Genomic DNA, 121,896 nt, shown 5'->3' with positions numbered 1-121,896 from the left:
TTCACATTTAAGGGGCTGGCACGTTTGTCATTTCTTTTCTCGAGAATAAACTATAATAATAAAAGTCAAGTCTGTTTTATTTGTTCAGCCAAAAGTCATAAAAAAAACAATCAAAAAGGCTTTATAATGTTTGAGTTCTACTCTGTTGTCATTCCTGAACATGAACTCGTAAAAAATAACGCAAAATCATCATTTTCTGGGATTGGTGACCTGTCCAGGATGTTCCCTGCCTCTCACCCAGCGCATGCTAATAGGCTCCTGCAGCTCCCATGTGACAAGTCCAGCCGTGTATAAAATGTATTGAGGTACCTTCAGTTGCAATAAAAAAAACTCTGCTTTTCAAATGAATGATGAAGTAAATTGTTGAAGATTAACGCGTCGAAAACAAATTGCCAAAGAGCCTGAAAAGGGACACTTTTACAAACGGCCATTTGATTACGTAACAGTGCAGTGGTTTCAACAGCATGGGGCCAAAAATACGTCGATCCTGAACGTTACATCACGTGTCATAATCCTCTGCTCCGACAGCCTCCACTCTTCTGGGAGGATTCTCCACACGATGCTGGAAGCTGGGTGTTGCATGTTGGGTGAAGAGGTGTCTTGTGTTCCAGTTCATCCCAAAAGGTGTCGGGTGGTGTTGAGATCACGGCATGTTGAACAGGACAGAACCTTCCCCAAACAACAAGCATGTTGTTGTCTTAAATATCATTGTGTGATGTTGTGTTAAGATCTCCCTTCATTGGAACTAAGACCCCAAACCATCCCAGAGGTGAAAACAAATTGTACAACAGTGTCCTCATCACGGCTCATTAAAGTGAGCCATGACGTTGAAACATGTCGAAATACGAGCAAACAATGTCCATGTTTTTGTGCAGTTATCTTTATTGAAAAATTAAACACACTTTCTGTATAAATAGCATGTCCTTGTACAACACTCCTCGTTAAAATGGGCAGGAAGCAGGCGAAAGGGGACCGATGGAGCGACAGGAAAAGCAAAAAGGAGGCAGCTGAAGAGCATGGCAGGCAGGATGAGAAGATGAACACCAACAACTTAAACGTGTGCAGCTAATAAAGCGGGAGGCACACTCAGTGAAGCAAATAAACGTCACCAAATAGACATAACAGGTGATGTTTTATGAGTCTGACCTTTGCAGGGGAGCAGTGGGTAAACTGTGGCACCTCACTGCAGCAGGAGCAACAGGACGATGTCTGAGCGGATCGTGTCTCGTGTCGGAGCCAAGGTCGGCACCTCTCTGTCTCGGCCTCTGATTAATGAGACTGTCAGCGGCTTCCGTCCCCCCCTCCATCATCCCTCCCACCTGGATGGCCCTTTAATATCGGATCAAAGAGAAGGCCGGGGCTATCGACACGGCTACAAGATGGAGGCATTATGGAATGAACTCACACAACAAAAGGTGAAAGTGTGCTGCACACATGTTTGAATGAATAAATAATGTAAATAAAATAGTTTTTTTTCCAAAAAATATCTTTGAATTTCAGGTAAGGGAGGATTCTTTTCGTATTGGCTCTAAAAAGTTCTTCCATTTGTGAGAGTAGGAGTTGTTTTTTATTGATTTCTTGTCTTGTTTGTGGGAATGTATTTTGGAGTTAATTGAAATAATTTTTCAAATGTCCTAGAAGTGGGATAATTCCCTCAACCCACAGAGGAAAATGTTATCCTTCCGGCTGTTTAAAACACCTTTAAGGTGAATCGAAATACAAGCCAGAGTAGAGACAAAGTCTGCAGCTTTCACTGGAAAGATTTAACAAAATCAAAAAGTTGGCCACAGCAGTGTTCAACAAAGCATACACACTTTTATTCCTCCTCCCCCTTTCCTCTTTCCTTGTCTTCTCTCCTCCCTGAAACCAGTTGTTGTGTGTGATGTTTGAATGTTCAACGCAGGAAACCAAAGCGTTCATCTGTGTGAGCGAGTGATTGTTTAAGAGAGAGTCCTTCCATCGAGAGGACTCACTGCAGCTCTTATCTGTCTGAACTTCTCTTGTGTCTTCTTATCCAGCTCAGTCACACACACTCGCACACACACACACACACACACACACACAGACCACACACACACACACGGTGCATCCTGCATTTTAAGTTTGTTTGTGGTTGCGGTGAGTGTGATTCTTTCCAGCTCGAGTCCTGAATATGCATACAGTTAATATTTCTCCATATGAAATGGGTGGATGCACTCAAACAACTCAGTAATCTTCGAGACGTAAACTCTGTTGTATGAGCGCAAGGAGCTTTAATAGTTTAATACGATGGCTTTTCATCAGGCCGTTGACTTTCTAATGCCACGAAATGTTTCATAAATCCTGCTGCAGGACTATAGCTACCGTTAAAACTTCCGCTGGTGAAACGTTAGTGTGATCTACTGTTCCATATATATATATATGTGTGTGTGTGTGTGTGTGTGTGTGTGTGTGTGTGTGTGTGTGTGTGTGTGTGTATACAACTCAAAATGAATAGTGGCAATAATCAATTCATGCTGTTTAAACAATGTGGGTTCTCTCTTTGGTTTTCTTACTCAATATAATAAAACATGGTCTTTCGACGGATCAACAGACTCAAAGAGTTTCTCTTATTTATGTGTGTGTATATATTCTAGGATTATAAATGGGCATTGTACAGATACAGGATGTGGGTATTTGTTTTTTTATTCGGTTGACATTTTGTAGATAGACAGCAGGGTTATGGATGTGCTGTTCTCTTCTCTTAGTCGTCACCAGAAAGATTCAGGAGTGTTTGAGAGGAATTCCTCACAGAGCCGCTCCGTTGGCGTTCTTCAAAAAGCCCAGACTACCCCGCCTCACTTCCCCACTTCACTTCCTCGCACGTCTCTTGGAGCAGCCGCCTTTGATGACATTTACATTCATCGCGATTTTGTTTTCGAACATCATTCTTTTCTTCAGACAGACACGTGCCACTCGCAATGAACACATACAACGCTCACATACAACGCTCACATCTCGGGGGGGGAACCCTCGGATAAATTAGTCCAATTACCTTCCACCTGCATCCTAATGTGAGTCTGTGGTGTGACACGTGGAGGATGTTTGCTGTGCGTCCTCTCCTTCACAACAGCAATCACGTCTCATCTGCTTCTCTTTGTCTCTCTCTCATCCTCCCTCATCCTCCTGCCTCTCGCTCCATCTTGCCCTCCACCTGATTGCTTATCTACTAATTGCTTTTCCATAAGTGGAAAGAAAGTGTGCGTGTCCATGTGTGGACATGTGAGGAGGAGTGTTTTCCAAATCTTTGGCAGTGTCGTCCTCTAAATGTCTCATTATGCCCCTCTGGAGCGTAATTGCTGCACTGAGCATGGCATCAGCAAGCCCCACCCCTCCACCCCAGGGTGAATATAATTAAAACTATGAAATGACTAAAGAGAATCATCAATTGTTATTCAGACTAGCTGGAGCAAAGCAGAGAGATCTGAGGGGAAAAAAACGAGGGATTTGATCCCCTCTGAGAGAACCTCCACAATAAACTGGCCAAATCTGAAGACATACAGCATCTTTGATCCAACTGAGCTTTCCAAAATCCTGAATCTGAACGCAGTAACCTTGTGTGCGTTCTAGGAAACCTGATGACTGCATGTTATTTTCACAGCATTTTAAAATGCAGCTGGTTTAGTGTGGACGTCAGTCTCGAAAAATACAGATACACATGGAGAAGTGGAAAGGAAACAGGAAATGATTTGTGCGGAGCTATAACATGAAGATTCCCATCATAATAGTCCTCTTGTTTATGTCTGACCAAATAATATGAGCATGTGATGTGTACTTCTGTTGTACAGCCGGCAGCGTCACTGTCAAACGCGTCGACTCCCGTATCACCAGGATGACCTGAATCCTCATCGTCTTTGAAATATATCACTATGTATTGATAATGCGACAGAGGTTGAGGGTTTTATAATTCATATAGGACTATCTTTATGTGTACACTATATATGCATCTGTATCTACATTTGTTCATTTGTACATTTACAAATCCGAGCTTGTAAAGTCGAGCGTGGATCAGTCTTAAGATGTGCAGAAGTTCTCTCCTGGTCGAAGCAAAAGAAGAACAAAACAAACGAACCATGGGACGTGGTCGTGCCGCGAGAACATCCAGTCGGTTTCGAATGGTTGTAAATCCACAAGAGGGAACAAAGACACAGGTTCACGTCTCACTACTTTCCATTTTAGTGCATAAGGTCTCACAGTGGGGAGGTAACACGTTGAGGAGCATCCTGAACAAAGTCCACGGCGGAAGTAATACCTCGTGAATGTGAGTATCATGGATCCAGAATCAAGGGTGGGTATCGAGAAGGGCTCAGAGATCAGTTGGTGGTTCGTTTAAAAGAGTTGTGCCATTTAAAACAACAGACGCTTCCATTTCCTCTTCCTCTTTCTTCTCCTCTGGCGACGTCCTCGAGCGCCTCTTCTCCGTCGTCGTCCTCTCTCCGCCTCCACTCGGCTATAGCGCCACGTTGAACTCGGTCACCAGGAAGTCCACGTGGTCCTTCTCTTTGGTCTTGAAGGCCTCGGCGATGAGGCGCGCGGCGTCCCTGTGCTCGCGGCCCCTCATGGAAACCCCGTTTACCTCCAGGATCACCTGACCCACCTTCAGCTGGCCGCAGTTATGAGCTGAACCACCTCTCTATGAGAAAGACAGATAGAGAACATGACCATTTTAGGAGAATTAAACTCTCAAAATTGGAATAAGGACTGATAAAAACGTGTCAGAACTTCTCAAATCAGCAGTTTTACTAATTAGCGGCACATACAAGACACTCAAGAGAACTTGCTGGGTTCATGAATTTGTTTAAAATAGAAAACTTCACTGAAAATGATCTGTCTTCATTTTAATAAATGTGGAATTTGTGGATGATCTCACACTTTCATCACTGCCTCTCAACTCTACTCTGGTTTGGGTTCACACTGACTTATTATTAAAAATAAAGAGCTGTAAACATGGAGTCGCGGACTGACAGGTGGCCAGCCCTCTGATTGACAGCTGTGTCAACAACATGCCACCATCTCATAGATCACGGGCGTCACGCTGCACTTCTGTGCCTCGTGTGTTTATTTATCTTGTCTCATGTCCCATGTATGTAACCGATTGTGAGTCGAGACTGCAACTGGACCTCCTCATCATGAATAGTGACAAACCGACAGCACGTTTCCCTCTTTTCACTCTCACTCAACTGCCAAAGTACACAAATGAGGACAGAAGTTTCACACAGTCCTGTGGACGGTTGCTTTTATTTTAACACTACAAACCGACTGCACTGGCGACCGAGACCTTTCCTTTCAGGCGGCCTCGATCCGGTTGTTAGCTCGGCACCAGAGTTCCGTTTCCGCAACCAACCTGCTTAGGTGTGAAAGCACCACAAATTTGTTTCTTTTTCGTCCGCTGAGTTTGCGACAGCCGGACCTGAACCCCTGCAGTCTTTCTCCAATACAACCTGCGATCTTGCATTGCAAGCTGGGAGGTGTTGTTTGATCACATTTCACAAATGTACAGATCTACTCATGAACAGGTGGCATTTATCGCGCTCACATGAGCAATTTGCTAAATATGACTTGGAGGCCTCGTACAAGCAAAGGCTCATGAATGTACAGGTTTATGAGAAGAAGACAAAGAAAGTCCTTGCCTGAGGCCCGATAAATCTACTGTTACAAGTATCAATTCATCTGCGATGAAAAAAAATACTTTATGTATATAGTCTAATACATGAAGACACACAAACATATTCTTCCTTGTCTTGTACAACTCCAGGAAACTAGAGTATATAAATGTGAAACATGTAATACATGTTACGTAACAGCGCAGGGATATGTCATTTCTGGTTGCTGTCTTTGTTTGGCTGATTGCATATGGTCTCAGCTCAAACAAGCAGTTTAAAATCCACTTCATTTTGTAGCAGAAAGAATATTTTTTTTCATACCAGCAGGAATTTTTAAAGGGGCAGGAAACATCACCAAAAAAGTGTTCCTTTGTGCTTCTGTCCAAGGCAGGAATCCCAAAGGTAAAAATGACCATGACATACAAAAATCTATCTGCAGCTAAGCTTCAAGGCTATCAAAGAAGCACACTTGTCTCTGTAGCTCAGAGGCCCTGCATTTTTTTTTTTTTTTTACAAGAGTCTGAGATCCTTTCTTTCTGTTCTATTACACACAAGTAAACTTCTCTCAGTATACCCAAGTTGGAGTTTAAACACCATAAATGCGACAGGTTGCTTCATTATCTTACTGAAATAACTGTTCCTGAAACACACACACACACACACACACACACACACACACACACACACACACACACACACACACACACACAGACAGTCAGTCCCTCAGAGCACAATGCGAAGGCTCACAATGTGATTGCAAACATGCCGTCTGCTACTGACACCGTGAGATGTGCACAGGACACGTGATGTCGACTCAGGTCTCATCTCTTAAGTGAGCCTCAGCTCTTTAGCTGTGAGATCAGAAGACCCCCAAAAAGGCCTCCCTCTGCCACTTGTCGTTTCTCCAAAGCAAACATGAACAAAGAGTCACATTTGGTCACATTATCTGCTTGCCCAGAGAACAAGACAGCTCAAACCAGTCTTCCATCCAAAGTACTTTCATTTTGCATTCAATTTGGACGCCCCTGCTGTGGATGATTCACATCTGTTACCAGGATTAAGTGCCACTGCAAGGAATAACATGTGTTGAGAGGCACCGTGTCACGGCCTCTGCATGCCTTTTGTGACAGTGTCATTGCAGCTTGGGCAAGACTCTGGATAAGCTGACCCAGCGTAGCTCCTTGTTGAGGCTCGTAATTTGCCTGTGCTATCTTTTGAGCCGGTGTCTTCAGCCTGCTTAAAACACTAAGAAAACAAATGTGGGTGGTTTAAGCTATTTCACAGTCGGCTTTTTTTACGTTATGTAACTAGCGTGAATAATTAACAACTGCCCTTAGCGCACCTACGCTTTGTAACTAGCGTGCCAGTGATTACTTTTGGTTTCACACTGGACATGAACAGTAGTCTTCTAGTTGAAGGGCTGGTGTTTGTTAATGATATCATATTTTAAGGTTACTATATCCCATAACTTTGAACACATAACGGTTGCTTGAGAAACTACTTTGTTAGCTCCGGGCACTGCTCATTGCACTCTGTCACTTGCTCTCAGCTAATTCAAAAACGTTGATATTTAATATATATGGCATGCAGAAATGTTTTCAATGCCAACATTTTATTCTGGCAGCTGGTCTGAAATACTGCTTTAAACTTAATTTAAACATGAAAAATAAAAAAAAACTAGAAAAAAAAGACTAGTTCCACTTCTTGTGGTCTTAAAACACACCAAATAACACTTGTGTTTTCCTCTCTGTCAGCTCCATGTTCTCCTCCTGGTTCTGACAGCTGACCTCATTACGTGCGACGTTGATGGCTGACCAGCAGTGCGTTCCACATCAGGACTGCAACATCACCGTCTCTCATTTACTGAGCCGGCGACAATTACCGAGCCAGCAAAGCGCTCTCGGTCATCATGACCAGAAGACGGCAGTGATAACAAGCTGTTGCTTCAGGAGGGCTGATAGCGGACGGACAGCCGGCAGCAGCTTACTCATCTGTACTTCACCCTCAGCAGCGATGATTGAGGTGACTCGAGGCGAGAGCCCTTGTGCCCGGAGCGATAGGGAGCCAGAGATTTGCTGCATCATGACCCGACGGTGCTTACCTCCAACACTGCAGAGCGCCGATACAGGACGGGGCTTTGATGTGAACTCCCCCTCCACCGGACAGATCCCAAGCCCATCAGAATGTCAGAAACAACTTTTTTTTTTTTACTCAAAGCAAATGTAGGCTGTGTGTGCCTTGCTCAAGGGTCTAATAACGTTGAGTTAGCTTTCCCCAGGTGACAAAGTTTTCACAGCTCACTTCTCCGCGTGAAAACCGAACCTTTGAAGAAAGTTTTCCTCCATTTCGGTAACAAGTGGCCTTGAGGCTACCCTGTTATTGATGTCTCCAATTGTGAAGCCACACAGGGTTATTGTTTGGGGAAGCAGCAGCGGTGTCATGCGGCTTGTGGCGCCCGTCAGCTGTAGGGTTTGCACTTCAGCAAACCACATTCTGCATGAAATCTAAGCAGTTCCAAAAGTGTGGAGCTGTTATCGGAGACCCAGCAATAATTTAAACCTGACTAAAATGTCAATCTACTTGCCTGAAGGGTCGAAATGAACTTTAACTTTAAGTAAAATTAGTTCGTCTAAATAATTTCAACCTTTTTTTCCTGGGTGGCCTCGCTGGACCTCATCATGCCACAGGGAGAAAGCACAGATTCTCTTCGCTATAAAACATTACACCCAGCTTTCTTTTTTCTTTTTTTTTATTGTTATTAGTTTCTCACTCTCGTGTCTGTGAGATTTAGAGGAATTGGTTCTGGGGCGAACCATTTCGGTGGCTTCATCTCTCAAGTGTAACCTGAAGAGCATCTCTCGCTCCGTGCGATTACGTCACAGGCAATCCTCGGCTGGATTTGCTCTTTTATTGCAATAGTTTTATGGTTTTGTTATTGTTGGTGATAGACAAGATGTGTTTGTAAAAAAAAAAATGTGCAAGACCTTTGAAAGCCCTTAAGGCGGAACTCTTCTGAAGAGCTGATCTTCAAGAGACCGCTGCTCCTGATTTGAATTGGATATGCAGCAAAGAAGCCGCGTTTCTCGCTTCAATCGAGAAAATCAGAGAAATCAGAATAAAAAAAAACAAAAAAAACAAACCCATTCCTCTGGCTCTTAACAATTGAACGGAACAATTGCGATTTGGTAAAGAAAACACAGCGTTACTTTGTCCAAGTGCAACCCTTTGCACCACCAACAGCACCAGACCTCCGCTTCCCCATCTGTACAAATCCTCCTCTCCTTATTAACATTGCTCCGACTTCTTTTGCATCCTTCACACACACTTGGCGCCCTTTTCTTCCAGTGCACTCTTTGATTTTGAATGTGCTGATTTCCAATCCTTTTATCCCTCCCCCTCGCAATCAGCGGCCTGTTTTTTTCTTCTTTCTCCTATTTATTTCAACCACCACCTCTGTGGAGTCGGAGGCGGACAGACAGCTTTGCACAGGATGTGGACGGCATTCTGTAGCTGCTCTGATCTTTGAATTGTAACTCCCTGGTTCCTATGTGGTTAGGAAATGATTAGTGCTACAGACGGCGCGCTAATACAAGGCTTTGTTGACTTCCAAATTGTCGCGGCAGACAGTGAAATGCACAGTAATAGGTTTCCTCAGAGTTCATAATTTCCAGTATTTTTCAATGCAGACGTGCAAATGTAACACCTCTTGTTTGAATGTGTGCAGCTCAAGTCAGCTTCATCATTAACATATCTAAACTGAGCTTCATCATTCTATTTTATATAGAAAGAGCTGTATAATCTCCCATAGGCCTATCTGGACAATTCTGCTTTTAACCCTTAACATTAACATTTTACAAACCATCTCGAGCGGGAATAATAATTGCCAGAGGAGTTTCGGTGCTGTCAAGCCTTTTCATGAAGGCCATTAATGCAACAACGAGAAAAGCTTTTGCAGAAATCTCAGTGTGAGCACAAACAAAAAGAGGGCTAGCGTAAACTCTACGCTGACATTTCAGCAGTTTGGTCTAATTTTGGTAGCTTTTTGTCTGCTTTTTTTTATACCGATGACTGTGAATTGAGCCTGAGTGGCTCTAGTATTCGAGGTGAAACACAGCCCCCTAATCTTTGGAGCATGTTGGCAGATCTTACGCAGTGCTTCTTTAATAAGTAGACGTGATCCTAGTGCGCTATTATTTAAAACATGATTTTATTATCATCCTGACTCACCTGTATTGTGACAATTCGCGGCAGCGGCTGCCGGGTGTTGGCTCCACCTTCAATGGCAATACCCAGAGTGCTGGCACTCTTCGCCACCCTCACTAGAGCCGAGGTGGGCTCCAACAGCCCCGGCTGAAGTACGAGAGAGAGAGAGAGAGAGAGAGAGAGGGCGAGAGAGAGAGAGAGAGAGAGGGGAGCAAATGATCAAATCAGAAGAACATTACTTATGCCTTATTATTTACAAACCTCATTATATCCATAATAATAGAAAACCTCTACGTCTTCTTCCCATTTTGTGCATTCATTTTTCTGCCTGTGGAAGAGCACTGTTTTCACTGAGCACGCAGGCTCCACAGTCTTTCTCGAAGGATTTACACGTTCATAAATGACCATGACTATTAAGATCTACATGCGATCCCGGTGACAAATTCGTGGATGAGCAATAATGTCCTCTGACAGCTTCAAATGTCAGAGGACAAAATGAATCTATTCCTACTCACTTTGAACAAGGCATCTGTGTAATTGTTTTCTGTAATTGAGTCACCTCTCACGTAGCTTCTCTTACACTGGCTTCTGTAACCTAATGGGGGACCCTTTTCTCCTTGAGGGGTTTTATTCATCTGTATGTTAATCTGAGACATGTTCTTGGGATTGCATGTCCTTAATAAATCTATCAATGGTGGCCGAGTAGTTACGAGGTATACTATATAACTGCAGCATTCTGGATGGCAACCTTTATTGTTGAAGGTCATTACAAATTCACATCCTTGCTCATGACTGACCACAGGTAACGTGTTGCGTGGCTTGTCTGACATAATCAGCAGTCGATAACAAGGCTTAAACAAATGGACCTCGTCAATTTGAAGAGGTTATCATAAGCACATTATTGTTTCTCTCTTTAACAGACTCAAGAACAGACAGAAGGTAAATGCTTCGCTGCGTCGCAATAAAATGTGGCTTTTTACGAGACAAAGTTGATTGCGCCGTCACATTTTCTGCCGAATAACTCTAAAACGGACACTGAATCGAACCGCACTCTCCTCGTAAACAATTAGGCTACTCTCATTCTTACTTGTTATTTCTTCCATAAATCAATAACAACCAGGCAGCGCTTTGAGAGTTTCATAAGCGACAAAATAAAAGATGCAGCATGTGACGGAATGAATGACATGAATGAATGAAATACACAAATGAGTGAAACAAAGGAAACAGTCTGTGTGAGCAACGGCAGAGGGAGGAGAGAAGAGGTCAAGGTTAGGTTCAACAACCGATTCTAGAGGAGAGTTAATGCACAACGATTTATCAAAGTGTTTTTCTTCAGCTACGCACACAGATGACGCACACACATTTGTACTTCAATACTTGTGAGGACCCAAAGAGAAATAACGATGGACTCTCTACCCTTAATTAAAAAACACTTTATCACCATTATCAAGACTCAATAACCCTGAAACAACCCTTTGAGGAAGTTAGGACAACATTTTCTTATGTTTTCAACATGTCTAAACTCTCCAAAATATCTTTAATGTCCAAAAATGTCCTTACTTTCTTGAAATATTTGTATAAAAGATTTCCTTAACTTTCAAAAAAGATCCACTGACCAAAAATGTCCCAATATCCTTAAAATATCCTCACGTTTCAATGTGTTTTCCAGAAATGTCCTCACCCTCAAATCTCACTGAAAGTGGTTCTCACAAATACAGAAACACAATGGCCACACGCACACGCACACACACACACACACACACACACTCTCACACAAACACACACACACACACACACACACACACACACACACACACACACACACACACACACACACACACACACACACCTAAATTAATTTGAACACATCCCTTCTTCCTCAGAGTTTAAACAATGAATCCACTCATCCGTCCGTGTTTGGCTGTCAGTGGTTTGGAACGACCCCCTCACCGGTTTGGAGGGGTTCCCCCCCCCACTCCCCAGGGTGTCTCGGGGGTGGCGTGTGCGTGAGGAATGGGGGCTGCTGTCTTTGCTGAAGTGTCCTGACTCAGCTATGTCCACCCCGCTGTCCTCACTGAGGGTCTGGCCGCTGTCTGACAGCTGAGACAGGGCGCCACCTGAGTGTAAACAGGCAGATGTGACATGATGATGTTTGGCCTTTAAATCTTCTCATATGAAAGCAATCCAACATTTAAATTATGTTTTTTTTTACTTGATTTCTACTTCAACTTGAACAGAAATATGAACATATTTTTCGATCTGTCCTGAAAATGATCAGATTTAAAGATTGATTAAAGCTTATTAAGATTAGTGATGGTTTGCATGCAGTGGAAATCCTACAGTGTTCTGAGTAATTGCTCATTTCAGCAGAATAAGTCCAAGAAAATAAATATTTGGGGAAATTCTATGTGTATTTATATACAAATCACGCACATTTCCTATTACAGACAGTGAACAATTATAGTTGATTAAATCTATTTAATACATCTATATATCATTATTAATTTGAATGAGCCGCAGTCATAAAATCTGCCCCTCGATGCATTTGGCTGGCGGTGCTCCCTCACCTCGGGCTTGGGGCAGCGGCCGCACCTCGTTGAAGTCGGGCTCTGCGTTGGGCCTGTGAACCTCCACCGTGACAAACTGCTGCTTAGAGCCAGGGGAGGAGGGGGAGGCTTTGGCCATGGACACTTTTTTGAGGGGAAGGGACGGGGGCGGGGGAGGAGCAGGGAGTGGAGGCGGAGGTGGAGGTGAAGGGGACGGGGCCGCGGGTTTCGGGCCCCGGTTGGGGGACTGGACCCTGGGGAAAGGGCCGATGCGGTGCTGCGAGACCAAAGACAACTGAGCGGCTGTTATCTGTTCTCTCTTTGGCGGCACCGGGGGCTCTCTCTTTCTGATGACTGCGTACTCCCGAGACGGGTCCCTGGGGTGCTCTCGTTTGTGTTGCAGCGAGGGCAGGGCGGGGGCGTGTCCTGGCGCTTTGCCGTGGTTGTGAGAGGCCGGGGCCGTGAAGTACAGGCCTGAGTGGGAGGATTCGGACGAGGGGCATTTGTTGAGCTGCTCTCGTCTAGTCGGGTGCCTCTGCACCCCCGGTGGGGGCGGGGGCTTGAAGGAGGGGGGAGATTCAGCTGTGTTGGACTGTACGTCGTCCTGAAGTGAGAGGATATATTCATCATTGATTAGGGCTGGAACAATTATATGTTTAATGCAATATATCTTGGATTATGACTCTTTTGTTTGCATGAATTAAATGCCAGATGGCGCAATCTTATTTCATTTCCATTAACACGGCCATCCATTAGCTGTCAGAAGTCCTACAGAAATGTCCTGCCTCACAAATGCAATATCAGTTCAATCAAGATTTGTGGCAAAATGAGTTTTGGGAAATTTCCATTCATATTCCTTTGCATGAGGACATCAACTTGTTACTTAATCTTCATTTTAGTTGTATGTGGATAAAGATCTCCGGGTCATTTCACAGCTTTTCTCACTTGCTGTACCTCTTGTTGTATTAACAGTAATTGTGGTGTTATTTATCTAGGTCTGGATGTATCCGTCTTCTGCCTGACAGCATTGACAACAATTCACTATTTATAAAATCTCAAGCTAGATTTTCCAGAACAACTGGGACACCTATTTTGCAAAGACAAGTTGATATAGGCATATAAGAAGACAGCAATAGAAGTGGGCAAAACAACCATTTAAGTATTGGTTATGTAAGTGTATATACTTCAATAAGTGTAGAGTTACACAAGACCCCTAATTTGCAACTTACAGAGGAAGTACATTGATGCAAAGTATAAAACCAAGTGTTCCCATTCTGTCTTTCTATTTTCCTTCCAAACAATATCCACTCACACAACTTAGACACCTGTTAAACCAAGCCACTGGCTCTAGTGACCGATGCAAACCAGACCGCACACGCCGCTGCTCGCTGTGTGCCTCCGCTGGGATCCTGGGTTTTCAATATTCGGGTGCACAAACACAAAACAAACAGTGGGATGAACACTGAGACATGAGTGGCTCACTAGCGCATGAAAAGGGATATTAAATGAGCGTAAAAGAAAGTGTAAGGTATGATTTGAGTGGACGGTGTGATTTTGAGTGGCAGGTAGCCTTGAACGACTGCAGACTAAAAGCTTCCTTCTTGACTTCCCTATCATCCCCTGCTCTTGATATCTGCCGTTGCTTTGGAAACTGCAAACTTTTTCTTCTTCCACCTTAACGTGCAAACTGTAAGCTCCTCCTCATTGCAGGGAGACGGAGAATTGAACAATGGTGGCTTATAGTGATCACTTTCTTCTCTTTCCGCACAAGAAAGAAAAGATGAAGAAAGGCTCGACTGACACTTAATCTCACGAAGATGTACCTGCTTTTCTTTATCTTGTTCTCATTCGGTGGTACCACTCCACTACAAAGCTCACAGGTCAGCAATGTGACATCTCGAGTACCTTCATCTGTCTCCCTAACTCTTCTTCTTTCTTTTATTCTTTTTTTTTTACCATTTTCTGTCCACCCCCCTTCTCACGTCTCCCCTGTGTGGCATCCGTCTTTATCAGGGCAAAGCAGGAGCTGTGCCTGCCGGCACGGCTCACCAGAGAGACGTCGGTCAGCAGCGTGTTCAGACTCTCCGGAGGACCCTGCTCATTACTCTCCACCACGCTGTCGTTCTGAGAGACACAGGGAAGAAATGGAAGAAGAGGGACGTGAGGTGCAAAGAAGAAAAAAAAAGAGGAGAGGGTGATGACAGGGAGAAAAAACAGGACAAAAAAGGGATGGGGAATGATGGAAGTGAGACAGAAAGAGAGAGAGAGAGAGAGAGAGAGAGAGAAAGCTTGTAAGCAGATGTTAAACACAGATGTGCGTTTGTCCCAAAAGAAATGGCAAATGAGATTTGGTGAATGTTCCGCATCTTCTAAAAAATAAAGGGAGGCATTCCTGTCAATCCTAAAACTTAAAGAAAGGCAAGCAAGTAAGACATTAGCACACACACACACACACACACACACACACACACACACACACACACACACACACACACACAAGCTATCACGTCTTCCTTCACGAGCAAAACACACATGCCAGGAAATCGATAGAGAGCCGTCAGCTGAGTTTGAAGCTGGATTTGGCAGCTCAATCCCACCGCCGCGGTGGAGGAGGGAAGGCAATTTGCAGCAGATCTGTGAGTGATTTCAGAGCAGAGGAGCTGAGTTCAGAGAAACGTCGGCCTTCATTTAACTCTGCCACCAAACCAAAACAACAAGCGCCATCAATTCAGCTTAATTACCCCGAGTTGCCGCATGGCGCGCACTCACCGACAATTTATTCATCACTAGAGTCGATTAGCTTTCTACATGCGGGGACGCTGCTCTGCACCGTAAGCAGTCAGAGCAGAAGAACCAAACAATGTGTCTCAGTCATAGACTTTCCATAAGATATGGACATGTGACTGGTTTGCGGACTACGGTTTTAAAGCCTTGAGTTTGACATTTTGGCCTCCGCCATCTTGTTGTTTTTTTTGGATGGGTGGAGTACAAGTACAACCAAACACTAAATAAGACATTTCTAGGCGACAAAAATGTTAAAGTGTACTAAATAAACATCTTCCTGAGGGATTGATATTATGAACTCGTGTTTACTGATGTAATAAATTAAGAGTCAGTTTATCATAGACTTCTACACAGTCAGAGTTCTTGTGGCAACAAGAAGATACAAGTTTAAGGCTCGTCCACCTCAGCTTTACTTTTCAGAATGGGACTTCATCGCCTTCTGTCAGCAGGGATTTAAGGCGACATGACCACTCAACTGACATAGCGGCCATCTTTGAAGACGAATGATGTGCAATCTAGATTGAAGACCTGGGCTGAACTTCCAGATATGATTTATGGCAGGTGAGAAGCAGCCAATGACTCAAGATAAATGTAACAGGATCACAGATGGTAAACTGCATCAACGCTACTGATCTGCCTGATTGTGGAAGGTGTCGGGGAGAAGTCGAAAGATAACCCAGGGGGTGCAGTTTGAGTAGTACGGCAGATTGATGAGTTTAAAACAGCACATCAGATGCCAAAAGACAGCACATTGTATTTATACTACTTCATTATGATAATTGCATGTAAGCCTAGAGTTAGTGCATGGTATTGTATCTGGAATGTATTTATATAACCGGTTTGAACGAGGCCTGGAACACAGAGGCCTTGCATGATGGCTCTTTCTTTTGGCCTTTTTGAAAGTAGTTTAGATAGTTGGCTACACATACTGATATTAGTAGGAGAAGAAAACATTGAATCTCACCAAATATTTCGCAGAATCATCCAATAGCAACATTGTGTTTGTCCAGCAAGCTGAAGCAGCGTCTCCATTATGTCTGTTAGTGTGTCTGTGTGTGTGTCGTCGTGTGTTTCGAGCGCACATGCATTGGTATGCAGTTGACTGAATACCTGGCTTTGAGTGTGTTTAAAAAAAACAACTGTATTTTTATCCTCCCAAACCCACCAAGCTCTGTAATCCGCTTCACGCAGCAGTGGTAGCAGTCACCCGTGGGTCCAAAACAGCACAAACAAACACACATAGATACATGGGTAGAATAAAGACCAACACACACACATACACTCTCACAGATGTAAATATCGCTTCTCCGAGGGGAAGGCAATGCAAACCGATTCATCTGAAGGGAAGAGACAGGTTGGTGGGAAAATCTGCAAACAGTCAACAGCTTTTCTTCGCTGTCAGCTTAGACTCTGTGTGTGTGTGTGTGTGTGTGTGTGTGTGTGTGTGTGTGTGTGTATGTTCATCTCAGCATTTCGTCGTCTTTATCCACAACCAAGCACTTGGATGCTGGGCCATTCACTTCACACCAACACATTTGCTTTTAAATTGTTGTCGCATGTTTAAAGCGAGCTGTACAGACATCTGTCCAGTGAACTCCTGACATGGTGGGGAACCTAAACAGAAGAGATGAGGAGGGGCGGTCGCTGTGTACCAATTTGAAATAAATCCTGATCAAGTGAGAATTCTGCATAAAACCCACATGTTTAATTATTGTAATCTATCAACCTGATTTATGCACATGGAGGAAAAATGCTTCAATAACAACTACATGGTGAGAATTCCTTGGGTCTGGAGTCGTACAAAAGCTGGATATGTTGGTCGGAATCACTGTTACTCTCCCTCCCTATGATGCAAAAAAGGGTTTATGTCTGTCACGCGACTGTGAGATCAGAACTTTAACATTTTTGGCTTGGTGATATTCCGCTGGGTGCGAGCAAGAAACCCGCTGCTCAATATCCTCAAGACGATCTTGCAGAGGTGATTATTATCTCAGCCTCACAAACACTACCAGGGACTTCCTTTACATTCCACACTATGAGGACTGTAATTCATTACGACCTTTTTTAATTCAAAAAGCACTACCGTTATTGTCCAAATCAAGGTAGAGGGAGGGATAAACAACAAAAGGAGCAAAACACTGCAAACAAATTCACTGCAACACCACAAACCAAGGTGAGAGTCAAAGTGTGTGTGTGTGTGTGTGTGTGTGTGTGTGTGTGGAGCCCACAAGGAACATTACGCTCCTTTGTTTAATGTGTGTGCCTGGTACTATATGTGTGTAGGGTTGTGTTGGAATTCATCTCTTTCAGCGGGGACTCCTACCTCCATCATATCTATCAGCCACAGCAGCCTTTCCTACAGGGGGGGAGAAGGAAGGGGAGATGTTTTTTTGGGAGGGTTGAGGTGGGCATGGGGGGGTTATTGAGGTGGAAGAAAAACACAACTTATCAAACGTCACTCCAATGACTTTTCAATCTCAACAGGAAGGCATTGAAACGTGTCATTGTTCAGCCCCACAGAGTCCACACCAGAGCAGGATCTTTTCTACTGCAGCCTGTTATAATTCATGGAAATATATCGCACTATACCCTCTATGTCTCTCTCTCTCTCTCTTTCTCTCTCTCACACGCACATCTGAACAACCCAGACAGGATGCAGACCAAAAACAAAATAAAACAGCAACACTCCATCCATCAACATTGTTTGTACCAGACCGAACCGTTGCTGAGCTTTCAAACATGCCAGAAAAACAGCAGCACGTGGGATAGAAATTCCTAAAGAATCTGAAGAGAGGCGACCCATTTTCTTCCCCAATATATCCACACATGGAGCCATTTTTTGTTTCCACGCAGCCTCTAATCACATCGTTAGAAAGCCAGACCGTGATGCTGGACCGTGCCTACCCGCGCAGAGCTGAGGGTGGTGTTGGTCATGAAGCTGGCGGAAGACGAGGTCAGCGTGTCCGGGTACGACACCATGGACATGGAGTCCGGTTGGAGCGCCGCGGCTCCGGCTGTCCCCTGGCGCGCCTTTAGAGCCTGAATTTCCCGCCTCAACACCAGCGCGTCAAAGTGCTCCAGGTCCTGTGGGGTGACCAGGCCTCGCACCTCTGACAGCAGAGAGAACTGAGGGAGGTAGAAAAGATGCAGAGAGGGGATCAAGACAGGAGGCAAAGGTATGATGTAACAGACTTTGGGGGAAACAGTGAGGACTGAATCATGCTTTATCCCTGCAATTCTGTTGGACCACAACACACGGTCAACCGTGTTTTTATTAAGCCTTCGTTTAAATGTTGGTTTAATCCTCTCCAAAACCAGATTACAATCGGATCTGATCGAGATTGAGCTTTAAAAATATCTGCATTTGCGAGATGACAGCTTCCCCAGAGGTTTCATTTCATCCTCTAAAAAGATAACAGAACACTTGCTTGACCATAGCGGGGCTTTTATAAGAAGAGAAATGTATCTCTAACCAGTTATTGCTTAGTTTCAAACCTGCTGGTGTAAACAAATTGTGTTATTGTTGTTAATCCAAATAATTTGGTCTACAACAAAACCAAAAACTAACAACCCATCCAGTCAGGGTTTTGCACAGTGCCTCTACACACAGTGCAAAGGCAGCTGGAGAAGCTTTCTGTGCCTGTATTACACAATCATAGACTTAAGAAGTGTGAAATAAAATGCCTTTTGTTGTTGTTTTTTTTCTTTTACATGCTGAACTACTGCAGACTGCTGTGAGAAAACCAAGAGACTTTTAAGCGCAGCAAAACAAAACAGTAGTGTAAACATCAGCAAAAAGCCTGAGCACAAATTCTCAAAAGGGCTTAAGAAAACTTCCATTCAGACCTCGCAGCAATCACACACAGAGACGGTAACGGAGCTCAGAGTGCCGCTGAGAGAAGATTGATTCTGTTCTCTCAGACAGGCCTCCGCGTCCTTCACCTTTGCGTGCGTGTTGAGCAGCTCGAACAGCGCCACGACCAGCTGCTCCACGCCGATGTGCGCGTCCCGGTACTCCTCCACGTAGTAGCCCATGGTCTGGCGCTCCGTCTCGGTCAGCAAGTGGCGCGCCTGCTCCTCCAGCATGCCCCGCGACTGGTTCACCAGGCTGGACAGGGTCACCTGGGAGCCCGCCACGCCCTTGTAGAACCCCGGCTGCAGGAGATGGAGGAGAAAAAGGTTGTTTTTTTTAAAAAATTATTTCCTTCATTGTTTGAGATTCATTTCTTCCTATTGTTCTTTTTGTATTATCATTTATCTTGTTTTTTTTTGTTTTGTGGGTGATGGAGGAGAGGAAGACGGCGGTCAGGGAGAGAATCAAAGTGGTGACTGTCAGCAGCAGTAACATAAGACTTTATAGAGACAGCGAGCAGTGGCGGGGATGAAGGTTTAGAGAAAGATACGGAAGTAATGGAGAAGAAGAGGAGGGTGGAAAGTAGTGAAAAATGAGAAGGGGATTGTGGAGGAGCGTGGACTATAATCTCTACATTGCACATTTTCTCTTTGGAACTTTTGCCCAGACCCATGTCAAAAACTGTACAGCTTTTTTAAAGCTTTTGAACAGTTTCATTGTATATAATTATAGTATTTTTTCATCCTTTTAATGCCATTTTTCTATACTATATTTATCTTGCCTGACTTTTGCATTACTTTGCTTATATTTTGGTTTAATCCTAATATGTTTGTTGCATGCACTAAACAATAAAGCACATTTTCTTTCTCTGTAAAAAAACAATAAACCTTGATTCTGATTCTAATGTGATGGGGAGGTCGAGAGGAAGAATGGGAGAGGGAGGAGAGGAAAGAGAGGAAGCAAAAATGCGGAGGGTGTAACAGAGTTTGATGGAGAGGACAGAGAGAGGAGGATGTAGAGGATGAGGACAGGCAGATGTCTGACATGGCTTGCTGTAACTGCAAGGATGACGGTGGTTGATGAGGGAGGAGGAGACAACAGGGAAGCAGGAGGAAGACCTGAGGAGCGAAGAAAAAGGGGAGATAACGGCAAAGACCCAGAGATGACGGAGGAGCAGGAGGAGGATTCGGGAGGAGACAATGGCAGGAAACCGATCAGGGCGGACAGGAAAAGAACAAGGACATTAATTACACCCACATTCACTGAAGGAACCATCATTTTTATCTTTCCCAAACATATAAATTGTCATCCTTCCTCCTTCCTTCTGTCCCGCCATCACCCATTATCATTAATGCTTTGTGGCATTAACACCACAGCTTGCAGCGGGACACAAACTGTCACATTCACACATGTGGGTGGCAAATTTCTGGCAGGTTTTTTCCTTCTTCTTTTTTTTTTTACAGCTTTCATATCCATCCCCGGTGTGCCAGCTAGCTTCTCTGCCAATCAGAAGAACGCCACACTGTCACTTGAGGAGCTGATGATCTGCCAATATCACTTCAATGCTCTATATCTGCTCCTTTTTAAAAAAAAAAAAAAAAAATCACTCTCTGCTCTCTACTCTCTGTTTCTTTTTCTCTTCCAAGTTATCTGCTCGCGAGCATGCGGCATCTCTGTAATTAACTCTTTAATCAAAGACACCACTTCAAAGTCACAGCTTCGGGGTCTGTGTCTGCATGCGTTCGTACGAGACGGAAACAGGAGGAGGGAAAAGGGCCCCAGCTGCCGTCTTCCCCTCCTTCCCCTCCATCTCCTTCACTCTCTGCCTTCACCTCCTTGTCATCTCTTGGCCGCGCTCGCCCCTCCGCATCGCCAGCGCTAGTCCTCTCAGTGTCACAAACTGAGCCAACAACTGTTTAACGGCCAAGGTGAACTCATGCGCTACCCTGCCTGCATCTCAATCATCCCAACGCTTTATGCCGGAAAAAAGTCCTCCTCAGCATCCACGTCCCGATTACCCAAGTCAAGGGCGCTGCGGGTGGCGGGGGACCACCGTGAGGCCCGGGAGCCGTCGTCGCCACCGTCTCTCGTTGTCCTATCCGAGGGCAGATCGACACTTAAGGGGAACTAATGGAATCGGTCGTCACTCAACTGGAGTGGAACACCTGCAGCCTCCCGCTAATGATGTCTGCTGGAGTAGGCGATGCGCGAGGACGGAGATATTGGACTCCTTTACTGTAAGACTGCCATTGCAACAGTTAATGGACACCCAGCAGCGCCGGGTCTTTTGTTGGACCCGATCCATCTCTCTGAGATGACTCCCCGGCTGGGTTTCTTAAAGGCCAGATAAGCCGATTGGCCCCTTTATCTCAGTGACCACCACCACCACCACCAACAACAACAACAACAGCAACTCCGACCACTGTCAATATCAAGTTGATGAAGTGCAAATCAGATAACGCCGGATCTGGAAATGTCACACGCCTTATCTCTGCTATAGCTTGTATTTTCCAATAGATAGGAGACTATTGTCCTCTTTGTTTCGTAGAATCTCAACTCCACTCATCTCAACTTGAAGGACAAAAAAAACAAACTCTTTTCAGGCGAACACTTCCGCTACGCCTTGCTCCTCTGAATACCATTCAGTATATCTCACCATGTGATGACTCATCTGAAGTTTTCCGGAAATGGCAACATCAAATGGCTGGCTGGGTTGCTGGGATGAATCAGCCCACATGCTCGACCAAACAAACCGCAGATCGGCTTTGTGGTTTAAAAAACTAAAACACAAGGAGGTCTGCGGCAGATGAGTGACTGTTTGAGAAACCAGACTGTATACCGTGACACCTCTGACGCAAGTATTTCATTACAGTTCTAAATGGTTGCGGTAAGATTAAACTGAGCTAAAGAGCACAGACCTTATTGATCATCTTTATGGGTTTGAATCGCAACTGCTGCACAGTAACTTCCCCAGTAATGTGTAATATTTACCTTATTACTTATTTACCAAAAACACAGAAGCACAGAAACACCAACTGCTTGAGTTAAAACAAATATATTCTTTTGGGTGGCATCATGCCCTGATGTCATGTGACCAAAGTTCCAAATAGAAAGATGAAAGCTGGGCCATCTCCCACTTGTAACCACTGAGTAAAACCCAACCACAGACACAGTTGCAGTTCTGTGTGCGTCGGTGTGTCTACCCACTACATTACCCTTAATAAAAAAAAGAGAAAGAAAATAGATTTGTGCTGAAGTGAAGATTTCCTTGATTTCTCACATCCCTGCACACTAAATGTGTTTGCACCGGGAGGACATTTTTTCTCTCAGGGAGTTTAAGCACTTCTCTCCGAAAATAACAACCAGATGAGGAAAATTACTGAGGAGAAATGAGAGGAAAGATTGCCATGCCAACGCTACAAAAATGGATTGCGCTTGACGGTGGCACAGATTGTGCCTGACCTCACGGGGCAGATCTCGGTATTAAAACTTTGAGACCTTGAGAGAGAACAAGTGCACTTCCGCCATTTTAGTCTTAACGCCTAATACATTAGCTTCTCAACTCCATCGCCGCTACCCAGCTGACGGAACGTTGAGGCCTATATGAAAGGTTTATGAGCGTCTAAAGCGCCAGGAAGTTATGATCACAGACATATTAACAGCATCTCTGGCACTCCCCTCAATGAAGACTTGGGTGAGTGGGTTCTGATTTTATCCCGTTACAAGCTGTAAACGCTCCTCCATCACATGGAGAAAATAAAAGTACATCAATGATAACAATGAAAAACATATTTTCAAGCAATGGAGTCAGATCTTAAACCTCAATCTCATTCTGAACACATCGCCGAGGAGTGTAATGGACCCCGCTCTTATCGCGATCTAGGACTGCTGATCAACTTCATCAAGGGCAGAAATAGTGGTCGCTTATCACTGCAACAGCTTCTCTAAACCCTTTGTGCTTTAACTCTCTGTGTGTGTGTCATGATCAGAGGGGGGCACTTCTGCTAAACTCTTTCATGCATCAATGAACAAATTATTAGCATACATTATATATTACGCATTATATAAATTAATTACTCCATGTGGTAAGATCAGAAATGTATGTTCTAATTGAGCCTTGTCATCCAAATAGTCTGGGCTGGGAACCACAGAAGGGTCGCAGGATATTTTATTCTCTACAATTCTTTAGTCTCTACAAAGGAACTTGCATAATTTAATTTTTTGAGCCACTTGAGGGAGCATGAAAGTTCATGTTGTTCTGATAATTGAAGCCCACTTATGACCGAATCTACTAAAAAAAGGAGTGACTTCTCTTAATTTTATTCGATGAGAGGAAAAAGAGCCTGTTACCATAACCCTGCCTAAAATGCATTTATTTGGTCTCATATATAAATTGTGATACATGTGTATATTTTTTTCTATAAGACAAAGTTCTTGTTTTTTAAAGGTTCATCACTTCAAAATGGCTGGTTAACTTTTTCAAGATAACGTACGGTCATGCAGACAGTTAGAACGGTCAGGAACTTTCATTCATGCACAATTTCAAAATTTTGTGAATCGGCTTGTTTCTATGTTTTAAAATAGTTTTTAAAAGAAAAAGAATTTTGGGAAACACTCCTATAAAGGACTGGTTGATAGACAGTGTGCATGACCTCATGGCTACAGGACAGTATGTCAAACCACAATCCATCTCCGCTGCTAATGATCGATGACATTTATTTGACATTACCGTACGCAGAGATAGAGGTCATTTGTACACAAACTGACATGAATCATCCGCTCAATCACGGAGACGACTGAAATCACAATTGGCAGATTAGATGGCGTAAACCTCTGCGGGCATTGTACGCCATACATCTCGTTTGCATACTTATACTTATTCATGATGGATCGCGCTGGTTGAAACAACAGCCGCTTTGAGGCAAAGTCAGTTTTAAACCAGACTTACAGTCAGTCATGCTCATGAGTGAGCCCGGACCAAATCTTCCGCTCTGTGTCGAGGCCAAGATGGTACCTGAGTTTTCAGAGAGACTTTACTTTTGCTCTACAAGCCCCATCAGATTCCCTGTCAAGGCCATATAAAGTATTTATATTGCTCCTGAGCTCTCAGTTGATCTTCTTTAGTTCAGACCGTGATGAGCTGTGTGCAGACATATTTCAGACATATAAATGTTTGAAGTGAAGAAGAGGCCAGCGGGCAGGATCAGTTGATTTTGACATCACTCTCTCTCTCTCTCTCTTTCAAGCAATGTTGCAACAGTGCCGGCATCCAGCTGGCAGAGTTGAAGACATTCGGATATCTACCCTGATGGATATTATGTAACGGGTTGCTAGGTATCTTGTCTGTGAACAGCAGTCTGTGAACAGAAAAACAGCCCAAACACAAAGCACGGCATGTCCACCGCGTTGCCGGAAGTCTCGCAGGTTTGTTTTTCCAGGTCGATAGAGAGAGTGAAACTGGACTGTACCGCTGGTTACAATTGTGCAAATGAATGAGAAAAACATTTTAATGTAACGTTCTCAACTTCAAACAGAACTGAACCCTACACATGCTAAGAAGAGCTGCTATTCACATAGACGAATGATTAGCTTTTCATGCTACTACATGATCTGACATACACACATAAAATGATCCTAATTCCCATATCTATTGGTGCCTTGCTACTGAAAAACAGAAGACAGCTGAGGATAAAATGTGTCTTGTTGGCCAAATAGCTTTGCAACGCATCGCTTTTCAGGTGGAGGTATTTCTCTTGAGGTTCAGCTTTTGAATACCAACAGCTCAAACCATTTCAAGTTTTTCAGCTTGGTTATGACAACTCCTACTATGAACCATTTTATCGCTGGTATTGTGTCCACCTTGTGAGTCTGTGAGTGTTAAATTGTTGAAACTGCACTAGGGATGTAGTTGAGATCAAATTGAAGGCCGAGTTCCAAGATAGGTGTGATCATAGCAACGGCGCTGGAAGTAAGGACGGACACACACACACACACACACACACACACACACACATACACACACTTCACGCCCCTGGTTCAATTCGCCATTGAGGGCAGGTGTGATCCCATCACGAATCGGTCTTGAGTTATTACAATATGCGCCTTCTCTACTTCCTACCCATTTATTTATAACCCACTTTGCTCAGAACACACACACACACACACACACACACACACACACACACACACACACACACACACACACACACACGTCATCAAAGTTGTTGTTCATTTTGATTTCAACAGCATACCTGTAAAGTGTCTGTCCACACACCAGATACAAGTACTCAAAACCTCCTGCTACAGCGTGTGTCTCCAGGACCACATTTTATCATGATTATACACACACACACACACACACACACACACACACACACACACACACACACACTCAACTTGAAGACAACGCAACGAGGGCCGTAGCGGTTGGGAAGAAGCAAATTAGGTTTGAGTGACACAAGCAATATTTACCCGCTGTTATTCGCTGTAGTACATTTTGTTGTCTCTCAAACAACATTAATGTGCTCGAGATCAGGGCCTAAATGGGGCCAGAGCACATCTAATGATTGAGAATTGCTTTGTGACCTATCTTTAATTAATTAGCTTAGCGGTCTGGCTTGGCCTTTGGACTTCAATTACAGGATGGAGGGAGAGTCGGAGGGACGGACGCTGTGACCGCTGTGATGATATGAATCTCCAGTCACCTGTCGAGGCAGCGGCGGCAGGAGGCCGGCGGAATTGATAAAGGAGGAACACAGATCTCTTGGCTTGCTCAAATGGCACGATCAGCGGCAGATCCATCTCCAAGCTATTACTATTTATGCCGAGGATGCGTTGACATAGTGTGAGGTTAGCAGTGGGCGTCGGCTCGAACACGGGCTGTCTGGCTCACGTGGGGAAGCAGCAGGGCTGTGAATCACCTCCCAACCTGCCGCCTGGCCTTAGGGCGCTGCAGCTACATATCTTTCCCCTTTAATGGCCTCTCTGTCTCTCTCTCTATCTCTCCCTCACACACACACACAATACACACACACACACACACACACTTGCACACTTACACAATTTAACCCTACTTGCTTCGTGCTTTATATTAAAGCTCTTAGAAACGTACATACAAAACACAGCCAAAAGTAGATTGACAGTAAAACAAGTATGCGGCCACACATTACACCTGTTTGATTTCTTAAACACGGGCAATGTTGGCGCTCGCCATCGGTGTTCCAGTTCATGAGCCAAACACAAACTGATGCACGCAGTTCAAAGCACAATATCGTCTAAAATATTTGGAACGTAGGAGCCCAAACTATGAAAAACAAGCACAGACCAAAACGAGTCCCCGTCTTCAATTAGAAAAAGAAAGATCCTTTGATAAACTCTACATGCTCATGTATAATATATCAATACAAATTCAATTGACAAAAGAGAATTTGCTTCATCAGGACTGTGTCCTTGCGCTTTAAGCAGATTTGATTGACAGCGGTGGCTTCCTGGCAACACAAGCAAATATTAAATTCAGATTTTTAAAATAATCTTTGATCCAGCCAAGAAGGTCCCATTAAGATACAGATTCAGAGAGTCCTGGTCCAAACGGCAGCGTAAGCCGATTCACGTTAAACAATTTGACGTGTTAAATTGCGTGCGAGTGGAGATGCACCAATACTGATGCTGAAATAAGGTTAAGGAGAAAGATAAGCATGTTTATTGTTATTGTAAAAAGATACAAGGAAATTAAGTTGGCAACTGAGTGTGTTCAGCAGTAACAAGGTAAAAGGATAAAAGATAAAACACAGGTATTAATGGCTTTAAAGTGACAAGAGAGCTTTGTCAAAGTGTCATTTTATTGCTTATATTTATTTCTCTGCACCTTCGCTGCAGAGAAAAATGCTGGGTGGGGGCGATGGAGGAAACCGCTCTGGGGAGAGAGCTGTTCCTCAGACAATTGAATAATGACTCAGAACAGCTGGATTGGGTATCGGTGACACCAGGCTGAGCTGGTATCAGGTACCAGTACTTAAAAAATATCACCTAACAATTCATGTTTAAGTCAAACCTGATTTTGTCTGGGAGATAATCCCTGTCACTTCCACACACTGAGGCATACATTATATTAATCCAACATTGGTATTAAATCTGAGGTATCTGTACTGAAACAGCTGAATGGGCGCTATGCCAACATAAAGGCAAGCAATGGAAAAGAGTAAAAGAGGAGAGCCGCAGAGACCGCCAGCGATGTCCATAGCACATTACACCGAGTCCAGGATTATTTCAGACGGCAACAATTTTCCTTTCGAAGCAGTTTGTAAAAGACCTTAAAATGTATTTAAAGAAAGGAGTACATTTAAGGTAATAGCATTTTGCATCTTATTCCATGCCCATGGTGAATAATAAGAGAACACTCTGAGGGCACCCCGGGGACAACTAAAAGAATCCAATTTGTAGATCTAGTGCTAAAGTTGCTGTTATGAAAGGTTAAAAGGCTTGAGATATAAGGGGGTACTCTGCCTAACAATGTTTTGGTCGTAGCATTTTTACTCCTCTGGCACAGAGTAGACTATTGCCTATGGTAGAATATAGAAGAAGCTTAAATAGACTCCAGTGGGAATCCTTTGTTTACTGTAAGTGAGGCTGCTGTTTACTGTCTGAGGATTTGATGTTATCATTAGTAACTTGCGTAGCTGCGGCTTTAGTGCCTGATCTAATCTCTGAAGGAGATTCACCGGGAATAATAAATACGGTTTTAATTGGCCATTTAAGAGACATTCATATAGCAAATACCATAAAAGATATTCCAGTCTGGAAATGGGACGCTAATAATTCAAGTCATGAGTCTCTCCGCCCCTAAAGAAAAGAAGAACCAGCTGATATTGGGTATGGTGATGGAGGATGAACTTAAAAACAGAAACAGTTCTGCAATAATATCTGCGGACATTTTTTGACTAACTTCCTGAACTTTGCAGGTTCTTCCAGATTTTTTTATTAATTTAAATGGTAAAAAAAAGTGTCACATTTAAATAAAAAAAATACATTTAATATATTTATTTCTTTATCTAGAATGTAAAAATGTATCTGTACTGAGTCTCATGCAAAGGCAGTTTAGTTGTATTTGCTTTGGCTAAGACAGCATCTCTTTGTCTAATGAAAAAGCATAAACCAAGAGTTGTCTTTCCCAAAAATAATTTAAATAGTGTGTTATCACATATAGCCATGAATCGGGATTTCAAATAGCCCCCAGCTGGATCCACATCAGCCAAATAACAAATAACCAGGAAGAAGCTGATTAAGGAAATAGAGGATGAAAATATGGAGGCAAAGGGGAAGACGAGCAAAAAGGTCCCGTCAATGAAAATACGATGACGTGGCAACAACACGTTTACTCGTACGTCTAAAAAATGCATACACGCAGAGCCATTGACACGCAGATGCATGCAAACACATACAAGTACGCATTCGGACGTACATGCATGAACACGTCACACCAAGTTTCCCACTGCTGAAGCACGGAAAGTTGACCATTTGTGTGTGGGAGATCAAAGGACGCCATACAAAACAACAACATGTATTTACAGCAAGGTCAGTCTGTCGGAAGCAGGTTTGAAACGGACGCGCAGCATGGCTCGAACAGCGTGATACAAGACCAACAAAATCACAGTGCTCGTAATAACAGTCAGGATCCAAATCCTTTCAATGACAATGAGGCGTGCCCGTACTTTCGAGGTACCGTAGAGGACAAGAGCAAGTAAACGCTGCTGGTTTAAAGGTATTGACAATGTGACACAAGGGGAGAGGAGGACCGCACACCGCTGAATCCTGACAAACCATCTACTGAACACAAGATGCTACTCTGCCCTGCTGTTTGGTCACAGATGTGTTGTCTAGCGGCAGTAAGAATCGGAGAATCCGTCAATCAAACTGCAAGTTATTTTTTTCCTATCTTTATGCCTTTAGGAGCTACATATTTATAAATTATGAAAGGTTCCAAATAACTCACTGAACTATCATGCTGACTTACTATCTGTATGCATTGCTGTCTACCACGCGTGTTTTCTGACCCTCACACTCAAGTCAAAGATGTTCAAACCCTTTGCAGAGGCTTCAGGTTTTTGCATCGGACATGCTTGGTTTCTGTGTTTTTCTTTTATGTTGCAGACACAGTTGATATTTACAATATTTAACCAAAAGCGAGCAGAGCAACTAACCTGATATTGATTTACAACAACATTTTAAGACTTGTCTCTCTCAACCTGGTGATTCAAAAACAATTAGGAACTTTTCTCTTAGCTCTGAAAAGTTCTAAAAAAGTGAGACCCAAACTCCAAATACGGTTGTAAGTCACCTCATCTTATTTTTATCAGACGTTTATGTAAAATTTTCATGATTAGCATATCAGTTAATTCGTGGTTATTTGTGTTTTGTTAGGTCTCAGTGATTTTTTAACCACCAAATTCTAATCAGCTAAATTTGAAGAAATTCACTCAAGAATGGGAAGGACGGATGGACAACCAGAATACATAATTCCTCTCGTAACGGGCACGGCCATCGCCGGCATGGAGGCATAAAAGAGGTGATTAACTTGGGAAAAGGTTGGGTGCATTCTTACGAGTGACCCTCTCAAAACTATGCTGCATCAAATTGGAGTTATCAGCGTGCTTATCACTAATGGAAGAAAAAGGTGTCTTCAAATATTTTGAAGACTCACTAAATATCTCTTTAAAAAGAAAAAATGCTGAATTGCTGCAATTTCTTAAGTCCAGGGGCGCAGCGTTTTGTTCACATGAATTGTCGAGGCATTACTTGGCCGAACACCGCTCTGTTTCATGCTCTGTACGGCCCGGCTTTGCTGCAAATAAGAGACATAGGGGTTGGGTAGTGGAGCGAGGGAACCATTAGTATTGTCGTGATGCTTCTTTGGTAGTGACAAAGGAAAAGGGAGGTGAAAATGTAACAAATATGGGCTTTGAAGCTGAAGGTAATGATTTCCTTTGAATCTCAGAATTAGCTCTTTTGCTGCTCTCCTCTCATTGGGGCATTTCTAAATGAACTGTCAGGGTAAAAAGCCCTGATGGGACTTTCATGTTACGTCTGGCTTTTAAACATTAGTGGATCGCAAAGTGCAGGGCTGCCCACTCGTAGTTGATTAGTCGACGAGCGGTCTTTGGTCCGATTGACCGGCCGTTATCGCGCTTTCTTGGTTTACCAGCCAGCTGTGGAATTAAGCTGAGATGCCAAACAATCTCAAAAGTGCTTCAACAAATACCGTACAGTTTCCCTGACTGATGGAAGCGTAACCTCACAGTTCTGGCAGTTTCTCCTCAGATCAAGTTATTTCTCTGCACAAATAAGACACTGGATGAGAAAAGGCAGGCTTCCTAGAAATCCTTGGAGAGGATGAAAGAAACCAAGTAGCCATAAATTCCCCAGGCTGCCTGATGGAGGCTGCAGAGGAGCAGAAGATGCTTTACACACACACACACACACACACACACACACACACACACACACAACCACCACCCAGTCGGTAAGGCTGCTGCAATTATAGACCCGGCTATGTATATGCTGTTGCACCTGTGATGCCGATACTCGTGTTTGATTCTTGCAGTTGCATAAGTAATGACAGCCCTTTCTCATTCACAAAGGTGGACAAAGCGTGATGTTGTTATCCACAAAGATGTCAGATCCAAACGTAGGGAAAGTAATGGAAATAACTGGTCCCAGCAAGTTTTAGAGTCACCTGTTTGTGTCCTGTGCCCTAACAGAAGTCAGTGTTGGATTATTTTACCACCAAGGTAATGTTTTTGTAACCCTTGACCAAGCAGCACCTAAATGTAACCAGACCTCAACAAACAGACAGAGAAGGCACACACTGTTGTGTTGTTACTTTAACATTTATTAAATGTTAAATTGTTTTGACCCTTTTAACTCACAGCTGCTGATATGTCAGCACTAACCCGCCCATGCACAATTCATCCCTGTCATTTATTTATCTGAAAAGGCCATCTTTGACGGAAAAAAAGGGCACAGAGTTGTGTGTCGCACGCCTTTGAATTACTTTTAAAAACCTCTTTGCACCAAAATCTGGAGAAATTGTGTTCCCTCTCCATCCAAAATACTATGCTAATACACATCCAGCATGTCCCTCGCTCCCTCTCTCCTCGAGTGTTGCTGGGGTACATTGCCTCCCTAGTCTGTCAGGAGAAGAATGTCCATCAGAGCTTCCATAATGAAAAGTGAGCTCTCCCTGTCACCTCCCTCCCCTCTCTCTTACTCCCTTTCTTTCTCTGTCGTCAGCTGCTGTCTCCTCCAACCTTCTCCTCTTATTATTTCTCCTTTCCTACACACTCGTTCTTGCTTCGCAAAGTCGCAGGTAAAGTCAACGGGGAAGTTAGGAAGAAGTACACGGTTTGGCGAGAGAGATTAAGGGGTAGTTTGGACTTTTTTGAAGTGCCGTTGTACGTGGTATACATTTAGAGTCAGTTCATCACACATATGATAGATAGTGCTCGGCATGCCCCCAGAACCCGACAGCAGTACCAGCACAGGAGCAAAGCAAGGTACTGCTGTGGACAGGAGTAGCAGCAACATATATTCGAGACACCTACAAAATCAATATGAGTTAAAGTGTACACTCGATTTAGAATATTTTCACCGCTTCACTTCGCTGTCAGACAACACTTCCCAATGGGAACTGAAGCCATTATCTGTGCTCCCTTCAAAGCCACTGGACTCCTTTGACAAAAACATTGATTCTACCAAGCAGAGCTGGGGAGTTGCTGGTCCACCAATACCTTGAGCCTTTGTGCTATTGTGTGACTTTAGTGTTTTAAAGGTTCAGTTCTAATTCCCCCCAGTCACCAAGTAACACACAATAACTAACCAACTGAGGCCGTGGAACAGTAACTTTTGTGTTGTGCGAAGTCAAATCACAGTTTTTGTGGCGTTATAGAGAGCATTGAGTCTTCCGACTGCTGGCTGTAGCCTCAAGGTCAGTCCGACATCAAGGCACAGCAAGGAAAATATTCTAGAAAAATGTCAACTGTCTCTTTAAGGACAGCTTCATATATAGGGTAATAACACAAAGCCTATTTTTGCTGATGGGGTGTTTTTGATAGCCTTGTCACAATGTCGAGATGGTATAGAATGTTTTGATGAGCCTGTTTTGGATTTTAATGCTTGATGGTGGATCCATAAAGACTTAAACATGATGCATACAATCTGGATGTGGTCTTTTTTAGCCCACTTCTGGGACAGTGCTGCTCTCAGAGCAGATAACCTGCCAAACAGGTGTACTGCTTCATCGAACCAAAATTCAAAGTGTTCAACTCGCTTTTCCAGGTCAGTGGCCGAGTTAACAGACAGGCGGATTATCATCGTTCTGAGAGAAACACACAGTACCGCAGGTAGTCCTGCTTTTGGCGTGCACACGTACACACACACACACACACACACATACACAAAGTGTAAATGAGTCGGACTTTGTGTCTCACCTTTCCTGCTGCAGAGGCTCCTTTGTCCATCGAGAAACTGCAGAGTAGCAGAAGAAGAGGACACATTAATCACAGAGTCCTTTCTCACACACACACACACACACACACACACACGCACACACAGACACACACACACACACACACACACACACACACACACACACACACACACACACAGATTATCTTGTCCACATATACGTTCACAATATGGAGAAAATATAAGAGAAAAAAGCGCTATCTACATTTAAAAATGTATGAGTTATTCGCCCACACTTGCACTCTGATTTGTGCTATATTAGATGACTGCAGCAGCACTCTTATGGACAATTTACAGTACATGGACACTTTGCTTTTCTATTTCTTTTTGACCTCCACTTGACCTGCAACATTTCATGTGGTCTCAGTGCGGAGTTAGAGGAGATTTTGTGTGATTGAAGATATCTCAGTCTGCACATACAGTACAAGCACTGAGTACACACAATAAGGCAAAACATGAAAATATAGTCACAGGCAAACCGATGAGCATATACAGTGTACATTTCACCAATTTATTTTTCTCTCTCTTTCTAACACACATACTCACATTTTGGAGCTCTGGGAAAGAGGATTTGAAACATCTTGACTGACAGCTTTTTTTAATCTTTTTGAAATACATTTCTCATTTACCGTGGGCAGTTGCAGTAAATTCACACTAGTACAGGTTTTTTAAATCTTTGTCATGGCTGTCATGTTCCCCTAAGAGATGCTGCAGAAACTGCTGCACATACAAGATTTTTTTTTTCTCTTCTTCACTTCCATGAATTGTGAGACGTCCATGTCCTCCAGTGAGGCTTTTAAATAAATATAAAGCACAGACATCAAAATGCATGTCACAGGCGCACACCGACGCGCTCTTTCTGCAAACATGAAAGTGTTTTGAAATGTGTGTGCCATTTTTTTCCAACCCCGTATTCTGGCGCACGTTAAATGACTCGAGCAGATGTCTTTACATCCTCAAGTGCCCATGAAGTAAAAGGCTTTAAACCTCCAGTAAACGTGACAACTCAAAGCACTGCCTTCAGGGACAAAAATATAATTAAAACAGAGTCAAAAAAAACACTGTAGTCCCACCTGCAGCGTGGAGAGACGTTTTTTTGGACTCAAATTCAATTATCCCCGGTTACTTTTGAGACCAACTTAGCCATTCAGTCCATTCTCTCATACTGAGTCTTCAATTGTCTCCTCCTTGGCTCCTTTGTACTGCCAGATAATTGGTGGTCCTTAAGGAACAGATACTAAATGAAACACTGTGGGCAGCACTAATTTAAAGTCCTATCCAAAATGTAAAAAAAAAATAAAAATCAAAGGAATAATAGTGTTTCATGTAAGTTTGTTTGCAGCATACTAAAGACAGTAATTACTTAGTAAACCCTTCATTCAGGGCAACACAGCATCAAGCAGTTCAACTTTTGTAACAGCCTCCTGATGCAAACTCCAATGTGTTCCCTTTTAGATTATTAAACATATGAAATTAAAATTTAATAAAAAGAAAACTTGTCTTCCTGTTCTTGCAGAGAGATGCGGTGGTTAAACAAATGATTAAACATACAGAGAACAACCATCTGTCTCTCTGTGTCGCGTTGCTGAGAAACACAGGAATAACCCTGACAGAACATCATCTCGTGGGGTAAATGTTAAATACCCGTCATAGCCCCTTGTTTGTTTGGGAGAAACAGAATTACGCGCTCACAGTCGTCGAGCTGTCGGGTCGGGTGCTATTGAGTTGATGAGGAAATGAGTCTGGCATTTACATCAGACTTTAATTTGGTTGTTGGGGATCACATTTATTCCAGGTCATGAGCTGTAGATGAGTTGCTCAGGTGTGGCATTTTGAAACGAACTCTGGCATTTTTCCAACAGAGATGCATATTGCATTTTTATTATCTGTGGAAAAAAAGGAGTGAGTGAGTGTTCTGCCATCCAAGAGACGGACGCCTGATCACATTAGACGGTTAAAGACTGTGGCATCTACTTAACTAGTAGAGTTTTTTTTTCTTCTTTTTAATGGTGTTAGCTTTATTATCTATGTGAAGTCTTTGTTACTGCTGCACTGCTCAAGTCCCAAGCTTCTTTCTTGTGCCAGTTTTCATCACTGAAACCTGCATAGTCAAGAATATAGGATAACATCTTTGGAGAGTCCGTCAGCGTTCAGTGAGCTTGCTGATCAAACAAGTTAAATTAGATCATTAAAGCACAGACAATGTAAAATACATTGTATTTGTAAGGTTCTTCACTTGTTGGTAACTCCCACAGCATTTGACCATCTCTGTGTTAATTGCAAAAGACAGGTCTTGTATACGTCAAACCTAATCATCTGATGAAAGTGATCAATGTAAAATAATATTGTTACATGTATTGTAAATAGAGTTTTAATTGCATGTCCCTTTGCATTTATAATCAAACCACTATACTACACATTATTATAGATTGTGCCATTGTAGAAGCTATTAAAGGTTAGAGGTTTGTGTGGTGAACGTCCTCAGATGTAAAAGCTCTGCAGTTAATGCAGAAAGACATTTCACTTTTTTTTTAATTAACAAAAAAAAAAACAGGCTGGGAGATTTTGGCACTGTTTTGAAGAGCCAGGCTAGCTACCTCCCCCTGCTTTAAGCGTTTATGCTAAGCTAAGCTAAGCTAATCATCTCCAGGTTGAATTTTTATATGTATACAACAGACATGAGAGCGGTATCAATCTACTCAACGTTTTTTGTTTAAATAAGCCTTCTTTCCAAATAACTGAAACTATTCTTATTTAGTGTTTCAATATCTTTATACATTTGTCTTTAAATTATCTACATTAAAGAACTTTTGAAAAAAGGAATCCTATTTAATTTTTTTTATTATAAATCGCCATTGTTGTGTTTCTGTTTATTCATTAGTTTGATGTGCTCTCATGCTTTTGTCCGTGGATAGCAGAGTTCAAAAGGCCAGTCGCTTGTTTATAATAATTAACATTCAAAATGATTTTTTTGGTAACCAGTAACATAAACAGTCAATGACCAGTACACACACTATCAATAGCAAGACAGAGCAACAATACTTTGTGTGGGTAATTTTTATGAGTGGGTTTGGACCAGATGTTTTCTTCGGACCAGTCAAAACTCACCCTGCCATGCTGCTGTTGGCGGAGCTCTCTCCGATCTGCGAGCTGGCGATCCACTTGGTCTCGCCCACCACTGTCCTGGCGTGCGGCAGGCGGCCCACGTCTTTCACCGTCATCATCAGGTGCTGCGATGACTTCAGGACCCTGACGGCGTCGTCGTGCGGGATGCCCAGGAAGCTGCGACCGTTCACCTCCAGGATCTGGTCTCCGACCTGCGGGGAGGGGAGCGAATACAGAGGTAGGGCGGGGGGGACTGAGCAAGGCGGTAAGGGCGGGCCAGGCAGAGACTGCCGCATGCACAGGTACGTACATAGGTCAAAGGTCAGAGGTCAGAGACAGAGGTGGTGGAGGCGTATACAAACTTTTAATGGATCAGAGTGAGATAAGCCGGATGTAGGTTTGTGTCAAAAGTTACGGCGGCAGAACACAACCAGCGAAATAATTAGGCCACACAAAGAATAAAGTATCCTCTGCTCGCTGACAGGTTCAAGACCAGAACTGTTTGATATGAAATGGAAAAGGCTTTCATACGTAATTTCACATTCTATCACAGGGCTGAGCCTGGAGGCAGAGGCAGCAGGAGTATAATGATGTCCATAATAAACACCACCTTGGACCGTACCGCCTATAATGAGCTGGTGAATTGCCGCTTTCACCTGGAGGTAATCAGGGACTCTCATCTGTGCTGGATGAGGCACCAGCTCAGCCCTAAACTGCACTTTTCCGACATACTTGATATGTATTATCTGCCTCACTTGGCATTCTCTCACCGCTATCAATCATGACTCTCATGTGCTGTGGACATATTCTCTTGAATAGAGATGTGTCCATCTGATAACATGGAGAACCTTGTGTACTGGGGGGGTCACTGGGGTGCCTTAAAAATAACAGACAATTTGATAAAAACATAACACATAAAATAAACATAGTGCACACAAAAGCTACAATATATTATATATATATATATATATATATATATATATATATATATATATATATATATATATATATATATATATATATACATATACACAGTAGTAAATAAGACGGACAATTTGTAAATTTAAAACGTTCCTCTTTCCTCTTTTAGTGCTCTTCAAGGCACTTCCAACGTTCCAATGAGGCGAGGAGTCTCTATCGCAGCATTCAATCACTGCTCGAGAAGCTCGTGAATTCTGATGAAACCGTTAAAATATGCAGCGCTAATCGAGTATGATACAAGATTATCTTACTCTGTAACCTATTTTATCCCCTCAAATGTTTTCAGAAACATATTTAAGTCAATTGTTTCGCTGTCAAATGAGAACGCCTTGGCTCTGATTGGTTGTTTTCCTTCGGGCGTATTGGATTCTTGCAAATGCATTTAAGAGCACTAAAAGGAGGCAGAGAAACCTGATCTTATTTTCATATGTTATCTGTCTCATGCACTACTGTCAGTATGTAGCAGCAGTTTATGATACAAAGTTATTTGTAATGAAGTTACCAGTATCTGTAATAAATGAGTCACAGAGGACAAACTCATTACTTCCCCTTTACAAAACAGCACAGAGTCGCCGGCCTTTTAAATGCTTTGTCTGGCATTTAGACATGATGTAGTGTTTAGCTATTTTCTTTAAAAAAAATGTTACTAGCTGTTTCTTTGTTCTACTCACAATTAACTCTGTTCAGCCGACCTCACCTCACAATAACGTCAATGTTCTCTTAGAGCAGCCGCCAACACAAACTTGAGATTTAAGAATCTCATAGGTTTTTAGTATATTAGGTGTTTTCCAACAACCCAAAGTGACCCAACACCACATCTGTCATTGCTGAAGCTGCAGCGCATCTGAGGCAGCTGAGGACATTCTGCACATAAACCTCTACCTTCATCAGCTGCCACAATGGCACAATTTACAATCACGTGTGGAGTGGTTTTGCAAAGGGACGCATAATAAAAAAAATGTATTTACAGATGCAATCAATCTAATCTACTTGAAGCAGCAGCACTGCAGTGCAAACACACCCTGCTGCCACAGCAAACACTTCATATCGTGCTGTCAGGCTGAGCCGAAGCCTCGGGGATGGGAGACAGATTTTAAGACAGATTACAAGCTGTTTGTTCCAGCTGTTTGCATTACAAAAAGGCATGAAAATGAGTCAATAAGCTGCTTCGTATGGACTTTATACAGTGTTTGACAACACTAGAGCTTGGTTTATTGTGAGCGTATACTCGGTTTATCTCAGGTTCACTTGGATTTGACACACCTTGAGAGCACGCATGGCTTTGAGACGTGTGCACAAAAGAAGCACACACACAATCACACCCGCAATTTTCTTCTTTCCATTTTTATGTCTGTCACTTGAAGAGAAATAGTATTTTGACTTGAGTCTGCTCATGATACACATCATATGTTAATATCCTACTCATCCATTTTCAATTGTTTTCACATTCTACAGTGTTAGACAGCTGTTTCAGATGTTTCAGTCCTCAGCCTTTGCAAACTGAGCTCAGCTGCATCTCGTTTGCACTGATCATCCTGCAGATAACACACAGGTGTTATTAATGACAGTAACAAAGGCACTGCTGCTTTAAGTAAAAGGGCAATAACGTGTGAATGGTCTTTGGATTCAAAACTGTACATACAATTTTGACATATCAACATATACTTAACAGATTTATTATGCAGAGTGGCCCATTTTAGAATAATGCCTTATTGACATTGGCGAATTAGTACTTCATCATCACTAATATTGTAGCTGGCAATGGTGAAGATACTACTTGAAATACTGCCATTTTAACCTGTAGTGATACATCACAATGTATGAGCTATTTCTTGTTGAATATTCGCTATATTTTGTTTTATTGATCTTGAAGTAGAAGTGTGATGAACACGATACTCTGTTGCATCTGTTAGTGATAACAAATAATAAACGGGAAATGGACACTTCTAAAGTACTTGTATAGTACCTTTCTAGCCTTCCGACTACTAAAAGCTTTACACCACATGTCATCACTCACCTATTCACTCCCATTCATTCACTGAGAGCTGGGGCTGTTATACAAGCTGCAACGTACTTACTTACACACACTCACATGCCTATGTCACATCTTTCACGAGCAACTTGGCGGCGTGCCAATGAAACCTGTTCACTAAAAAGTCCCTAAATACAGAGAAGTCTAAAACCTGCTCCAGAGTCCACATGTCCTCACACTGGTGGGTGAAGGTCCGTCCTCGTTTCAGCATGACAGCGAACAGACACATGCAGTCAAGACGATGCTGGAGAGGTCGGCGTATCAGTCTAATGTTCTTAAATGGCCCAGTCAAAGCCCAGACTGGAACACCACAGTGGAGAGACGTGAGGATGACGGCTCACAAGTGTCCGCTATTCTAATGGGACTGAGCATGGAACTTCCCGAATTCAGGTCTGTCAAACTTGCCGAGGCTCTTTTAATTCCCTGACACATCAGAAGACATGTCATTGCTGCGTCACATCCAAGATGACAGAAGTCATGCTGACATGGCACATTAGGAAAAGCACCAGTGCAAATAATAATACAAGATCATGATTTGCTTTGAGGGTCTTGAACAGAACAGAGCAGTGATTAATATTATGTGACACAATCATTTGGATAAAAACATACCTGGTGATAGACTGTATTCGTGATGTGGTATTGTACCAATGTGAAGATGACTTTTCCTGCACTGTGTCAGTCCTACAGTTTGTTATAGCGCCAGTTAATCAAGTCTGGTGGTTATTAGCACCTGTTGTTTTTTGTAAATGATTGGAACTTTGATTCTGAGTGTAATAACACGCTGATTAAGTTTTATGACCCGGCGAGCCTCATTGGAAAGCACACTGTTAATTACAGAGGAACGAGTTAGAGGATGCCAATATACTGCTGAAGTCCTCCAAATAATGTCTTTATTATTGTAATGGTTCAGGACAGATCGATGAAGGATTCGGAAAATTAACTCACTCACACTCACACTAACAATCACGGACATGTTTCGCTCTCCTTTTACTCATCAGTCTCTTCTCTCATCATTCCACTCTTCCCTGCTGCCCTCCTCTTCCTCATTATACTTTTATTTGAGAGTAGAAGGGCCCTGCCCTGAGTCACAGGCAGTGCATTTTTTGTGATGAATCTTCCTCTCAATAAATGTGTGTGCAGCAAAAACTGTCCGTAATAAGTAGATTTATTCACCATGATGTCACCCATTGGTTTGGGAACTACGGTTTAAAGAATGAGTTCGGCTTTTCGGTCGTACCCATATTGGATTTTTTTTTTTGGGTGACCAAAATGTCCCCGTTAATTTCTACTGAACTGTCAAGAACTATAAAACACACTGTTAAAGGGTTAAAGTCCAAAGACAAAAGAATGGACAACTTTCAGACCGGACAACGCCTTGGTAGCCACCTGTCAATCACAAGGAAGCCCCGCCCTAAAGCTTACCCTGCGCTATGGTCTATTTTACTACGAATAGGACAATCATAAACATCAAATCAAGTCAAATCTCAAATCTCTTATGGTTGAAATGAGAATATTGTTGCAATAGTAACGGTAATCTCTCCAACCATATTGTATAAAGACACTGGGTATCCATTAAGTCTATAATCTCCTGTAAATCACATCCATCTCACCTCTCAAACCCAATGTACTGGTGTTATAATAACCCTACTATACTATTTGCACCACAATAAACATGTAACCCGCCGGGAGAGTTATTCAAAACTTATTTTAGATTTCATGTGAACGCAAAGGAGGGGTTGCAAGTTTGTTGATTTAAAATCCTGATGCAGCCCTTTTCCTTTTCGCAGCACTTTCACAATGTCGGTCAAAAGCGGTAACAAAGTTATTTCCTCAAAATCTACAGTCTTAACTAATTTCAGACAGATGTTTGAATAACATCCACATCCATTCACTAAAGGCTACTTTCATTAATCAGAATGAGTGAGATCAGATCAGCCATCTGCTCTGTAGAGCCAGTCAACCTGAATTCCTTTGCACTAAGCCCCTGCAGCAATGGCAGCATCACCAGAGTGCATCACATTAATCACATGGCAGATAAGTATACGGCCCTCTGCAACGTAATGTGCAATAACTGCACTAATAAACTAACAAACTGGCAGTAAAAAGATTGAACCAAAAAACTACACAACCACTTACAATCATTCCCTCTCTCTCCCCCTGTGCTGCCTTACAAATAACCCTTAAAAGAAGACAATTCTCTCCATTTGTAGACATATTTAAATGCAAATTAAATTGCATCACTTGGCATGTGGTAAGTGATGAATTATATCCCGTCCTCTTCTGCTTACACTAATCGTTACCCCCTGACCCCCCCCCCCCACAAAAATATATATATGTATATATACACTGGCTCCTTACTCAGCTCTTTTTTTCTTCCCGCTATGTCAAGGTGACTTTGTGATCTCCTGCTGCTAAACGAGTGCATTTTAGTGTCGTGGCAAACTCCATCCCTCAGATGGATATATAAGGTACGTTAACGTTTTCTAATATAGACTGAAACATAAGAGAAAGTCCCACTGTCTTTATTTAATCATCAATCTTAGTATTGCATGAATCCCAGTGTGTCTTTTGACGGGTGAATTGCGATGCTGATATGATTTTGAGACACTGCTGCAGAGCAATGATGGATGACAAAAGAGGCGATTTCCTTTGACTCGTCCTGCTCCAGTGTTTGATCAGGACTATTGTCAAAGATTCATCTGACATTATCAAAGCCGTGCGATGAACAGTGTGGGTGAGACGACTCGGGGCTGAACGGTGGCGGACACGCAGATGGGAGATAGAGGGATGAAGTGGCTGCTCCAGACCAGTGATCCACAAAGCTACTAAGACGAGTGAAGCCTTTTTATCTCGTCCTTTGGCACCTTGTTTATCCAATGCTTCCTGATCTTTAGCAGCTCTCTCTCAGTTCTGTGTGTGTGTGTGTGTGTGTGTGTGTGTGTGTGTGTGTGTGTGTGTGTGTGTGTGTGTGTGTCTGTTGGTCAGACTTACCATGCCGTTTCCAAATACAGTCAGGGGCACACATTTCTAGACTGCAATTTTTCTAATTTTGCCTGTTTACACGACTCCAACGGATTTAACAGTCAATATGTAGTTAAAGTGTAGACATTCATCTTTAATCCAATGGATACAACAAAAATATCACATTGACCATTTAGGAGTTACAGACATTTTTACAAAGCTTCCCTTACTTTCAGAGGCTCAAAAGTAATTAGACACTTGTGTGACGGTTTCATGGTCAGGTGTGGCCTTTTTCCTCGTTATTTCATGACAAATGATTTGGGCGGCTGTAGCTCAGGGGGATGTGTGGTCGTCCCGTTACCACAAGGTCACCAATTTGATCCCCAGTCCCCCCACAGTTCACACGTCGAAGTGTCTCTGAGCACGACACTTAACCCCTCGTTGCTCCCCGGGCGCCTCACAGGGCAGCCCACTGCTCCTTAATCAAGGATGGGTCAAACGCAGAGAAGAATTTCCCCAAGAGGATTAATGAAAGTGTATGTTTCTTTTTCTTAAGAGGTCTGATTCAAAGTGTTTAATTTACATGTGCTTGGTGCACTCAGCCCACTCAGGACTAAACGGTGTCAAGTGAAGGAGGCCACTGCTGGACTGACAAAACTAAGCAAACCTATAAAGCAGATAACAGAAACATTAGGATTGACCTTTCTTCCTAATTCCTAAAAAGAAGGAATGTACTGGCAAGCACACCAACACCAAACGGCCAGGAAGACCTTAGATTGTTGTTGTTTCCCTTTCATCCCCCCTTCCCCTAACACCCCGTCACAATAGATAACATTTTAATTATTACGGCATATCCAGATCTGGTTTAAATGAACTGCAGTTCATAATCAGAATATCTTTCAGATTTATCTTGAGTGACAGCAGAACTGAATGCACTCGATGTTGTTTTCTCACTTTTCTCTCAATTATCTGCTCCACCAGTGTGTAGCGTAGTGGCAGTTTTAGTCTCTCTTTAAACTTTTTCTTTTTTTATCCTTTAAGTCCTATTTAAAAGACCTTAAAAAGTACTTATGACATTTTTATTCTTGAACATTTTAGAAAATCAACGAGCTTACATTTTCTAATTAATATTAAACAGTTAGCAAGTAGAAGTAACAGTTTGTCTTTGTGCAGTTCCTTTGAAAATCTTCCTTCAAACTCTTAAATGTTTCCACTGGGAATCAAAGCATTCCCAGCAAACTATGGTTTTAGTTTGACAAGATCTTTAATTTACCTTGAACGTAGCCCTAAAGCTAGACAAGCACAAGGCGGCTTTGTCAGTTTATCTGACACGTGTCTATTCTTTGCAGAGTAAAACCCACACTGAAGTTGACTGATCTGGGGGTTTTCAGCGAAGTCTTTCAAATAACACAGTAAACCTGCTTTCTGGTGCAGCCTCTGAAGTCGTCTCGTTAGAGGGAAGCCAGTCTCTCTGTGGAGGCAGAAAACTGAGACCACCGCCTGTGCTTGATACAGTAAAGCCAAAGGAAAGACCACATCACGCATTAGGGCGGATTTTCTAAAAGATGTCTGGGCTGAATTAAGTTGTAAGGTGATTGTTGTCCTAAAAAGTTTAACATGAAGCAACTCGCTTCATTAAAATGCCCTCTTGCCTTTTTGCGATGAACAATGGCGTAAATAAAATAACCAGAATTTTGTAATGTAGACATGATGGACCTCTGCAGCTGTATCTTGGTGTCTTCTAAACATGTGAGGGTTGGGCACAGTGCGTGCATGAAAATAAAGCAATCAATCAATCTTTTGACACACGGCTCACCCAATCAGTGCTGAATGATCCCAAGGACTGTTTTATTACAAAAGAGATTGAATGCTTCTTCATCGCAGTCGAGGGCGTCCGTTCACACAATATTAAACACACATGAACATGTCTCTCTAACCGGCTTTGAGTGTGTCTTTGGTGATTACATCTCGACCACATCTGCATTTAGAGCTGCTGAATAATCCAGGACATGTTTCTTTCTGGAAAAAAAACAAAACAAGACTCGGAGCTTTGCCTCTAATTCCTCGGCTGTCCTTCCTTGGCAGAAGGAGGAGACCAGCGGAGAGAATAGAGATCCACTGTGTTAGACTGCTTCTACCTTTGTCCTCTTACTGCACATAACTTGTTAGGAGTTTGACTTGATGAGCTGGGGCTTCTTCCAAAATAAAAAGGGCCGGGCACCTGGTGTGAGCCAAAGTCCAGACGACACATTATCCTTAGTTTAATTAGACCCATTAGCTCCATTACTTTTCAACTTCGTCGTTTATTGATTTATTTCATTACGTTAGCAGACTACAGTACCTTCCATTATACATGATTATTTTTCCTGTTTAATTTCCTTCTTCCACGCCTTCGAACGCCTCCTGTCTTCCTTCGTCTTCCCCTCCATACCTCACCTTCTGCAATGTCCTCACACTCGCTCCTTCCCCCAACCTCTCGCTTCTAATTAGATGTTCTTCTCCTCGGTCCTCGCCCCAAACCGACTCCACTGCAGTCATCCATCATCTGGGATTCTGCTCCACCATCGGCCGCACCAACGAGGGATCGCTCTTTAACCCTAAAACACTGATCGCGCTGCTTTTTGTCTCCTGTCCCATCTGAACAAAGCAGACTAAGTTCACAAGTCGCGATTGTTCTGTTGAACCTTATTGAACCTTATTATAGCAGAGTAAAGTAATGAGAGAGGAAGTTGATATTGTTCTGATCAGGCTTATTAAAAAAAGGTCAACACATTTTTCAACCTGACAAACACACTCTGGATAGCAGACAATAATAGATAGTGTAGTCCTCTGTTTTCTATGACATTTTATCCTCATAACTTTAGTGAAACACTTAGCGCTCATGACGGGTGGAAACAAATTAATAGGACCACGCATCAGCTTCACACTTTTCAAAGGTTAAGTCTTTACAATAAGTAGAAACAGAGCTGCTATCACTGCTAATCAATTGACTATCGACTATTTATTTTTTACTAGAAATACTGTTGCAACACAATGCCATGACTGACCTTCAACCAAAATCATGATAGCAAGTATGAGAGTTTTAGGCAGCAAAACCAGCAAAACCAATCATGAGTCCTTCGAAAGAGGCTGGCAAAAACATTCAATTCAATGAATTCCAATTTTAGTTTTTGCACAATGTGTAAAATGACCATTAACGTGTGTTTCTTGAGAAAGTATCAGACGATTATTCTACTTCAGCCACTAAAGTCCCGTAAGTATTCACATTTTGCTCATGTACACAGAAAATATTTAAAAACTAACAAACAATATGATATATTATGTTACCATAAAGCCTCACTGTGGTCTTTTAAAGCAGTGGTTGCCGCTTGGTCATTTCCGTGGGTCGCCAAATAGTTGTGGGAAAAAAAAATATTAAGACATTTTAGATTTGGGTTTATATGTATTTTATTTACTTTACCTATTTTTTTTCCGCAATAGTCACTTAAAAGCTGTTTAGACTGGGTTCTCTCTCTCTCTCCTTCTCTCTATCTCACTCTCTCTCTCTCTCTCTCTCTCTCTGTCTGTGAATTACTACAATGAATCACAAAATCCCTTTGTTGGCATCACTTGTGAACATAAGGGATGCCAACGCTTTATGTTTCTATATTGATAAAAGTCTTTGGAAAACCGCTGCTGACTCTGCACAACTTGATCTGCGGAGCAGGAAGAACTTCTTCATGACGCAACTCTCGCAGCAGTGCAGCGAGACGCGGCGAGTGAAATCTGAGTGCCCAAGCCTGACTGACTGATCCGTCCTGAGCATACTAATGAGCCAGCGCACGTCCAGACTGCATCCAATAATCTCTCCACCGAACACTGATGCGTTAAACTGCACCACAGTGGCCCGGAGCACAGATCAGCAGGATAAAGTCGGTCCTAGTGTAGCAAGACCGGCGGGAACTCTTTCTCTGGCGTGTGCTCGCGAGTTTGAACAAAGAGCACATGCTGGCAGGAGGACGCCTCGTTCATCATAAGAGCCACGACTCTGCTGAGCTTCTTTTAAAGCAGATTGTTTTGAATGACGTCTGCTCTGAAACATCAAATGTTTAATGAGACCAAGAGACTATGACTCAGACAGCACTGAAAGCGCAAGTAGAAAATCCACGGCCCGCCACTGCTCAGTTAAGACTCTTAGTGAGCAAGTCTGTGGGTTCACCTTTATACAAGTGTGTGCCAGACAGGCCTCTTATTGGTGTGTCAAAACACCCTCACAAAGACCAGTGTGTATGTGAATGGGTGTATTTTTGGCATTGGTTCATGGTCGATGAGTCCACCGCTGTGAAATGCTCCAACCTCAATTACTGGATGGATTGACGCTTTGACACAACATGAGGTTGACATCTATGATTCAGAGGCAAATGTCTTTACAGCTCACGGATCACAACATCTTTTGGGTGGACTGCCAAAACTGTGGTTTACGCCAAAATACCGGCAGATATTCACATCAGTGTGGTCGATGACAATGAACAAATGTTAGCATAAACAAAAGTGGTGAACATGGTAAACATTAGCATGTGGCTCAAAGCCTGGATACAACCACATAGAGCCCCTGCATTGCTGTATACTCATTTTATTATGAAAGGATTTCTTACCTTTTACCCTTCACATAAGTGTCGTCAATGGGATTTTTTGATACAATACTCTATGTGTAAAGTAAAACATGTCCTCATTAAAACTCTGATTGCCAGAATAGTTGATAAATGACTTCCTGCGGATCAACTAATTTATTAATCAAATAATCCTTCCAGCAGAAGATAACTTTTCTCGAAGGAAGGCCAATGTTATTATTAAAAGGAAATTAGAAAAGGAAAGCAGTTGTTAATATTTCCATATTTGAAGATAGTGTGCATGATTTTGAATGCCTCGCACGGAGGTCAGCGCATGCCATGATGCAGACAATACTCAAGAATGTTCAAGGCTTTTAAATTCACTAAATTCTGCTATTTTTAAAGGACTTGCACACACTAAGCTATACCGCCTCTAGTTCATATATCCCTGCTCTTTGAATTGTTCACGAAGACTTGTCAAGCTGCCCTCCTAAAGGTCTTTCTGAAATAAGCACAACGACGAAGAGAAATACTTTGTTCTCATCACAAATTTGAACAGAGGCAGAGTCTTGTGGTTTCACACTCAAATAGTGCAGAGGAAGTCTTGCCCTTCAGCTCTGACAGCTCAGGTTCAGCTCCTAACATGTTCCAAAAAGCTCATGACTGTGAATGAAATCTGGGTTTTGAATAACTTGGGTTTCATAAGCATGACTAAAACATTACAGGATCATCCACCAACTTCCTGAGGAGGGTTTCAGTAGTTTAGACCTCAACTCATAAAATCACAAATAAGTATGATGATTACCAAATTTGACTTGTAATCCTGTTAAACACTTCAATGGATTTCTTTATTTATTTGATCATTTCAAGCTGGGGCAAAGTCAGTCGGAACATCATCTTGTTGCTTTCCTTATACCGGCTTGAAAAAAAAAAATGAAAAAAATCCCAAGAAAACAGAACCATTTTACACTGGATATCATTTTGATTTATTCAGTTGGAAAAGCAGCAACATGTACAAAAGGGATGGAGCATCAGTAGAATAGATTATAAGAAAATGAATGTCTAGAGTCATACACTCAATAAATTACAGATTTGAGGAAGATCTGTGAGCTGCTTTCTGACAGCGCCTGAGGCTCGAGATGATTTACTGAACCAAATAGACAATAACCTGTTAATCTCATAAGTTTCCTGTCTCCCTCCCCCTTAGTAAAACCAGCGGTCAACAACATCCTCTGTTGAAAAAAGGCGAGTCTCGTAAGACAAAGATCTGCTGAACGGTGAGCTCAGTGCTGCCTGAAAGCTCGGTTCAGTCACACTCGCTGCTCCGTTGTGACGAACTACAGGGAGCGTTCCGCGGCTTCCATCTGTGAGAGCGAGTCCCAACACAGTGGAGTGATAGCAACCGCATGCACGAGCTGTCTGGGAACATCTGTCGAGGTTAATTCAGGCTGTGACAATCAATTATCTAAATCAGCTATAAGTGAGGAAGTTTTACACGGATGCTTGCTCTCTACTCTATGCACACTTTATGGAGCTTGGGAACCAAGTGTGAACGACGTTTCCCATGTGTACTTGCATGACAAAGAGTTCTGTAGTCCAGTGGTTTTCAAATGGGTGTACATGCACAGCCCTTAAACATATTTAAAATGAGCATCCTTTAAAAATAGCTATTAAAAAGCACTTTAAGTCAATGCATTGATAAACACAACGATTCCCTTCCAGCCATGAACCTTAATAGTTTGTAGAAACGGCAAACAATGAACATGCACTGCACCTTATATATTTCATGCTATTATATTTGCTCCAACATTGTGTTATGATCCTCCCCAATGTGTTCGTTTGATTTAAGAATAATTCAATACAGAACATATATTGAGAAGGTAGATTGTAGGTGTATTGCAGGGAATGAGGCTGGAAAGAGAAAGCACTTGAACTGCTTTGTGTTTTGATTCCATTGGGACGCTCGAGCGAATGGTTTAAGTAAGCGCTTCCTCCGAGGTGAACATAAAAACGTGTCGCCACAGTGCAACGTCCGACAATAACAAAATACTGCCTCAGAGGAAGGATGTGGACAGAAGTAAGTGTTTGCTCCAGCCGTGTTACAGTGAGATGCATGTGTCGACGCATATTGCTGTTCAGTTGGCAAACATAACCATGCGAGCAGAGTCACCGGCAGTCGCTTCCAGAGAAAATGGGCAGTTTGCGTTTATAAAGTGCAACTCTTCAAAATCCACAGGGCCTTTTCCATTTGTCTCTGTTCCACTTAGTATGACGGAGCAGTTGCTGTGACTTTGTAGTCTGTGCCAACAGATATGATACAATTACTAGCGTTTGGCTCAGTGGGGCGATTGATAACGTGAAGAGAGCCCTGCAGGGGCCACATCACTGGGAAACAGATGGGCTGTATTCATTCCCGCTCTCTTAGCCCGACTCGTAATGTGATAGAACATCCGAGTGTGTATTCATATCACTCTGGAGGTGTGTGTGTGTGTGTGTGTGTGTGTGTGTGTGTGTGTGTGTGTGTGTGTGTGTGTGTGTGTGTGTGAGTTGAGAGAATATCAAGGAACACAATGCCTTGTAGAAAACTCAAAATCCATATTTGCATCAACATTACAATACAACTTTTATATTCAATGTGTCGATAATAAGTTTACTGGTAATGTTTGTCTTTTTTCCCCCATTAAGGGTTGATAATAAATGCACAATCCTCGTCCTCACTGTGAGTGTTTGCTGCTAACTTTTAGAACATCCTGAACAGATATCATGCTGATGTTCAGGTTCATAGTTGTATGGAACATGTTCATATGAGTTAAGGTTGCAAAATCACACACAGTGTGTGAAGTTTTAACAAAAAAGATAAATGACTTTCATTCAATTCAATAAATGACCTTCATTCTTTTAATGGGGCCCTCTTTTTCTTGCTTCTAATTTTTCGTACTTTTCTGTCGTTTTTTTTTTGTGAGGGAACAAAATCCCACGACAAAGAGGTTCCACGCTAGGGTAACAATACTTTTTGATAAGTGCAACAATTAAGAACAAAATGCTTAAAAAGGCAAAACCGAGAAAAAAGGAGAGGAAAAAAAAAACAAACACAAGCGGAGAGTGGGCGAACCGGCAGTGTTTTTATGTGAAGGGCAGCAGTTGTTATTTACTCCTTAGTGTTCTCTTGAGATTTAGGAAAATGCAGAAGCCCAGGGGCCTGTCAACAGGCCAGCCTTTGATCAACAGGCCTCTGGGTAGCAATCACCCTTTTCAGTTGTCTGTGTGGTCCACAGTTGGTGCATTTGTGCCTGAACCTCATGTTTATTAACGGAAACAGGGAACTGCCTTCTCTTTTCTTCCAGCACAGCAGGGCTTTTCTACCGGTGTGAGAGCAGTCCCATATCTATAATAAGTAGAAAATAAATGGCATCCTTTGCCTTGAAAGTGCTTTCCAGCTGTGCAGCCAGAAATAGTCTAACGTGGAGCCCTTTTCCACTTCACAGAGCAGACACATGGAAGCACGGCCTCTATTGTACTTGTACCTGGATCTACTTTCGCAGCACTGCTGTTGTACGCGAGCACTGAGGGGATCGACTTGTGCAGTGAGTAATAGTTCAGACATTGTTTGTTTCTCAAGGATGCAAACACAAGGACATTGCAAGATGATCACTGTTGTGCTGTTTTACATTATTTTTAGCTAATGTCTGCTGGTAGCTAACAGCTGTCCTTGGAGCACAAATAGCCAAGGTTTGGTCCTCATCAGTGCTGTTTTCTGTTTTATTGATTTTTTATTCTCTAACAAGCTGCAAGGTTACTGCCACATACATATACATATATATGTATACATATATAGCCATGAAAGCTTACAGAGCATGGGTGTCATTATGTGCGGCTCCATTTCTTCCTGTGGGCTGATTATGCAACACTCATATACATAATACGCATGAACATGTTCCCACATGTTCTCAGCTCGACTTTTTTACATAATATATTTCTACTGGACCTGAAGGACCTGATCATGGGCCTGAACATGCTAAATACAATTAAATAAACTTACAATACCCGCATGATGTTACATTATTATTGTATATAATTTCATAATGAGACACCTGATTTTGGAAAAGTTTAAGTTAAGATGATGTCATATCAAAGCTTTTGCAGGAACGTAATGATTGCACACAACTATTCAAAGCTCAGTCATTATGAATATTTGTATACAACACATTAGGTATTTGGATTTAAAAGTTTCTCACATCAGAAGTCCACAACAATTGTGTTATCGACATAATGTTTACCCGTAATTTTGTTAACCCTCATTTAAACTGACATGAAAACCATCACTCACGGTATGAACACCCCAGGTTTAAACACGGTCTGCCTATTTTTCACTGATACTGATGTTTATTCTCCTGGATTTTAATATTTCGGTCTCCAGTGTTAAATCCTGTTTTGATGTTTTCTTCAACAGCAGCTGCACAGAGTTAAGAAGAATTCCCCTCCAGGTACAATAAATCCCTTCTCTTCTACATTGGCTGTGTTACAGTAAACTAAGTTGTCCTTATCAGCAGCTATTTCACGAATGATTTTCAGTAAATCCTGTTTTTTTTCTTTTCAATAAAATGCAGTTGACACGTTTTTGCGTTTTGTTTCCTCTTCGACTTAATTTACTGTAATTGTAAATGATGCAGGTATAATCCCTTTATCAGTCGCAACATTATTCTGCCATCAGAGCCCACAGCAGTGAGATGTGGAACATGCAAAGGTCACTGCTCCGAGGTATTGCTGCATTTTAAACCAACCATTGATAAAGAAAACTGACACCGCGATGTATCTGCAGTGGCGTTGTGCGCAACCGTTATCGGAAATTGCAGTAAAACATTGTGGGGTGGAGTTGGAGTAAATATTCACGTAAAATAACAGGAGCGAGAGCAGCTCTGAGGAACCGCTTGCCTTTTTCCATGCGGGAAGAGATGAAACACCTTTGATACCTGTTATCACAGACTCAGACAAAAAAAAGAACAGGGCACGTTCACAGCACAGATTGTGTAATTTCATCTGTTGACTCTGCGACAACAAAAAAGCCTAAACTGTATTTCTAGTTTACACTTCACGTCATTCAGTAGCGCGGGTAGTCGCAGAATGATCACCAAAAAGCTCTTTGTAGTGAATGTCAGCTCATTGGTTCGGCCACCATCTCTCACAGTGCTGTTTCCAGCGGCAGCTGTTTTCAGCATAAACCCACTGCACACTACCTGCTCAGCACCAAACAGCAGACAAAGTAAGCAAGAAGTTAGTGAACAATTAACAACGGAGCTAATAGATGGATAGTTCCCACAGGAGTTGGTGGAGACCAAACACAGAGCTCTAAGAGAAATCAGATGACCAGAAACACAAGTTAAAAAGGAGGACAATGTTGCTTTAAACCTGCTGGATGTGCAAATAAGCAACTGTTTGCCAACAGGTTTATCATATCAACTTAACAGGGAATTAACGCTATGTTGTTGTCGCCACCAAGGCCAAAAAACCCAGTTATTCAACTTTAAAGAGCGTCAGAGAAATTGGTCAATCTGTTAGTAATAAAACGATTGTAAGTGCCTAGATGAGAGGACCATAAAGTGAAAATGACTGTTCATTAAACTGAAAGATGAAAACTATTACATTTGTAATACTCGGGAGAGTATGGTGGCAAACCATGTCACCTAGTAGAGTTGCATTGAATGCGTGCTAGTTGTTTATCGTTGTGATACTTTTAATTTTATCCCTGAAATGAGATTGGATTACCCACTCTCACTTTTTATTTGAAGTGGGAGTACTTTTCCTCATTGAAAAGAGTGAACGCCTCAGTTCCAGATTCTAGCGGAAATCATCATGTTGCAGACACTCAATACTATTCATGACCAAATGCTCTTTTAAATATTACTTTTATGGTACTTCTGCTTTATTAGACCACTCACAGTAATAAGCGGCGGAAAAGATGGGGGAGAGGAAATGTACCAAAGTAACAAAGGGATCCAGGTCAATTTCAAACCTATCATGGAAGAGTTACCCTGGCAGCCCAAGAAGTTTCTATTTTAGATTCTAGTTCATCCTCTTTTATCTTTTTCTATGAACTGAAAGTTCACTAGACCATTTCAGTGCCTTAAACTGACGGACAGCACAGTGGATTACGCATCAATTGTAACCGCTATGTGCTTCGCCTCAAGGTCCAATTCATTAAAGATATTGCGCTAATGATAGTTGCATTTGTGCATCGAATTGCAATTATCAAGGTGACAAAGTATACATTTTGAAAAAGACAAATAGAATTTTTAGACTGGGAGCGACAGGTCCTGACTGACTGGGGGGGTGCAGAGGCTTGGCGCCTCACTGTACTTGGCGGCACAATGAGGGTCAGTATTTTTTACTAAAGTCTGACATTCAGGAGAAATGTTGAGATGTTCAGGTCACACTGGGACTGAATTTCCATCGTCAGCTACTAAAACACTTTTGAAATGCATTATGTTCCTTTATTGTCTAGCTGGCTGAAGTTTTGTTTCCTGGTTAGATACTCACACACACACACACACACACACACACACACACACACACACACACACACACACACACACACACACACACACACACACAGTTGCTCGCCAAGTGCCTTTTTTTGTCCTGATTTGTTTTGTGCTCTTTCAGCAGGATTGCTTTATCATCAGAGAGGATGGAAAATCACCTCTGTGCAAATTGAAAATACTTGGCATGAATCCATCTACGTGTTTGGCACACTCTATATTCAGTTAGATATGCACTGCAAAAAAAGAAAACGTTGAGAAAAGTCTAAATGCAAGACAAAAAAAATTTCCAATAAAACTTTTACTTTTTTTAAATGATTTCTTAAATGTTAGCTTTGAGTTGAGGCAAATATAATTGTTCTCCGTCCTCAAGTCAAATCTCTAACTTTATTGTTTTGCATCCATTTGGTGTTTTCAGTTTGTTACTGAATTTCACTTTTGATCAAACTGAGTTTGATGTTTCATATGTGATTTGTTTTATTTTTTATTTCACATGACCCACAGCGTAGAAAAGCTAAAGGCCATCTCCATCATGGTTTTCTGTTTTAAGTTTGATCAGAAGACCATGTGACTTCTCTCAGGTGTGTATAGAAAGACAATCCATCGTGTTGCAGTTTACATCCATGTCTGTCCAAAATGTTCACTTCATAATTGTTTCTTGCTTAACGTTTGTGTGAAATTGTTATATTTAGCATATGAATTATTAACTTAATGAGGTAACAGTGACCTTCGACCGCCATATTCTAATCATGTCAAAGAGGGCGTTTCTGCCAACTAAAGGACATTTCTCCGAGGCATTCCTGTTCACAAGAAGTAAGAACCCCAAATAATTTTGTCCATTCATTTTTGAGTTACACGACTGTACTATTGATTAAATGTTCTGAAAGTGGTAACTAAATATTTCAAACTTAAAACACATGAAAAGCTTGATTGTTTAGGTGTAAATGCAATTATAATTTTGAACACTGATGATTTATGTTTGTAAGTCCTTATTTAAGCCAATAGTATAGGTTGAGGTGTTTACCGTTTACAGTGTGCTGAACACATTTATTCTAACTTGCAGGCTTCAGCTAAATCTCCTTAATTATGAGTTTACCAAACGCTCGCTGAAAAAGACACGGTGAAATACATCTAACCAGATTTGAAATAGTATCCAGTTGCCTCTCTGACTATACCTTCATGTGTTGACATCACAGTAGGCATGACCTTTTCGCTTACGCTTTAATTAAATTCAACAGAACCGGGCAGATGTCAACAGAAGGGCAGTGGGCAGGACTGACCTTTCTCTTCCGTCAGATTGCAGCGAGTGGGCTGAGGCGCAATACGGCGAGTTTTCAGTGACTAGACAAAGTCTTTCCCAGAGTCAACAAAATATATATTCATACATATATTCAAAAGGCATTCACCCACATTTGCATGTGGATGTTGTTGTCATTTTTTGCAATACAATTTTTTTATTGACGTCCCTTCACACTGCAGAAGCCACATCCATGTTACTCTCTGGTTTCACCACAGCAAAGGTTGTCACAAGGCTTCTCGTAAAAATGTTTTTTTTTTTTTTAAAACGGCGGCGGGATTGCAAAGCGGTGTGCTAACATTTATACAGCAACGCTTTCCTTTTCTCCAAAACTGAAGGGTGAGGAAGTGACATCTTGGTGGTGTGATGATTATAGAATGCTGGGAGCGATACAAGCCATCCATCATCGTCATACTATCCAGATGGGAATAAAAAACAGACAGACAGTCTGCTGCCGGGGAAGGACCTGAAGCGTGAGCTCCAGCGTCGTGGACAGTGATGAGGTAGCATCTTCTCCTGCTGAGCACTGGCAATTAGAGAGGTCTTTAGCTTGCATGAGCCTAAAGATGTTCACGGCCCTATTTAGGATGCACAACAGATCCCTGTGAGTTATCTCATAAAGTGCAGTTAAATTCAAATTTAAAGTCAGCTGCAGGGTTGTTTTTTTGCGATTGGTGGAAACAAAGTTAAAGTTAGAATTAAAAAAAGATGATCTATACTTAAGGTCTGGTAATTATAGTGTTTAGTCCTGGTTCGCCTTGAGCGTGGTGATAATATCAAATACTGTCATGGAATTATGAATGATCTCATATATAGCTGCTTGGTCAGCGCTCCTCGCCATCTGACACGGACAATGGGAGACGCCCTTTATTGTGACGCGACTGACTTCAATGTAAACACACCGGGGGCCACACAGGGCAGGTGGGAGTGAAGGTGGATGGGTCGAGGACTGAAAGTAAACATTGACATCTTATCACGTCAGACATTCGCCACAAAAGTCTAAACCTAACTTATGCTTTTGTTCTCTAAACCAAAACTTCCTGTGAATACCTATACGTACCTATATATATACCTATATATATTTTTAAAAGACACTCTACAGATAAGGACCATCCCTGACACGTCCAGAACAGAGTGTAAACCCAGGTCAACGTTGACTTATTTGACCCTATACTCGTGGTTAAAAGAACATCCATATTTTACAAAACACACATACTTATTTTAAGCTAAACCATCTTTTCCTAAGATTAACCCAGCACAATCACTCCTCAAAACTAATTTAAGGTGACCAAACTGACACACCAAGACATCCAAAACTATCGCTCAAAGGATACCTCGAGCATCATAGCCTGAAGCCGAGCACTGACCAAACTGCAGCATCTGACGCGTTAAAAGAGGGGCGGGACACGGCGAATGGTGGGAGGTGGTACAGTTTAGTTAGTGGGCCTCGTCCTCACTTAATCATACCATTAATAATACTGTTCATTAATGCAGTCTAGAAACTAAACGATATAAGATCAGACCACTGGTTCCCAGTTTATATTTCTCTCATATGATATCAGTGGTATATCGTAGTGGCGGTCAAACACGTTCTGTAAACAGTCTCTCCAGACAGTAGAGAAGAGATTTGTATGCCAGTCACAGGTGCCGCTGCAGTCTGCAGCAGCCACAGTTTAGCCGAGTGGGCAGAATATGTATTAAACACCCACATCAGGATTGCCACCTCGAGCCAGGCGTTACTGGCCTTTATTACTCTTTTACCAGAGAGAACCAAGAGGCCATTTAAACAATAGCCCACATCGTAGAACTCTGCAAAACAGCAACTACACCACTTCAGTACCAAGGAGAGTGCACACCACGAGTCTGAACTTATCAGCAAACAAGATTTGGCTCCGTAAAGATAGCAACCACTTAATAACAAGTCCAATAAAGCAACGGTCAAAAGGCCCCCTTCAAGGCGTATCAGACAGAAAAGATAATAGGAACATTGAAATAACCCCAGAAAGAAGAGAAAAAGGCAGATGTACAGCTGACTGGGAGATATTAAGCAGTGAAACTCCCTTCCTGGTAATCTAAGACGAGGCAAGTTCAGTGCCTTTTAAATCTCTTCTAAGGACTCCCCTTTAGTGGGCATCAACCCATGATGCCAATGCACTCGCTATCAACACTACATCATCAAACTCCACCCTAGGCCACATAGCAATAACAAGAACACAAACCAGTAAAACTAAGCTACGTTAGGGTGGTGCAGATGCCAACGACGCCTGCCAGCTAACTCCTTTATCCCTGTTGTTTCACAAACATCATGGTGACAGCACATGGCTACATGTTCACGTGTAAAAGGCAACGCTTGGAATGAAATGTTTTTACGACGGTCAAAGATAAGTTTAACAGCCGCTTACATTCTCACGCACGTCCTGTTCGGGTACGTGACTGCAGGATCTGCAGGATCTGAAGCATCGAACAGAGGCAGTCCTCCCACTCCTCAAGCTCAGTGAGAAGAGTTCAGGGGGTGTCACGGTACATGGAAACAACATTACAGTAGCAAATACGGATTTGTATGAAGTTGAAAAGAAAAGAAAAATCAACTAGAGGTGTAGTTTCCACAGAGGAGTGTTTTCAGTCAAAGCTCCAACTTCTCTTCTTCCTCCCCTGAGACAAAACACTTCCCTGTGTTTGATGAGGGTGCATGCTACACCAGGCTTTGGTGCTGCAGCATTAGACCTGAGGACGTTGTTAACAGTGACATTTAATGTCCATGACCAGGGGAGGGATCCTTGTGTACACACAGTTTAAGGTGATCAAACACTGTGGATCACCGTGCCGCGCACACTGTGAAGTCCCTTTAGGAGAGGATGTGTCTAACCTGAGAATTGAACCCTGGTCTCTGGAGACAGCAGAGGCTCATCATCCAAATGTGAACAGTGCCGCTGCCGTTTGCCAGCGCACATGTGGAATATCTGACAGCAAGGCATGAATAAATAAATGATCATTCCTGAAACTTACATCTTTTCTTTACTTTTATTATAGTCTTTACTTTTTACTATTGTTTTAGACATATTACAAAAAGGTTATAGACTTTGTGATAGTTTTAGACTTTGAGGTAGTAGGATTCCCAAATTCAAAATTGGCTGAATATTAATTCCAGTGCGTTTTCAAAATACCCTGAAGGACATTGTTTACAGAGCACATATTCTAGTAATCTTGCCCGGGGCATTAACAATTGCGGAAGCACCAGATACCGTAATGCTGATGTCAACACAGAGGGTTATATAGAATAATTAACTCCTTGGAGATATTATATATTCTAAAGGTATGTTACTGACCCATTTTAATGACCAGCCCGCAGAAAAATAAATACCATGACCTTCGGTTTGGCATTTGTGTGCCTCAGCCATTTCTTGTCTACCTGAGCGGCTACACACACACACACACACACACACACACACACACACACACACACACACACACACACACACACACACACACACACACACACACAGATCTGATATAAAATTGCATTGAGATGAAACGTGTGATTTACACCACATTAGCATCTACTGGACTGGAGGATCCCTCAAAGCAACAAAAAAGTGTGAAAAGCCTCGCTGCAATCTGTAAAATGTGCTTTATTAAGATCTTTGTTTCTCCTTAAACTGAGCCCAAGTACAAATGTGTCTGCACAGGAAGCTCTACTGGCTTGCATTCATTACAACGAACACTGAGCTGCACAAAAACAGAGAAAAGGGATGGAAATTGGGCCACATAAAAAAACGGGGCTATTCGTGGTGTGAACACATCCAAAACACATTCCTTAACACAGCACAAGAGGCAGTTTTAAGTAAATCATGCATGTGAAATGAAGGAAATAACATTAAGGGAGAAGAAGCGCAGGTCATATGTCAGGATATTAAAGCCTTTTCTACCTCCTGTCTATCCTGTCCTCTCGTTTTTTGATAAGAAGCCTTTCTAGTTGCTAACACATTAAGATGCTGCTACGCTGAGTGTGTGCCTGTGTGGGCCTCTAATAGGTGTCTCTGTAATTGGCTGGTTGACAGGCTGATCACTAACAGGCGTGAGATGAAGGACTCCCGGGAGGAGACGTCCGTCCTCCCTCCCCTTCGGTTGCCATGTCACCGTGACAAACACACATCTGTGAGTAAAATTAAGAATGGATACCTGAAAATGTATCCAATTTAGGTCTGTTATGGTACACTGGTCCTGCCTTTCAAAACCTCGAGGATAGATCGATGTACATCAGATGGAAAGAGTTTAATCCAGATGAAACAGAAACAGGAAGAACGTGAGAGGGGGAGCAAATATGGAGAGTAGTGGAGACACGAGACAAAAACGTTCTTTGATCATGAAGCTTAATGTAAAATACACTGCGGACTGAAGTCTCTGTTAACAGTGACAAACGGCGGCTGTCTCACGTGAACGGGTACAAGGTTGACGGCATCAGCACGGTATTGCGTTTCTATAAACTATGATAAACCGAGTTTTCAGTCTGTAAAACATTTTAATATTGTTGTAAAATGCTGTTAATAAATTGTGAGTGTGAAAGCCATGAACCTGCATCACAACGACGTCAGCATGTTTTTCTCTCAGCGCCCGCCACTGTTACTGACTTCCAGCGCCTGGGATGTGACGACCCGTATGCTGGTTGAACTCAATAGAGCATATTGTCTTTGCTAAAGTCCTCAGAATGAAGACGAAAGGCGGTTTTAAAGTTCACTATCAAGAGGAAACTGAAGAAACTAATTCCTCCAAAATATCCCCTGTGGTCATTACTGAAGTTTTTGAAACGTTCATTCAATCATTTCTTCATCACCAACGGGCCTCCTCTCACAGAGAATCCTTCTCAGAGCTGATTAAATGGTGGACGACGGTCAAAGGGCTGAGCTGTTTCACTCCATCGTTGGCTTTGCAGGACTTTATGCCCAAATGAATGCGAGCGTAGTCACAGCACAATGTATCCAACAACCAGCGTGTGTGACTTTCTAATTTCTTCAAAGGCCTTAAAGGCATTATTTTCTTGACAGCACATATGGTGAAGAAGACGGGGAATGGCAGCTTGACAGAGAATTGCCCAAAGTAGTAAGAAAGTGGCATATTGGAATAACTATTCCTTTGTTGTTTGTTGTCACTGTGACAGAAAAAGAAAAAGTTATTAAAGGAACTTTCCTCTCTGGTCCGAGATGTCTATTTTCTAGACAGAGAGAGACGAAGGCATATCTCTTCTTTTGTCAAATAAAACAGAACAATTATAGTCACTGCAAAAGGTTACGAGTTTCAATTTAAGTGTGCATGTTGACTTGCAATAACTTTCAGTTAATTTATTCAAAGAAGTATTCCAGGTTGATATAGAGCTTAAATGATTAGTTGATTGACAGAAAAGTAATTAACCACTATTTTAAGAACAGATTTATTTTTTTTTCAACAAAAGTTACCCAATGTCCCAAATTTGTTGGTTTTCCGTTTGAACATTCGGTCAGACGAAACAGAACATTTGGAGACTTTGATGGACTTTTTTTTTTTTAAATGTCAGAGCGGCAGTGTGGTGACAGGCCTCAGAAGAAGAAGGATACATATGAGAGAGAGAGTTGTTTCTGTGTATGGTGTCCACCACAAGCACACTTGCAAAGACATGACAAGCATGACGAATACTAAAATATGACATAAAATATCACAGATTTTCTACGTCAGGTCAAAGTGAGACTGTGTGTGAGAGAGGCAGTGAGTGAGAGATTGAGGTGATACCTTGAGTCCTCCACACTCTGCTGCTGAGCCCTGGTCCACTCCAGTGATGTAAATACCCAGAGCATACTCTGCTCCCCCTCGTATCATAAGACCCAGGGAGCGGCCGTCATCCAAAACCAAGTTGACCTATGAAAAGCACAGAAACAGGGGGTTGAATATCGAAAAACAGGAAAAACAGACACTTCATAAATTTCATTTTGCCGTCTCTATTGCGTTGCTTGACAGGCTGCCAGACTCGGCCCCGGTGCCGGGCTTTGTCGCGCCGAACACGGCGCCGTGACACACAACGCACAGACGACACGACGGCCCTGCTCTGAGAGGTCCAGGAGCCACTCGGATGCGGGTGACTCAGCGCCGCTAACGAGGAGGCTCAATCTGTTCTGATTGGACGAATGTTTGAATTGGTTAATCAGTTTGTTTACAACGCTCATCCATGTCAATCGCCATGATGAGCGGAGCGGACAATATCCGACGCTGTCGGAATACAAATAAGCAACGGACCATAATAATCACAAAGCATCCACCGGAAATGTCGGACGACGGCAACAGCACCCAATTAAAAGCAGTGCTGCGGGCAGCTAATGGCACCTAAAGGATGCACACGACCGTGCCAAACTGACTCCAGCCTCTGCCCTTGTAGAAATGCCTATTCGACACGGTATTTAATCGCATTTAAGGCGCTCAACCCATTCAAACACACTCTTGAATTTGAATCGAAAGAAATTATCCTCATAATTAAATGGTATTGTTTTAAAGCCAGCGAAAGTTCCACGCTGCCACATGCAGCATCTTATTGTCATGCCAGGAATCGACACAGTGCCGCGCCGGGGTCTATTGAATAAAACAAGTATTTTACTTTTTATTCTTAGAAATGAAATACTTCTTTATGTTACTGCCTAAAACATCACCGCGATCACCTGAAGCCGGAGAGGAATCAGGTGCTCAAGCTGCTGCGGTTGTGAAGCGACTAACATTCAGGAGCCAGCTGGAGGACCAGAGTGAACGCTGCGGTAGTTAACTGGCTGGAAAGAGGCTGGAATGCATCCAGCGCAGTAGCATTTAGTTTCCTTTGTCTGGAGGACACACAGCTTTGTGTTGAGCGTCCCACACTAACGTAGTGTAACACTTTTATGCTTCAATAATGTTCTTACAATGTGTTTCAGACAGTGCTATAGTGCACAGTGATAACTCAGAGATTGAGCTTTTTGCTCATAACCCACGTATTAGATTAAGGAGTCAACACACGGATTAATGGCAACATCCACTCCCGTCAATCCCAATTCTGAGCTAATCAGAGGGAACCTTTTCAGATGCATTTCACAGTAGAGAGGAGCGCCCATCTCACTGAGAGAGACTCTGACAAGCAGACGTAGAACTAGTAACTGCACTTGGCATGTAAAGATATATATGTATATATATATATATATATATATATATATATATATATATATATATATATATATATATATATATATATGTGTGTGTGTGTGTTGACCTCCCAGCTGATGTCTCGAGTCCTGATTTATGAACGCCTATTTGCTCTTGGTTCTGGAGGATATGGAGTTGGATGAAGGGTTCATTTGTCTGATAAAACTGCTTTCTTTTAACCCACTGGCAGTGACTCCATCAAGTATAATCTGCTCTTCTTTTGTTTGGTGCCTCTGGGTCATCCCATCAAGAGTGTCTCTTAACTCTGCAGCTATTTGTTCTGGCCCTCGAGCCCTGAGCTAACTTAATGCAGGAATCTTCTAGTGTCAGAGGCATCTCTCTTCAAGGCACGCACGAGTACGGGCTGATGGTTTCCAAAACGTTTACTTGAGATCCCTCAACCACTCGAACCGCAACCTTTTAAATATTCCATGCGGGTTTCCAAAAGAGGGCATTTGTTACTCGGGGGTCAGTTTAAAAGATCTGCTCTTGCTCCGTCTTTCACTGGCCACATTGATGAACTCAGTCTCTCAACATCTTTTATTCGGAGAGCAAAGAGGAAAAGCAACAAAGATCAGCCTGCCGGTGGAGGCTCAGCGGTGGCTTCGCCGTGCCAAACTTTAAATTGTATATTTTCCTCCACCACAGCGAGACACTTGATTACTTGGCTTGATCCCGATGCAGCTGTCTCTCGCCAAAGATGGAAAAGCGAAATCAGTCACACCTTGACGACCGCAGGAGGACATATATGTATATATCGCTCTTGAACAAAGTCAGCTTCATTCCTGTTACTTTCCAGCCGTGGTAGGTTTGGCATCTGGCTCGGGCGTCTTACTGCCACTCAAAAAGCATCTGCCGGTGCGACTCTTCTGCTTTTTGTTCCATAACAACTATTGGAGGTAAGCCAGCCTCCTTTGCTCACTGCGAATATGGAGGCTTTCATGCTCTCTGTGACATTTACGCAGCACATGGTTTTAATTAATAGACTAATCCTTCTCTTATTGGCAGCACATAGCAGCTCTTAGGCTCTCAGTGTTCTTTGGCATCAGCTGTTATCATGGAATCACTTCAATATGCTCTTTGTCTCTCGAAGGACACCCAGCGGTCCGGTGTCTGAGCCTTTGTTTGTACCAACACAACTGCAAATATATCACAGGAGGGACTTATTATATTAAATACGTTATATTGAGCGCTGCTGTACTGGTGAAAGGAGCTTCACCCGTTTTTAAAATCCAAATGATCTTTGAAAGTACACAAATGTAATGATTTATTTCTTTTAAAGCTGAAAGAAGGTAAAATAACTGAACGATACTCGAAACTGGATTGATGTTTTCTAAATGTTATCTACATGGCAGTAACTACAGCCTGTATTAATGGAGCTGCAGCAGTAAAAAGATTAATGAGTGTCTCTCAGCTGCTGAAAAATTGAAAGTTCTGGTGTAATAAATCTTTAAAGCAGCTCTGACAGCTCCTTCCCCGCAGGTCATCAGGTGGTGACAGGGTGGACTTCTGTGGCACTGAAGGTCCAATTACAGTTATTGTTTAACTTTTTTTTTTTTCTTTCGTGTCCATCATCTTTTGTCCATTACCGAGTGTTATATTATAATTCACTTTTACTCCCCCTGACTTCCATCAAAGTCACCCTGATCACAAACGTAGGATCGGGTGAACCATCCAAACTGCTTTTAAAACCTGTTTCACAGCCACGATGGGCGACGCCTGATGCTGATGCTGCAAATGTGGAACTGGTTTCGATGGTGTAGGAGTTTGTGAGTATGTTTCTGAGGTTACGTGACTGAGTAGAGCGGAGACACACAGACACACAGCGGGACCTCAGAAGCAGAATGAAAACGAAAGACAACGGCTGTAAGATAACAGAGAAGTCATAATCCTTGCTCTAGTCTTCCGGTCCGTTCCCAGCATGCAGCCTGTTCCAGCAGCAAGAACCTTTGGTGTCATTAGAGGGAGTTGGATCTGTTTCTTTGACATTTTTTTCACATTTATGATTCATGGATAAAACCCTTTTAGATTATGTTGCCTGCTTTAGCGCCGCTTCATTTAGCTTGCCTTCTTATATTGGTCATGAATATTTGATTTTCAATATTTTACCATAAACTCTCAGAGTTTTGGAGAAATATAAGAAACTATCCATGAAACTAATATATTGGGATTGCGTTTTTTTTTTTTTTTTTTCTTCTGCAAACTGTTAAAAGTGCATCATGGGGAGAAAGGAAATACAAACGTTTGAAACAAAATGCCATGGCTACCTATAAAATGTTTAAAAAATGATGATAGAGTATGCACAGTTTTGGGTGATATGCTGTTCAGAATATTACTTTTTTACCTGTTCCCCTAATAGTATTCCACTGAAGGTACAACAGAGATGTGTGTGAAGGTAGGCAGTCGAAACACTGCTGCATGAGTTTTGTTTCCTGTGTAAAGCCTCACCTTCTTCTCGTCTCCCTCCTGCAGCAGCTGCATGTTGCTGCGTCGCTGGCTGTCAGTTCTCCTCAGCGTGGCGCTCCGATGCTCAGGCAGGTCAGGGGGAGGGGACACGCCCCGACCCTGAGGGTCAACCCAGGTATAAACATGGTTGGTGACATAGCCACCTGGAATCCGCCCGACGGAGCGCACGGAGAGGCCGAGCTTTTTACTGCCCTTCAGCACCTGAGGACAGGAGAGGAGAGCCATGTTATATCCAAAAATGTTCCAAAGATATTATATATCAAAAATGTTCCAAAGAGAAAATCTTCACTACAATTTATTTTATTTTCCAAGGCCATAGAATATGCAAACATGGATCCCTGCAGGGTACACACGCCGTGTGAGGTTGTAGCAGTAAATAAAGTAGGACACAATAAACTTGGGAGAAAATGAAAGATTACAGAGAAGCAAGCAATTTTTGCAATGCTTCTGACTGCAAAAACTCCAAATGACTATACCCTGCTTTCACACACACACAGCCACACACACACACAACAAACACATTTCTGAGGAATTTCGACGGAAAATTGCTGTTGGCTGTGCCTCATTGCCTTCTGATAGCCCGCTGTATGTGCAATCCCTCTGCAAATCAATGTATTCCCATGTGCCCGCCGGTCTGGAGAAATCAGACTGAACAGAGTAGAAACTCTAAATGATCAAACTCTCCTTGTGCGTCACGAACACAAACAGGGCTTTCAACTTTCATTCCAGACTAGAAAGTATAACAAAAACTGCAATTTAATAACTGATATTGATAATACTTTTTCAAGACAGTGTGTTACATTTAAAGGCGTTCTTTTGCACAAACTCCATTTTAAATTTAAAACAAAACTCTCTGGAGTTCCCTGTGAGCTCAAAGCAGCTTCAGGAGTTAAAAAATGATTTCTGCACAACGGTACCACAACGGTAATTATGACAGCAACAACAATCATTATTTGTGTACTTGAGACAATTTTAGAAATGTTTTGCATTCTGTTTCGTGTCTTTCATTTAGCGCAGAATTGTCATGGATGGTCTCGTGTTTGATGACTTGTAACTTGATATTTGAACGACTACTTTAATGCCCCTCAAGGGAATGTACAGTTGGGAATGTAGAGTACATTGGACTTCTGAAAAGCAGTAAGCTGTACACTTATGAATAATGGTGAATGGTTCCACTCCCTGGAAGTTCTATTCAGAACCTCTTCACCTTCTAAGGGGTTCTACAAAGAACACTTTTAACTTGTAAAGGTGTTCTCTTGAACTCTAGAGGGTTAGCCTAACCCCCTACAATCATGGCTCACAACTACAGTTTTGGGGGTTAATGAGCAGGATTGTGTGTGTTCCCTTTTTAAACTCCTGATTTCGACAATCTTTAATATACTCTGTCTTTCAAAAAGGTTCTTTAGATTAAAAAAAAAAAGGTTCTTAATATTAGCTCTATCCTCAAAAAAAACAACTCTTGGAAACACCTTCCTTATACAAAATAGGGTTCTTAAGGAAGAACCCATTTGGAACCCTTATTTCTAAAAATGTATCAGCAACCAGAGAACAAGAGAGGTGATTACCTGCACCTTTAATGAAGCACACTACCAACTCCCAACATGGCCAGACCTTCTGTCTTCATCACAATCTGTACTATTCTACTCTTGATAATCTCACTGTATCCATCTTCTTCCGACAATACTTGCAAGGAACTACTAAATGCTGCTGTTGTAATGTGTATTAACATACAAAAAAACCTAAATTATTACTTGTCACAGTGCTGCAGATTTCAGAAGAGGCCCGTCTCCTCGAGCACAGCGATCCAGCTGAATCAATTTCACAACCCTGATTTGTGCTGAGAGATAATAACTTCAATTCTGGGGCAACAAAGCCCTGTCAGCACAGAAGATCACTGACTGGAGCAGAATGGCTGTCATCACCCCCTTCCCTTTTTATGGGCACCATCAATGCAGTGGTATAGATAAAGTATAAGTCCAGCAACACATGAGCAGGTACACTGGAGCCCGAACTCACAGAGAGAGAGAGAGAGAATGGTCCTGTACTTGTACTCGCTTCCTACCACTCAAAGTGCTCTAACATCATTCACTCATTCATACACTGATGGGAACAGCCACCTGCTTATCAGGACTAACTAACATTCACACATTGCAGGCACATCGGGTACTTTTGGGTTAGTGTTTTTCCCAAGGACACGTTGATGTGGGCTAGCGGAGCAGGGGATTGAACTATCGTTCTTCTGACTGAAGAAGTCAGTCGCTCAGAGTACATACTTGGAAGCAGAATATCTGCACCAAGGAAGGCGCACAGTATCACAAAAAGTGTGAAGTCAAAAAGGAAAGTTGCCTGTCTTTGTGATCGTGCTGATATGTAAAAAAAAGTTGACGTTGTTAATGCCAAAAGTTCATCCTCGATACGAACAACGCACATCACCCGCCCACAACATGCGTTCCATCCCTGGGAGCCATCAGATATCACCAGGAGGTTCTGGGAATCAACATGCAATCAGGTTCACACAGCTTGCAGAGACATTTCCTGAAAAAAAACAAAAAAAACTAAACATTTCAATAAAATGTTTTGGGAAGATCTCAAAAATCTCAAAATACATAATGTGATATGAGACAAGCTGTCGTCCTGGATTCGGAAAATCTTACATTATAATATGAGTATAAATGCAGCAACACATCTGTACAACAACAACAACGGTAGCAGCCTTTTAATGTTGGCACACACTTACTAGATTGTCATAGTTGTTTTATTATTTGCCTTTACCCACTTAGTCATTACATCCACATTACTGATGATTGTTTATCAAAATTGTGGATGACATTTTGATGGGATGATGATGACTTCACTACAGGAGAGCCTTAACAAATTGCAGCACTGCAGCATCCACGATCTCAAGCGGCGTTTTAAACTGCCAAGGTGTTTTTGCTTTTATTTGCCAATTGTCTGATCCAAACACATTGGCTTCTCTTTCGGACACTTGGCCAACCGGCTACAGAGCATCACTGTGATTTATCGTTCCAAACCAATCTCATCATGGTGCATGCTGGTCTGAGAAACGTGGCGACAGGAATGAGAAGCAGGCGTGCAGGGAGTTAGGGCAACAAGACACGGGCGGAGAAAAAGAAAGATGGAGGGTAATGGAGGCGATGGAAGGAGGGCAGTGAGTGGGTTGAACAAGCTGCACCATTCTGTGAATAAGAAACAGCGGTGATGGACTAAGGAGCCATAAAACAGCGGTCCTAATGCGTCCTCCCTGGAGGAAGCTGCTGATTGTGACACTGGGCTGATGAGGCTCGGCCCCGCTTTCAAACAGAACAAACATAGCTGGGAGAAAAGATGGAATATATACCAGGGCGTAGTGGGAAATGGCAACGGCAGGTAAACTGCTTTCAGATGAGGCCGCGGGACAAAAACAATGCGCTCTCACGAGAGGCCCGGCTATCCATTTATACACAAAAGCTGAGTGCACAAAGCCCGGCTCTGGAATACTTCCAGTTTCGTCTCTTAGAAATGCATGGGGCATACTGTAGGAGATTTAAAGCTACCTGGAACATTGGAGAGAGTAAGAATTGACTTGAAGGATTCAACCATAACCCCTAGTTATGTAAAGAGTCTGTATTAAATGGCCCCGATAGTACTGTAAACTCTTTTCAATTGGAGTAGGTAAATCTCCAAAAGAAAAGAGGGATCAAAGAGATACCATTTGTTAAAATGCTTGTGTTGAAAAGGCTCAAAATTGCCAAATGGGAGTGTTCGTACAAGATGTTTTTCAACAACAAACAAACTGCAGATTTACTAAGGAGTACTGAGCCTTTGTTCAAGAGAAAGTAATCAATATATGCCAAAAAAACTATTCGTTGCTGTGTTTGAAAATCACCAAATGAGTCCCCAAAATGGAAAGAAAAAACATTAAGTTGACAAAACTGGGCCGCAAATGGATTTAAACCCCCACTGCTCTGCCTCGTGTCCAACACACGTGGAGCGTTGAGATGTGCTTTTGTTTTGGACAGGTGGGTTTATGGGAGTAGACGTTAAAAGCATTTCTTCTTTGGTGCTGGCAGATGATTCGGCAGCTGAGTTGAAACCACTCCATGCTAATTGTTCCCGCTAATTGCACACACGCTTGATAAGAACCCACATCGAGCACAGGTGAACAAAAATCAAAGCGTGCAAAGATCTGTAAACACACACACACACACACACACACCCACGCACACACAGGATGTACTAGAGAAACAGACAAACACATCGTGGAAACCAGAGAGCAGCCAGTCAAGTAGCCTTTCACCCGGTTTATTTGCTGCTCTCAGAATCAATGTTACATCCACAACCTAACTGGAAGTAGGACTTTTCTACGATCACACATGCTTTTAAAGAATTGCTCACATTTCACTGCACATGACTGGAAACATAGCTGTGATGCACACTTGGGCGTCTCGTATCAAACCTTCGTAAGAACAGAGGAAGAAAGTCCAGATTCAAATCACTAAACATTCAAACCGCAAGCAGCATTCTACTCAGTGGACAACTGAAGCATTTACTGGAAGAAGAAATTAAAAGTATCTTGTATCTTCACTGAAATGATCAATTCAATGGGAAGACACAATAAATACCTGGGAAAGTCAGCAGCATCTGAATTAAATCAAATGGTTTTTTTCCTGTATGGACTGAACGTTCTGCAACGTTAGCAAAACAACAGACAAATATTCACACAACACTCACATGAAAACACACACATATAGACCCCAAGCAGCGATTACTGCGGCTGAATGCTGCAGCCAATCGCAGAAGCGCCGTAAGATCCTCTAATGCCCCGTTCACACATCCAGACTCCAGCGCCGGAGAGGATGCAATTCAATGTGAATTCAAGCTTGTCGACGGCGCGCAGCGCGAGTCCGAGGCTCAACAGGCCCCCGAGCAGCGCAGCAAGGGAAGGGTTCAACTTGGTGTTTCTAAACAACTAATCCAGCCTGAAAAGGTAGCGCGGTTGTTTCCTCCTCCAACTCAACAACGCAGAAGAACCCGATGGGGGAAGCGCTGATCCTTCTAATTTTCTACCGCTTTGAACGACTAGGAGCGCGTGAATGGCGTGCTCGACTCGAGCATGAGAGCTCCGGGCTCGTTTGGAGAGACAAAAGAGAGAGAGAGACCGACACTATAAACGTGTGTGAAAGAGGGGTAACGGCCCATGAGACTCGGCTTCCTAAATTCTATGAAGACTGCAATGAAGTTCGAGAACACAGCTCCTCTATAATCATATAATATAGTTTGTCGCATAAAAAGTAAATTGGCAGATTTAACTTCTAATGCATTTATTTACTGCTCCATTAGGATGTTTAAGCTTCCGGGTGGGCTGTACTTGAGTTACAGTCCTCGCCCTGGGTCATCACACTCTTAATGGGCCTTTTGCTTCACATTCCCTGATGCAAACCTTTTCGCACAAATTTGGATTCCCCGGCATTAATATCAACATTCAAAATATCTAAGAAACCGACACATGTGGGCGATGTCCCTTTGCTTCTCGTTGTACTGGGGCGAGGAAGTCATCTTGTATTAATATTAGCTTGGGAAAAAAAAGGGTCAGGGAGATTTAAAGGTCTCATTACTCTTTGTTGGCACTGCTGCGACATAGTTTCACGGTGTGTTTGTCCAATTATAACGGGCTCGGCGGGAGCACTTTGGAGAACGAGCGAGCTGCAGCAAAACGAGAATGTTTGTTTGATGGCTCGTTGGAAAATGCGTGTGCGGCTGGGAGGCGAGCGGATCTGTCAGCAGGTGCGAACGGATCATATAGCGGTCGATGCTTCGCAGCGTTGGCACAATTTTCAAAGTCTGATCCATTTGTCAGATGAATGTATGTTAGGTGGGGGGTAAAAGCGAGGCCTGTGGGACCGCCAATGAAGTGTTTCCTTGACACTGAGAGAGCAAAGAATGAACGCAAAAGATCACATGGTTTGCACCCAGGGCATAGTGCAGTCAGAATTCATAACAGCAATATGTTTTTTATAGTTTTAGCACATTAGATCTGGAATAAACCATCGCCTAGGGGGGGTGTTTAGCTGTATTCTTGTTTTATGCGTTCCACTGAACTCCAAGATCGAAATAAACATTATGAATACATTCACAATTCAAAGTGCCGACATATTAACCTGGGGGTGTTAACAAACACTTTGGGTGAACAGTTTGGGAGTCAGAGCCCTTTTTATACTCACTATTGCAATTTAATGCAGCAAGCCAACTATGAAACGAAAGACGACAGGAAATAAAAGGTGCAGGTACAGAAGATCAGCGGAGAAATTACCAAATGACTTTGAGTTCATATCAACTATTCCATTCATTTTTTCCCCCCATGAATTACAGAATTAGGATATAATATGTATAATTCCTTCACGATTCACCTGGTGTGGAACTGGGCCCTGATAGCTTTTGCTCCATACATGAAGTCAATGTGTCTATGAGATATAGAATGGATTTAAATAGATGTATAACAGAAACTTCTTTCTCTACACTGACTTGTGAGTGCTCGTCACGTGCGTGAGAATGCATGTGTACGTTTGGTTGGCCATAGAGAAGCGGTTAAGGTCCCGAATGAAGTAAACACTTAGACGGATTAATGAGTAATTGACACAGCCGCCAACACACAGATTTAACGGAACCGAGTTATCAATCACAGGGATTAGCCGGAGGAAAAACATCCACGATGCTCTGCACCAAGCCATGTCCGCTAATCCTCCCGTTCCCCAATCCGTCTCTCACTCTCGCTTTCACCTTTTAATTTGAATAAACGTCCTCGACCACCTGTACACACACGTACGCACACGTCAATGCAGGACACGTGCAAAGTACCAACGAGACGATGTGACAGACAGCTTGTGTGCAGGAAAAGATTAAAATTGAAGGCGAGAAGGGATCAATATAAACGGTAACTTCTACTTTTCACTGTTTTCTGCTGTTGAGCTCATCCTTCCATCACTCCTTAAGACGTTGCTCCATTGGATGTGTGTTTTTATTCCTGCCGTATAAGGCCCTGTGTTCGAGCACTCTGGTCATACATCATTTTAAATACTGTCGTCAAGAGGTCGTGGATTGCAACCAGCTGAAACTTCCTGTGCCGAAGCGTGAAAGAGAACTATGGGGGACGATGCAAAAAAAAGAAAATAAAATAAATGTGAATAGTCCTTTCAAGAGCCCGTGTTTGGTTTGTCCTTTCTGGGCAACAGTAGAAACCTGGCGGCCGGCTCTGTGAAGCCTACCTGCTCCGTATGATATAACTGGCTCATTCTTTTATATGCTGAATAAAACATTCCATTATCCGATCCGCTTATCCTATTTAGGGTGGTAGGAGCCGATCCCAGCTGGCACTTGGCGAAGGACAGGTCGCCAGTCTAGCAGGGCATATATATATATATATAGAGAGAGAGAGAGAGAGAGAGAGAGAGAGAGGGAGAGAGAGAGAGAGAGAGAGAGAGAGAGAGAGAACCATTCACACTCACACCTAAGGGCAATTTAGTGTCCAATTAACCTAAGCCGCATGCCTTTGGACCGTGGGAGGAAGCCGGAGAACCGCGAGGGAACACACGCTGACTTGGGGAGAACATGCAAACTCCACACAGAAGGACCACACAAAGGGATCCGAACCCGTCGGCTTTTACGGTGAGCCGACAGTGCTCGCCACTACACCGCTGTGCAGTCACATCCCGCTTCGAGGTGGTCACGGACCTCAGAGAGTTGAGGATCAACAGAGAGAGAGAGAGAGAGATTAAGGGTGGCTTTCTAAAAAAAAAAAAAAATAAAAAAAAAACGACAGAGCACAAACAGAATTTTTTTTTTATGGCTGTCATTGCTGTGACGGAGCTAGAGAGAAAGCCACAAAGCTAAATCTCATGTGAAAGACTTCAACACCGATCCGTCAACCAGTTTTTAGACAACAGTTGCATTTTCAAGATTTCTAGCCTTCAAATGCTTGAGATGTATAAACACAGGCATTTAGACCTGAGGGATGTGGTATTGGCATTGCTAGTTTATTAACTCGTAAGTTGACCCACAGATAGCTAATCAACAATTTATCAAGACGGACACGCGTCTGTTGATTTTCTCCTGCTCTGCTGCTGGCTGGATTTCTGCCCTTTCCCAACCCTCTTGGTCATTTGCGCTTTTCCCTCCAGCACATTCATTATTATGATGATATCATATCATAATTGCTTATTTTTCCAACCTGATTGCTCACGCTCATTCTTATACATGTCATTGACACGGTGTCATCCAATCCTCCACTTCTTCATCGCCGCCGTGACCTCCAGCATGTCGACGGAGACTCAGCTGAACTCCACCGGCAGCACGGCGCTCAGCCTCTGGGGATCCCGCCCTCATGGCGAGGTTCCACACGCCATCCAGGGTCGTCACCACAGCAAATACTGCGATACACTTCTCTTTATTCAGAAGAATGAAGAACATGGAGATGACGCAAATTAAACTGCTGGAAAAGAACAAAAAGAGGAACTTTTTGTTGTTGATTATCAGAGCTTTCCCTTGGACCTTGAAAGCAAATTCTCCCGCCGAATATTGCTTTTCATGTTATACTTAATATTAAAAATGTTCTATTCAACTTTTATAATTAGTTTTTTACCGAGCCACATCTCATACTGCACACCAAGGCATCTGAACAAAGGCAGCGCTCTCTGAACGAAGCCATTTTTTATGAATTCTTTTCTTTTCATTTGTTTGTTTGTTGGGAACCAGTGCACCTTTCCACTTTTGAGATATTATATGCAACTTGAAACTAATTTTTGTATTTATTTATTGGACCTCTTTAGGAACTGCTTCACCAAAGACTAAAAGAGGGCACACACAGATAGCTAATATATCTTAATCAAACGGTGACCAGCATGGACACTGATGTGCCTGAAATTGTTTAAAAGGGGAAAGAGTATCAGGACGGCTGGCGTGGCCATGGATCAATCTCCCCTCCCTCTCGTTCCTCCGTGCCAGCTCATTAATCAAACTCGCCTCCTATAGCTGCTCTCATATCTCCTGTATTGAGGGCCATATCTCTCAGCGGCTGTTATTTATGAAGCCTCCTCCCGGACACAGATGCCCGTCACTGATATTTACTGAGACTGAGAGGGAGCAGGAGAAAGAGAGAAGACAGATAATGGGAGCGTCGATTCTTTGCTTAATCTCTGCTCTGAGTTAGCCACATTCCCCTTGCTTCTTTCTAATCGGGTGAGGGGGGAAATCTGTGGGAACATTCATCATTCAAAGCATGTGCAATCAGCTGTGATGGGTCTGACTTATTAACAAAGTGAAGAATGAATCGGCGCTAAACTTTGACAAGCAGCAGACGATGTGGTTCCATTTTTCCACAACTGAACAATGAACATAATCCAACAGTTTGTGTTCAGGATCCCCAGTGGAGGCTGATCTTATTGTTTCGGCTTCAAAAATCGGAGCGAACCATCATCTCTGCATCGAGCTCACCATTATATAAAGGATACAAAGATTGTTTTGTGCCCGCAGGTTAATTGCAGCAGCCCCTATTTTTCTCACCGCTCACAACAAATCAATTGGAGCACATTGCACCCACACTGGTGTTCTGACCTGGAGCCATCGGAAAAGTGTCTGAGATATCGAACAGGGTGGTTTTTAGTAATTATCATGGCTTCGGCTTGGAGCCTCGCCGAAGGACCCCCAAAAAAGTGGGCACTAGTGGTACAACGTTTTCATAAAACTCACGGCTCGGCTCGTGTCACGGATCGGAACAATAGAAGAAAAAGGGAGCAGATATAACTTTTAGAAATCCCTGATCACGTGTTTTTGCCCCTGATGCAGATTATTGATGATCCATACAGACAGATACAGATCCCTTTGTAGTTTGATTATAGCAGCCGCTCTTCAAGGCTACAGTCTTTTTTTTTTATTTCAACCAATCTGAAGTCAATAAACCATAAAACATAGTTTTACTTTGACCTTGTTATAGTTATTTCTATAGTGACAGGGATCTGTACGGTTCACAGATCGACCGTCATCGGTTACAGTAAAGAGAAAAGGATTTTCAGGAGGACTTTACTTTCAACGAAAATGTGAAGAAAAAATGAATGTGACCATTTATAAAGCACTTATTACGAATGAACCATGAGACATATGAGCAAAATGTATTATTTTCCTTGAGTCCTGTATAATAATGAACCTGACTATATGGCCTGGTATCTTCAGTCTTTTGCAAAACAAATGTTGAAACTGCTTCTCGTTTTATTTCTCTTGTTGGTTTAGTCTATGTATTTTAACATATCAATCAGCAATCGGAATCTGAATTTGAATGGCCACAACTCATGAGCCTGACATATTTGTAAAGCCCAAATGTTCCGAGAAAGGATGGACCTCTTCGCTAAAAGCAGCATGATTGTTAGTCCCTGTATTTTACATTTACAGATGAAAGATTATTATAAAGGTCCAAAAGAGTTTTTTGTACCAAACTATGTAAACATGTCAGAAACCCAAAAGAGCAAATGTCGCCTTTAATATGGATTATAATTATTAAATGAACTAATTCAAAAGATTATCCTGGCTGTAGTGGTGCATTATACTTGGTCTTGGGATTAAATTTGAATCTACTAAATAAACTGGTGACAAACATTTAACTGCTGTGAGCAGAACAACACAGAGAAACTGAAGCAGCGGAGGACAGAACGCGGCTGAAGATCAACTCCCATCAGGGGTCAAAGGTGACATCTCTGTGGGCCCCCTTACTAACCGGCAGGCAAGCTCACTGCCGATACGCGCACCGGCTTTTCCACCTGAAGATTTGATTCATCTGCCCTCATTTCTTTAAGAGACACTGCAGGCGAGAGACATGAATTATGGAAAACAGGAAGTAAGGCAAATAGACAGGAGCTGGTATGTCTGAATATCTTATGATGGTCTCATTACCCACCACTTAACTGTGAGTGTCTGCAAAGTGCGTGTTCACGGATGCGTGTGTGTGTGTGTGTGTGTGTGTGTGTGTGTGTTCCCTGTGTCTGCCAGTGTGTGTGTGTATGTGTGTGTGTTTATCTTTGTTTTCAGGCGAGTTTGTTTGTTTGTTTGTCGTTGTGTGTGGGAAGATCAAAAGATGTGGAGGAAGTGAAGTTTTTTCCTTGGTACCTGGAAAATAACTTTTATATGCCTGAAGGGGTGCCACATCACTGAGGACTGTAGATAGTCACATTATGCATCACTCGACACTGTGATTACTTTTTTCTACCTGTTTGCATGGGGGGCCGATATAAGGAGATACATGATATAAATCCAAAGTAGCCAATCGAAACCCCGTCAGGAGGTAATCAATATGATATGAGGGGAGTGTAATTGGGTAGCATGTGTCTCATTAGTGTCAAGTCAATGATGCAATACGCTTGCTGGGTGCAAGATTTTGGCTCAGAAACTAAATTAACTATTAAAGATCACATGCAAGCATGGTTTAAAATATAATAAAACTACTCTGCTTGGATGTATCTCCATGTGTCCGAGATACACAAATGTGTAAACATTTGCTTATTTGCAAAGATTTGACTACCAGACACAAAATGTCTCCTACAATCTATCAAATTGTTGCTTTTTCATACGTAAAAAGAGAGCAGGTCCTCTTCAGAGACTCCTCCATGTTGCACCACCTCGTTTCTACAGAAGCCCAGAATGGACAAACCAAAACACTGCCTCTGGAAAGTTATTACGCTATCTGAGGGCCAGCGCAGTTTGCTTGGAACTATGATTCAAACTCAGATGGAAGGTCAGCACAGATAAACATCCCTCTTCAGAAAACGTATTGGCAAACTCTGCAGGTAAATCATTCTGCACCTTGAGGGTCAAACATCCACACGGAGTGACAAGAACGAGGACAGCGTGACGGACAAGATGGGTGGCAAGACCCGACCACGAGTATATGAATCTGGTCTGGAAAGTAAAAATGAATAATTACCTAAAGGGACATGCTAATTAACCAGCGTCAACATCAGTTGAAATAGTGTGGGCCTTTCTTGAAGACCACTGGTAACAGGACCTTGGTCTTAGCGGTGAGAGTGTGTACACATTGGCTTTCTGTCGCCCCCGCTGGCGCAGCTGTCAATCACGCACACATCCCGTCCCACCCCCTCAGATTCTTGGACCCGAAAGGAGCTTTTTTGAAACATCCACTTCTTTTTTATTCCAGTCTTCCAATATGAAGAAATATCAACTATAAATTTAACCTTATAAACCCGACGCTGCTTTTTTCCTGTCTCCCGAAATGAGAATTGGGTTTTTTCCAAACTAAAACTGTGCTATCTGCTCATCCATAATTCTGATTTAATTCATTAAATTGCTAAAGTGCCGTAACCCTTTTGAGAAGAGACATGTGGATTTACATTTTTAAAAAAAGATCCTGCAGTTTTAACAATTCTGTAAACTCCTTAAAATGACGTTTCACTAAAGCATTAATAAATCCCCTTACAATTTAGTGGGACCCTAGAGTAGTACTGCTTTTAAAGACCTTCATTTTATGGACAATATTTGAGTTGCACAAAGGAGACATTTTTACAATTATTGTTGGATGTCAATCTGAAATGCTGAATATGATGAAGAAATCAAAATCAAAAAGGTTTTAATATGTGAAGTCGCCTTCATGCCACAAAGCAAAGAGGAAATAGGTGGCTGCAAGCTTCTCATCAACATGCCTGTCAAACAGAAAGCTGAGCCCACAGGAGGTCTCTGGGGTCTGGCATCACTGGGGAGGATGGCAGACACCACACACACACACACACACACACACACAACACACACACACACACACACACACACACACACACTTCAGGTACACACACGCTCACTCAAACCTTAAAATGTCTGCTTCATGGTGTTCTTTTTCTCAAGCGCGCACGCACACACACACACACACACACACGCACACACACACACACACACACACACACACACACACACACACACACACACACACACACAAACACACACATATATATATTGTATCCAGCCTTTGTCCCGGGTCCCCTTTGATGTGCACCACAGTGTTGCCATGTGACATTAAAAACAAAAACACACAAAAGGTAATTACTGAAATCATAATAATGCAGGCCAGTGAATGGTGAAATAACAAATAGTCCCGTGTGCATGTGTTTATGTATTATTATGTGCATAATTTAAAGGTTTGGCTCAGATTGAGTGTGTTTTTACTAAATGAAATAAATTTGCGAAACACGCTCGTGAATGTGCGCTCCTCGTGTTTGATGATGACAATGCTTTCACACGTTGCATGAAACACTCAATAATGAACCTCAAGTACTTTATGGTGCTCATTAGTTATATTTTACTCAAAAAAGGAAACAGAAATTTTTCCGAGCCGTTTAAAAAGATCACACTGTTCAGTTTGATTGGAACTCCAATTACAGATGCAATCGCCTCTCGACTCGTTCCTCGTGTGGAAGCAATTCTTTGGAGCGTTGGGAAGAATTACAGAAAGTTTTGGTCGGGTATGAGCCGGAAAAAAAGAACCCCACAAAACATATATATATATATATATATATATATATATATATATATATATATATATATATATATATATATATATATATATATATATATATATATATATATACATATATATATATATATATATATATGAGCCTCTGAGGGCAAGGGACTTATATTTTTGGGTTTCTGTGCAGTCAGCTGAGATAGTGGGCCAAGACTTCCTCGTTCAACTTCATAGTCAACTTGAGATGCGAGACTAGAGTTGGCAGGCAATATGTATGATTATTTCTCCATTAGCTAGTTTACGAGCCAACTTTATCCCTATGAAAAACGCTATCAGGTAAAGATTTAGCATTTAATGACACATTCTGTATCTGTACTGAAAAGAACATGAAACAACTGGATTTCTATCACACTGAACAAGCACAATTACCAACTGCACACAGAAGGAGGCGTACTATAACATAAAGGGCATGTGGACCTCTGTAGCTTTCACACTATTTGATTTACTGTTCAATCTTACTGTGTGTTTGATTTAGCTTTATACAGCAGAAAAAAAAGCAAAGAGACAGAAAAGATGAAAGGGCAGGAAGAATAATTGTAATGGAGGTGGAGTGGAGACGGATTCAATTTCTTAAACCCCTGAAGTCTTTCAAGTCTTTTGTTTCAGACAAAATGATCATCTTTTCCCAAACGTGTGCGGGAGCAAAGATGTCTCAGATGCAGCAATCACATCAGTCAGTCAATAATGGATGTTACACTTGTTTCAAATAGGACATTGAGTGTATCTCTTAAACAAAATAGTACCACTTACTTTAACAAATCAAAATCCTAATCAAGCTGTAACTGAATAGGTACCGATGGCGGGCCACAGTGAAGACACATAGAGAGAGTCCCAAGGCTTTCAGCTCAAAACTAAAAATATGTCTTGAGTAGCGTCCTTTCTGCTTCTCTTGATAAAGAGAAGCAGAGAAAGACCAAACAATGCACACACTTTCTTTTGTGTGATAAACAAGCCTTGATTCTCTTCTGGCAAGAAGGCCATCAAAGTCTACTTGATCCACTTGCTCTGCTGATCGATCTCGACACAGGGGGGAAGCTGCATCCAAACACAAAAATGTACACCGTCTTTATGGGTCACATCTGAGCCAGGCAATTTAGGAGCCATTTAGCATTTATATTTCATTGGAGTTTATGAACATACTGAAGCTTTTTATGGGGCCCGGAGTAGGCGGGGCGAGGAGTCAGAATCCTGCCGTCAGCGACAATAAATTACCACTGCTCAGGACCGTGTACCACCCAGATCCATGGAGGACACTTAAGGGTCGCGGCCAATTTTAAGACCCAGCTGACTGGGACAGGTGGTCATGAATAAAGTGCACGAAACAAGCGCACCTCTAAGCTTCTTTTAGACACAAGCTTACCACCTGTGCCCAGGCTGAAATACATTGGAAATGAACCAAGAGTAATGTCTGCAACATTATTAAAGACCTTCATCTTAATAAGGTCTGAGAAAATTAAGATCAGCAAAGTCAGTGAGAACCTGAATGGTCACTCCTGCTTTCCCTTTCTAAAGAGAAAGGTTCTTTCGACGTCATTTCCACCAGAAGAACAACAGCAAGGTTAGCCTGATGACATTTTTTGTAATGGCCTGTGTTTTTCTGACAAGCAACCTTTTGTTGGTGTAAATACTGACGAAAGAAGCGAGACGGCTGCCAAACCTTCTGGTAGGCTGTGTTAAGTGTCAGGCTTTGAGGTCAGAGACTGACATTCAAATCTGAAAACCACACTCCACAAGTTTGTTTTTTTCCACCGGCTCGAATCAATGCTGCAAACTGTTAGTCACTTATGTCAAATAACTAAACCCTGTACATTGTATAGACTATAAAAGCTTTTTTCCTGTTTCTTAGAAGGACACTAACCGAAAACACTCGTGTCAACCTTTAGTAATTATTATATTGGTCAAAATATTTGGCCATATGTTCAAGTGATGGAGATCCTTAATCAGATGATCAGAGGAGACCCATATTGCCTGGTAGGAACCCCACCATGGTGGCTTCAGGCTGTAACCTTAAAATGTTAGAATAACTAAAGAAAAGGGCCGAGTCAGAGAAAGCTGTCAATGCACTTTGTACCGATAATGAATTGTTGTTTTGTGCCAACCAACTTTTTGAATTCATAACTCAGATTTAAGAATCTAAGTCAAAGTATAACCTCTACAGCTGCGGCGATCTCATTAACGCTTATTGCTATTGTGGGGGTCGTTTTTCTGTGGCAATTCTTCACGAATGTAAAATGAAGCTGCCAAGCTTTGTAGGAGAATGACATCCACATTCGTATTTCCACCTACAACGCTCAGATTGACGGATCCATTGTTGCTAATTGTCTGCAACCAGTGTTGAGCAAAGGAGCAGGGGCGAAAGCTGAAAATCTTTATAGGTTACACATTTAAAATATTCACATCGTGGCGAAGCATTTTTAAGATCACCCGGATCTATTTATAGAGCAACGCGAGTGCAGTTCAAGTGTGCTGCTGCTCACACATGATAGATTCTGCATAATCCTTCCACGCAATATGTTGCATTCAAGCCCTCTGTGCTCGGCTTTCTCCTTTACTGTAATGCACTGCTCACCAGAAAAACGTGCCGCTGCCATTTCATAAGCACTCCACGCTCCACCTGTAGGCTTTGAGACTAACTTACCCTGCAGGGACGTCACTGTCAAAGCCCCAGTCTCTGCTGTGCTGAGCTTGGTGTATTGTTGTGGGGAGTGACAAGGTCAGAGCGCATGCCAAATATCCACTCCGAACATAGTCTGCATTCACACAACAACCCTGGCAGGCTCACACACACTTGGAAGAGAGCGTACACTTCATTACAAAGATGACACTGTTTTATGGCAATAATCTGCCGGCTTTTTGTATTTTGTAATACATATTTATAGATATGTTTTATCAAGAGGGTGCTGGAGCACAGTGTTTCTGTCGACTGTACTCGTTGTTGTGACCTGAACGTGAGAGTTTGACTCAAGACGGGGTAGGGAGGCTTTCTGGAGAAGGCCAAAGCAAAAAAATAGTGAGGATTTTTCAATTATAACCCCGCCCTGCGGCTCTCCTTCACTTTGTCCTAAGCCCCTCCCACCAGACGAACATGCACACGTACTAGTCAATCACGTCCTCCTTAATCAGGGTTTGTCCTGAAAGGAGACTTGCCAGGCTCAGTCAAATTCAGTCCCACCTCCTGCTTTCTAAACAATTGATGGATTTCTGTCGTTCGCAACAGCAGCGGCATCACGACGATGTGGTGGCCCTGTACCTTGTAGGACGGTGCAACGGGTAAGGAGGCGTGGCCAAAACTTTCAAAGATTAAATAGAATAGTTCAAACAGACATCTGTCGAATATAGTATTAGTTATATTACAATACATCTGAAAAGAAATAATGCTACTAATAAGCCAACCGATAAAATCAGTCTAGCCGATAGGAACACACTCTCTCTCTTTCTTTCTCTCTTTCTTTCTTTCTTTCTTTCTTTCTTTCTTTCTTTCTTTCTTTCTTTCTTTCTCTCTCTCTCTCTCTCTCTCTCTCTCTCTCTCTCTCTCTCTCTCTCTCTCTCTCTCTCTCTCTCTCTCTCTCTCTCTCTCTCTGAATCGAGCTGTGATTGGTCAAAGTCACCTGTCATAGACAAGATTCTCTAAAGTCTGACAGCAACAGGAGGGTCTGGGGTCGCGTTTTCTCTCTGAACACTTGAATTACAATATGCTGGGTTATGATGACATTTTTGGTTCAATTACAAAAAAAAAGAAACCCTGCCTAAGTGTTCAATTAGCCAGTTTGAGATTGATTAGAAAATTACGATTCCTTATGAATCTCTCTTATCAAGATTCTGCATATAAAATTGAATGTAATTTTACCACTCCTGCACTTTGGCAATTCCTCTCACTTCATTTGAAAAGTATGATTAAATCGCTTGATGAGGTACAATGCAACTGCTGTTAAACGTTCATCTATTCATGGAGCAGCCCCACTACCATGGATATTTCATGAGGGTTGCAAAAAAACAAACAAAGAAACACCTGCCATATTCCCTAACCGACCGTGTTTGACATACACCTATGCACACTCCATGACACCGCCCTGGGAATGTAAGGCCTCTGAGGAGGCGCCACCGCAAGACTCACCTCCCTCCGGGCATCGCACTCTTGTCAAACAACCCTTCCAGCATCCTGCAGTGCTGCTCTGTCTTGAGGACGGCCATCTCTCTCCGCAATACACGGCTGCTTTTTATGCCCTCAGTGCTCAGCTATGCAGAAAATTAACTCAAGCAGCGACAGCACATCCCCACGGGGCCAATCTAAACACAGTCTCTCCCTCTAGTCCATCATATCATTTGCCTCCATCCCTCTTCCTCTCTACCTCCTGGATACGCAATCAAGCTGACGTTCCCCCTCCCCACACACACACACACACACACACTGCATCAGGAACATCCATCGACACCTTCCCATCAGCAGCAGTCAATCACCTGCACCCCACATCATTTGAGCCCCTCTGCACCTCTCACACTGTGCACCATCCGCTCAATATTCACCAGGTCTGCTCCCCAAAAGTCAGTGCACTGTATTTTCGGTCCAAGACTTTTGTTTGTTTGTTTGTTTCCCCGTTTCTTTTCAATTTTATTTACTGAATCATTATCCACAGAACACCAGACAGCAGCAGTAGCGAGCAACTCCTCCACAGCTAATCTATAAGCACTAAAGGCACTAAAACGGCACTAAGACATACAGGTGGATACTACAGCAGTTTACTCTGCTGTGGACTTGTGGTGCACTGGACTGTTGCGTAATACATCCAGCTATAGTGTATTCAATAAATGACAAACATTAATAAATAACTTGAGACAAGAACTAGTGGCGCGTCAAATCCGATTCGACTTGGAATAATTCCACACGATCCCTGTGTTCACTCCACTGCTAATCATCATCTCTAAAAATATGTTTGTGTGCGAGGGATGTCACCACACGCACACACACATACACACATACACAGTCATGGGGATTTTAGCTGTCTTTCTGGGAGCTCCTCCTCCTTCTCCTCCTCCTCTTCCTCTTCCTCCTCAAACAAACCCATGGCATTGGCAGGTCTAAAACGACGTGGGAGGACAGGGGATGAAGAAACAGATGGGTTGCTGGTAGCTGCTGAAAACCCAATCTGACACTGATGGGGCCAAAGAGAGACGCAGAGGACGGAGCCTGATATCGCCCGACAGCCAGCGGCAGAACATGGATTCAGCAAACAGACATTATAATGTCCTGTCGCCTAAACACAGGCAGGCCGCCGAAACTGTCCCGCGCCTCCGATCTGATTTAGAAACCCCTCGAAAAAAGCTATTGGCCTCAAATTGTATTCCACTAGTGTGTGACTTTATACTGTACATCTGGAGGTGGTTGTGTGAATGTGTGTGCCTAGGATGCAGGTGGCCACACACACACACACACACACACACACACATCATTTTAGTGGCATGTATTAAAGGACCGAGCTTGTGTTTTTGCACATTTGAGCTCATTTGTTATACATTCCATGACAGCAGTCCATTATTTTAAAGTGTGTTTTGGGGTATTTTAGCTTCCCCCTTCATCCAGGCTGCCATTGGTTGCCGTTCCTTTCAGTGAAGTACAATTATTTTAGATTTTAGAAGGTGGTCGGGTTTCAATTGCATTTTAATGACTCAAAATCCCATATTGATTCCAATTGGTGTGTCTATTTTAAAAAAAATCTTTTTTCCAAGTTACAAATTTGCTATTTATTAATGTGATTCTATGTAATTTATATTGGAAAATGGCTTTAACAGTGGTCATTTTTATTTCAAAATCATATAAAGTTTGATTAATCCTGGATTGCTTTTGCTCTACAGTGTTTATAAAGGTGTGCTTTTGTAATTTGATACCAACAGTAACTTAGAAATAGTATTAAATATGCACTGGCACAAGCTGATTAAATAAACATGTGATGCCGTTTTAAGTTTGCACTCTTTCCCCATAAAAACAAACGAATCAACTAAAAAGGCTCTGAGTCTACAAAGACCTCAAGGACCAATTACTCTGAACAATACTCGGCATGAAATGTTTTTAATACAAAAAGGCTTTTCCCCAGTAACACAGCAGCACAAGCATTCACAGCTGCTGTGGGCTTCTTCTGCAGCTCATTCCAGACTAAATGTTTTGTGATACTTCCAAAGACAAGCACGCGCAAAGAAACACGTGTACGAAATATACTTCAACGAATATCTGCACTTCACACGAGTACGTACAGTGACCTTGCAGTCGATTCATTAGCTGAAAGGATCCGATCCAGTGGGGAGACTTCATTAATCAACGCATAATTAAAAGCACTGTTGAAGCATATTATTGCTGAGATTGCTTTGCCAACAGCTATTTCCCTCTCAGGTTGAGTGTGTGTGTGTGTGTGTGTGTGTGTGTGTGTGTGTGTGTGTGTGTGTGTGTGTGTGTGTGTGTGTGTGACAGAGGTGCAGAGGTGGAGAAGAGCTCTGGATAATAAACTAAAACCTTGATAGGAATGTTTTCTCTAAATCTGATATAAATATGTTGATGGCTTCACAAATACAAGCGCTCCTGTAGAGGGTTTGCAGTGTTTAAACAGCATGATGTGAACACTTCCTACTCGGCTCGGAGGGTTAGGGTAATATAACGGTAGGGGAAGCACTGAGGGACAAGGCAAGAAGGGGGCAGGAAGTGCAGGGACACAGAGGACACAAGAGACACGGACTACAAAAAAAAACAGGAAGCCACGAAACACCGTGACAAATTGGGACACTCCACAACATGAATCATGTGATTACAGATTTAGACGCAATCATTCATTTCCATCTAAATCCGTGCTTCAGTGATGAGGCAGAGCACATGGACGAAAGAGAGGCTTTGATTTCCAGCTGGTTTCATCATGCTAAGGATTTCACCAGTCTATCAAAATGGAAGATGATTTCAGGCTTTACTTTGAATACTTTCCAGGGTGAGTGGTTGTGTAACTTTAAACATCTTGAAATGTGAAGATATGGTTTCCAATAGTGTAGTTATGAGGGCTTGAATGTGTTTAGAAACTCATTCAAATTGACATTCTATCCATGACAATGTCGTTAATCTGAACGAGATTATTACACGATGATACTGCAGATGAAAACACTTTTGGTAAAATATACGTCATCTTTCATTTTGACAGAATCAGAAATATTGAATCGATGGGGGAAATTTGTCAGCATTAAAAAAATCGAAGAGAAATAGGAATAAAAGACCATGTATCATGTAAAGAAAAGGAACATTCTGGACATAACGCTGCAATTTAAAACACAATATATGCAAAGAATACAAGTAAATACCAAAACTAAGAAAGAAAAAATAAGAAATACAAGAAATATACATACACATATGTGCATCAAACACACACAACATACAACCACAGTGCAAATAAGTGAATACAAAACAAGTACTGGGCTCTATTGAGTAAAATGTAAATATGATACATTGCTATAGAAATACAAATCGTTAATTGCCAATTAGATTTATATTATTTACAAGAATTGTTTAAGTTGTGCCAAATTGTTAAACCAAACGTAATATCTGGTCGTAATTTCATTTTGATGACTAAAACATTTTGCTGCGGTACAGGAGCGCCGTCCCTTTTCAGAGGACATGATTTTCCATATGGTTTTAGTGACGCGATACAGTAGATGGCCAACGGTGAGTGGCAGGACAAGACATTTAATGAGGGTCAAATCCGATGATGTTATGTGGTGATATCAATAATTAATGGACTGTTCCCAAACAAACCATGTGAATGTGTTGATCAGAGTAATGCCCAACTCAGACTTTCAGCCACTCGTACATACTGCAGAGTAATGAAGCTCTTAAGTCTTTCATTTTTCCACAGTGGATGTACTGTATTTATAATCTCTGTGAGATCTGCGCCGCATAGGATCGATTTAGGAAGAAAAAAGCTTTCTGTGTCGGCCCAATTTGGAAAATGTGCACGCAGCAAATATGGAGGGAAACGGATAGTCAGTCTTTATAGTCTGGAGTCCAGAGATGTGATTTAACCGGACACATGGCGTACGGTGTGCCTCACAGTCACATAACACATATCTACCTCTGAAACCAGTGTAGCTCACAGCACATCCAACCGGACATGCTGTGAAGACACAACAGGGACGCTAACATGTCTCCACACAACGTATCCACGCAAACAAAGAAACACACAGATGAGCAACATGTCCTCCAGACTAGGGTCATGGGAAGATCACCACGAGAGGAGACGTGTGAACATCTGAGGATAGTCTCCGGTATTAAATGCCACACACACACACACACACACACACACAAAATCCTAGATTGCAAACCGGCAACACAAAAGTAAAATCCTCCAGGTTTTTTTTACTGTCTAATCAGACATTCTCATCTATCCTTGTAACGGTACGGACATTGTTCTCAGGATAGTCCGGATCAACTGATTAGTGAAAGAGTTTTGTGTTAAATACTTGCATTCAAAACACAACAACCTTTATTTAAACATATTATATATTCAGTGAAAGCAGTCGTGTATCTATTTGACGGGGCTGGACGCTCCTGTCCTCATTGGAGACATTTAGCTGACGTTTTGCATCCAGAGAAACTTGAAGCGGTGAAATGGCTGGGACAACATGTATTGAAACTGAAGTACAAATACAGGATATAAATCCCAAAATCAGTTCAAAGCTGTTTTTTTATGCCCCATGAGACTCCTGAATGTCTCCTTCAGGCAGTTCAATTCAATTCATGACATCTCCTAAAATGCTTATTCCAGCAATAGATCACTGGTGGGAGGAAAACCTATGCGTCCTCCTGCCTGCACAGCACTGAGATGCTGTAGAAAATCCATGTGTGGATATTTCACTTTGATTTCCAGTTATGAGAAAATGAGATCATGTACTGTAATGTACTGTGAGCATTTGACATGATTGACCCAAAGAGCTTCAGACAGTGTTTATAATGAGACCTGTCTAAGCCTTCTCCTAAAGGGGAATTACTGCTTCACTTTACATCAAACCAGGCGACGCAGAATCCTGGGCGAGAGTCCGGAACAAATCTTTTTTTGACCTGAAATGTAACCTGAAATGAGTCACAGCTACGCCCGCCTGTCTGCATGAAACTTCCTTAATGTTTGATTGTGGTATTCTTGACCTTCCAACTTGAAATTATAATACATATTTGTATTATTAATCTGCAGGACTGAATTAATTATCTGCAACATCACTTCTGTATTTTGGAGCAAAGTATAAGCCACATAGGAAAGGAACTAATTGAAGTGGGGAATTTCCAAATAAGGTTGAGTAGGATGGTTGAATCCAATATCTCTGTACATGAGACATTGATATTGATTTTCTGGAAAGTCAATTGAAAGATATGTTTGTTTTGGACTATCCAAAGGGGTACATAACCTGACACATCAAAAATCATATGAAACCACTCTGATCATTGATGTACAGCTATGAGCACAATAGATGAACGAATAAAAAAAAAAGGTAAAAAGGGGGGGGGGGGGAGATCAGAGTATGAAAAAAGTCTTGCTATTGATTGAATTGTCGTTAACCGATTGATCCAATTTGATCCGTTGTGGCATGTGATTCATACGCATGCATCGATTTTGTGTGGTTGTTTTTGCCCGGCTCCTTCCATCGGGCCTCGGGCCGCAGAACCGGCTCTCTGTTCTGCAGCTGGAACAATATGAAATGACTCCAGGCTGTGGATTCAAATTGCTTGACCATTTCAATTGGATCGGATTCAAACGGTTGATTGAAAATGGCAGTAAACATTTAAGCCGGGCCGAGTCAGAGCCAGCCAGCAGCCGTTCGCCATCAGCTGCAGTGACGTGACTTTAGAAAGAAACTCTTTTCACAGAGGATGGCGCTGGTCCCGTTTTAACAACGATGATTAATGCGACGCCATTTGGGAAATTCTCTTTTCATTTTCCTTCTTTCACAGGGAGGTCAGAGAGCATGAACAACCGGAGCAATTTTCCTAGAGGACACTTTCGCTTCTTTAACTTGAAATACACCATGTGCTGAAGTAGAGGCTTGAAATAACATCTGCTAAATCTGTGGCTCGCCTCCTAGAGTAAAGGTTTGGACTTCAACAGGAGTAGCAAAACAAATCTGACTAATGGGATAGAAAATATATTCCATGGTGCTAGCAAGTGAAATTCAAGAAAATATAGTGTTTGTTTCCTCTACATCATGATATTGAAACAACTCGCATGAAGGATGTGGATCATTTACCCGACCAGGAAACGCTACACTCTCACAGTCTGTCACGCGCTGTGAGTAAGTGTTAATGTGCTGCTGTTGCTGCAAATGTTGTGTGTGTGTGCATGTGCATGTCTATTAATCGCTGTGTGTGTGTGTGTGTGTGTGTGTGTGTGTGTGTCAATATCTGAGTGTATGCTGGTTAGTTCTGGGTATTGGTACTCAATACCTTTTTAAGATATTGACCCAGTGCCGAGTACTGTCGTATCAAAACTTCTCCAGTCTTACATAAACGGGCAATCAATAATTCATGAACCTTGATTTAAAAAGAAAAGGGACATTTTGAATGGTTTTGCTCGCAGCCGATCACAACAAGCTTGGATTAAAAGCAAAGTGTGATTGGCCCACCAACGCTACAGCCGGCTATGAACACAGTCATGTCAAAGCTGCTTGAAGCTAACGGTGCTAACGTGGCCAGTAGTGCAACCACAACAGTTTGTTTTAACCCGGTGGGGCTACGATGCTACATCAAAGCAAATATACTTTGAGTTGGCTGGAAGCTTATCTACCTACACATCTGTCCTTTACATTTTTCTGTATTCATAATACCTGGATTTGGACTGGAGGTTCAAAGTCATGTAACAAATTGTAGGAAACTAGCATCATTATGTTAAAAAAAGGTAGTTTTCACTCTGCTTGGCTGTTGAATTCTGTATATTAACAGTACAGCAGAGAAAGCAAGTTAAACACCTCATACCGTCCTCGCAGGGAACAGAACAGGGAACAACATGATGTAAAGGTGAGATTTAGATGTATTCCCCTTAAGAAAGTATGTTGTTTCTCATTTTACTTTCCGGTCAAACACTGTCTTGTGCTAGCCATGATACAAGTACATTCTATTGTGTTGAGTAGATTTGAGGTGTCAGCTCTGTTGGACTCAAAGGAAAAATCACTGCATGAAGGCGGTTTCTGCGATCAGCATAGTGGCATGTAGCTTGTAGATTCCAAAAGAAGCCAGGCGCTCGGTGCCAGGCAATTTTCTGCACGCAGGTGGGAGGAGGTGCAGAATAATTGAACAGTTTAGCAGAAACCTGTGGTTCACAATACACCAAATGATCACAGTTTTTGATAGCCAATTAAGCTGCAAACTAAAAGACCAGAAGGATGTGCAGCCAGTCTTGATCGTACATGCAACAAATTATCTCACTGAGTGCTATAATTAACAAGAAAATCTCGTGTTTATTTGACGTGACTGAAGTAGTTGGAGGAAAGGAAGAACTACAGGCGGTGAGCTTGGTATTTTAGGCTCTGCCTCTGGTTAGCCGGGGACCGCCAAAGATAAACTGGAAAATGCAAATAACAAAAGGGACGTCATGGCAGATGACCATTGAGTAATCTAAGTTGGGCTTTATTCCTGAAAGGTAAAAATGGAAGGAGTGAAGCTGTAACGTACTGCCAGTTGACGATGTGGAAAATGAGAGTTGTTGCAAGTATGGGTACAACTCAGCTACACTATGTTTTAACCTTCACACAATGCATCCTGGTATTTTTGTGAGGCGCTGCCGGCACGTCTTTGCAAACAGGAGAACACTTCACTTTCTCTGTCAATATCGCATTCACTGAAGAATGTATTGCGTCTGGAAATCAACAGAACAGGTGTTGAATTTTCACTTTCCCAAAAAACAATATACTGTCTATTGTATCATATATTTCTCAAAAGCTGCCGTCCACCTTTTAATACTTATTGGGTCTGTGCTACACACACACTGCAGTCGTTAGTCAAAAAGTTTTGAAGTTTTAAGTCAGCCGGCAAGGGTGACTTGATTTGTTGTTTTGGACCGTGGGACACTTTGGGACTTTGCCATGCACACTTTTACCCATAATATAAAACCTTAATGATCCATATTAAGGAGAGGGCGAGCTGGCCAACGCCAGAGGAGAGCCACCTTCCCGACACTGAGTGTTGCAGCAATAGTTTGCAGCATGCTGGTTATACAGCGTCTCCATGACACAGGGGGCAAGCCCTATTTGCAACATACAGGGGGCCAAGCTCTCAGTGGCTGCTGCACCGCAGAATACACAACACGTATGATGCTGCAGAAGTTTCCATCTCTTCACTGCACTGCAGATAACTTCAGGAAAAGCAATTCACATTTGACTATATGCCAGAGAAGACACTCATCTAGCTATATAGCAACACAAATGTCCGTAATTACAGTGGTAGAAGAAAGTGACTCTATGGTGGGAGTTATATCACTTTGCTAAGTGGGCCGTTTTAGAGGCCATTTCTCATTTTGCAGTCTATCCCTCAGAGCTCAGCGTTTGTGCTGACACATTGATTCTTTCTGTGGAAATGGAGGCATGTTCCCTGACCCTCCCGAGCTTAGCCCTTCTTCGGAAAGTATAGAGCGGGATCAAGAGGGGCACAGAAGAACTATTGTCCAGCAGACTGAGATTAGGAAGAAAACAAACAAGTGAAGCAACAATAGAAAAAACATTTTCCAAACAGCTTTTCTCCAATACATCTGAGACCAGCAAGAACAAGAAGGCAATCTCCAAAATATATAAAAGTAACAACAAGGAAGGAAATATTAGAAAACGTGTTTGGACCACAGTCTTTTAGTCTCGCACAAACAACACACTTAATGGGATTTATTGAGGTCTCAATGAGGATTTAGACATTTAGTCACATGTTTTCTGATTTTGTCTCACACCTTATGTTAAAACCTATGCAAAAGGGTAGCTATCTTCCATTTATGATGTACATGCCAGAATTTCTTAGTTAGATTCAGTTTTACGTATCATTAAGTTAGTATTGAGGTCATGTGATGCCTCCCATTGGTCGCTGCTACTACATGTTGAATGTTGAGAATCGAACAAAACAAAAATGACCAAACTCTCTATGCCAAAACTCTCTATTTACAGCATCTTAAATGTGAGGATTTGTTGATTTTCAATACTTATTTAATATGTAGCTGTTTCGGATGGTTGGTTGGATAGATCAACTGAAAAGGGTCACCTTGGGCTGTAATTAAACTTTGTTTGAACATTTATTCATTGAAATAAATAATTCAAGAATCAATACTAGTAGGGTAGAAACAGTAATTGGTTGCAGCCAATACGTTCAACATAGTGAATATATTCAAAAAAGACACAATGAGTAGGATTTTCCTGGAAAACAATTTTAGGACTCATTCTAAAGACATCAACATCAACCTGAGGCCTGGGTTTGATATTCACCTCGTCTGACTGGGTGTGAGCTGGCATTCTGATTTAAAGAAAAACTAACAAGCCAGAGCAGTTTTTTGCTCTTTCCCGCAGGAGCAGAATGATAATATGCGGGGCCAGACCTTTCTTTGATGACAATGTCACGCATTTCTGATCGGATTAGTTTTCAGGCCATTGATCTGCGTTGCTCTGTGCTGCCCTCTCTTTCATTCCATCACGGCGATCGCTGCGAGCTAATTAGGCTACGAGCACACTCCACTGACTGACTTCATAGCCTCACTGTGTTGCTCTCGGCGCCCTCAAAAAAAGAACACGCTTGGGCGTGCCTTGTGCACGTGCTCTTTCATAAACGTATGTGTTACGTGCCCTGTGTGCATGTGAGGTTATTGTCAGTATTGACGAGCGGCTCCCACTGCGGCGGGGCGATGATGATTTCATGGCCCACATTGCCGCAGCCTAATCCATTTCTCACCGAAGCTGGTGGATCCTAATGGCCTGACTCAGGGCGGTCGGTGGGATGGGGATGTTCTGCCCTGGCACAGATATCGACTTCATCGACACACGGTGGCCCGAGAGCCCGAGAGCCTGGCCTACTTCTCCTGAGTGCATTTGGAGGTAAATAAAAAAAAAACAACACAGCATTTGACTGCTGTTCAGATGTTATTTTACTCTTTTGTATTCTGCCGACAATATATTCAATGGTATATTCACGGCTCATCGCCTTTTGTTTTCTGGACCGTTTACTGACATTTTTTGTATTTTTCTAAAATGAGTCGTTTTTTGATTTTCACCTTCTGTCAAGTCGCCAAAAAAAAAACAATATTTATGTTGTGTTTGATGCCAGGAAAAGGCAAACATCATTATAGCCCATACACACACACACAACAATAATATTTTTCCAGAATATATTTCAAACATTTCTTGTTGTACCACAAATAAAAAGGGATGAAACAACAGGAACTAAAAAGAAAAACAAAAGACAGGCACCAGAGGGTGAATTTCTGCTGCTGCACCTTTCCCCTTGATCACTACGGAGTCGAGCCTCTGATTGATTGGCTCAATATGTCCTTCCTGTACGCCACCCTGCTATCCACGATGGAGTTTAATTCACATGTCACTGCTACTGTCAAACAAAAAAACCTCGACACACATCATTATTTGACGCCAACTCTGTTAACCATATCTTTGTCATATCTTGTCATACATCAGTGTCACGTAGCACCGTCACTTGGCGCTGATACTTCGCCTCTCCTGTGAGGGACACAAAACCTCCATGGATGAACGCTTTAAAACAGTCATCGGGCACTTTTGTGTCCGCGACCTGGCCAACGGGAGTCACTGTTTTTTACTAACGGACCGGACTTCCTTTGGCTGCTGTCTGGAAGCTGATGGTTCCGTCTCCATGCTGCGCAGTCTGCAATCAAGTGACCAGGCTAATGACAAAAACACAGCTTCTCAGCCTTAAGAGCAGCCTGAGACACATCTGTGCGCAACACATGTTGTCTGGTAGCAGTCACACTGAGGAGAATCAGGCTCAGAGACTGCAACATGGACGGCAGAGCAGGTGAGTTCAAAGTAATACATAGACATGTATTTAAAAAGCACGACAACTCATTTAAACAAACAAAACAAGCTGTAGTGAACAACCGGTCTTAGTGCATCTCCCGGCCCGCCAATCAATCCACACTGCCACCCAGCAACTCCATGTGGAGAAGCAACTAAGAGTGAGAGCTGAGCAGGGAAGGAAGAAAAGCCAGAGAGATTACACTGGAATATGAACCAGCACAAGATTGAACAGCAAGGTTTCTCAGGAGGGCCAGTTCATGCATAGAGATGCAGGAACCAGCGGTGAACACACAGAACTGGAATATCCATAATTACCAGCTAACAAACAGAACTACCATAAGCGCCAACACAGAAGGTTCTAGTCAACCAAGCCGTGCACAGACGCGCAGCACAAAAAGGCAACTACAACACAGCTCACCAAGGAAGGCATGAACTGTAGCGCTCATGGTCCCAGTAACAGCTCATCACATCCCTCCTTTAACTACCAACTTGTGTACCGTATGAACCATTATAATATTCCTCAGGTTCTCAAGGTTGACACCTGCAAGGTATCTGGTCCTACCTACTACCCAGACACCCAACAGGCTGTGCAATGCTCTCATTACCAAGTCCAGAACCATCTAAAACATGACCATGAAGACAAGAACCAGATAAAAAAAAACATGCAGTTAGCAGGAAGGACAAGAAACTACTGTTTCATCAGTAACCCAAGGAGCAGACCAATAGCATCCAATCTAAACCTGACAAACAACCAGCGCTCTAGTAACTCCTCCTGTGTTCTGATGTTTTTATGAGGCTCATGTTATATTATGTGCTGTCATGGTTGTTGAAGTTATTAGGGACCATAAAGGATTCACTCATTTAAACAAACAGTCAATGTAACTTTTGCCGTTTTAATACTTTAGACTGTAATAGATATTGTAGCAAAAAGGGGAGAGGGAGAGCTAGAGGAGGATTTTTGTAATTGCTGATGTTAAAAACACAGACTTGCAGCAAATCCATAATTCATAGGAGATATGCTTTAAAAGCCATGCAAATGTACCTTTAATCCTTTAATTTGATGTGTTTCCTGACCAGAACTGGATAACACAATGAGGAATCATTATAGCCAACAAACTTTAAAGAAAAAGGCGGTTTGATTTGATCATTGGGACGAACGTGCATGATTTCTGAACAACCTGAGATGTTTTTTTATTTGTTGTGCGGGAAGAGGTCAGCATTCATTTTTTTCCCCCTTTTTCTCAAAAGTGATAGTTTCCTGTGAATTTCTGTTTTGTGACAGCTTTAATGTTTGTGTTAGCATATGCATGTGTTCGTAGGATGAAGGGTTTAAAATCTGTAATCCCTCTCTCTGTACGCTTACGTCCTGCAGTAGAGCAAAACGTCCAGCCTTGAGAAAAAAACTTAAACTATAAAGTTATCAGCAGCTTCAGACTTGTAATTCTTACAAGAGGAAATAATTCATTGTGAGAGGAAACCTCCCATTCTTAACTGCTGATATCCTTCCACAAACATTAAAACGGTCCCAGACAAAGCTCCTTCCAGACAGTTTTTCAAGAGTTAAGCTGATTAGCTGTCTGCTGCCACAGATGCGTGTGTGTGTGTGTGTGGGGAGGGGGGGGGGTCATTGGATCTTTCTGTCGATTAGTATTCCCTCTCATAGTTCTGAGGAGCATCCTTTTTTTATCAACATTAAAGACTTTACCGCAAACCATTCAGTCAAAATGTGGTGCACTTTCATATAATAAGATATAATTACAGATTACAAAATGCAGAGAGAAAATAGACAGAGATACTGATTGAGAGCAGGAACTGTGCTTTTTCTTAAAATAGGGATTTATCAGCATTCGGCAGCTCGAGGAGCGACAACATATAAAGTGTCGAAGAAGAAAATGAGATGTGGGGTGGGTGTGTGACTGACAGGAAGGTAGAAATAGAGAAATGAAGATGCAACCACTTCCAAATCGTGTACAAATCGACTTGAAAGGCAGCTACTTCTCATCACAGCAGACAATGTGGAGACAAAAATAATGCAGACAGATGTGTGGGCTGTCATTTCCCAAAACACTCTCTTCCTCTGCTTCCACCCGACACACACTTATATATGTATATATCTTTGCTTCTGACATGTATACCTCCCTTAAAGCACTCTGTGTGTGCGTGAGAGAGAGAGACAGGAAGCCAGAGACAGGGAGGTCTGGATAAGCACCACAGGTCCCTCATACCGCACCACTTAACTTTGAGTGGCTCTTAAAACACAAGCACTAAAAGCGTACACAAAAAGACACACACGCATACACACACATGCATACACACACACACACACACACACACAAACTGAGATCATGCTTGGTAGGCCTTACTCAGCTGGACTGTTTATAGCGCCCGTGGGCAACATTGACGTCATTAAATCATCTATTTCAGTCTACTTGTCCCAGTTTCAGAACTCTTCCATATTGAAAGCTAATGAGACGTGTGGGAACTTTTCCTGAATGTTTACCCGAGCTCCAACATCTGTATACACCGCCGTGACCTTCAGTCCATCGATGACGCATCATTTTGCACTAAATGGTCTGAATTCCATGTAATTGAGGCGAGAACAGATCTTTTTTTTCCTCGCAGACATTCTGACTTATCAAAACAGGGAAAAGCACTTCACCCTAAGTCAACCAATCGACCAAAAGTAAAAAAATAAAGACAAAGAGAAGGAAAATTAAGGGATGCATTAACTACAGAAATGACACAAAATGTATAACTTACAGCTTAGACTCGCAGGAAAGTGTCTTTATATGCGCGGGCACTTCACAGTATAATGCATTAGCAGAAACACCCACAACTTCCAGCCTCATGACACAGCCTCCACTGAGTGAACGCTAAATGCTGATACTGTACATGATAGCGGGGAAACAGACCGACAGCATGAGTCAGTATTGGGAGTGGGTGACGACGGGGCTGAGTGCCAACAAGGAGCTTTTATGATATAATGAACCTGACGACTGCATCACTTTGCATTCATTAAATGCAGCAAATCGCCTCTGTAGTACTGCAGATCTCTGCAGACTTTATGGTTGAACAGGAATGTCTGTATTCAAATTGTCACTGCACCCCATTTAGAAGAGACAGCTTCTGTTCTGTTTTAAGACTTCTCTTTGATTTAAAAGGCCTTTTCCTCCCTCTTTCTGGTCGTTTTGTTTAAAAAATAAGCTTTCCCTGTGGGAGTACAAGTACAGTGACCATCTAAAAATGCTGTCAATGGTCTGTTTCATCTACTCCACCCTCTCTTTTCCCCTTCCAAGTGAGCACTGATTTGGTGACTTGTAGGTCAAACAACGTCTAGACGTGTGAATTAAAATTGCCCTTTCAACAGCAGCGATGACTATAATTCAACATGTAATTAGGACCTACTTAAAATTGGAATAAAAAAAAAGAAATGCTGCTGAAACAAAAAATATAGAGATCTTTGAGGCACAAATTTAGATCACTTTCACCTGCAAATTAGCAAGATCTGTGGGTACCCCATTACTTTCTCTCTAATATTTTAAACAATTCAACTGTCACTAATGTGGAAGATGTGTCCAGAGATGTTGAACCAATCTTATTCTCAAAAAACTATATATATATATATATATATATATATATATATATATATATATATATATATATATATATATATATATATATATATCTTTTTGCAAACAGATGGTGCCGCCCCCTGCTGGCCATTAGTAATAATGCAGGTTTGCGCTTTCACAGAATCTTTCTTTTTCAGACCCAGAGGACTTGAGAGTAATGATGTGTTACAAGCTGTTAAACACACGCACACACACACACACACACACGCACACAGCGAAAGATAGAGAGATATCAGGGTCAAACAGAAGGTATGAGTCAAGAAAACTGACTCAATAATTTCCTCATCCATCCCCTCTCCCTCTCCCAGAGGTTTCGTTTATAAATGCCTTCCGGCAGGTGTGTCGGGTTGTGTGCGTGTGTCTGCTGCCTGCCATCATCATCACACGGACACACGCACATGGCATGAACACGGACGCTCCCCCTGCCTTTCGTTACCCAGCTGTCTCTGCTCTCCCTCAGGTCCACTGTGACAGAGTCATCCAACCAAAAAGAAAAACAGGGGTAAAATAACAGTGCAAGAGGTTAGCAGCTTCTCCCCGAGCGGCTCAGCACGAGCCTCCAGAGCCTGCAGATCCGCACTAACCTTGTAGCTGCAAGGTCCTCGGTTTGCTTCCAGATTCCAGATGGGGACTATTGCTGCATGTCATACTTCTCTCTCTCTCTCTCTCTCTCTGTCCCTCTCTTGCTCTCTCTCAATCTGCATTTTCCATCTGTGTGTTCATTTCGATGTCATCTAAAAAGATAAAGTACCAAAACAAGAAACCTCCAAAGAACTAGTTATATGTCCCTCGAATGCTGACATACTGCCCACAATGCTGGAGGACCACACAAGCAGGCCGTGTTTTACATGATTGCATCACTCCACATTCATCAGCTGTCAATAGCTCATATTAATTAAAGGCGTATGAGATCAACCTAGAGCGTTTCTGGAGAGTTTAAGCACATCAATACTAGGAAAGAGCATGGTGTTTTTCAAATCTGCACCACTAGCTGCTAGTGTGCAATGCCAACCTAATCAAATATGATGTGTTTGCCTTCTTTAAAAAAAAAAAAAAAGAATAAAGCAGCTGCAGTACCTCAGTCGGGCTCGGGCACATTGGCAAGCTGCTCCGGACTCTTAAATAACGTGACTGTCGACCTTAAGTCATGATCAGATTCAACGTCTCTGCAGTTATTAACTTTACAAAGCACCACTGCTAGCAGTAGTTTAACTGCACGTCATTTATGTTCCCGGTGATGTACTGTTGGTTGTACCGACATGCTTATCTGTTTCTTTATTTACATCTTATTTATTTGTAACTGAAACTGTTGATGGGTTTCTGATAAATAATGCAGGACCTCATTACCTGTTAAAAGGACTGCTAACCTTGTGTTGTGCCTTGGCCCTTTGCCCCAATAATTGTTTCAAATTGTTATTGAAATCTCTTCTTTGTGTTGTGTGCTTGGTACAGGTTACACCTGCTGTGTACATGTATTGTATGTGTAGCAAAGCAGCGAAGGTTGAACACATGTATCTTCACCCCAATGGTGTTAGTGTGAGTTGTTTGGTGTTGGAGATTTCGGCCGTAGAGAGTCCAATATCATGGGACGAGATGGCGTTTAACCAAACTACACCAAGCTAAAGAAGGCGTGCAACTCCACTCAATACTGCTTGCTCACCGAGCATCACTGAGCGAGATAATGTTACAGAGCAGCGAGAAGGACTCATGTTTACACATCTAGTGCTGTCAAAATCCTCTTGCCCACGAGTAGATGCATGCTTCCTTCTGTGATGGTGAGACAGTTGACAGGTGTAGTTTTGTTGAAAGAAAATAGTTCGACTTAAAACATACGTTTTTCCCTCATGTATTTCAATCTCCAAAACCAGGAAACTCACACCGAAACATAATAGACTGAAGAATAGCACTACAGGTGAGAGGAAACTTATGTATTTTGGATATTTGGGGTGAATTGCCCTTTTAAACTCCACCTAATCATGGATGTAGAATCATTTGCACAAAAGCACAAACTGTTTTTTGGCCTAATGTTAACTTAAGCTGTAACCAGCTTTCTCTCAATACGTGTCAGTCAGTGTGGGTGCCCACATGTGTTTTTACAGGGACCGAGGCAGAAAGCGGTGTGATGGGCAGTGAATAGCTTAACCGCTCCTCTGGGGGAGCGAATGATCGGAGAGAAACATCAAGCTATTATCAGAGCAATGCCTGAGAGATGACAGAGGGCCCCGGCCTCTCGGAGCCTGATGGGTCCTCCAGACAAGCAGGTAATGACAGACAGCAGAGGTCAAAGCAGAGGATCAGGCATCGATGCATTAAAACCTCAGGTGAAGAAGACATCAAGCTGCTTTCATAACGCTTCGACTGACCGACTGAGACACAAATGAGGAAACGTCTCAAAGAAGACAGAAGCAGAATGACCAGTGATGAAGACTTTGGGTGGAAGAAGAGGGTGGAGGAGGGTTGGGGGGGGCGCACTGTGTAATGACTATAGTGAGCGTGTCTTTTATTATGTGTGTGTGTGTGTGTGTGTGTGTGTGTGTGTGTGTGTGTGTGTGTGTGTGTTTGGGGGGGTGGGGTGTCATTGTGCGCGCTTCTCTGACTAAGATGTAATACATCTGCTGGAGCTGATAGCCTTGGGCTTGGAGAGTGAAGGTAATAAAACATAAGAGCATTCACCCAGATCTGAGAGAGGCACCACGGAGACGTTACATCTCCCCAACACTTGACCTGTCCTGAACCTGAACTTGACTCCCTCACTTACACACACACACACACACACACACACACACTTATATCACGTCATCTGCACACTCCAGGACGGCATGTGCACTCTATCTTGCTGACTAAGCTTGACAGCACACACGCACACACACACACACACACACACACACACACACACACACACACACACACACACACACACACACAGACTCACTCAGTTGGGGTTAATAGGGTGACAAGCTGAGGGTGAAGGCCTGCATTACAAGCTCACCATGTTAAAAAAACAACAGGAAGAAGCAATGCAAGTAAAGAATTGTAAAAAAAAAAATACTTTGTGAGAGGAACACACTGTGTTATCCTCATGGAAACAACGAAAGCTTACCCTTTTGTTTCGCGACAAATTAAAGCAGCACCACGTTTATAATCTTGAGAAACCAGCAAGAGTATGCTTGAGTTTAAAAATCATCCCAATATAAAAAAAACAGCCAGTGTTGCCAGCTCTTTTTAGTAGCAAGTAGCACGAGATCCAAAGGCTGCTACATCCAGCAAGAAAGTTGTCAGTCGGCAACGTTGACCATAAAACGGTTGTCAGAACTACATGTGATAGCCATACCGAAGTGTCTTTGTATTTTCTCAATTGAATTGGTACCAAAAGGATTAGTCTATAATATGAATGAATCGATTGAGTGTTCGCTAAGCCCCGCCTCCCTACTGCTACTCCATCAAGCTGCCAGAGCTACCACAGGGCCCACACTGTCACTAACAACACTCCCACACTCGCCGAAGAAAGATTATGTAACTTTTGGTACAAGGGATAATAAAAGATTTCAGAAAGATGAGTCAACAATATTCTTCGAAAGGATACATCCTGGGTGTCAAACTCATTCAGCAGCAAGAAAAAGAAAAGTGTGACCAATCGTGTTGCATGCTCAGCAACCCATACTGTTGCACTGAATTCTCTCCTCTTAAATATGACATTAATCAAATCAGCAGAGGACACGCAGAGGACTGAACAGGACACTGGTGATAATTGTGTATTGGATTCTGACAAACACCCAGCTGTGGACAAATGAAAAGGTCCAACTCAATCTCCCCTCCTTCTCATCCCCCCTGGTTTCTCTTTTTCCACTCGTGCGCTCAATCCATCACTACAATCCGTTAATACAAACGCAACTCGAGCAGAAACAATCCAGAGATGAAATATTCACCCCATCCCCCTTTTCAGCACGGAGTCAATTATCTGTGTGCGGCTGGTTTTAAGTCTTTAAACGTGGCACATTGTCGGAGTTCATAGTCTGTGTCGAGTCAGAACTCATCACGACCGCGGCAGCTTAGCTTGACCCTGGCAATATCAGGAGAATTAATGCTCCTGATAGTCTGATAGAGGACATGCCAGAGATATTAGATGGGGCTTCACCCCCCGGATGGTGTTACAGCATAAGGGCGAATTATGTGGCGCCACCGGTATTGTCCTTCAGTTTTCAATCTTCCCAAGAAATCCCAATCCTCCCCTTTGTCTCGGGTTAATTGCCTCTGTATCACAGCGGGATCAGCTTTAACTACCATGTTTTAATCGGGAAGGAGATGATGTAGATTAAGTGTGAATCCCCAGGAACATTATATACGACATTTAACTTAAAAATCCAGATATACATGGGTTGGTCGCAGCAGTATGCCCACGCTGTGTCTACGTCGCTGAAAATAAAACAAGAAGTAGGACAGGTTAGACATTCTGTTTCCATGAACCTACATAATGATGTCTTTTCTTCATTGATAATACAAAATGTACATTTCAGGCAGGCTTAGAAAATGTTCTCAAAAGCGTTGAGGTATTTTTATTCATTTCTGGCATTTCCATTTTTATGACGGTAGCCTATCTTAAAATATTTCTTTGTGAATGCGAAAAGCTCTCTATGGTCTTCTTTGCCTTGTGATTGTGTTATTTCCTGGAGCCGCATTTTCTTAGGCTGCTTGCTTTTCAAGGTTGTAAATAGAACTTTGGGTCTTAATTCTATATCCATCCTCTCATTGTAGCCACAGACAGAAGGGATGAGACACAGAAGCAAGGAGACAGTCAACAAGAGAGAGAGAAACATGCGATCAGCTGTTTCAAGAGCCTCCTTCAGCTGATTTTGTTGCAAATAAAAAAGTGAATAAATGTATTCTTGAGATTTTGGAAACAGTATAGCCGTGACTTAGCCGTCCAGAAGCGTTTGAATTGGCGTCCTCAGACAAAGTCCTTTATAATCCATCGTGTTGTGTGATTCATGGATTTCCGACAAGACGGAGACCTTCCGCGCTCGAAGAAAAACGAGTTGCTGTTTACACGAAAGAGAAGACTGTCGCACTTTGGGAGACGATGGAAGTGGTTCACATCCCAAATGATCGATCTGACGGCTGAGCGGCCGCCCCACCACCGTGCACAGACTCGGATCTGGCTTCTTCCGGAACAGTTAGTGACTCGTTACCAGCTGAACGGATGTGCCACTATACAGCAGAACACACCAGCCATCAACTCTCCCTCCAATAAATACAGCAGTACATGATATTGCATCAGACCTTAATAAGTCACTAGAATGCCCACCCATCTGCAGAGTGTTTACTCTGCGTGTTTACTCTGCGCTCAGATCACCGGCACTGATTGACAGACAGAAAGGGAAGGCGAACGTGGGGAAGCAGAGCTAAAGCCAGAGTAATATGTTAAAATGGCCGCAGAGAATAGGTGCAAATGGTGAAAGAAAGTAGTCAGCTTACAAAGTGCTCTGCCTCCTTTCTTTCTCTGTGCTTTGATCATTCCCCAAAACTCCAGGCTTAATGGATTGCAGCACTTTGAGGGAAGCTGATGAAGGTTTTCATGATTGGACAATGTAATAAAAAAGAGAAAGAGAAAGAAAGAAACATCTCTGATGTACTTTGAATAATTAAAAAATTCAAATTTTCTTTCGAAGGCGTCATTAGTGGATGGGTTGACAGAACAAATGTGTTGATCTGTGAACTATAGCGACCAATTCTGAATACTTTTCACAGTACTTTCTTTTAGGAGGGGGCACGGATAGCTCTAAACACTACAATACACTGGAGCCCTGGACTCCCAAAATGCATCCTTCAGCCGTGCAACTTTGCTAATTGTTAGATTCCTGCAGGTCAACGCCCTTTGTATGAACGCCGAGCTATCTCCCCGAGTGATACGTAACAAAGTGCACCAATAATCCTGACACGTTGTCCGCACTCGCAGCGAGGTGATAACGCTCTCTCTTCTTCAATTATTCAGACACGGGAACACCCGACAGGCTCTGCTGCCCATCACGTATACCACCGGCCAACAAGGATATGGTAATGTCCATTACGTGTGTCACTTTTGCTCGTGAGCATCGCCTTATAAAATAATGACATGCATCACTTGAAAACGCTTCCTTCACACCTCCTACCACATCATTATTTTGTTGTATTATTCCTCAGGTTGATGCATCACTTTCCTGGTGTTGACAGAGGGGCGGACAGCAGATGGTATGGAAGAAAGAGTTGTGTGTGTGTGTGTGTGTGTGTGTGTAAGTGTGTGTGTGTGTGTGTGTGTGTGTGTGTGTGTGTGTGTGTGTGTGTGTGTGTGTGTGTGTGTGTGTGTGTTAGGAGGAGATAGGTAAGGCAGCTCCATAGTATCAGATGACCTGCAGGGGCCTCCTCTCCGGTTGTCCCAATCATAAAAGAGACATCTGGGCCGGCTAACAGATCGCTGCTAGTCAGCGCTGTGTGTGTTGGGAAGGATGTGATGTAATCTGCCAGACACACAAAAGAAGATTTAGTTTGCTGCAGGTGGCCACTGTCTCAATATGTGAGTGATTAAACCCGGGCCATCGTGAAGATCTACACGGCACCAGTGGGATTTAAGGACCCCTGCTGTTTTCACTCTGCTGCTGCTCTGGTAACGCACAGATCAGGGGACTTGACAACATGCCAGCAAGTGTTTTTCTCAAGAGGAGATTATTTAATCGTCCCTCCTTGTGCTAACGTCACTCTTTTAAATCCCTTTTCTTCCTCCTCCTCTTCCTCCTCCTCCAGTAGAGCAGTCATTGAATGGCCGCTAGCGTCAGCCAGTGGAGGACAATTGTCCTGAATGTGTGTGGTTCGGAGTGTGTAGTTCAGAGTGTGCAGAGGAAACCACAGCGCTTCCAACACAGCAGCTCTTACAATAACCGAGCCCGGGAAGATGACAAAATATCGGTGCAATAAAAAGGTTAATTGGGAAGGAAGATATGATCCAACTGTTTCTACATTTTTAGGAATGAAATGTGTTACGCTGCACACCTCTCTATAAATAATTACAAGGGTTCCATGAATATTACAGTGTGACTGTGATGAATGTAGACTCCCCCGTTCTGATTGCATTAAAAAGTAAACTTCTTTTGCTCAGATTCTACGCATACAGAGCATCTGCAGCTTCACGTTAAATCAGAACACATCATGGCACGTATTGCATGGACAGATTCTTGTCAATACGTAGCACTAATAATTACATGATGAGGATCATTACTGGGCCCAAAAGTGATCAGGGATGTGGTCATGCAGGGTTATTCCCTCGGCACATGGAGGCAAAGTCATGCTGCCTTGCCCTGAACATAAGAGCGTCTGCTAACATGGGGAGAATTATTACACTCATGAAATATAACATTAACCTTAAAGGACAAATTGCATATAGCACCGTAAAAGGCCATGCGTGGCCACGTACGAGTGATGATACTGAGGAGTCATTTAGTGAGCGTCAATTAGAGATGAGATGAGACTCAGGCGTAGCTCGGGAGGCGACGGCGATTGATCAATCACATGCTGCGAAGAGAGGAAGACAGGAAACAGCCTCCCAACGATGCTTCCAATCATCGGCGTTAATCTGAGGTGTAGGGGAAAAACTCAACTGCACTGAGCTGAATGGAACAAATACAACTGGAAGCGTGTCCTATAGCGAGCACATACTGTACACATCTCTGCCTGCATGCGGCCCGGCTCATAATTATACTTGTCAAGGAGCAACAGACCGAAGCGACAATGAAGCGTTGACATCGTCGTTGATATTCGGAGCAGACCTCTTGTAGTCTCTTGACTCTCACAATGGTTGAGACGGAGCCTCACAAAGAAAACAACAGCAACAACAACAACGACTAGGAGCTCAATCCCAGCGCAAGCCTCGAGGGCATCAATGAGACGCCTCCATCAATCTTCACCGACAAAACTAAACTTTAAAAGAACTCTCGATAATGTCTCGTTTTCATTGTTGTTATTCTTAAGAAAATCCCCTTCCAACTTTTTAATGGCAAACACAAATTCAATAGTGTATGTCAGGTTCATTTAGTTGATGTCATGGTTCAGGAGGATGCCTGCTGGTACGATAAGGGCAGTGTTATCCCCTGACTGTGACACAATATTACAAAGAGGGATTTACAGATTATTGTATTGAGAGATTGGAATGTGACTATATAAAACTATTTTTGTGACGCTAATTGCGTCGCGAAAAAAGAAAGCTGATTGTGTAAATTGTTTGTGGCAGTAGTCTGTGGTTTTGCATATTATAGCTCCAATAACAGTATAGCACGCCGCAGCTCCCAAAATGACCGCCATGGTTGAATCAACACCTCTTTACAAAACTATAACGATAACCTTCATGAAGATAACTTTGACTCAGGGCTTGATTAAAGTAATGCTGATCCAATAGAGTACTTCATTGGATACTCATCAAGTGAGTGGAAGCTGTGTGTGTGTGTGTGTGTTTGCGTGTGTGTGTGTGTGTGTGTGTGTCCCATTGGCTAACCTCTGATCATTGTGTTGCTGTGAAACTGTAACGTTCAGCCTCCAGTTTGCATTATTTTCTTCCTCTCTATGACAAAGGCATGACCCGCCCTCCTCCGCCTGTGATTGGTTCACCCTGCATATACCCTGCAAGAGGAACTCCCAGCTCGAGTTTTACTGCAGAGCTGTTATATTAGACTTTAATAGTTGTTGATGGTTGCGCTAATAAAGTGACAATTGAGTGTGTTTCAATAAACATTATGGTCTCACCACGGGCCTTAAATAACAACACCGTATGTCTGTGAAACTTCCAAGCACCCATGGGTCTAATATAATAAGTAATTTCCTGCCTGCACACAGAAGTGAACAGAGATGAAGGGATTCAGCTCATTGACCGGATATTAATGACTGCTTCCGGTGATTTAGTGCTGTGGAGACCAGGTGATGGATTGGGGACACCTTTGCTGTGAACTGAAGCATTTGGCGGCTCCATTGTAAAACAATTAGATCTTTACAACAGAGTCCCTTTGACAGCAGATCTGTCGGAGGGACCCAGGTGGGCCGGCCAGAGGAGAATAAAAACGCTGACTTTAGATGGACACGCGGATGAGATATTTGACACGAAAGGACAGAAAAGAGGAGAGGTGTTCCCAATTTAGAGCCAGGAAAAGCTCACAGAGTGAACTGTATGTGTGTCTCTATCTGCGAGCGTGTATTAATACTGTCTACGGGATATAGCAGTGCTTGGAGTCGGCCGGCATAAGCAAATGTTGCTTCTCATTCCTATAAATTAATGACTGTATTATTTCTTTATGCATGTTATACTATGCAATTTGTGATAATAGTGTTACATTATAATATCCCTCTGCCACAGCAGGCCTCTTACACTCCAATATTATTACAAATGAGACAGTATAGGGTTCAGCTTGTGTGTTTGTACATTTAGCCCGATAGAATAGCTTCCCTGAGTTATTTGTAGCCTATAGTATTGCTTTATAGTATATTATAGGATGGCTACAGTCATGAATCAACACAAGCCAGACAGACTGTGAACTATTGATTCAGGTTTTAGGAGCACACTCGGTCCCGGTAAAGTCAATCATACTTTTTATACAGCAGGATAGAGAGACACATTCTGAGTTTCTACACTGAATACGATATATTAGTCATCGTTTGAGCCCAAGAAAAGCCGGGCCATTATTATCAAAAGACATAACTTGCTTTAGTTAAACAATTACTTTATTCACACATATCAGTCTTGGTCTGAACATTTTACTTTTCTGTCAATGTTTGTTGTGCAAAATCACATTCAGGAAAAACTTTTACACACAAGTTTCATTAATTATACGTAATTGCTTGCAGATAAATGAAAGCGGCCTCCGTGCTGCGGGTCGGCTCGTTCTGATGCCTGCCACATTGTCTTGTTCATGTGGTTTATGAGGCGCGGCGCAAAAAAAAAAAAACCTGCTGGTGCTGAGCAGTTATAAATCACCCGGATAACTTGATATGGAGAGGGCAGTGGAGGGTAACCGGCAGCTTGTGAGAAGTGCCAGTGTACAAAAGAAAGTTAAGAAAAAAACATCCACCAGAGAGTAAAATGTATTAACTGTATTAAATGTATTAAGTGTATTAAATGTATTACTGGTACTGCAGTGAGTAGCAGCCCACATTGAGCATCGTATACAGTTATAGAGTGAAAGCAAAAAGGTATAAAGCTATCATCCTCATCATCTTCTGTCTGGACAATAAAGGTGAGGGTGTGGGTCAACATAAAGTATTTTAGAGGAATAAATGAAATTCTAATATTAAATGTGCGGTACATGACATCATCTTCAGCAGAGCGCCTTGCTCTCAGTGTGTTTCCATCACCTCCCACACAGTCCTGACGTCAACCCTCCAACACCAGTAAACATTTCAATATTCGTCAGTGCAGCATGCCACAACAGCACGCCGGTCCAAAATGGCCTCCGCCTACTTAATTAGAGCGGTTCCTAAATATTATGATTACAGAGGGCGAATATGGCTACGGTGCTACGCGGATCTTCGAGGTGTTGTGTTTACTAGTAGGGCTGGACAATATGGTTGAAATCATGAATATGAACGCGAGTGTGTGTCTCTATGTGTGTGTGTGTGTGTGTATTGTGCAGCTCTGTCTGTCCACGCCCGACTGCCGTGTGGGTGTGCTGCCGGGTGCCCAGTGATGGCTGCATTCTCGAGGACCTTGTGCGATAGCGGTGACTCACACTCTTCAAAACACCTATTATTGGCTGTTTTACGCTGCCTGCTGAGTCCTCGCTCAACGTTCGTCACTGTCCACTGGCCGGTACCGGGTCCGCACGCAGTATCACAGCGGAGGGCTTTGCATCTTCATGCGTCGTTTGATCCACCCTTCCCGTTTCGGATTCCATTTTCTTTTCCTACCTGCCAACTCCGCCTCTACCCAGCGTTCAAATCTTATTTTCCCTCCTGATTAAAAGCTTGAGAGATTTTTTCACTCCTCCACTGTTAGTCCCCACTAGCAGAACTGAACAAAACACTGTTCTAGTTTTTTTCTGTGGGAAAGGAATATGGTTTCAAATATAGATATGGCGTCGATGTGGGGGATGTAATGCAAATTCAGTCTCACGCCTCTTTCACATGGAGTTCTCGGTAAATTGCTGGAATATCCCCTTTCAGACACCGCGAGGGATTACTCATATTCATATATGCACTACTTTTCTCACATGCCGTGGGAATACCGGAATAGATGTGGCAAGGGACAGTCCGACCGGCCATGGCAGTAATGCACCATTGGGAACGAGCCTAAAGTTTTGTTTAAATCTGCAGGTCAGGGAGAATTGAGACATGCGCAGACATCCAATGAATGTGGGTTGGATACATATTTGGAAAGCCTCCAGCTGATCTGTAATTCTGAGACGGTGTCATTATAATAGGCAGTAAACACAACTGAGAAAAGGAGCCATTGTTTCGGGTGAAGTCAAACTTATGGATTTTTTTTTCTCCTAAAACTTTTGACCGACGTGAGAACAGTTAGTTGATAAAGGAGGCAAATATCCAGCGTCTCACGCGACGGGGCTGCAGCTGGTGGAAACTTTTCTTCCGTCCTTGAGGCAGAGAGTTTCAGCTGCCAAATATTTAAGAAGAATAAGCATTGATCCTCCAAAATCCTGCCATGACTGGTTTCATATTCATACAGCCACAGCTGGCAGCTGGCCAGTACAAGCCTATGGCCAAATAACTGTTGGCCAGTAGAGCAGAGAGGTGGAAAGTCTTGCTCAAGGGTAACGCAAGGGTCGTTTTCTGAAGTGCAGTAGTAGCAACCTTTAACTTTGTTGAATTCGAAGTTTACCGGGCTGGTTCAACAATTCAATCTACTCCTCTCTATTAAAAACTGCTGTTGCCCAAGTTGAATAATAAGCATTTTTAACAGTCCAATGTTACAGTTCACTGCATTCAAGATTCAGTGCTGGATTTTGTCAAAGTTCAAGCAGTCCAGCACTGTATGTGTTGTAGAATCAGTTCCTGCATCGCACTACTGCATTTTATTTCTTAAACTGCACTGCACCTCGTATACTATTTTTTGCTTTTTGACAGTTTCTAATGTTTTAATGAATGTTCTTAACTGTTTTTAAATCTTGTTTTCTTCTGCGTTGTGTTTTGATGATTTTAATGGTTTCATCTAAAGCACTTGAAATGTGCTCTACAAATAGACTTGCATTGCCTTCTAAGTGAGATCCAAAGCAGTGGCTGGCCAGGAGGAAATTTGGGGATTTGGAGTGTTTTGAATAGGTGTTTCAGGATTTCTTTTGGCCATTTCAACTCAAAGAAAGAGAGTAGACGAAAAGAATCATAAAGGATGCCTCTTGAATACCTTTTTTTAACATTATGTAATTTGATGGCCATGAAAAAAAAAACCACGCAGGAAATGAGCAGTAACTAAACTCATCAAAAACTGGTTCCCTCACTGGAAAAACTGGAGAACCTGTAAAGTCTGTGAGTATGCCATTCTGAGAAACAATACATTATACATTCATGTAAAATAAATATGAACTAGAATGAATTATGCCCTGTGCCGCAATTAAACTGAACGCATTGTGTTATTCAAATAATTAAGACTGATGAATGAAATGCAAAAGTTTCTTAAATCATACTGTCAAACCTGCTTGACTGAGTCACACTGAGTGTACTGCATTATCGTCTCTTTGTTGTTGCAGGATCCTTCTTTCTTTTTAGTAATGAAACGTTCAGGTTACAAAACGACAAAGCCTTGGCTCTTTGCTGCACTGGAAGTTAATGCTCACTAATACTGCCAATGTTATTAGAATAAATAAACCCTGTGCCGGCGAAAGCACCAATAAAAGGTTATGCGTACGTTACCCCACAAATCTTTTCAAACATAAAACATTTGAAAGCCAGCCAAAGGCCTCTTCATTTCATCAAGAACGCCGCCCGCTTCTGAAGCCGCGACAGCACTCTTGAATGAAATGTAGTCGTTACAAGACAGAGGTGGCGTTTTCTAATGGCTGCCGCTTTCTCCTCCGGCCACCAGGAAGGTGCCCCCTTTCATACAAATCGGAGCAGAGGATGATTTGTTGACACACATAAATTATTTGCATACGTGTACACGTTCACAAATAAAAGAACTCGCTCTTGTGATGTACAAAAAAAAAAGAAACTATGGCAGAAAGGAGCCAACGCCACTTGTTTGGTTAAGCGTCTTCTCGCTCGTGGGCATGTTAGCGGCCGCTTGTTGTTGTTCGGAGGAGGAGAAGTTAAATAATTCACTCTTGCTGTGATTTCACCAAAAATTACACAAAAAGACAACTGTGGAGTTGTCAAACCTTCAGGGCGCCTCGAGGCAACGATCAGCGCCAATGTTTACAAGAGAGACTGCACTGAGGATGTTCTTTGGTGACTTTGCATGGGAATCTGCTGCTTTGGAGAAGACAATCCTGATTATAAAACAACACCCCATCAGCATCCGCTTTTGTCAACTTTTTGAAGATGCAAAACACTTTTTCTAAAGTTTCCCGAAGTTGCCAGAGTCCTCATCCTTGAGGTGACACGGGGGTACTTTCATCTCGGCGAATCGGAAACCCTGCATCTGTGTCGCTCGTGTCAGTCGCATGCAGTATTCACGCGCTCTCCCGTCTGCCTCTGCCACCGTTTTTTTTTTCTCCCACTGGTTGCATTTTACAGCTTCTAGCCTCATCATGACATTCTGCGAGAGCAGTCAGTCTCGGCAGCGTCGACGGATGATTCAGTCCCCGGTGCGTCTCTGCAGTAACGACTGCAGGGGACACTGATCATTCTCACTCATGTGGAATTCATGTCTTCTGTGGTATGGAGGGAGGGGGACGACGACATACAAGTCGACAAGCAAGCCGACAGGAGCTCACACTGGTTCAACTGGGCTAACTATTTCCAACACTTCCTCGAATACAACACGGCAATCATTTTCCAGAATAAAAAAAAAACATTGCCTTGTCCTCCGGTCGATATAGCAACTCACTTTCACTGTGTTTGAGCTCCAGCTTCCTGTTTCAAACAGAATCGCATCATACTCAGGAAGCAAAGATGCCACTGCACGAGGCCCTTACGGTTCAAATAGCGCCTCCGTTCTGACCATTGTATCACAACGTGCGATGGGATTCTGCTGCTGTTCATGTGCAGCCGTCTTCAGATAGAAATGCTGTGGATATTTTCTTTCCGTTTGTTTTTTTTTGGGGCTCAGTAGCCGCAAGCCAACCTCTGTCACGAGAATCAGCTCCAAGCTACGAATCAGTTAATACCTTCCTCGAGTTTAACGAGATTCCTATCTGCCTCCTATCTAATCAACACACTAGCCATTAGCAGTCGGCGGCGCTGCTGCAGGCCGCTCGGCTCCCGTTTCTCTGACTGGAGGCCGAGTCTTTGCATGTCAATGCGCCTGGCAGCTGCCCAGGTGTCAAGCCAGTGAATGTAGACCAGCCATCTTGTTTATTTTTATTTTTGTAATTGCCTCTCCGTCTGGTCCCTTTTGCAGAACGGTCACCGCTTCAACTGCCCTGACGACACCAAACGGTGGCTTTTCTTGTAATACCTAATTAAGACAAAAAGGGAAAGACCTAAAAACACACGCGACCCATCCTGTCGTTATGTCTTCGTTTCTGCTTCTCTGGACGTTTGTCTCTGTGCCTCTGCGCCATCGTTGTGCCTTTCGCTTCTCCCTCCAACACCCTCTTCAGACTGGAGAACAATCAGATTAGAAAGTCAGAGAGACAGGCAGTCTGTGGCTGATGTCAAGACAAGACCGCCTGTCTCGATGTTATCGTGGCTGGAAAACAACACGATGTATGTTCCTTCCTGTCCTGTCACGTCTCCTGACTGTCCAGCTCAGGGGAGATGACGAGAAGTTAAATGCCGACACGGTAGCTAACCTTGGCGGGGACTCGAGGGACCGGGGCCAAGGCAGGCTCTTAGGAAGAGGAGAAAGCCGGAGACAGAAAGTAATACAGCTGTAAGCCCTTGACTCGTCCCCTGGGGCAAACAACAATCTATTGCTTTCAGAGGCCGTCCCTGAACTCATCAGGCAACACAGGTTTGCTAAAGTGGAGCGGATTAAGCCTAAGTAGAGGCATACAATGGGCTGGAAACAAAATAAGTTGCATAGACTTATTTAAAGATGTGTGTGTGTGTGTGTGTTTATGTGTGTGTGTGTGTGTGTGTGTGTGTGTGTGTGTGTGCGCTTTGGTGCTTTGGTGCTTTATGTGTGATGGTGATAAAGCATTTAGGGACTTGTACATAACAAGTTGGGCTGAGGAAATGAGCAATACTGTAACTGATACACAACTCAGTGTAAACTATAACGTTGGGATGGAGGCCTTTCAAATGGGCATTAATCTTTCTTTTTTTTTGGCTCATGGAACTTCCAGCATAGCTGAAAGAATCAGTCCCGACTAATTATCACTTTGTGAAGATTTTTATGATGGCTAGCTTGCTATTTAGAAAAAAGTGTCCGTTCAGGCATCCAGAAGCGATGTGGCGACATTATCGTTCACGTTTTGGTCCATCTGAGGGTTGGCAGTTCAATATTAGACCCACTCTTGAGGAAAAACATCTGACTCTTTGCCTGCTAGACGTTTCCCTTTCTTGCCAATCGAGTTGCCAGCTTCGTCTGAGCTCGAGAGCTGCGAGACTGAAAGATCCAAAGCTTTGTGGAGCGGCACAGTCGGGCGAGAACTCCTCTCGGGTTCACCACCAAGACCACTTTCGCAATACAGACGGCCAACCGATGACACTTTCACATACACAAAATTACTGATTGATGGAGCTTTGAGTTTGGATACTCGGTCCGAGTTGACTTCTCAGTGAGGGAGACGAGATCAGAAGTGCCGTCACCACTGCATTCATCAGGAGCGTCCAGACAGCAGCTCATTCAGAGGTGACATTTCATCTGTCAAAATGTGCCAGAAGCTTGAAGTCGCTGAGCTTTTTTTTCCCCCAGATTTGGCTGGCAGTTTGTAAAGTGGCTGTACATTATACGGATGAATAGAGTTATGAATAAAGAGAAGTTGAATACGACTTCAGCAAGAAATAGCAAACCTTTCTTAAAGGTATGAGGTGCTCAGATTGAGTGAAATATACCGAGGGTGTTATATCATCATCTTATGAATACCATTATTTACTATTATAGCCTGGTGTCTGCACCAGAATGTGAATTGTGTGTTTGTCCAAAGTTTGACTGCACATCATGAGTCTGCAGCGATGAACTCACCCGTAGCTCTGGCAGAGTTCAGACAGTTGAAATGATGACAGTTTTCAAACGCTTGGAATAGCATTTAGACGAAACCGAGAAGGCAATAAAATAACTGAACTCAAGCATTAATGACCTCCAGGGAGATCATATTATTTATTTCCTCTCAGAAACGGCTTCTCTCGTAGTTGGCCGGGTGTCTGCCCTGTCTGTCCGACGAATAACTGCTGCCACTATACTGCTCGTAATGATTATGGTTTGTCTCATGAACACCACTAGTTCTACTGCTACCACTACTGCTCGGTGGTAGCAGTATGACTTGTGGTGTTCATAGTAAAGACATAATCCATAGTAGAAGGATACACATAGCACAGAATGGACTGACAGAGAGATGGAGATGCACATCTTATACACGGAGCAGATATTTAACCGACCTTTGCTTTCGCTCCCTATCAGTCTCACAACCGACCCAGTTACTCAAACAACAAAACGATGTGCACCGGCTCAAAGAAAACCTCGAGACGGCAAAAGTCCTCACTTACAGTACAGAGGCAGCAATCGATAACCTTCAATTCGCAGACGGAGATCATTTAAAAAATGTGGAGAATTGATTGTGGACGGTTAATTCCGCTGTTAGTATTTTGTCCAAAGCGGTTTGACATCACGTTCAATGTGAGGCGCAGAGGCGCTCTGCTGCAAGAGCATGATTTAGAGAAGACGGCCAACACAAAATTAGGCCAATGACCTCATCACTTCAATGCGCATCGCCATTGTCGCATCAACAAAAGACCATGGGTCTTCTTCAGACACCGATAAAGGAACTGAAGTTAAGGCTGCACAATGAAATGACCATCAATCATGATCATCATTTTGGTATTTTAGGATTAAATTGATTGATTAGTGCTTCCCAAAAACTGACAGCCAGCCACCAGCTGGCGATCTGGGAACTTTCAATCCTGAGAATAAAAGTAATATACTGCATATTAAATTAAACAAAGCATCCTAAAATAATATTTAAGATAAAAATTATCTTAAATCCTATTCTGATGCAAACATTTGTACAATAGCAGGAATGCAGTTGGAACTTGGAAGTCAAAGTCATTGGTATCAATAAACCAATAGCTTGGATAAGTAATGTTGATCTCAATATTGATCAGAAATAATTGTGATCAGCGTTTTTGCCGTAATTGCCCAGCCCTACTTTATTTGTTTTACTCCACAAAATATAACAGAATCTAATGAGTAAACAACAATAAAACAATGAATGTGCACTCATCTGAAGAGTCTAAACGCAGAGGATGAGGCCTGTACGGTGAGAAATCGAAATATATCTATGTATGAATATTTCCAGGACATTGACACAAGCCTAAAACACACTTTAAGGCACGCAGGTGTCCTGAGTATTGAAGGCTTAATCAGGGGTGACGTGTTCTCGCCTCTTGGTGTTTATCTAAAATCCTACAGGTGCAGTATTTGGGATGTACTCACGGTAAGAGTTGGCGTTACAGATAAGCCCCTGCATCAAGTGAATTACAAAAAGTCCACACGAGAGGAGATTTTAAAAAAATAATTGTGGACAGCTTTTTCAAGATCGCTGAAGGTCAGAGAGGACTCAATTTAAGCTACACTCTATAATCCCTGGTGTGTCAGAAGGGAACAAACCCATGACCTTTCAAATGGCAGACATACAATCACTATTCTAAAAAAGCAGCTTATAGATATCTGGCAGGGTGTTTTGCAGGATTGTGCAAGCGATATTGCTCCTTCACTTTCCTGAGAAATAACTCCTCTCTCAATGCAACTGCCAATCACGACTGCCTGAAAAAGTGGAAAAATCTGAGTGGTGAACTACTGTATTTTCAAAAGTCTCATTGAGATTAAGATGTGATTTTCAAGAGCGGGAGCATTGCTCTTGGAATACTTTTGATACGAACACTTGAAAAACTAAAACAAGAGACATATGCTGTTGAGATCGTATTCTCTCAACAGCATATGAAAGTGAAGGCACTTCCTCAGCGTTGTCAGATATATCGTAAATCAATAAATACGGAGCAAAAGCAGTGATCACAAGTGAGATTTTTCCAGACACATAAAAACTGACGGGAACCTTGTTGAAGAGCTGAAATCCCTGTGACGTGAGTATATGACACAGGGAATTAGATGTGAAAGAGTGCATTTAGAAAAATCGATTAGAAAAGCATGGCTTAATTATTGAGTGAGGAAAGGAGGTAAAAAAAATTTTTTTTAAAACTGTCAGGAGACAAAACGCTGAGATGAGCTTTCAGCACCATGGACAGCTCATAAACCCAAGGACCTCACAAGGTGTCCTAAATCAATCTTCCATGTGCACAAATCAGACAAGCTCTTACTTTATCACCTAATTTGCTAATAGGTGTTATTTATACTCAGTGGCATTAAACAAACACAGCGCACAGGGCTAAACGTTGTTCCAGTCTTTATCCTCCCGGTCTACAGCTGCAGCATGGGGCCCAACATTCAGAGCTCCCTGCGCACGCGCACACGCACGCACACACACACACACACACACACACACACACACACACACACACACACACACCTGTGTGGTTACCAGCTGCCTTGAAAGTGTCCGGTTACACTCCCAGAGGTACAGTGGTCACTGTAATACTGTCGCACCGCATTGTATATGGATCCAACAAAGAGCCGAAAGCTGTTTCTTGCCAACTGAATCGATCCGACCCAATGAATTCCATGTTTCACGTCAAGAGGTCAAATTCACACACACACACACACACACACACACACACACACACACACACACACACACACACACACACACACACACACACACACGCATTAATGTTGCCGCTTTAATATTCATAACCAGGAGAGGAGATATAAGAGGACAAGGCCGGTGCCAACAGCATCCTGACCGACACCCTGTGTGGAGAGGATGGATCAGGTTTTGGTGAGGTGAGAGAGAAAAAGAAAAACAACTTACCTTCACTGCTTCAGCATGAGTGACTTTGTCGAAGACTTTGTCGTTGACTTTCATGATCTGGTCGCCGATCCGGAGACCCTCTTTCTCCGCCAGGCTGCCGGGCTCCACCAGGGACACGTAGATCCCGACCCCGTGCTCCGAGCCGCCGCGGATGCTGAAGCCCAGGCCCTCGTTGCTCTTGTGCCGCTTCATGGTGACCTGGCGCACCTCGCCCGGCGGCTCGTGCACGAAGTTCCTCCCGAGCAGCGGCACCAGGGGAGCTGTCCCGTCGCTGCTGGTGCTGAAGCTGTCCGGCGAGCCGCGCAACGCCACCTGGTACTCGGGAGGCGGGTTGCTCGGCGAAAAACGCCCCGGGGGAGTCGGACTGGCGCCGGGGAAGTCGCCCGGCGGGGGTTCGGCGTCGCCGTTGCTCGTCGCAACTAAATCCGATTTCAAGTAGAGGCCCTCCGAGGTGTACTGCTCAAAGAGCAGCTGGTCGGAGCGCGGGATGACCAGCCGCAGCATGGGCAGAAGTTGCCGCTTGCTGGGCGCGTTGAGGATGACGTTGAGGGTCTGGACCAGGTCGTACACGTTGCGCTTGGAGTGGTAGACGTTGAGGCAGTGGATGAACTGCTCCCTCTCCAAGTCGTTGAGCAGGAGGTTGAGCGCGTTGTGCAGCTTCCGCACGTTGGCCGACAGCGTCCGCGCGCTGGAGGCCACCGAGTTGGCCGACGAGCTGAGCGACATGCGCTCCAGGTCGGTGCTGCTCATCCTGCTGTCGGCCGGTGACCCGGGACACGGCGCCGCGCTGGTGCGAGGTTAGAGTGCGGGCATCGCGGGCAGGCGGCGGCGCGGGATCGGACCGGCGCTGGGCATCACGACCGCTGGAGGACGCGCACTCCGGTTATATCCATGTTCCCCGACAGATGATCCGCTTATTATTAACGATGAAAAGGCGGGGAGGAGGGGTGGCGAGGAAGGGACTTCCACCGGCAATTAAGTCCAACTAATTCGATTTCACAGTTGACAGAAATTAATAAGCACTTACCACGATTTAGACTCTGCGCGATTGGATCCCTGCAAACTTCCCCTGAGCGGACGGGTGCGTCGAGACCGGACACGCAACAGCTCGTCCCGCTGCGTCGGAGAGCTTAGCAGTGAGCCACGTAGGATCTCAGCCTGCGTGTCATTAGCCCGCGGTCTTATTTTCCAGGAGGGTCAGGTGGCGGCCGAGCCGCCGCCGCCGTTTCTCTGGTGTCAGCAGAGCTCCACAAGCAGAACTTAAAACGTCTGGGTTGGTTTCTTCGTCCCACTGTCGCGCGCGCGCGCGCGAGAAAGACCCAGAAGGAACAGCTATTTCCTCCACGGAGAAAAATGTAATACAAAATAGATTTCAGAAAAAGTTGTTTTTGTGCTCCTGCTCGGCGTCCCGACGAGTCCGAATACTATCCCGCCCCCCCGGGGGGGTCTCGGTTCTGGGTCCAAAACGACGTTAAGTTCCCACACACACACACACACACAAAAAAAATCTCTCCAGTGGCGTTACGCGGGGGAAGCGACGCGTCCTCGAGCCATGCGTGGGTTTGGTTTGGTGTCTGTTATCCGTCCGGCTGCAGTGCAGCGCCGAGGTGACCCGCTGCTCGGTGTCTCCGTTACTACAGCGACGGAGTGGGATGGGGGCGGGGCTGGCGGCTCCCTCGCCTCTGACCGTCCTCTGTCCGGAAGTGACGCAGCCTCCTCGCGAGGCCAATACGGTGCTTTGCTTATTACCAACAACGGGCACACCAACGCCACCACTGAACAAGACTTAGTTAAACGTTACAGGGGCGCGATTCTGGTCTGTGTCTTTTAAAGTCCTCTATGTTCTATTTAAAAGGCAGAAGATGGTTTTTACGCACTATTTCAATACGCAATGCAAAAGCTCACAGTGGTGTCTTCCTTCAAGCTGGCCTCATGAAGAATTCCGTGTCTCAACAGGTGGAACAACAGCTAAGTGAGGTATTTCACTTGTTGACTGGTTGTGCTTCTATAAGTACACAAAGAATCAATCCATAGATGTGTTTTGACCACTAGGGGCTCCACTGAGCGCCACGATGCTGCTGTTCATCACTAGGACTTTATTATAACAGCTTGTGAGACGACATGTTCCAGTCGTCCTCCAAAAGGCATGCAACAACTTTTAATGTATGCGTTAGCCTCAGCAAGAAGAAGAAAACCTGTTTAATATTCACATGGAAACAAAAAAACGACCATAAGCCTTAATGAAGTCCGAGAGCTGAACCACTGTCCATTGTGAAAGTATTGCACTCTTTGTTCTCTCAAATGCCTCGTTTCCACATTTCAAGCCTACATAAACTGTGTCACGTCAATTAAATGCATCAGTGTGTATGTGTGTGTGTGTGTGTGTGTGTGTGTTTTATTCTCATCATTTCCTTTTTCCTCTGAACAAACATCAATGTTTGCCTGCAGGTCGTGCAGGGGTTTAACTATCTGCTAGAATCCCTGATCCAAGCCAAAAGGAGTCAAAAAGAGCAGAGTGGGGGCGAACTTGTTTGCCCGAGTGATCAATCACAAGTACAAAACGGTGACGATAGCAACTAGAAAAATGACCTGTGCTCCGAAGTCATTGACAAACGGCGCCGTGCAGTCTTGGCTCGAGTTTCCAAGCTGAGGCCTTCCTTAATATCTGCAGTTCCTGGGAGCCAATTCTTCCTTCTGGGTTATTAACCATGTAACTGAGGCGTTTACAAGGCTGACCGAGGACTCTCCGCTCTTAAGAAAGAAACCATTTTAATTTCAAAGTGTGACTAAGTGCGGGCTGGGTGATGGAAATACTAATGTCGAAGTAATTCACAGGGTTGAAAATGGGCCGATGCACTTGGAAAATTGAACAACCGACTTGGAAAAAATTGTCTTTTTTGGAAATGAATCAAAAAGAATGAATGTCAGAGGAGCAATGGAGGTTAAAGCGGAGCTGACTGAAATCACAAATGAAGCCGGCACGCCGTGTTCTGAAAGTGACACAGCAGAACGACCGAGATTAGAATCAACAGCATCTGATAGCGCATGTGCATGGCGTAGAGAAGAGCTTCATCACTGAATGATTTCCTCTTTTTGTATCTTCTTCGAAACGAGCATTCCAAGCTCTGAGTTTGTGATGAACATGGTTTGATTTTTGATAACAGATGAATAATCTCGTCTCAATATATCACAAGTTAAAGCCCAACATGATGTCTTTAGATTGCTCCCAATACTTTTATAATACAACTTCTAATTTATGATGATGTTAAATAAAGAAAAGACAATTCTTTGATCAACAAAATGTTGCATTTGCCAATAATAGTTTACCTTCTTAATTGACAAATCGTTGTGGTTCTAGTCTGACTCACCAGATATCGACTGTGGACAGAAGCATGCCATTCGCTGTCTCTTTCAGCCGGCATCTCCTCTATCCGCTGACTGCATCTATTTTGCAAAAGCAATTTTGAGAAGAATCACAAACAATCTGGGGCCTCTTTTACACAGTGCTGTGGCGGTAGGTCTGGCTATGCGAGATTATTGTGGTACTAACAAATATACACCCGCCGATTGGGTTCTAGGCTCCAATGGCGCCCCAAAAATCCCAGCCAACTGTGACATTTTTCGATTGTAAAGACGATACTGGACACAATATCTCGATCGGGGGAATGAGTATCTCTGAATATTGGACAAAGAGCAAACGATCATAATATAATTTTAAAAAAACTCCCAAGAGCTAATTAAAGTTACCATCCGTCCAAAACGTGTGAGGAGCACATGAGGGGGCCTTCAAGTCCAAACACAGCCTCAAAGCCCTCGTCTTCAGTCCAAATCAAGGGGCTTTTCATGCAACATCACACACAGATGTGTGCGCCAAACCTTTTGGTCTCTGTTTGGCCTCAACGTGCACACAGACAGGTTCCTGACGATGGCTCCTCGACCTCGACCCCATCCAACTGCAGCGCAGCTGTCGAGGGGTTCTGAGGAGAAAAAACTATCATGAAAGCAAAAGCCCAAAAAGATACAGAACTGGTTTCACGTGGTTCTGTTTTTAAGGCTGTTTGTGAGGACATTACACTCTCTTATCATACACAACACTGAACACAAGATGCCATACGCACCAAGACAACAGGAGCGGTATGTTGATGAGACGCGATATGCTTGATTTAGAGCATGCAGAGTTAAAAAGGTCATGTACGCATCGAAAATCCCACGGTGCCTCGAGCCCGTAGCGCCGACGGTGTCAGCTGTACAAGAATAACCAGGAATGTTTTGTTTTTCCCAGTTTGTGGTCCCTGAGCCTGTAATTGGTTCAGATGTTCTCTGCTTTCTAACCGAACAAAGGCCATGTTCTTGGCAAAGCAGTTTACACAGGATCACACATACATACATACACACATACATACATACATACATACATACATACATACATACATACATACATACATACATACATACATACATACACACATACATACATACATACATACATACATACATACATACATACACACATACATACATACACACATACATACATACATACATACATACACACATACATACATACATACATACATACATACATACATACATACATACACACATACACACATACATATATATATATATATATATATATATATATATATATATATATATATATATATATATATATATATACATTATTTAAAACAAAGTACACTACAGCTGCATGTAGTTTATTACAATTCTGGGTGATTACATTTTTTGTATTGATTTTCTAGATATGCATTGAAAGAAAGATGTGCACACTACATGTAAAGATACACAAAACCAGACAAATACAAATAGATAAATAAGTGTATACATACATATATTGACACATGCATATCTACGCAGATACAGTACATACATATACACCCTCATATAAACGTACATATACAGTATGCACACATACATAGTGCTAATGACCTCCCTCATACAAATATTATTATACAAGGGAATGTATTATATAATGATACAGTTATAGTTGCAGCCTGAGTGCCACGTGTCTGTGGTTTTCGAGATATCAGTCTGCCCCCCGACCCAATGCAACACACTCTAAAGGAATTAATGAAGGATGAACAAAACGCCAGATATCTGGATAACTGGGCGACTCCTAATACACAATGTTGGGTATTGTTCACGGTCTATTCTGGATACAATCATGTGCTCATGGAAACGTGTGAACGCAGTCAATGAAATGAAAAGAAAAGCTCTTTGTTGTCAGAGAGATACAGAGATAATCCTGAGAGACTGTGTTCACCTCTGCTACTGAAAAACCTTGATACAGCAAACATTTAGTTTTTTTATGTTCGCATGGATGGGCAGACTCTGTGTGCATGCGTGTGCGCCTGTGTGTGTGTGTGTGTGTGGTGTGTGTGTACGTGAAGTTGATCGATGACAGTAATTAGAGGAGTTCACCAATGGGGAAAACACTGAAAAGCCAAACAGGATCATTACGGAAAGAGACACATGCTGCACAACAAGCAAAGCAGCAGAAAAGAGATACTTGAAGTTCAGTGTGTGTGAAAGCCAGAGAATGACTGAGGCTGGAAGAAGAAAAAGAAACGGGAAAAAAAAGAGAGTCGACGAACACAATGACTTCTTCAGAAACACACGCTGAGCTAATGATTATGACTATTATCTCAGTTTTCAATTTGAACTGCAGAAGCTCTGAGATGAACGCCGGCGCTCACGGACGGGGACGTGCTCTCCCTCGGTGGCGGGACAATTAGCATGTTAATGAAGAGATGACCGCTGTAGCATTAACTACTGCGCCACGATAACAGCTCCGGCTTTGACTCGGTGTGCGTATGTCAGGCAGATGGAAACACAGCTTTTACTTCACTGTGAGGCGACGGAGACTCCTTCCAGCAAAAGAGCGGTTGGCCCGAGGAAAACATTTCAGGGAATAAAGAAGGCCGCCTATAGTAAATTATCACATTGCATGGTTAACTAATCATTCTGTAGGCTTAAGAAGGCTTAAATGCTTCACTTAATAGGATTAACTGCGTATGACTAAAAGCTTAACGGAGTCATCGTTTTTTATCAAATGGAAATGGTTGGCATTGAAATCAAAAAGCCATTAATATGTATTATATTTAAAGGTTATCTATGGCGTATGTGTATCTATGTGGTGTTACTCATTGGTTTGTGGACTGTCCTTATGAAAGCTAGAGTTTGGCCGTCCCCAGTTTGGTTTTTATTATGAAGAATTCAAATGGATTACGTTTGAAATTTCTAAACCTGGACCGATTCAGAACACGCATACTGTTTTCATTTCACACGCTCACACACTCTGCTGTAGACTCATGCGGCAACTCGGTCTGACTTATATTAGCATTCTTTCTAATGGCCAGCAGGGGGCAACACCTCTCGCTGTAAAAAGAAGGCTGGTCGTATCAAGGCGTCTTCTTTTCACTTCATTTATTCCCTCGGTTAACATCGTAAACATGGATTTATGGTATTCAAGTGTTCTTCAATACAGCATGGTGTTCATTTAGTAATGCTCCTATTTACAGTAAAATAGACGATAAAGCAGGGTGTACTTACGGGCGTGGCTAGCTCGTGAATGACAGGTGGCTACCACAGTGTTGTCCGTGTTTTCCTCCCACAACTTCAACCCTTTCTCAGTGTGCTACAGTGTACACCCGAGGCCCTCACCTGTATGACTGAGGGGACTTGAGCTCGGCCGGCAGTAGAAGAACAGGAATCGCACCCTTAATGAGTCATGCAACATTGGGCATCGCCCACTAATTGACTTT

At 42.8% G+C, this 121,896-nt stretch overlaps 1 protein-coding gene across 4 annotated transcripts; it reads right to left on the bottom strand.

The window, feature by feature from the left end:
* Positions 1-929: 929 nt before the first annotated feature.
* On the bottom strand, positions 930-116,736 carry whrna (whirlin a). Of its 4 annotated transcripts, XM_068574358.1 has the most exons (13): positions 116,139-116,736; positions 115,112-115,974; positions 63,663-63,881; positions 59,787-59,912; positions 35,634-35,842; positions 32,489-32,525; positions 19,097-19,309; positions 18,059-18,280; positions 14,420-14,494; positions 12,392-12,974; positions 11,775-11,941; positions 9,849-9,971; positions 930-4,651 (listed from the first exon to the last, which is right to left on the bottom strand). In XM_068574358.1, the coding sequence occupies exons 2-13, from the start codon at positions 115,859-115,861 to the stop codon at positions 4,469-4,471; spliced, it is 2,907 nt and encodes a 968-aa protein (XP_068430459.1). In that variant the 5' UTR covers positions 115,862-115,974; positions 116,139-116,736; the 3' UTR covers positions 930-4,468. The 4 variants fall into 4 exon arrangements, with proteins under 4 accessions (XP_068430459.1, XP_068430458.1, XP_068430460.1 ...); XM_068574357.1 differs by having other exon boundaries at positions 115,112-116,736; XM_068574359.1 differs by lacking the exon at positions 14,420-14,494 and having other exon boundaries at positions 115,112-116,736.
* Between the last annotated feature and the right edge of the window lie 5,160 nt (positions 116,737-121,896).

This window comes from Clinocottus analis, unplaced genomic scaffold (assembly GCF_023055335.1).
Source record: "Clinocottus analis isolate CAN_PGR_092001 unplaced genomic scaffold, fCliAna1.0.p SCAF_13, whole genome shotgun sequence".
Taxonomy (NCBI): Eukaryota; Metazoa; Chordata; class Actinopteri; order Perciformes; family Cottidae; genus Clinocottus; species Clinocottus analis.
The sequence above is the reverse complement of the archived record's forward strand: the minus strand, read 5'-3'. Positions and strand labels throughout refer to the sequence as shown.

Coding starts and splice junctions, on each gene's coding strand:
- whrna (XM_068574357.1), bottom strand. CDS start 115,861: ATGAGCAGCACCGACCTGGAGCGCATGTCGCTCAGCTCGTCGGCCAAC. Junction 59,913..63,662: donor AGGAGGGAGACGAGAAGAAG/GTGAGGCTTTAC, acceptor TGCTTTTCATAG/GTCAACTTGGTTTTGGATGA. Junction 11,942..12,391: donor GCCGCTGCCCCAAGCCCGAG/GTGAGGGAGCAC, acceptor GTTTACACTCAG/GTGGCGCCCTGTCTCAGCTG.